Below are 108769 nucleotides of genomic sequence, written 5' to 3' on the forward strand. Positions count from 1 at the left end.
AAAGTACAATACTATGAGTATGATGAGGTACGTACGATTGATGGTTGAGTAAGTTTCCGTTAAAGATAAGAAAAACATTCGCTGTTTCAAGATCCACTGCACTCACCACATGATTCGCATCACCCACCACACATTTCTTGTGAAATAACCAAGGTACGTCAATCCAACGGTTATATCATGACCACATTAAAACTCACGCGTCACACGGAATCTTTCGATTTTCTTTTAATTTTTTAATCAGCAATTTTTTTAATAATTTCCCACTAAATTTAATGCTTTAGAACAAAAAAACACACTAAACTGTTTTTTTGTGAAGCATTGCATTTGTTCATTTTTCTCATTCTCATTTTCTTCATATGTCACTCTTTTTCTCTATTCTTCATCTTTTCAACTTCTCTTCGTTGCTTCGTTTCAGTAAAGCGTCGTCGTTTTGATTTCGAAGAAAAACACTGTGAGTATTTGTAGGGTTTACGTAGTAGTGTATGCATTTTCCTTTCTTCTTGCTTTGAATTTTTATTTTATTTTTGTAATGGTTTCAACTTTGAAGCTCAACACTGTGAAATTTTTGAAAACTATTGTTGTTGAGGATCATTTGCATGTTGTTAATTTCGGAATTTGAATATGTATGATGTTAATTTTGTGCATAAGAATTGTAATTTATGGTTGTAATTGTGTCAGCATTTACTGATTGGTGTGTTGAAGTTGCATTTTGAGTAAAAAAATTGTGAATTTTGTTTCTTATGTTATGGTTTTAGTTCAATTGAGTTTGTTAAACAATTGGATCTGAGTTCAAATTTTTCTGATTTTTTATGTTGTTATGTAATGTTGTCTGCTATTTGTTGAAATTCTGTGATGGATTGTGTTATCTGGATTACAAGAGAAACATTAGAGATAAATGGATTACAAGACCTAATTTTTGTTTGTTTGTTATGTTGGTAAGTTTTCTCAAGATTGGGATGTTAATTATTATTTATGATTCTGTAGATTTTAATTAAATGTACAATAATTGAAAAGCAAGAGTTTGGAAGGATTTTGGCAAATATATAATCCATTTTGATTGTTACTCTTTTGACTGCATTGGCAGAAAATGTAATGTTGTGAGTAAAATTCTCAAAATTTTCTAATACCAAGGTGTGTGTGTGTGTGAGATTTGTTTCATGTTGGGATGTGAATCATGTCTCAGTGGACTTTAGTCTGGTTATTGATTTTGAAAAACTTAGTTCCTAAGTTATCTTCATCACTTCTTTGCTACTGGTTCACTCTTTTGATGTTCTGGAGGTAAAATGTGTGAGTGTTTTCAAGAACAAGTCCGAGCGATGGTTTCCATAGTATTAAGGGACACTAGAGTATTTAATGCTTTTAACTGAATTTCTAAATCAACTAACAGTAATGGTTGGCATTGATGTTGTATTATATGTTTTAAAACCATATGATAATATCAGCATGTTTTCTAATTTTTAATCAGTGGAATTTCCCAGTTCCGTGTATTTTTGTTTAGGATGTTAAAGCATCTGTAACGTATGTTGTCGTGTAGCACGATCCAATACAATGATTGCCGCAGTCTACAACACAACTCAACAATTATTTAAACATAGATGATTTATTATATGATATATGTATCTGTCGTGCTGTGAGATTCAATAATTTCCACATAGATTATCCATTATATAATATATGTATTTGTCGTGTGGCAGGATTCAAGAATTTCTACATAGATGATCCGTTATATGACGTCTGTATGTGTCGTGTAGTGAGATTCAATCATTTACATTTAGATATTTGTATCCGTTATATGATCTCTGTTATATGATATTGGTATTTGTAGTGTAGCGGGATTGCATAATTTCCGCATAGATGATCCCTTATATGATATATGTCTGTCGTGTAGCGAGAGTCAATAACTTACGTATAGATGATCTGGTATATGATGTTTGTATCTGTTGTGTAGCGAGATTCAATAATTTCCATAGTCCACAGCATAAATCAAAGATGTACTTTTGTGTCGATACTTTGTTTATTAAATGTTCATTTTTGGAGGGAACAATCTGACATTGGAACTTTCTTTTGCAGGTTATTGTTGTGTAACAGTCGCCTCATCTATGATTTATATATTTTATAAGAATAGATTAGCAATATCATAGACTTCACTGCAGTATCGAATGTGAATTTACACCCACATTTTGTTGTTATTTCCCGTTCTATCCTTTTCTGTGTGTTCGGTGCAAGCTTTTCTGAAGACATGGCGCCGTGGTGGGGAAAGCTTTCGTCCAAGGAGGTGAAGGAGAAGAAGACAAACCGGGAAAATATTTTTGATATGATACAACGAAAATTTAAAAAGGCTTCAGAAGAGAGGAGCTGCTATAAATCAGAAGGATCTAGGAAACATCATAGTAGCACTATCTCAAAGAAGGGATCTAGATCCTTTGGACCTTCAACAAAATCACCGTCACCGTCTCCAACCGTGTCCCGCTGTCTAAGTTTTGCAGACAATCATTATTCTCGGCCACCCCCAGTGTCGGGCTCGTCCCTTCCTACTGTTAGTAATGCAAATTCTGAAATTATTTCAACGTCAAAACTGGAAAGAGCCGCAGGAGATCCTGCACCTAGACCATCTATATATTTTCCCCTGCCAGAACCTGGTTACCTAACTATAAGGGGCGAAGTTACAGATGTGGAAGGAGATATAGTCACTGCATCTGTTTCCTGTGACAGCTCTATTGATAGTGGTGACTCGTCTGATTCACATCCTGTTAGTCCTCTGGCATCTGACTGTGAAAATAGAAACACAGCCACCGTTAACAATTCTTTCAGGTGAGTTTGTTTACTTCTCGATACATATTATTAAATGCTCTTAATATGTGTTCCTTATTTTCTTTTCATTCAATTACTAAAATTATTTCTATGTTTGTAAAGTGCGGTGCGCAAAGATCAATCACATATTACTGTCGAAAGAACCTCAAGAGCACCCTCAAAACCAGCTCATAAATTGTGCCACCATAAACTTTTGTCTACCTCGCCAAAAAGGGTTAATTTGCCTCTGCAAATAGGTCGTCCGGGTGGTTTTTGCAGTGCTCCAGATAGTTCAAAGTCTAGTCCTAGAAGTCCAATGCGAGCATTTGGTCCAGAGCAAGTGTTAAACTCAGGATTATGTACAGGAAAGCCTTATCCAGATATAGCTTCAGGGCACTGCTCTAGTCCAGGTTCAGGCCATGATTCTAGTAATAATTCAGTTGGTGGGGATCTGTCAGCATTTAGAGCACACAACAAGTGTAGCGCTGAGTGTTCCCCAATACCTAGTCCCAGAATGACAAGCCCCGGTCCTGGTTCCAGGATACAGAGCAATAATGTCAGCCCTCTACATCCAAAATCTGGAGGTGCCGCATCAGAGTTTCCTACAAGACGTCCTGATGTCATTAAACAACAAAGTCATCGATTACCGCTTCCTCCAATAAAAGTGACTAAATCTTGTCCATTTTCTCCAACCTATTCCGCGTCTTCAACTCCTTCAGCTCCTCGAAGTCCTGCCAGACCAGAAAATTCAACAAGCCCAGGTTCACGCTGGACAAAAGGGCAGTTGCTTGGAAGGGGAACATTTGGGCATGTTTATCTTGGTTTCAGCAGGTCGGTATTAAGTGGATTCCAGACCCATTTATATGTATTATTCTATTATTATTGATATTCATACCCATTTTTGTGTGCATGATTATGGAATTCTCACCAAGAAAATTAGCATTTGAATTTGCATCTGTCCATGTTTTATCCTTTATCTCTTATGTCAGCTCTGGCTCTGATTCAAAATTGATATTTAATCTTTTTCAAATTTTGTCCTTTATCCACATATTTTTATTTTTGCATCAAGTTCTTTCAACTTTTTAGCTTGACTTAGTTCAACTTGTCATCTATGTAGAGAAAGTGGCGAGATGTGTGCAATGAAGGAGGTAACCCTTTTTTCAGATGACCCTAAATCACGAGAATGTGCGCAGCAACTTGGCCAAGTAAGCTTGCTAATAAAAAAACTGTTTCTTTGAGAAAACCCTAGGATAGTGTTGGACTGAGTGTGTGGGTGTGTGTGTCTAATAATGAACATTGCTTTATATTTTATGACATTTGCAGGAAATTGCACTGCTAAGTCAGTTGCGGCATCCAAACATAGTCCAGTATTATGGGTCTGAAACGGTATATATTCAGTTACTGTTGTCAACTTTGTCATTCAGTAAATGATTTTTCTTTCAAGTTTGCTTGCTTACAATCAAGATTTAAAAGTTCAAATTGTGTTAATCGCTTTATAAAATTTCATACCTAATAGGTAGATGACAAACTTTATATTTACTTGGAGTACGTTTCTGGCGGGTCAATCTATAAATTGCTTCAAGAATACGGACAATTAGGTGAAATTGCAATTCGGAATTACACTCGTCAAATTCTTTCAGGACTTGCATATTTGCATGCAAAGAACACTGTTCACAGGTGAGTTTGATTGATGGTAACATGTTTTATGTATAATATGACTCAATTATTATCTTTAATTGATGTTGTAATTTGTGAAACAATTTGTGCTGGTTCGGTTTTGATCAGGGACATCAAAGGAGCAAACATATTGGTGGACCCTAATGGACAGATAAAACTGGCAGATTTTGGGATGGCAAAGCATGTAAGAGCATTTATAAGATGTTTTCATGTGTACTATGCAACTTCTTTGGGATTGGATAACTTGACTTGAGTAAAATATCTCTGCTTAAATTATTAAGTCATGGTGTCTAATATTGCCTATCTGGGATATTTTGTAGATAACTGGGCAGACTCTTCCATTTTCTTTTAAAGGAAGTCCTTATTGGATGGCACCTGAAGTAAGTATGATTTCTGCGTCCACACAAATCTTCATGTCAGTGATTTTCTGTAATCTTATTTGAGTGACTTCCTAAATTATATAGGTTATAAAGAATTCAGATGGTTGTAATCTTGCTGTTGATATATGGAGTCTGGGATGCACTGTTTTGGAGATGGCAACAGCAAAACCTCCTTGGGGCCAGTATGAAGGGGTAAGTGAATTTTGAAGAAATATTGAAGTCTATGAATATTGTTGCATGTCCATTTCAAATCTATTTTCTGACAAAAAAATATGAATCTTAGTTGGAGCACATGCTTTGTATAGAAAAAAACATTTATTGAATAACCTGTTTCTGCTGTTTCACACTCAATGCTTAAAGGTTGCTGCTATGTTTAAGATTGGGAACAGCAAAGAACTTCCTACAATTCCAGATCATCTATCAGAAGAAGGGAAAGATTTTGTCAAGCTTTGTTTGCAAAGGGATCCACTTGATCGTCCTTCGGCTAATCAACTTCTAGATCACCCATTTGTTAAAAGTGCTTCGTTGGAAAGATTCATTCTGAATGCTGATCCTTCAGAATCCCCATCTTCTGTTATAAATGCAATGAGATCTCTGGTAAAAGCAATTGAAATTGAGATCTCTGTTATTCAATTTGTGTTTGGATTTTCACAGATTCCATGAGTTCTTAATTGATCACTTCAAATTTTTCTTTTAGGCCATTGGATCGTCTAAACATAATGTATGTTTAGACTTGGAAACAGCTGGTATCCCTGGTATCCCTCCGACTAGAAGCTTCAGAGTTGGTTATGGACCAAGGTCTCTCTCTCTCTCTCTCTCTCTCTCTCTCTCTCTCTCTCTCTCTCTCTCTCTCTCTCTCTCTCTCTCTCTCTCTCTCTCTCTCTCTCTCTCAAACTCAATTGCTCACACACTTAAGCATGATAAAGGTCACATGAAAAAGAAATGCAATGGTTTACTTTTGCATCTGAAATTTTGAAGTGCTCGTGACTATGAATATTTAAAAGCTATAATAGATGCACTGATGCACGGCAGTGTAGAAACTTTGGTCAAATTGCCCTATGCTATTTTTGTTTAAATAGAATTTTATTAAAAAATCTTTAATATGAAAGGAGATGTACTCAGTTTTTTTGGCCCCTTGTTTTCAGTAATGCTCATAAACCACCAAGGATCGTCTCATGTCCCGTTTCTCCATCTTTGGGGCTACGTTTTCCTTCAAGATCAACGAATTCGAGTGGAATGATATCTCCCTCTCAAACATCTAGTTCTCGTAATGCATCTGGCCCATCTACTCCGCAAACCTGTAGAAGTGGGACAATCCCATATCATCAAACAAAGCAACCTATATTCCCACAAGAAGCTCTGGGTATGATTCCAAAGTCACCTAATGGTTTTTGGTCAAATGGAAGCACTGCTTATCAAGGTCCAAAGCATGGTCAGATTCAGAGAAAAACTCCAGATAGACATGCTTGTCGGCGGGATATAATTTCACATGAAAATGATTCTCTTGCAAACCATAATAGGAGGGCCATTGAAGGAGTCCCAAGAGAATTTCCTAATGGGAAGAAGTCATGTTTGGCTGACGTTGATTGTACGTCTCAACCACAGCGGGTGAGGGGTAATGCGCGGCCAAATGCATCCCATAGATCATAAGTCTAGTGCACCCGTGGTTGGTCGCACAAATGGCTTATGATTATAGCAGTAGCATAATAGCAACAACAACAACAAAAATTACAAAGTAGATTTAATTTAATTTATTTAATTAGATTTAGGCAAATGTACATTACCAACTTTGCGCTGTTTTGTATTTTCCGTTATAGCCGCAAAGGGTAGTAGTGCCAATACAGATACAAATATGTAGTGCCAATACAGATACAAATGTCCATTGTAAAAGATGGTTACAAACTCAATCACAGCTGAATAGTTGATAACTGCATCTTTTGAGTGAACCAAAATTTTAAAATAAAAACGCACATAGTTTGTGCTCGTCAACTCTAATATTATACAATACAATGAAATACTGCAATGAATTAAGTCTGAAACAACTTATATATTACAAAAGCTTCAAGATGTAAGTTTTTATCACTACATATTTCTAAATCTCTGAAAAGCTTTTTCCAACACATAGTTGTTTGCACATATGAAGTTTGCTCTAGCTTAGAGTGGCAAGACTCGAGTTAAACAAACCTCAAAGCTACTTTGTATTAGACAAACTTACACTTAATTCCCATAGTTTTTGCGCCAACTCTTTATCTTTAGCTAAAGTGGTCGGGCTTGCCTTATTGCTATCCGCAAAGTACTCGCCAGATATTCCATTTACTCGTGGATGTAATGCAAGGTAACATTGAGTTGCAGCTCCCTACAAAGAACACACCACCACAATTCAATCAGTAAAAGTTCTGGTCTAACAGGCAACCTCACACACTGCTCTATCATTTTTCTTTGAGCCCGAGACAAAATACCTGTTGCACATTTTTAAGGAAGTACTTGCCCACCATATTAGCAACGGCTGCAAAAACCAAAGACACATGAACAAAAATCCAAAACATGGAGGAATTGGGTAAAAGAACAACCAGCTATTACAACTCCTGCTTCTCTTTAAGTCTTTTGACAAGGCTATAGTACATAGCATGACATCCTTTACTACCTCAGCCTTTGTATGTAAGACCCTCTTACAAAATGGCCTAATTTTTTTTCACAAAAATACTCTAATTAAATGGATAGAATTATAAGACCAACTATTTCTTTCTCTTGATAATTGAAGGATAGTTTTAGAAAGATTACTTTTCTTAATTCTTGTGTTTTGGTCAATAAGGTATTGTTTTCGTCAATGTTAACTAATATGACCAAACTCAATTGAATAGGATATCAGATATATTTCAACAAACAAGGATACTTAATGGACATGCTTGAATGGTATAGATACTAACCATTAAAATAACCATGATGCCGCAGAATATTTGTAACAATTGTACCAGGATGAAGGGAGTTAACTGTTATTTGCACTCCTTCTTCCTGTCAAATAAAGGAATATGAAAGGGTTCAACATCAAACTCAACCAATAAGTTCACCATTTACAATGGGAGAAATCTATGCAGTAGACATAAGAGGCATTTTCCTCCACTAGGATTTCTGGATCCGTCAATGATTTACCGGATAGTGAAACTTAACAAGTTCAACATGCATTAAATAAGGCTGAATCATATGAAATTGCATAAACAAATTTTGTGTGATACCTTCAAGCGCCTTGCAAGCTCATTGGCATGCAAAATATTCGCAAGCTTCGATTGTCCATAAGCAAAATAACTGCTGTATCTGTAAAAAGTTGGATACGGAAGGAGAAAATTATACAACTACGGGAACTTAAAACACTAAACATGAAAGGTTACCATTTAATAAATTAAAATTACTTAATAGAATAGAGGAAAGAATAATTGTAAATTAAACATTCTAACTAGATGATTACTCTGATTCATTGTTGATCTTATCAAAACGAATCCCTTCACTATATGCAAATCTGTGAGCCTCTGATGATACAATAACTATCCTTCCTTCCCGGTTGCATTCCTTTACAGTTTTTTTCATAGTCTCTAATAAAAGGTTTGTAAGCAGAAAATGGCCTACAAAGTAGTATCAAGTATATTTATTACCTTCATTTTCTGATATATCATTTAGAAAGATATATGTAATAATGCAACAAAACCATGCAATTATATATTATTACCTAAATGATTGGTTGCAAACTGCAATTCAATATTGTCTTGAGAAAGCAAGAATGGAGTAGCCATCACCCCTGCATTGTTACTTGAAAAAAAAAGAAGACAATATTAGGCCCCGTTTACTTTCCGAAAATGTTCCTATTTTCATTTCCTAAAATTAGTGTTACTAACAAAGAAATACTAGACTCTTGAATAAAATTTTGCAATTTCAAAGATCATTTTAAAATATCGATAATTCGAGGAACTAGAATAATAGATTGATACTGTCCTACAATTAAATTCAAGTACTCCCTCCGGTCTCATATAAGCAACTTTTCACTTTTTAGTTTCATTGAATAATTGATTAATCTGGTCTAAAAAGTGGTAAGATACATCAATTATTCAATAAATCCATATATATATCTGAAATAAATCAAAGCAGGTTATATAATTTCTTACATTAGAATATTGAGTGGAAGACCAGAGGAATTAAAATCTGCTGCAAATTTCCTAACAGATGCTAAAGAGCTAAGATCTAACTCAAAAACATCAATTTTAGCGGTAGGAATTTCCTCAAGTAATGTTTCTTTAATACTCAATCCATTTTTCACATTCCTCACTGCCATAACAACATGAACACCACGCAAAGCAAGAACCCTAGTTGTTTCCAATCCAAGACCACTTGATGCACCTGAAATTAATCAAGTAATCAATTAATCATAATCATAAATTAAGATCACAAAATTGAAAAATTAATCCCAAATTTAGAGGAAATTGAAAAAGAAAAAATGACCTGTGATGATTGCAGTGAGAGTGGTTTCATGAATTCCATGAGTGACTTGTTCGGCAGTTGATGAAGCTGAGAATCCGGATGGTCCTTTCCAACCAAGAAACCACATTTCTGTTACAGTGAAGATTCAAGAACTATAGTCAAAGTTTGAGATGATTATTTATTTATTTTGATTTACTCTAATGTTTTAAAATTAAATTTGTATGATCTCATAATAGTATTTTTGTATGATCGTATTTTTGTAATTAAAGTATTTCCTTTTCTCTCTACCAAAAAAAAAAAAGTATTTCCTTTTCTTTATTAATCACATGGTTAATTTTAATAAATGTATTTCCTTTTCTTTATTAAGCACGTTGGTTTTTTATTTAAAGAAATCTTAATGGATGTTGTTCCACTAGAACATTACTAGTAGTAGTAACTTAGTAAGTAGTAACTATTCTTTGACTAGACTCTTATTTTTAGTTTTGGTATAAATTTTCACTAGACGATTAAAAAATAAATAAATAAATCTTTGACTAGAGAACATTAATAAATGGCTTCATTAATTGAAAGATCATTCCGTAAAATAAAATAAGAAATTGAAGCTTCTTCATAAAAAATTTAAAAATTAACTCGAAGCACTAATTTTAGTATGTATATATTCATGAGATTACTATAGAGTTAGGAAGCGAGAGTGGTTCTGGTAGCGCCCAGGTAGCTAGTGAGCGCTTGTCTGGTATCGAATGAGCTCAAGTAGTTGAGTAGCTAAAGAAAGGCGTTGTTTTAGAGGAATGAATGTCCTATTTTTGGGTAGCGGCTTCATACACACACCTGTAGTATTTTTCATCACATATTTGATTAAATAAGAGGTAATCAGGTGCAGCACTTTGCGGACCAACTCCCGAAGGGTTGTGAAGTTGGACCAGTTACGAAGAATGAATCTATAGAGACCATATACCTAAGATTAAAAATGAATTTCTGGTATATGAGACTGCTGTATATAGAGACCATCTAACGAATTTGTAATGGATTTCGGGTATGCAGGGCCGGTTTTGGGCCTGGGCTTCCAGGCCTCCAGCCCAGGGCCACAAAAAAAAAAGGGGGCCACAAAAAAAAATATGGTAATAGGTAGTAATATTGGGGGGGTTTAAATAGCAACAATAGTGGCCCAGCAACATTTATGACCCAACAAAACATAATTAGACAAAAAAAAAATCATAATTAGATAAAAAAAAAACAAAAATATATTTCATAATTAGATAAAAAAAAAACAAAAATATATTTAAAAAAAAAAAAAACATAATTAGAAAAGTGGTATATTGCGTCTAAACACTTTCTCTTTCACCCCTTCTTCACCCTTGATCAACTTCAGCGATTTCACTTCCTCATCCTCCGATTCCTCTCTTCACCGAATCACCAATTTCGTCACCGCACCGTGAAACTAAAGGGGAATTTTTCGTCCTCCCTTCTCCTCTCTTTCTCGAAGCAATTGAGAATGACTTGTTGGAGAATATACAATATGAAGATTTGGTTGATGAATTTGCTTCAAAAAATGCTAGAAGGAGGGCTTTTTTTAAGTAGCTAAAATGTATTTTGATAATATTAATTCCAATATGACTTTTTTTTTATTAGTCACAACAATGAATGATTATATTTGATGTTATTGAAATTGTTTACAATTTAGATATATTATATTTTTATAAGGGGTCCATTTTTATTTTTTGCCCTGGACCTCTAAATACTCGGAGACGGCCCTGGGTATATGAGTTTCTTCTTGAGAGAGTCTAAGTGGACAAATGAACCAAAGTGTAAATTGTTTACGTTCACTATTGTTATGTATTTAGCATCTAGAATAATGGATTTTTGGGTATATGAGTTTCTTCTTGAGAGAGTTTAAGTAGACAAATGAACCAAAGTGTAAATTGTTTAGTGCAATGTTGTTATGCATTTAGCTAAAAAAGACAATGAACCTTCTGAATAAACATATTTCTAATAACATGTGTTGGGATGAAAGACATAGCACATTGTTTATGTGCACTATATGATCCTTGTTCGAATGTAATCAGGAATAATTATTATTTTATAGGTAAGAAAAGAAATTAATATATACTATAAATTATTTCTTTATTTTGTATACAAAAATCTATGAATGTTTGCATGATACTCGTTGCATATTTATATTGCGAAAACAAATTTTTATATATCGATATGATAAAATTTAAAAACCCATGACTATTTTTAAAATAGGAACTTTAATGTAGTATTTCTATAAAATATTATTTTTGTATTTTTTATACGCAAAAAATCGTTAAATATTTTGCACCGTACTCATTGCAAATTTATGCACTTATATTTACAAAAACAAATTTATAAATAATTAATTAGTAACAAACTTTTATCCCGCGTATGAGTTTTATAGTAAACTATTGATCAGTGAGAAACATATGCCCCGTATTTGAATAGTATAGTATGATTCAACAACTTTTTTAGTATCTAATTTTCAGAAAATCAAAGTAAAAAAATTATAGCTTGAAATTATTCTCATTTTTATATCGATTATATAAAAAAAAATGCGAATTTTAACTAATAATTATTATTATTTTTTGTCAAGTAACCTAGTAGCTACACATTTAAATGTAGAGAAGTGTGAAATCCCGAGTTCGAACCCCGACCACTCTAATAATGTCTCAGGTAGCTATCATTTGAGCTACACTTATGACATAAAGAAAACTAATTATTTAAATTTTTTATTAGTGATAAACATGTATGAATTATAAGTTTCAAAGATTTATAAAAGAAAAAATATTAATTTTAACATGTTAGATAATGACTAACGTACGTTGTGTGATGTCCACTAGGACAATAGCAAAATATGTTGAGACTGCCTTAACTACTACACATTTGGTTATGCAAAACGTGATAGTTAGTTTAGTGACATATGCATGCTTCGGATTTTGAAAGGTTGAAACGAAATAACTAAATAAATTAGTAGAAAAGAATGATCCACATTCTTCTTTGAAGTGAACATTAATGAAGGAAACAATTTACACCCAAATGATGGATTAATTAATACAAAGTGATTAACAAGACACAAGAAGATTACATTACAAACAAGCAAAGATAAGAAAAGTCTCAATCAAGCCCTTGTCTTGAAAGGAATGGCTCGGATGACAATCTGGTGATACACAGCAGCAAGAGCAGCTCCAATAAAAGGTCCAACCCAGAATATCCACTGCAAAAATTGCATCTTTATTATTAATTATCTATTCATTTAATCTTTAGTATAGAATAAAAATTGGAGTCTAAATTATTTTGATGAAAAATAATAAGAAAAACATACATGGTCATCCCAAGCTAAGTCTCTGTTAAAGATGATGGCAGCTCCAAGACTCCTAGCTGGGTTAATGCCAGTTCCTGTAATGGGAATTGTAGCCAAGTGCACCAAGAACACAGCAAACCCAATAGGAAGAGGAGCCAATATCTACAATCCCCCAAAAAAGAATAACCACATTAGAATTGGAGTAGTCAATCATTTATTTAGAGGATAAAAAATCGCCCTTTTGCGTCCGATGGTTTAAACATCCACACACTGCATTAGCCACTCGTGCTAGACTCGGGTGATAAAAATAAAATAATGGCCTATTTAAAAGTAAAATATGAACTAAGATGAAAAATCTTGAAATTTGTAGGGAGCAAATGAAATGTAGAAATTGAAAAAGGAAAGGAACACATACAGGAACATGAGAGTCTCTAGCATTTCTCTTGGCATCAGTGGCAGAAAAAACAGTGTAAACAAGAACAAAGGTACCAACAATCTCAGCTCCAAGTCCATCACCTTTAGTGTATCCAGGATTTACAAAATTAGCTCCACCTTTGAACAACTCATACCTAGCATTACCTTCAAAACCTTTCACCACACCAGCACCACAAATAGCCCCAAGACATTGCATCACAATGTAGAATATAGCTCTTGTTAGTGAGAGCTTCCTTGCCAAAAAGAGACCAAATGTCACAGCTGGGTTTATGTGTCCACCTATCACAGATAACACACAGATTTATCATCTATCTTAGCTATAACATTCTCAAGTAAAAGCACTCTTCTATTTTAGAGTTAAATATGTATTTAGGCACCCATTACACACATAAATTTTCTCAAATACTAGCCCCTATTGTGTTTTTGCTGGACTAAATGTGTATCATGGTGAGTATGTCAGAATCATTATGACCTACTGTGATATAGAAGCTACAAAGGGTAGCTTTTGGAAAATTACATGGGATCATCGCAATTTTGACATAACCATCATAATACCAAACATGCACTAAATTGAGACAAAATCACGATGAATCACCCTAATTTTATGAAAACCTACACATGAGTTTCAACTTTCAACATGGACTATATACAGATAACTAAAATCACTAATTTTTAGTAAAAAGTTTTTTAAATAGGACTAAAACCGGACAAAATTTATGCAAAGAGTAAACTTAAAAATCCTAACTTTAAGGGACTAATGAGACATTTAACAATTTATTTTAATATGAACTTAATGTGAATAAATTGTAAGGTGTAGGTACCTGAAATTCCAGCAGTGCAGTAAACAAGTGCAAAGATCATACCCCCAAAAGACCAAGCAATACCTTGAATGCCAACAGAGGAACATTTGGAGGTTGATCTGTTAACACCCATTACAGTCAAAATGGTGATATACAAGAACAAGAAAGTAGCTACGAACTCAGCAATTCCAGCTCTGTAAAAAGACCATGACTTAAGCTCACCAGGCTCAAATAATGGAGCTGGTGGTGCTTCTTTGTAGTCTCTGATGTCACTTTGAGCTGCTGTCCCTAATGGCTGTCTCTCTGAGAATCTGTTTGCTCCAACCTTTACATCTTCCTCCTTCTCCATGCTTATGTTCTAATAAACTAAAAGATCTCTCTTCTTTTCTCTTTACTCTCTCAGTTTTTGAAATGTAGTACTAATTATGTCAGTATAAGATAGAATGAGGTTATTATATAGTGGAAGAAGAAAACTGAAAACATACATTTCAATTAGAAAATATACATGTCATAAGCATTTAATTTCATCATTTAATCACACTCACATAAAATACATAATAATTATTTTAAAATTAATATTATCAAATTTATTCTATTTTTATTTTTATTTTTATTTTTATTTTTTTATCAAACATATGTGTATGACCAAATACGGTTGTGTCCATTCAAAACTTTGTTCTTCAATTATTTGCAACAAAAATAAATAGTATTATATTTTGCCTTTTACTATTATTATGTATTATTTATATTAGAATAATATTCTCTCCACTTACTATTATAATTAAAATTAATATTTTAGTCCCCGGGACTACTAGGGTCCCCTTCCTCTAAGAACCAGAGGGTGAAAACAAAAAAAATAAAATAATATTTTAGCTACATTAAATAACTTATATAAATGGCATATATTCAATGAAATAAATATTTAAAAAATAATGATGATGCAAATAGATAATGATGATGATGATGCAAACATTAAAAAAATATGAAATCTATAATAATGGAGTAACATCACAACAAAGCATATCATCTCTGCCAGAAAGAAAATTGGGAGTATATGTGTTCATCGCTGGCAGGATTGATTTCACACAACATTTTAGTGCTAACTGCTAAGCCTTCTCTTGATATGGGAGGATTTGGTTTCTGTTCCAAAAGATCAGCATGCATTGTGTACAAGGACAAGGTTTTAAATATCGGTCGTGGTCGAGGTCGCAATTTCAACTGTTTTGTATGTTGCTCTACAGATTCCGTCAGACCGTCACAGTGTAAATTAATAGTAGCATTTCACATCTTATTAAAGTTATGTGTACCGTCATATAGCATAATAAGTTAAATTTCTCGGTGTTTCTTCATGGTTTCATAACTGTAAATCCATATTCATAATTTTTTTTAAAGAATTTGTTTACTCTAAAGTCCAATTTAACCACTAATAAATTCAGGTGACGGTCGTAATGGAATATGTTGCGGGTAACAGCATTTTGTCACAGTTGTTTCTGTGATTTTTATTCACTCTATAAAAATGTAGAAAAATGGTAACGGATACTACCGAAACCATTTTGTCGCAGCCGCTCTCGCAGTAATGGACCATTTTTTAAAACCTCGATTGTGTATATTCGTCAGATCATACAACTAATATATAATGTTTGTCCCTTGGACAGATTGGAGGGTTAGAGTATCCTTCAACTTCAAGGGTTCAATCTTATTATGTGTTGGAGTCTGATATACATGAACATGGTCTTTCTGGCTCTCCTCTTGTCCGCAAAATCCTCGTGTGCTGGAGAATAAATGATTACTAAATTGCACTAAACATTTAATAAACATTTTTAAAATAGTTTTCCTTATATAAAACTAGGGAATAAATGGAAAAAAAACGTGTTGTAACAAATAACAATGCTTGGCACCCATTTTCTGAGGTTCGAAGCCATGTGCATGATTCCAAAACTAGAATAAAACACACGTGTATATGTGCTCAATAGATCAATTTCTTGATTCAAGTGTGAGTTTGAGTGTCCACGAATATATTTGAGAGGTTACTTTTCTCTTTTAAATTACAAACACAATAAGGTACCGTTTGACCTAACTTTTTTATGGTCTAAAAGTTACTTTAAAATAAAGTTTAAAATAAGTGCTTTATAAATAAAGTTAAAGTTGTTTGGTGATTTCATTTTTAAAAAACTTAAAATAAATTATAATTTAAAATTTGTTTGTTAAAATATTTTATGAAATTTATAATAATATTAAAAATTATTATAAACAAATAAAATAATTAAAAAATATAATTAACAAATATTAACATTTTGTGTGCAATAATTTAAAAATATAATAAACAAATATTTTAACGAATAGTATTTTATAAAATCTACCGTTTAATTATAAGTATATATTATTTAGATCATTTATGTAAAAATTTACACAAATCTAAAAAATTTGATAGCAATGTTGTATCCCCTAAAACTATGAATCTTGTTTTTAAGAGAATTAGTTTTGCCATTTAACCGTTTGCGCCTTTTATTCATAATTTCATATGTAATTATCCTATATTTATTAATGAAAATATTATCCTATATTTATTAATGAAAATTCATTTGATACGTTATTGATATTCATAAAAATAAAAAATATTCAATAAAAATGCATAAGTTCTTAATTTTAGATGTCTCAATAACATATAAAATAATTTTAAATTTGTGTAAATTTTATATGAATAAGCTAACAATATAAATTTTAAATTCATTAAATATTTTATAAAATTTATATTTGTTAGAATGTTATTTTTTTATAATGTTAAAATGTTAATATGTGGCCATAACATTATCGGTCTAATTTTATCCATAATATATATATATATATATATATATATATATATATATATATATATATATATATATATATTGAAATGAATAATTTTGTAGTTTGAAGAAGAAAAATACTACTATGCATGGTACTACATTTTATTTGATTATTTTAAATAATAGTAGTATATATGTGACTGTGAAAATTAATAAATTGTTCATTTTTCAAAATAATAATATTATAATAATATGAGTAAAAAAAATTATAATAATAGTGCACATGACTTGTGAAAATTAATAAATTGTGCATTTTTCAAAATAATAATATTATAATAATATGAGTAAAATAATTATTATAATAATAGTGCACATGACTTGTGATCAAGAAAAGTAAAAATAATGGTGCACTGTGCACATATGAGTGCCGTGAATATCACAAATATATGATTTGCATTTGTTTTTGGTGGGATTCGAAGAGGTGAACCACCGAAAAGCTAATTTTACTCAGAAAAAGTTAAAAATATTAGCTTTGCCAATTGATGTATTTTACACATGAAAATAAGCAACTTTTTTTTATCAAGTACTTTTAAAAAAAATTGTTTGGCCTGACTTCTCCTTTTTTGGAGTAAAAAGTCTAAAATAAGCTGGGCCAAACGGTACCTAAGTGTGGTTGAAGTGAAGTATTAAACTTAAACGATCATTTATCATATTATTTTTTGAATTTTCTTAAAATATAGATTTGACCCTCCAACCACCCCCCCCCCCCCCCCCCCCCCCCCCCCCCTCTGAAATCTGCTATGTGAATGTTGGGAGTAATGTCTTTAGAATTTCTCACAGTTATATCTGGTGTTAGATAATTTAGTCTTACTAGGTTGGATAAGAAGTTCAATTGAAGACTTCTGTCTATAATCTATATTTGCCAAGTAGGAAGCAGGACTACTGTGTCACTCTACAACATAGAATTACAATTACAGTGGCATGGAGACCAAGGAAAAAAGGAAATTAGAATTGGCTATATAGACAAAAAAATAAGAGGTTGGGTAAAACTGTACTCTACCCAAGTTGCAATTTTAAGCTGGACTCTGGAAAAAGTAGCCATTCAACTTTAAAGCTCAGTTTTACCAGGTTGATTCCCAAGCTCCTGCAAACAAAGACCCATATGATAATCCAAAGGTCTGTTTCTTTTGACCTGCTTCATTTGTGTAATCAGGTAAACAAGTGATGCTGATCCAGTGTTAGCACAGCAACCTATGATATTAGTGGCTCTCTGGTAACCTGCGACCATAAATGTGAAACAAAAACCAATATTATTTTCTAGACTGAGAATTCACATTTTTCTGTTCTTTTTCTTCTTTTATTTCATTACATTGTGCCCATTTAAACCAATTATTATGTCAGTAGCCAGCCATGCCAGTTACAGAAAGACATTAAAAGCAGAAAACATTTGACATTACCGCCATGGAAATTCACTTGTATCTATTCCAGCTTGGTGAAGGCCGTCAACATACTGCAATGCCTCCCTGCACTCTTCTGAGTCATCGAAGAAATCCTTCTTTTCACCTTCTATTTGATATGTTTCATGGCCTTTGCCAGCAATCACCTGCACCATGCATATAAAAGTGTGTACCCTTATTCAAAAATCACAATCCACAAATTAACAATTCCTTCTGGCACATTAATATTTCGGTGCATTATTCTGAAATGACTAACTAAAAAAGACATCCAAAAGAAGTTGTTAACTTCCATTTGTTATGGTTTTGGTATATTATTTTGTCAAACAGTCCCTCTAAAGCTTAGACAGCATTGTCAAGAGTAGACTGAAAATCAAATGAAGTTTTTTCAAATTCAATAACACAAATCCTAAAGCAAATTGAGTTTGGTCATTCACTAAGAGGATGCTGTTGCATCAATCACAAGATTTTTGAAACATAAAATCAAAAGAATTAGTTTTCATTAAATGTGATAAAGATTAGGATTCCCACATTTGAGGGGAACAGGGAATTCAGCTCATCATGGTAATCCAAGTAGTGATTTCACAGGATCACTAAAAATGCCATGCATGAAACTGAATGTTGGTGGAGAATTCATGTTAATTAAGCAACACCAACTTTGATACACATATTAATATTGTTCAATTTTTCCATCAGCAACACCAGCTTCCCAAGTACCAAATATTTTCAATCAAGCGACTTCTCCATCATGTTAATTAAGCTCATTTCCATATTATAAAATGCAATGCAGAAAGAAGTTCGGAACTTACAACAACATCACCCTCCTCCCCCATTGCAACTGCAGCTCGCACAGCTATCCTCCTAATGTCATGGAGAAAAAGCCTATGACCATTTGGAAGAGGAGGATAGTAGTCATTCTCTCCATATTTCAGGTAATCTTGCATTGTCCATCCTATCCCAGCCAACATGTCGTCCAAAATATCCACTGGATAAAATGTTAAAAAGTATGCCAAAATTAGAATTCACAGACCCTGCTCTAGTTAAACATTTCGTATATTGCTCTTAACAAGGCTATAGTAAATATTCCAAGGTCAAAATACATACATGGATCTTCACCCTTGGGATTGTCAGATGTCAGCATGGTGACTTCACTTTTATCTGTTGCTATCTTTGTCAGCAGGGGTCTCTTCCCCCTTTCATCCTCACCACAAGAACCAATCACTTCAAAAGAAAAAAGACTAACATTCAAAATGATGAAAGTGTATTCTAGACAAACAATATACATTTTCAAAATCCGGGCATGTGAATAATTATGCAGTTTCAAACTTTAGCAGAAAATTATTTGTTTTAATTTCTCAACGTTCAGAACAAAATAAAGAAAGAAATCTTCCACAGAAATTAAAAGAAACACACACACATACCAGTTATAATCCTGCGAGGTTGAAGCTCTCTTACAGAATCAAGTAATCTAGACAAGGCATCAGGAGTACGAGCATAGTCCACTATTACCCCAAATGCTTGTTCCTCATCAATTAACTCACACCTCCCAGGAACTGCATCAACCTCTTCAATCCCTCTAACAATGTCCTCCAAGGGTGCCCCAACAGCAATGCCAACTGCCACAGCAGCAAGAATGTTGTAAACATTATGCTTTCCTAATAATCCCGACGAAATTTCCAGTATCCCAGCAGGTGTATTAACCAACACCTGTGTCTCAAACAGAGAAAGTTCAAATTTCAAGGGATGGACATCTGCATTTTTATTCTCCAAAGCAAATGTCACAACAGGAACTTCAGGACTGCCCAATGAAACGAAAAATGGCGCATTTGGATCATCAATGTTAACAACTTTCCTATGCCGCTCAGGATCCACCATCCTTGAAAACAGCTTAGCCTTCGCATCTCTTTCCTCCTCCTCCTCATCCTCCTCAGTCAATAAATTCGTAAAAACAGCAACATCAAAATCAACCTCATCGTATTTCCCCTGAGCCAGTCCACTAGAAGAAGCCTCAAAAACCACAGATTCAGTTCCATTTTGAAGCATCTTAGCCATCAAATTCTGAACTAAAACAGCATCCATCATCTCATAAGGTGAATCCAACTGATTATCCCCATGCACATAACTAGCAATGGAGTTAAACATCCCAGTGCGTAAACCCATGGCTTCATACATACTTTTAATCAAATAGGTGGTAGTTGTTTTGCCGTAAGTCCCAGCTATTCCAATAACAGCCATGTTTGTCGAAGGATACTTATAAAACGAAGCAGCCAATGTAGGAAGAACAGCATTGGTATCTTCCACAATAACCAAAGCCTTACAACCCAAAGTATCTTCAATATCAATCTCTTTACTCGCGACAACAGCAATAGCTCCTCTCTTATCAGCCTCACTCAAGAACGTGTGTCCGTCGTTTTTACTTCCAACACAACAAACAAACAAATTACCAGACGTTACAAGTCTCGAATCGTGTTGAATTCCACTGATTTCAACTTCCAAATTTCCATAAACAGAAATAGGAACTACCTTGCTCTCATCTAAAAGCTCAGCTAAACTCATCTTAAACTTAGGTTCAACTATTCTAGCTTTACTATTCTTCTCTAAACTATCAAAATCTAAATCAAACGAAGATTCGGATTTCGAAGATAAATTACCATCTTCATCGACGGAATCTCCCAGCGTTTCATCAGAATTCACCGCAAGTCCCCGGAGTTTCTCAATTTCTTCAACATCATCGACTTCATCAGGTTGAAGCTCTTCAACGATTTCAATATCCCGTTTGGCGGGATTAGGTTTAAGAAGACCTTGTTTAACGAACTCTTTACGCTTAAGAGCGATTGCTTTGTCGATTTCACCGAACAAATCGTCTTGAGCGGATTCGATAGTGGAAGGTTCATCGGGAGCATCGTGGACGTCGGCGATGGCGGCGAGGTAAGTGGCTTGATTTTCTTTGTAATCTTGTTCTTCGCGTTTACGAGCGCGGTCGGCTTGGAGTTGGATTTGTTGGAATTTGGAGAAGCCGTGAGCGGAATCTTCGGGTATTTCGGGTGGGTCGTCGTCGGCTGGGTTTGGATAGAATTGTCCTCCGTCGGGTTTGGTAGCGGCGGGAGGTTGAAGAGGAAGTAGAGGATAAGAAGATAAGGGACGGAAGAAATGTGTAGAAGGAAATGGGTGAAGGAAGTGTTTGGGTTTTAGAGTGATTGTTGGAGAAATGAAGTGTGGAAGAGTAACAAATGGCAAAGCCATTCAAAAGAGTAAAGAATGAATGAATGTTGTGTGGAGTGAGCTAAGAGAATGGATTATGTAAACTGAAGAGGAAGTGACTGAGCTGAGGGGTTTGTTTGGGGTTTTAGCTGTAGTTCTACTTATTACTATTATATTATCCTTATCAAACAGCATCACAGATTTTTTTTTAATAAAAAACAGCTTAGTTTAGCGGATGAAAATTTATAATTTTTCTGTCAGGGTAATTTAGTGGCTGGAAATTTCATTTTAAAATAAATAAATTGGATGATCGAGGTTCGAACTCTGACTCTACATATATAATGCAATGTCTTGTCAACTGAACTAACCTTATGGAACAATTTTAATTGAGGCATTTTAGAAATGACATTATTAATAGAGTAAAAATAGTTATACATACTTTGATTCAGCACATTTGAGAACTCAAGAATATGGATTGAAACCATATTTGAGTTGATATCTTCCGATTTGCATGCATGTAATGTAATAGAGACTCATCCTTGGTATATTGTCTGTGTATAAAAAAAAAAATAGAGACTCATCCAAAAAAATAAAATCCACAGATTTTTTTTTTTTTTATGACTTTTACAACATTTGCATAACTCATAAATAATGTTCACTTAATTTGGAGTTTTAAGCGTCTATATTGTAAAACAAAATTACTAAAATTGAGGATAAAAATGTAGATGTGTTGGTGTTTGATGGAATTAGATCCTCTCATGCACTTTGTATTCAACCTTTTTTCTCTTTTATAATCATCAACAAGGGAAAAAATTGTGCTGAAGAGAGAGAAGATGTTGAGTGAATGGCTGAAAAGAGACTGGTTAAATATTTTTGGTACTTTAGAGGTTCATTTTGGGAAAAAATGATATTTTTAGAGGTTAATGTTGGACAAAATTGAGTTTTTCTTTTTAATTGAGATTTTTTAGTGCAAAAATGAGATTTTGTTCGGACTTTATAAATTTTCTGCCTCGCCACTGAGCAGAATGAACAACATGGGAGAAAGAGCCGAAGAGATCAAGATACCAGACCCATACTTATTGCTAAAAACATCCATAGAAAATTCCATTCACGTTACTTCCGCTTCAATGTGTACGTATTGAATGAATTAAATGAGTGCGGCGAGTGCATTTTAATTGTTGAAGAAAGCTATGAAACCTATATTTGGTACGTTAACAAGTTGTAAAAAGAACCAATTAGAGGGAGTTTCCCGGACCCGCTTAACGTGAGTGAGTGAATGAAACACATGTTAATGTTATCAATCACAAGTACCCACTTAACTACAACATGTTTTAAGATCATCCAAAATATACTTTTGGTTTAACACGGAAGGGAAGTGGTAAAGTTTATAGTCTAAGAAATCTCCTCTATCTGTAACTCAGTAAGTACATTGGCTTCAGTTCAAAGTTTTCTTCATTCAATTCAATTCAACTAACTAACTGTTTATTAGTATATACTTTTACAATTCACCTGTCTTTGTCATATTGTTAATTGTCCCAATCCAAATCTCATTCACTACTATTTATTTATTTAGACTCACAATAACAGCTTCCATTCTGCAGGATCATCATCATCGATTCATGCATGCACTTATATCATTATCCAGGTACCTAGTTCTCACGCTATCAACACTTCAACATCAACACACTTACTTACACATGCAATCTTATCATTCATTTTAATTTCAACATGTATTGTGGTCCTTTTTGCTTTTCCTTATCAATCCAAGCCACAATTATATATTGAATGAATTTCCGTGTATCGTGACAGCCAGACCACTCTGTCACTTAATCTTAGAATAAATGATCATAATCATGATCATTCTTTTTTTGATAAGAATCATCATTCAATTATTATTATAAAATCAAACTTGCCATCCAGCACCCAATTTACGCGGAATCGCTTTTGGCTTTTGCTCATTCCCGCGTTCATTTTCTTGTTGGGACCCATTTGCTTCTATTTCTTAAACACCCTTTGGATTTCATAAATAAATAAAAAACTCTAATTTTGATATTTTCAGTGTGATTATTTTTTTTAACTTTTTCAAGGGTCAAGTGTCAGAGGTGAAACTTTTTTGTGGGGTTTGAAATTGTCTGTACTTTATATATTTCTGATATTTCTCAATCATTGTGTGGATGACATTTTGAAGCTGAATGTGATAATATTGATTAATAAACCTTTTCTCACTTTTGTGCTTACACAGATTTTTCTGATTTTCTCATTGTGGCATGGTTGTTGAAATTTTGGCCTAAAAGATCCTAGATACTGATAGCTTGAAGTTTCCCTCTATCATGGAGAGAAGATCTCCTCCTCTGGTGAACCAAAAATGCACATCGCGGATGTTTGGAATCTTTAATTTTCGTGAAGCTCATTCCGATGAAACATTGGTTTCCGATAGGCGCCATTTGAATAAACACGCCGGTGGTAAGAATTAATATTTGTTTTAGCTTAAAAAACTCAGTAATAGAATTTATGAATTTCTTAGTTACACATTGTATGCACTAAAAGTTTAAAATGTATGTGCTGTAATTTTAAATGAAGGTTTTCAATAACCGACAATAACCATAATCTTTGTAGCACCGACATGGAAGTTGTGTCGGTGTTTGACTCTGACACTATGTGATTATTGATTACATCCGATTGATTTATTTTTTCAAATTTTTTACTGGTGTTTAAGTGTTGAGTGTCATGTTAGTGCTTCATATTGAACCAATTTTGATTATCTGCGTGTTCGATGATACTCATGTTGAATCAATTTTTTCCAAGCTGCAGGAAATGGAAAATCCAGAATTAGTTCAGATGTGCTTAGCACAGTTGATGAAAAGTACCCTCATGCTGATGTAAGTTTTCAATCTTCTGATCAAACATAGTTGTATTTTGTAGTATCTATTATAAAAGGAACTCATGCTGTTAGGAGCCTAATTCATGAAATCATAAAATGTATGATGTCGAAACTCATCAAGGTGATTGCCATTCATAGGACTTTACAATGAGAATGTATAAGAACCTAAAAACAGTAGATACATAGGACTTTGCAGGAAAATCTATCTGTTTGAATAGAAGGGTGAGGTATATTTGTAATCTTGGCTCATATAGAATTGTTAGGAAATTTGTATCATTGAAGTAATATTACAAATATTAAACACTAATAATAATATTAAGCCGTTAACTAATATTTCAATCATAGTGCCTTGCTTTGAGGACCTAGTGACCAGTATCATGATTCGTGAAAAATACTCCGTGCAACACAAACTAAAAGTTTACGAATTAAGTTTTAAAATTTTCATGTATAGATATAGTTGGAAACATATGCAGGAAAAATGGAGTTGCATCGACTCCCCTCACCCCATTATATTTAGTGCTTAGCATTGATGGAAGAATTTTGATCACAGGTAACTTCGAGAAGAAGAAGAGGTTATAGTTGTAAGAGTATCTGTGTGGAGAATGATCAGATAGTAAATTTGGAAAATGAAGCAACAAAAATGATTGTTAACCAGAGATTTTTCGACAAAAATTCTCAAGGCAAAGATGGTGGTCCAGACTCTCAGCCTAATCAATTTTTGGATGCTGTACAGATTTTATATTCAAACAAGGAACTTTTCACAAAACTTCTGCAAGATCCAAACTCACTATTGGTAAAAAAGATTCATGGCTTACAGAAACCTCAAGTAAAAGCTGAACAAAATGGAATGAACAGCTTGAATAAAGATCAAAACAGTAGTGATTTTGATAGGTGCAATTTGAGTAAAGATTGCGAGTCACGGTCCTCTAAAAGAATAGTAGTTTTGAAGCCTGGCACAAATAATGTGAAAAAATTTGCTGACAATAAAGATGCTCGAAATATGAAGCCTTCACAGTTTGCATTTGGCGGTATAAAGAGAAAGTTGAGATATGTCATGAGAGTATGGAAAAAAGAGCAGCAGTGGATGGCAACTGATTCGGCGTCAAGTAAATTTCGCTGCTGTTCACAGAACTTGGAAGATGATAAAAATGTAAAAAAATTGGACATTGCTGTAAGAAATTCGCTAAATAATGTCCATGTTAGTACTGGAAAGAATTTGAAGGATTCCAAGTTGAAGGACCCTAAGTTGAGTGTGAGACAGGAAGTTGCTTCTCAGCAAAATAAATTGACCATGAAGGACCAAGGTGCAAAAGTTACATCTCACAACAAACACCAAATGGTTCTTAAAACATTTCATAGAGATGGCGAAAGTTGTTCTTATACAAGTTCTTCTTCTCAGAAAATCAAGGATCCACCAGTAGTATCTTTTAGTGATGAGTTACAGGTTTTTGATGCGGCAGATATTTGTGTCAATTCGAATCTTCCTGTTGACAATTTGCATGCACATTACGATATTCCAAGAGGTAACCTCTATATAACTAGTTTTCCAACTTTTTCTGATCATAGTACATTCATAAATATTATTTGCCTCGTTTATTGTCTATGTATTCATCAACTCTTTAGCATGGTCTAAAAGGCTCATCAAATCTTGTTACCATACACAAAACAGAGAAATTTTATTTATAGATGTGTTTTTGCACGTGCAGATGGATTACTAGTACAAGTTGCACATGATAAATTTAAAGAGAACAACCTTGCAGACCGTGTAACATCCTCTTTGGATCCAATGAGCAGCTCAAAGGACATCATGAGGGAAGTTCTGCAGGCTTTCATCTTGAAATGTGATGAACCTGTAAAGAGTCATTTATCAAACCTATTGATGGATTCATCCACTTTTGATGAACTGAAGGGATTAACTGATGATCTTTCTTGCAGTACAATCCTGCATGACTGTATCATCGAATGTTTCATGGAGTTATACCAAAACTGTGGTTTCCAATCTCATTTTTCATCAAGAAATCCAAACTTTCAATCATGCGTTGCGAGGAAAATTTTGGTTAGAGAGATTAATGAACTTGTTAACCTGCACTTTTATCCTCATCCACCAATAAAGTTACAAGAACTTGTTGAAAGGGACTTAGCAAGACGTGGATCATGGTTGAATAATATCCAAGTTGATGTAGAAGACATTGCAATTGAGGTGGAGAAAGATGTTTTGGAAAAACTGGTTTTAGAAATAGTCTATGAGATGGATATCAGAGACTTGATACATTGCAATTAACCTATGTCTAAATCAAAGTCTTGGATTGAAGAATGCAGGGCCATTTTCCTTAAGTCCCGTAGAAGATGAAATATCATATTTTAATTTCTAATATACATTATATTCCTTCCGTCCCACAATAATCACAAATATAATTGTCCCAAAACTATTGGCACATTACAGTTTTCAATGTGATATTATTTATATTTTTTTTTCCTTGAGCTCAGTTGGTAGGGACATTACACTACATGATACAAAGTTATATGCATCGCTTTTAATTTTATATCTTCTATTTTATTGTATTAATAGTAATATATGTGCGTAATACTTAGTAAGATAATGTAGTAAGAATATTATTCTCTTTAGTACATTTTTCTTGGACAAAATTGCATTAGGGATACTTTAACAAAATTACATAAAGATAATGTTTTAAACACATTTTTATTGCGTAAAAAAAACACATCTTTTATCTATTTTTATCCGGATCAAATTAGTCATTTATCTTTAAAAATGTTAACGCCACTAACCCTAACCCCAATATTAATTCTTAGTCCACTTTTGTCACCACGGCCAAAATGCAACTATAGTCAACTTAATTACATTTAACTAAATTCTTTAAACATTGCACAAACAATTTTTTTCCTATAAATATGATCTAATGGAGAATTAAGTCGATAATGAATAGAGGAGCATGATTGCAAAACCATTTTATCAAAAATTGTGATCAAGCTGTTATCTAATTATGTAAATGAGTGACACCACTATGCAGCGATTATCTATAATATAAAGGATCTTCTCATTAGAAACTGGAGGGTTAGATTGATGCATACTCTTCGGGAGGGGAACACTTGTGCAGATTTCTTAGTCAAGTTTGGAGCTTGCAACCCTGAAGCTTATTCTCATATAGTTGTTCTGCCGGATGAAAAGAGTCTTCTCCTGCTAGATGCTAGTGACTAGGACCAAACCGAGTGTTTGTTTACTAAAAAAACCCAATAAGATTTTTTTTGTTTTTTTAAGCACCAAATAAGAATGATTAATTAATGGCGCCTTATAATCACTCTATTACTATTTTTTTAGGCAATAATGAATATTGCTATAAAAAAATTCATTTTTATTTGCTTTATTCAAACTTAAGAATTTATTTATGTAATAAATAAAAATTTAAAATTATATGTACCAAAAAAAAAAGTTATCATCCTTTTTATTTTTTTGCTTAAAATTCAATGAATTCTTCAAAATCTAAAAAAATTCAATTAATTATTCGAAATCATAAAAATCTATAAAATAGTTTGAAATCTGAAAAGTTTCTATTGTAAATCCATCAAAATCCTGTTTAACAATCTTGATTGTAAAAAGTCATTTAAAAAAAGTCCTTTACAATCCCACAAAATCAATAAAATCTCACGAAATCTTTAAAATCTTCAGGATTTTTTTTCTTCCAAAAAAATCTTTTAAAATCTCAATCCAATACACCCCCTTAATCATTCAAAACAATAATAAAATTACTATTTTAGGTTTACACTACTGCCGCGTTTGATAAACCCTACTCTCTACATTTTGTCGTTTCTAAGAGCTACGAAAGCATAAACCCTAGACGAAGAAGAAGCAGCCATGGCGTTAGATCCAAAACAAGTGAAATCAGACCTAGTTCTAATCCTCGACTTCGGTTCTCAATACACTCATCTCATAACTCGTCGAATCCGAAGCCTCTCCGTTTTCTCCCTCTGTCTCAACGGAACTTCCTCTCTTCAATCCATCACCGACCTCAACCCTTCCGTCGTCATTCTCTCCGGTGGTCCTCACTCCGTTCATACCCCCGACTCTCCTTCCTTCCCTGACGGGTTCATCCAATGGGCTCAGTCTAATGCCGTTCCTGTCCTTGGTATTTGCTATGGTCTCCAGCTTCTTGTTCACCGTCTCGGCGGTGAAGTTCGTGTCGGAAACACGCAGGAATATGGCCGTATGGAAATTCATGTTGAGAACCAATCGGCTCTGTTTCCTGCCGAGAAAGTTGGACATAATCAAGTTGTTTGGATGAGTCATGGTGATGAAGCTGTTACTCTTCCTGATGGTTTTAGTGTCGTGGCGCGGAGCCAACAAGGTGCTGTTGCTGCTATAGAGAATCCCTCTGCCAAATTTTATGGTCTTCAGTATCACCCTGAGGTATATACAAAGCTAAACCAATATATAGTTTCTTAATTTTAAGTTTTAAAATGTTTAAATGAATATAGGGTTTGTTTGGATCGGTTCGGCTTATTTGAGCTCATATTTGTTAATGGTATATCTGTTAATTTGTGTTCATCTTATTTCCAGAAGCTCTCTATATATATGATAGCTATGCTATGACAACAGTTTATAGCTTATTTGAAAATAGTTTGAGTTTAAATGCATCTATTATACAAATAGCTTATTGTATAAGCACTTAATGCTCTCTATTAAATGCAGTTGAGTTTATTTGTTTATTGGTTCTTTTGATTTTTGGAAGGTGACTCATACGCCTGAGGGAATGGAAACTCTGAAGCATTTTCTATTTGATGTTTGTGGAGTTGCAGCGGGGTGGACGATGGAGGATGTAATGGAGGAAGAAATCAAAGTGATCAATAATACAGTGGGGCCTGAGGAACATGTCATTTGTGCTTTATCTGGTGGTGTTGATTCCACTGTTGCTGCTACCATTGTTCATAAAGCCATTGGGGATAGGCTTCATTGTGTTTTTGTTGACAATGGCTTGCTCAGGTTAACATAAGTCTGGTTTATTCCATGTATTGATATTGAATTTCATAAGGGAGGTCCTTTGGTTTTGATTATTATTGTTGTTCTTGTTGTTCTTGTGTGTACAGGTATAAGGAGAGGGAACGTGTGATGGAAACCTTTGAAAAGGATCTTCATTTACCGGTTGTGTGTGTTGATGCTGTAGATCAGTTTCTTACAAAGCTAAAAGGTGTAACGGATCCTGAAATAAAGAGGAAAATTATTGGTAAAGAGTTCATCTGCATCTTTGATGCTTTTGCTCAGGATCTAGAGAAGAAACTGGGAAGCAGACCTGCTTACTTGGTTCAGGGAACCTTGTATCCTGATGTGATTGAATCATGCCCACCACCTGGAAGTGGGAGAACCCATTCCCATACCATCAAGAGCCATCATAATGTTGGCGGTCTTCCAAAGGACATGAAATTGAAACTAATTGAACCACTCAAACTACTTTTCAAGGATGAGGTTTTACTTTAGTTCTATTGACTTGTTTCTCGTGCTTGAAATTGGATTCTCTGATTGTTTCCGTCTATTTGTTTATCAAGTTATGCATTGAATTTTTATTTTTATTTTGCATTCCCTTGTTTGAAGGTTCGTCAATTAGGGAGGATCATGGATGTTCCTGAGGGATTTCTAAAACGTCATCCCTTCCCTGGGCCTGGTCTTGCAGTTAGAGTTTTGGGTGACGTGACTGAAGGAAATGCCTTAGATGTTCTCCGACAGGTACATGGAGCTCTTGTCCTAGTGTTTGTCTGCTGTATTAATTTAGTATCTTCAATATTTTGAGTCAATTTTGGTTTTCAGGTAGATGAGATTTTCATTCAGTCAATCAAGGATGCTGGCCTTTATGATATAATATGGCAAGCATTTGCAGTTTTCTTACCGGTAAGATCTGTTGGAGTTCAAGGTGATCAAAGAACACACTCCCATGTTGTTGCACTCAGAGCTGTTACAAGTCAAGATGGAATGACGGCAGACTGGTAAGTTTTCAACCGAAGTTTGCATGGGATTGGCTATAATGCTAGATAATTCTTTGGGTTATGCTGCTTCTGCGTGAACTTAGTTGTTAATTTGTTTATGATACCAAACCGACACTTAGGAGGTTAAACGTGCCTCTAGCAAACTATCGAATTAAGCAAATTAAGTTGTCAAACATGTGCTACAGTTCCTATTGATTTTTTTTTTTTTATATTTTTGTTGTTGCATACATAATGGATACAGAGGAAGTTTTCAGTACTTGATGCTGGCTTGTGTGAGAGAGATGCATTAGAACTTGTACATCCACCCAAGATCCAAAATATACCTTAATTGTTAATACTAACTCAAATTCTGAAATGTATCATCAGAGTGGACGGCATTTCTTAATCACATTATTATCTCATCAAATTGTATCGTGGTCCTAACTAATACTAGGGTTATTATGCTTCTTAAAAATACATCAGCTTAAGGGCCTTTGATACTAGTTCTTTTTCAATAATTGGCATTGAACGGCCTTTTTACATTCAACCTTTAGAATTTCAAACAGTGTATTATAATCTTTTATAGCACTTTGCAGTAACTGTAATTTGAATTGAATTGCAGGTACTATTTTGAGCACAAGTTCCTTGATGACGTTTCACGCAAAATCTGTAATGGTGTCCGTGGTGTGAACCGTGTTGTGCAAGATATTACATCAAAGCCTCCATCAACAATTGAGTGGGAATAATATCATAGTTTGTAGTTTTATTTTTTCTATGGTTGTGGGCTGCTATTAAGTTGTATATGCGATAAGGTACTGGCTATTTACTTGTTTTAGTTATTGTTTTACCCTCTTGCCTAGGGCTTGAAGGGAAGGGAAGGGAAGGGATTGAAGCAGGTATTTATAATAGGATTGATATGATTCTTGAGATTTGCAATTGCTAGAAGAATTGAGAGGACTATAACCGAAGCTATTGTAATGATTTTTTCTCTCTTGAATCAATTAAGATTGAGATTTTCAGTACACACTTCTAAAGCCCCTGTGGTACTTGGAATCTTTTGTTTATCTCTCTGTCACTTTTGTTTATCTTTAGGGCAGTGTTTTAAAAACCGGATCGGATATCGAACCGGTGAAGGCACTGGTTCATTGGTTTATTGGTCGAACCACTGAGTTATTGGTCGAACCGCATGATAAATTGGATTAAATCGGATTAAACCGGTGGAATAAACCGGTCGCTATATAGTTATTGAACCGGTATATAGGTAAAAAAAATCAAAAAAAATATGAAAATTTCATAAACTCATAATGTCACATTAAAATTAGTAATAAGTCATAGCTCAACTGACAAAAATCTTTTCTTTTACCATTTGTTTTTCTATATTATTATTTTTGTTTTGTTTTTGTATTTGTTTACCATATTTATCCCCTTTTATTTTTTTTATATTCCATCCATTAATTATCATAATTATTATTATTCCCTTTTTATTTTTATGCCATTTTTAATTACTACCTACCACTATTATTATTATTATTATTATTATTATAAATAAATAAAAAAACAAACAACAACAACAGCAAAGCGTCCCCCACCCCTTCTTTTTCTTTTTTATTTTATTATTATTGTAATTTATATTTAATTTCTATAAAACTCAATAAACCACAACATAAAAAAAAATTAATAATATTAATGTAGTGTTAAACTTATCCTATTTTCAAGGCTTTTATTAACTGCTTTTACTAAAAAATAGCACTCAATTTTTTCATCTTTCACGATGTTATTTTTACTTCACACCAAAATATTTCTGCCCTTCCCAATTCAACCTCTTTTTCTATCATTCTTTGCCTTCAATAATGGTCTCTTTTTTTTTCTATGTTTATATTCAATGTACTGTATTCCATCTTTTTTAACTTCCTACTCAGTGAAATTTTACTTCAACAGTTTAACCCCTCAATTTCATGGGATTTTTTTTTTTAATAACTCTTCTTCCCTAAACAATCTTCATCTTCCTCACAACACAAAAACCACCATTTTCTCCCAAATACCACCACACAACACCATAAAAAACACATCATTTTAAACCAACAAAAAACAGAATAGAAACCAAGAAACAAAACAGAACAAAGATGGAAGAAGAAAACATTTTGGGCGAAAAAAAAACAAATGTAATCAAACGTCGGTTCGGAAAAACCGCCGGTTCATCGGTTTTCTGGTTTTTTCCGGTTCCCACCGGTCCAATATCTTGTCCGATCTAACGTATGAACCAGACCGGACACCCTCCGGTTTCCGGTTCGACCGGTTCAACCAGCCGGTCCGATTTTTAAAACACTGCTTTAGGGTGGACCATTTTAATACTTAGTTCATTGTGAACCTGTACCGTCCGAAACTCTAATAATGACTTACGTTGCCCCCGAAAGTAGATGTTCTCGGTCCTCCTATTGTTTGAGACATTGAGTAGGTTGGTAATAATTTTGCAAAAACAAGAGAAAATAGATATCATGCTTAAAAATTAATTTATAGTTCTCTTATTTTTGTCAATTTGGAATCAACACACCATCTTATTTGTGAAGATGAACATGACTGTGAGTTTAACTTTTGAAGGGGTAGCATTGATCGTTGATGTTTGGGGCAATATTTAGGTACTGAAGGGTTGTGGACCACCTATCAGTAAGTATATATTGCTTTCATATTGATTGCTAAATTTCCACTCATATTATGTCCTTCCACTTGGTATAGTGGGGGTCTCTTTTTCAAGGCATATGACTCTGGTGACATGTCTTTATCATTTTTGTTTGTTTTTCCCTTATTTTGAAAGTTGTGTCTTTTTCTAACATTGAGAATCTTATGAAGACATGAATTTACTAGTAGATTTGTCCACAGAAACGATGATCATGGGGACCATGGAGTGCACGTGACTTGAATCTGTTAATATTTCTTTTTCGAAATAGCAAAATTTTATTGGTAACAAACACTCCAAAACATAAGGAATGCCTTGAATTGGTGTAAAAATACAACCACCGAACTATCAGACTGACAATTTCAATCACTTGTAACATTGTTGTCAAAAAAAAAAAAAAAAAAGAAGCTAAAATTATGCTCGTGGAATTGGTCTTTTAAGTGTTTTCTTCTTCTAGAATTAGTCTTTTTTGTTATAGTACTATCGTTTACACCATTAGCTGTATAATATTAAATGGGTCTTGCTAAATAGTACTACGAGGTACTAGTTAAAGACTAAAAAAAAGAAATAAAAGAAAAAATATGTATTGAAGAAACCAAAATGTTAGGCTTTTAATGTGTTGACTATACATCTTTCGATTCAAAAAAAATAAAAAGTTATAAATTTAAATTTTTAACTAGTGCCTCTAAGACACTAGATAACATTTGTCATATTAGATTAGACATGTGATGGTTTAAGTTGGACATTTTCCTAGAATTATTGTCATGAAATGTTACGATCTAAATTCTAATAAAAAAAGGCCAATGCTATTTTTTTCCATGTAAATTAGGTATCATCGGTGCACAATTGCAAAGACTAATTCTTTGAGTATGTGGAATTTAGATGGACGGCAAACTCTTTCCAGGTGTTTTACTACTGTTGTATGCCCGAAGTAATAAAATGTTGAGAAGGGTTAAAGGAAATTCTTACTCATCTTTGATTATTTATTCATTCATTATTTATTAATATGTTTGTAGACACTGCTTAACTAAACTATTGTTCTCAAACAGAAAAAAGGAAAACTAATGGAATGGTGTTGAAACTTTTGTTTAAACTATTTTTCATTTATAAAAAGGTGTGTATAAAAATTCTATGATTGCATCAGTGCCTAGCAAGCATTTAAAAGGATATATATGGTCATTGTAAAGAAGGTGGTCAATAAACATCCAAGAGTGTGAAGTGTTGGCAGTACTACCTCAGCTGTTTAGAGACTTTTGGAGTTAAATATTTGAAGATTAGCAGTTTATCACGACCAAATCCTCCACTTACCAACTTTGATATTGTATTCATTTTGATTTACATTGTTAAATTGACGTGAACAATATGTCCACGAGGTTTCAGCCAAGTGCTGGAGTTCAAATTTTCTTAGAAATAATTATAAAATGTTCAACTTTTTAAAAGAATAGAAAATATTTAATTTGGTCTCTAAACTATAAAAATAAACTACGTAATTTTCAAACTATTTTTAAGCTATTACGATAGTTTATGAATTATCATTATCACTTTATGCTTTTTTTTTTTTTATAAGCATCACTTTATGCTTTTAAAAGAATCGAAAAACTAAAGACTATTTAATATATTTATGTTATTTAGGAGATATATTAATAGTTGATGACCAATGTTTTTTTTTTTTTCTTATTTAAACTATATATACTGAATTACTTTGACCATATAGTATCTCTTGTGAATAAGTTTGGATATAATCTAATGGCCATGCACATAATTTAATACGTCAAAAGCCAGCAAAGTAGATTACTGCTTTGATTTGCGAATACAAAGAAGATTATAAATACTGTAGACTCAATTTGACCATGACTGGAGTAGTATGGACAAGTCAAAGATGAGTTTATTTTTTTTAGTCTTTCCATCCAATTCAGGGAGATATGGTAAATTAAATACACTTTGCTACTTATATTGCACGCTTGCACTGATTTATAATATTATATTATTATTATTATTATATGTTATATTTCATAAAAAGGAAGAAAAGTCTAATTCTCCCACTAATAATTTGTCATCCTTTACGTTTAATTTTCTTTTTTATACTCATATAAATTTGAACTAGAGAGTCAAAGCGAGGAGAATCTACAATCTCAATGTATTTTATTATATTTTATTTGACAATACATTATCTATAGTGGGTTGCATGTTGATATGCTAGGAATTTTAATTCTGCACTTAGTCGCATTGTAGTTTTTTTTTTTGGCACGTAACAAAAAAAAAGTAGGCAACTCAGTTGGCGAATTAAAAGATATCAAAATTATTGCAAGATTTTTACCATAATTTTTCTGAAAATGTTTCTTGAAAAAAATTTCCACACCATCATCAATTTTATTTTTCCACACCTGCTCATAGTAGGATACATGCATGTTGAGCATCACTAGATTCCACAAGTTATCTAATATCAATTTGAATTTCTTGAGATACAAAAATTAATATAATGATTGTGAGGGAGAAATTCATAAACAAAGTGAGAATTATTGATTCATGTCAAATCATTGGCTAATTAATTCAGTATAAATGTCAACTAAGCCTACCTACCCCATTTACAAGTAATGAAACAAATGTCCATGTTACATCACCAAGAGTTATTCTTCAAAAAAAATCTCCAAGAATTTGCACTTGTGACTAAATCAACATACTCAACTCTCTGTGTCACACTGCAACTGGCAGGAACTAATTTGAACATCTCCTTGTTTTTATTTATTTTGAGAATACAAATATTCAAAACTTTGAAGCCACTTTTTGTAGGGCTTGTTTGATCCTTTTTGTCGTTGCATTAGCTGGTCCTTTGAACTGCAAATAAAAAGAATGTTTTAATTTAGATAAAATTTATGAAACACAGACACAAACACGCACACCAGACATAATATATGAAAGAACTCACCTTAGATCTAATGATCACATGAAGCCTCCCATCAGAATCTGTTGATTGAACTGAATTAAAATCCATGTTAAGATGGTTAACTGCCTCCATAATTTCCAATATCCTTCCTGATTTAGAAGGACACTTCATTTCAATCACAACTCCATTGTCACTCATACTGACAGTAACATCACTATTAGAACTTCCTTTTAAAGCATCAGAACAATTCTGTCTCCTTGTTTCACCTATGTCACATATTTTCCTCTTCTTCATCATTGGTTTCTTGCCATTGTTAGTTTTGTTGTTATAATAGTCATCACAAGTCCTCTCCAACATATCATGATGTGATTTTTTACTTCTAGACTCTACTATATCTATTGGTTCTCTTTGAGCTTCCAACTCTTTTATCCTTTTTTCAAGCTTGCTAAGGTATTCAATTGCATCATCTAGTATAGAAACTTTGTCATCCTACATGAATGATGAATTTTATTAGTTTGAGCAGTGATGAGATGACCTATGTACTACCGTCTACCGACACTTCTGATTAAATGTGTGTCTGGTGTCCGACATATATGCTTATATTCAAATACTACCATTTTCTCAAATTATTATTAGTGTCAATGTGCTAGTGTTAGTATTGTGCCTGTGTATGTGTCGGTGTTTCATAGGTGATGATAAATGATCAAACTAACAACATGATGACTACAATGTAAATAAATTACCTTACTATTTGAAGGTACCATTGATCTAAGAGTTAAAAACCTTTCATTTAGTTTTGCTCTTCTCCTTCTTTCTGACAAAACATGGTTCATACCTTCATCAGGCTCTAGTCTTGTTGCTTCTCTATAGTCATTCTCTTCTTGAGATTCAATCAAACCATCCATGTGCATCCGCGGAACTTCTAACAACATCTTCTTCAATAGCTTTTGTGAGTTTCCTTGTCTTGGCCTTTGGCAATCCACTGGCCATCTTTTGTTCCAAACACGAAAACTTGAATCTTGATGAGAGTTTTGAAAATGCATCCCCATAGTTAACTGGTCATTGCTTGTCAATAGTTCTGAAAGAATTTTCTGATAATGGCAATCATAACTTAGTGGATACCCTAAGGTCATTTGGTTATTGTTGCAATCTTCTCCACTTCTAGGAACAGAAGCAATAGTTTGTGATATGCAATCACTTGAATTCATGGAGTTATGGATCAAATCATCATCCATAATTTGCCAGCTTTCAACCATGAATGTTTCATCTGGTAGTTGATTGGTTTGTAATGCAGTTGAACTGCCATTACGAGATATTGTTGTGTTGATTATGTCATTACCAACTTCTGGAATTAATTCAGCATTGTGATCAATATGATCAAATGCTACATCTTCATTATTTCTCGAATTCAATGTAACTTGACCGTTAATAGGGTCATCGACAGTTAGAATATTCGATAAAGAAGTTTTGATCTGTTGAATGATACTGAGATCTTCCATTACCTTCAAACAAAGGGGAAAGTTTTCAGCAACATGGTTACAAGTAATAATATTGATGTTAAAAAAGGGATGCGAAAATTTACCATATCAGTTGTGCCTATCTCAATAACCCCTTTCATAAAAGGAAAGCACACCACTGTCTGAAATTTTACAGGAAAGAAACAAATTACACAATGTGTTGATGAGATTTTCATTTCTAAAACTTGGATGATTATCAGTCATAAGTATTTAGATTTGGAATCTAATAGCGTGTTTGTATATTCGGTAGAAAGACTTTCATCGTGTATCTACAGTATTACTACCGTGATAACAAATGCGTGCTAAGTCTCTTGAGTTGAGAAAAAAACTATAAGCATGGAACATATCACAAGATCTCAAAGAGTATTCATTGGCTAAGATAACAATCTATCATAGCAGAAACTACACATTCCTAAAACTATAGAGTGGTTTCAAAATGGAGTTTATAAATCACGAATGGTACCTGAATAGATGCACTCTGATCATGATGAGAAGACAAGTGTCACAAGTGTGTTTATGGAACAAAACCAAACAAAAAGATTAGTTTTTGAGTTTGTGACATTTTAATCAGAGTTAGAGTACAATAAGAACAAGCCAGGTCAAGAAACCGAAACCTATACCTTTGCGAGGAGAGCGCGACTAAACTCTTTGCAATCAACCGAATAGGCATCCATAAGCCAAATTGGTTGACCATTTGCTAAAGCTCTTCCTGGTAACCTAAGAACACACACACACGCGCGTGTGCACACACACACACACATATTTGAGGATAAATAATACTATACACACACTTTCATACAGAAAACAAAACCAGAATGGAAAAAAAGGGGCAATAATGAGTGAGATTTAATTACCCTTGGCCAATGTTGAATACAAAGGACATACAAACCAAATAGTACCACTCAGTATCTGTGAGGTCTTCAGGTGAAAGTGCTGCAGAAGGCTTTTTTGTTGGAGGACTTGTTTCTGTAGGTTTAAGGGACCTGAAAAGATCTCTCAGTTGCTCACTCCTCTTCAAGCCTATTTCATCAGAACTAAGTTCCACTTCTTGACTTGTTTTCCTTGTCTTAATTTCTCCATTGTAATATCCTTCCCCCCAACTCAACACCCTGCAAAATGGTCAAGGAAAAAACTAAATTTTAGTAAAATAGCTTCTTAGCAACACACTTAAATGCAGTAAGTGTATGTTTGATCTAGTTTTGGAGCCGTAGACTTGATTTTGACATGTTTGGATATTCTCGAGTAAAATTGGTTTTGGCTCCGAAATATTCTAACTTGAAGCTAAGATTTAAAGCTCTTAGCTTATGATTGATTTTCAGCCTTGAATTTATTATTCGACTGACTATAACATGAATGAATCCAAACATCAATTACTTTACATTCAATCCACTTTTAACTAAAATCAATTCATTCAAAATCTAAGTATATCTTTGGATTGACGCTGAGCTGACAAAATCAAAGTGGGCCACCATGATTTGGCATAAGATTCACTTTGGAACTTCAACAAAATCAGTGTTGCCATAATTTTGTCAAATTCACCGTGAATCTTATGTTAAGTAAGTAGTACCAGAATATTTAACACTAGATTCAGAAGTTCAAGATTCAAATAAAAAATTAACTATTCATCTAAGATAACAAATGAATGGTTAGATTTGTTGATTAATAATTAATATAAGCAAAACCACATTAGCTAAAAAAAAAAAACTGATAATAAAATTTGGCAGATAATGGCTCATATATCATATGAAATGGTATTGGAAAAACATGAACATAGTAGTATTTAAGAAGGTGAATGGAATATAAAAAAAAAAAAAAAAAATTTATTGAGGTACTAAGAATGAAAGAAGTAGTAACATACCCAGGTTGGCTACCAGATTGAGACCAGAAGATTATATAGCTCCATTGAATGTTTCTAACTGCCAAAGCAAGTAGTTCCTTCATCATATTTTCTTGCACCATTATGCAGTTGCAATAACACAAGCTATATATATATTATTATTATTATCTCTATAATAATAATAATAATATGTCTGGATTCATTGTATGAAAGAAAGAACCTTGTTGATTGCAGAATATGTTTTGTCTGAAATGAAACTAAAGTTCAAAGTAAGGAGTACTATTGGTGTGTGTAGGTGAAAAGTGATTGTTAATGAATGAGTTAGTAACTAGATTCAGAATCAAAAAAACTATTATTATGTGGTTGTAGAAATAGATGTTGACTTGGGAAGGACGATCGAAATTTTGCAATAATGCTACTTTGTGATATGATAAGATGGTTGGTAGAAGTACGAAGTATATATATGCATAAACAAATGCTTATAAACAAAACAAAACAAAACAAGATCCACAGAGAGACACAGAGAAAGAGAAATAGTTGTCGCTCAAATGGAAAATACAAAATAGAGTAACGTTATTCATTTTTATTCTTTTAATTCAGATAGCTACTAATACCTATTTTTACCAAAACAAAATACAAACGTGACACTCACTTCTGTGACCGGAAGAATGAATAAAAAAATGTCCTTTATCGAAGTAATATATTTGGACCGTTTGATTTTTAATTTAAAATTAATGATTGAGATTAAAAACTGTGTATTATTCCATGTAATAATCAAAACTGTGTGTCTCTGGTAGCACCGCATTCAACATGTGAAACTCTTTTTCTAGAGTGTTTTAACATTGTGTTGTATTTTCAAGACTAAACTTAAACTCGAACCAATCTGAAAAGATTTTTTATTTTTTTTATAAAAAAAAGAGAGAATTTATCAATATTTTCTTTAAAATAGACGTGGAAAGGAAAAAAAAAGAATTTCACTAAAAAAAAAAACCGTTTAAAAGAATTCAAATTTTATCTATAATTGTAATATTTTTTAGTCAGACTTTATTTACTTCTTATAATTTTAGATTATTAGAGTTTTTTCACCGACAATGGGTGCACACACGAGTAGCCAGAGAGTTAAATAAAAATGGCTTAATTACAATTTTATTCATCCTATTTTTACTCACTCATGAAATTGATCTCCTTATTATTTTTTTTTAATCAAATGATAAAAAAAATATTGATCTCCTTATTTTAAAATCACTCATTTTGGTCTCTCTGTTAGATTTTTGTACTTAAAAATGGAGATTTAACAAATTCAAATAATGCGACATACAATCTGATGATATCAAATGATAAAAAATTATGAAATTATGAGAAAATTCATTAAAAACTTCGGTTTTAATTTCATAAATTATTCATTTCTTTAATCTATTAATAAAATATAAATAATTAATCCATCCGGATGAATCTATATTATCAAACTGCATCTCATGACATATTAAATTATCATTTTTAAGTATAAAAATTTGATAGAAAGATCAAAACTAAATGATTTTAAAATAATTGATCGATTTTTTTAATGAGTAAAAATAAGAGATGACCAAATAAAGAAAAGGAATGAGATGTATCCGTGAGTTGTGCAAGAGCCGAGATTTGAACCTTAAATATTCTATTTATTCACCTTTAAAATAAAATTTTTAACCGGCAAACTAGTTAAAAAACAAAATGTATATACGACAAAACTGACCGATGACAAAAGAAAGGGGAAGGGGGGGGGGGTATTTAGCAATAAATATCTAAAACCAAAATAAATAAGTTCTCGGTTGTGAGTTGTGACCAATAAACAAACAGTAGCTGCCAAAAATCATCACTCAAATAATTGTAATAAATGATTCCCTTGTAGGCATGGCAATTGCAACTTGAGTCATTGGCTATCAGATACTCCTGGTTTTAAACATACGTAAAATGAATTTTAATATGTTGTGTGCCCACCGACTACAAATTAAAAATATTTCCTTAAGAGAAATTTCTTCATGAAAAATGTGTATATCATATATAATATGATTTAACCTGAACAAAGATAAGTACAAAGAGAATAGGGGGAACATAAACCAAAAGCCATAGAAGTTAACAAAACAGAAACAAGGCTCAATTTTGTTTCAAGCAAAATTCATAATGAGTTCTTCTTGCACTTCATCCCACCAAGTAGATGCTTGAACATTTAAGGGTCTGTTTGGAAAAAATAAGCTATAAGCTAGCTGATAGCTGAAAAGCTAGCTTATAGCTGATAGCTAAAAAACTAGCTTATTGAAATTAAAGTGTTTGGTAAAATTAGCTTTTAAAGTGGTTATTAAATATAAAATTACATAATTGATAGTTGATAGTTTATTTTTTAGAGTGGATAGTTATTAAATTAAAGGGTAAAAATGGAATAAAGTGTAAAAAACTATAAGCTATAAGCTCAAATGCTACTTGAAATAGCATCTGAAAAAAAGTTATAAGCTAGTACAAAAAGCTTGTTACCAAACACCTCTAATTTTTTGAAACAAGCTTATAAGCTCATATAATAAGCTATAAGCTAGCTTATTTGTGTTACCAGACACACCCTAAACCAATATTTGCAAGCTTATATGCAATAGCGATTATTTTTTCTATAAATATGAGTAGCCATAAATTTTATAAATTTAGTTAAAGTGCTCACCCATCTATTTCTAATTTTCCAAGGAACCATGGAAGGTTTACTAAAAGTCAAAATTACAAGTCTCGAGTTAGATTTAAGACAAAAAAGTGAGACCAATTTTTGGAAGCCGCAATCTCAATAGTTAACATAGCACTGGTTAGCTCCGCAAAATTACCTAAGTGGTCAGCACAAGAGTTTCTGAAAATACCCTCACAAGCTGCCATGGCTAGAACACCAAATGAAGCCCCATCAGAGTTGCACTTGACCCAATTGAATGAAGGAGGGAGCCATAAAAATTCTACGTCAGAATATGTTTTCTCATTTTAGGTCATTTTACTTAAAATAACTTTGGAGATTGTCTATCCTATAATAAAAATTTCAGTCCTCAATCCTACGAATAGTGAAATCCTAATCAAGTTAACACAGCCATGTTTTCCTTTTATCATATACTATATCATAACATCATCTTTCACTTAATTTGGTAGAATGTGAGGTGAAAAAGTGCCGATGAAACGGCACAAAACGACCTTGAAGAAAAAGGGAGATATAACATAAGAAAGAAAAAAATATATAAATGAAAGATGTTCTATTGTGCTCAAAATTGGAAATAAATCTGGAATATTTAGCACCAAGTGATCAAAATAGTTTTGATTAAATGTTTTATTTTATTTTTTAAAAGCAATTATATGTTTTATTATTAACTTTATGATATGTACCAAAAAAATAAAAAACTTTATGATTTAAGGTCTTTAAATTCATCATATACTATAAGACTACACGTTTAACTTCATAACTCTGTTACACAAAGATATTTGATGGCGATGTCTCTCAACGTAAAATGGACTTCTTAAGGGGTCAAAATTGTGGGGTGTTAGTAGTCCTTTTGTATAAGGTAGTTGAAGGCAAATTATTCCACACACCGAGAAGTTGAAGACAAACTAAATTTTCGGAATTTGTAAATTAATATAGAAATGTATTTATTTTGTACAATTGTTTTAGATAGATAAAAGGATAAAGTTATTAGAAACTAATACATGAGAAGTGGAAGAATCGGAGGCTGAATTCTAGTCAGGATATTTAATATAACAATTTTGATATTTTTGTCGATTGATGGATGACAATGAATAGGTTACTATAGTCTATAGTACTCATCATCATGCATGCACTTTACAAAAATATTCGTAATCAAACCCATATCTGTATAGGTGACAACCTCTGTACTTATATTCATATCCTATATAAGTACGTAATACTCATACATGCACCTTTTACCCATATTTTTTGCTACAAATTAAAAGATTAAATTAGTTACTAAATTAGTGACGCATAAATTTTACTAGTCAATTTCAGTGTGTGCAGAATGCGTAGTACTCATATGCTTGGTGGGAGTTTGGTGAAGATAATTATTAGTATAGTATTATTTTAAAGAAAATGTTAAAGGATACAAATATGAAAATATTTTTAAAAAAATTGTGTATTCAACTTTGTAAACATTTAATATTTTACATTATTAAATACTAATGTATATTTAATACTTTGTTGTATTTTACAAATACTAATGTATACTAAAAATATTTAATAGTTTGTTGTAAATATTTAATATTTGTTGTATTTTTTAAAATACTAATGTATATCTAATATTTTACATTTTCTCATACCATGATGGATTTGGGAATGGAGAAACGTATATTTACAAAATATTCAACCTAGAAAAATTCATAAAATTGATATGAGAAAATGACATCAACCACACACCTAGAAAATTCAAAGTTATAATATGATGATTTTTTCTCACGTCCTTATCATCGATTTTATTCACAACACTCTTAAATGGAGAATATCCCTCGACAAGGCTAACACTAATGTCAACGAATCTCGGAGCCTCAGTCTATACGTCACCGCACTTTTCATAAACTCATCTACTGGAGTGGATTAGTAACCTGACCAAATTAATACATGAGGGTTACTCCAAAATATAGGAAAACATAAGTCAAGTATACATATATACATGCTGAAAGCTCATAAATTATCAACAATAAAACAAGTATCAATCACTTTACGCATGACACCATAGTTTCATACACTAATACTTCACCAAATCCTAAAGGTTAGTCTATATGACACTCTATAATTGTTCACGAGTCTGGATTCGGAATTATCATTTTCATATTAGCCATTGAAAACATACACACAAGACACCAAGGACTTGGTCAAAGATACTGCTTCTACATTTCAATGTCAGGCAATACTCATCTTTCTTTGATTCTCTCTTTTGGCTTTAGCTTTACTTTATTTATTTTTACCTTTTTTCCCTTTGTTATCACACCACAACCCCATCATTTTGGACCAGGATTGCCTTGAGGAAGCTAATCCAAAATTGATGGACGACTTACACTGTAAGTTCTGTAAATCAATCTCAACCGTTCAGTCTTAATGAATGGTCGGGATGTAAACTGCAAGTAGGGAATGCATTACCCGCCTTTTACAGCAAGATGGACACAAGGTTTCTCAACAAGAAGCATATTAATTAATGTTCAAAAATGGATTGTGTTAGATAGGGGCCCTTAATTAGGATATCAGTTTTTATAGAAAATAACTTTCATATGGAGGTGTTGCCTATAAATAGAAGGGGTGATTGAGAAAGAGTGTATCTGGAAATTTGACTGGAAAGGGGTCATTTTGGCATTGGGAGGTGCAGACCCTCAAAGTTCTGTGATATCATTTTGTAATCAAAGAGATTTTCCCTATTTCCTTCTTAAATATCAGCTGTTTTCTATCAGATTGTCTGCAACAAGATGCCATTGGACCTTCTCAACAATCATTATATTCAAAATAACACCCGTTTCAGAAATAAACCATCAAATGATGTTGTAATAAGTAATGTGTGTTTGTTCCTAAGAGTTTGGTATCCAAATAACTACTAACAGCATCTGTGAGCAGCGATAGATCGGCATCTGAAACTTCTACTAATTCATACTATCAGGCTATCAGATATGAAAAATCTAGAATTAAACTAATAATAACAGTAACTTGGGAAACAATCACTAGACAGTTTATCCCATGCGATTATTTGAAGCATATTTAAACTACACCAGTTCTCTACCCTTATATTACCTACCTTACCTAAATTAACCAAAAAAAAATGTTGCTCTGTTTGGACATCACTAGCCCAGCACAATCCATGAAATCACAAATATATAAATATAGATACATAATCTTTTCAACTTCTACATAAAATAGGTTGTTATGGGATATAGAGAAATAAACCTTGTACAAGACTGAATCCGAGGTGTCAAGAAACATGAAGAAGCTTGTTAACCGCTGAGTCCAGAACATCTACATGCCTTCTCAGGATTTTCCTTCAAAACATTAAGGATTTCAATTGAAAAACTAAGATAAAAAAAAAAAAAAAAAAAAAAAGGATCATGTAAAAACACCAAATTGTTCCTAATCAAAATATCCAGTAGAATAGTGAACAAGTTCAGCTCAAACATACAGTGTCAGCATAAACAGTTTTTACAACGTCATCGATCATAATCATTAGATCATTAAAAAAATTTGACTTCAATCAGAAGTACTTCTAAAATCTTGTAGTAAGTATATAAATGGTTGTTTTTTGCTGACTACGCAAAACTTTTAACACTAATTGTGTATCACAATTAAACTCATAACAACGACAACGATAACCTAGCAAAATAATAGTCCTAAAATGCAAGAACAAGTGAATGTTTAGCATTTGAAATTGCAATTAATTAGCAATTAGCAAAGTGATTGGATACAGTTGAGATGCTAGACTATCAATGCTCTTCATTTCCTCATTCAATCTGCAACATTTTCAACATTAAGTTTAATCTATTTTGTTTAAGCTTCTGAAAAATGAATTAAAACCAAAACAGCATAATAAAATAAGATGAAAAAAATTACTTGAGACACGAATTTATATAGCGATTCCCCTTGGTTGCTGCATCAAGAACTGAAACGAAACAATAAATAAATAAACAGATTATTAGGAAATTGTTTGAGAAAATTAAGAGGAATGAATGGATACCGGATTCTTGAAGGTGACCGGCGGCGTCGGTGAAGCATTGAATGTGATGGAGAGAGGTGTCGGTTGATTGAGAGAGGGATAAACGGAGGGAAGCGAAGACGGAAGTGAAGCTCTGAGCAATGGCGAAGGAATCTCGTTCTACAACTTCAATGGCTTTCAATAATTCTCTGTGATTATTATTGTTATTGAAGATTAGGGTTTCACTTTCTGATTCTGGATTTGGATTTGGATTTGGAGGATCCTCTGAGAAATTTGGTTTTTCTTCGACCGTGTCTCCCATTTTCACTTCCTTTCCTAATTCCATTCCACAACCAATCTCTGTTCAGATTTTTTGCTTCTTCCGATTATTATTTTTTTATACGGTTAATGAAAAATAATTTTGTAATTTTTTTTAAGTCTTAATTAATTCAACAATGATTCATTAATTAATTAAGTTACTGATCAGTTCCTTGATTTTAATTTTTTTTTATATTCATCTTTTTCGTTAGTTTTTTTTAAAAAAAAATGTTCACTTTACTTTTTGTTTTTCACTATTCGTTAGGGATGACAATTTGACTCATACCCAGAGGGTACCCGCAAAAATTACCCACGACGGGTAAGGTAAAAACCCGCATTTTGGGTACGGGCACGGGTATGGGTAATTACCCGCAAAAATGAACGGGTATGGGTGCGGGTACGAGTACCTTAGTACCCACCCCGCCCCATACCCGCATAATATTTATTTATTTTATTTATATTATTATATTATAATATATGTAAATCAATTTAAAAGTTAAAACAATACAACTCTACTAAACTATTACATATATTTTAATAAAAATGTATATTTATAACATAATATAAAAATAATGTGAATGTTTAACATAAATATGAACTTTAACATAAGGTTAGTAATAATTTTGTTTATAATTTTCATTAGTCAATATTAAAATCTTTGAATTTTTTTTAATTCTATTAAAATTATATGATATTTTATAATTGATCAATTTATTTTTAGTAAAAATGCGGGTAACGGGTACGGGTATGGGGACCTAGGTACCCATAGGGTATGGGGACAGGGGCAAAAGTTGTTACCCACGCGAGTATGGGGATGGGTACAAGTATTTTTTCAATCCGCGGGTACGGGGATGAGTACTATAGTACCCTACCCATACCCTACCCATTGTCATCCCTACTATTCGTACACATATTTATTTATAAACTATGAGGAACGACACCTTTATGTCCGACATGTGTCGGTGTCCGACACTCGTACGACACGTGTCGGTCCTGTTGGATAGTTCATATCGGTGTCGGAAAAAATTTAATTTTTTCTTTATTTTAACATTCATTTGATCGGTGTCCGACATCTATAAGACACTCGTACGACGTGTCGGACAAGTGTCCCAAAAAATTATTTTTTCTTTGCTTGACGTGTCGGACAAGTGTCCCCAAAAAAATTATTTTTTCTTTGATTATACTTTCCTTAGGCACATACCAGACATATCTACAAGAGTTAAAAATGTGTCCAAACAACAATATTTTTAGTTTTTTCGATAGTAGATGTATAAATAAAGGTAAAATACTAGTTTTAAAACTTTTTTTAAGAAATAACTTGTTCAAATTAGATTTACATGTATAAATATGTAGTGGTGTCGGTGTCCTGTATTTTTTACATTAGCGGTGTCGTAGTGTCCGTGCTTCACAATTTTTAAGTAATATTGTTAGAAGTGCTAAGGAATATGATTATGAGTTGAGACACGTTTCTTAGATCGAAGATAAAGTTAATGTTTTTTTTTTATAAATACTAATAGAAACAATCAACGTGACAAACATATAATTAAAGATAAGAGATTAATTTAAAACGTTGATTAATTAAAATGTTGATCGTCTTTTTTCTATAATTTATCTTTTTATGCAAACAAATAATTATATTTATAAATTTATGAATGTGCAATAGCATCATGGCGCTCTACAGAAATAGAATAAATAAGAAGTTTTAGATTTGTTGGATATTTTTAAAATCTTTGCCGGCCAATGTTTGACTATTAGTTAAAGGTAGAAAATGATGCAATGGCATGGATCTAGTTTAGATTTACAATAACAAGGATTTTACCTATATATGTTAAAGCCTTTAATCAAAGAGTGTGAAAGAAAATCTAACGAACCTAGAAAAATTCTACAAGAAAGATATAAGAGAATGAAATTTAAAATGGTTTTTATGTCAAAATCGCTCCAAACCGGGTTTACCAACACCGCTGGTAGCACACACATTCTGGATTTTGGCTAGCAACAACCGTTACGGGCCAGTTGAGTAGTATTAAAGAAAGGGGCAGGCGGGAATCTCATACGAGAAATGGCTAGTGTCAAAATCATCATATACAGTACACATAAATAAAAATAAATAAATCATTCCACCAATATAGTAAATGTTTTCTGCATATTTTTTTTTTTTTTTTTTCACCACCAGTATCCGCTCCACTAGATCGCCTAATATGATACGAGATTCAATTTTAACATCAAGTGATTTTAGTCCCTTCTGATCGCAGTTGTGGGATATCGAATCGTAGTCCCCCTTATCAAGTTCAGCGTAAATTACCACTAACCAACTAATGATCGATACAATTACATAAATTTTATTTATATTAAATAAATTAAAATTAAATGAATGTTGCTTCAAAAAAACAAAATAAAATAAATGAAACTTTAAAAGGAGCAAAGAAGAAAGACAAAGAGGTCTCTATCATAATCAAAAAGAAAAAGGACAAGAAAGCAAGAAGGAGTAAGAATTAAGAAATTGTATTGTGGTATAAAAAATTGAATGAAAATGAAAAGAAACACAATTTTATTCTAAAATATAATTAATACAATTTAATACAAACAGTTAAGATTCAAATTCCTTAATTTAGCTTCTAATAATAAAAAAATGGACTCACCCACCCTTTACCATTTTTCTCCAAAATTCCAGGCCTTACCCTTCTCAATTTTGAAAACAAAACAACGAAGTTAGAGTAGTACGTAACAAACAAAGAAAAACACAACGCTCATTTGCTCAAACTCCACCCTTTTTCTTCAACATTCACTCTCAGAGATCTCAAATCTCGCACCTAATTTCCGTTTCAAACTCAAAATTCCACTTTATTTTGTTTCGATCCATAACCGACTTCTTCCATTTCCGTTCCATTTCCAACTTTTTTTTCATTTTTTTTTTCATCGCCTTTGGTTTCTTCTCCGCCTTCTCCTCTACCACCACCTTCTCCCTACATTGCTTGCCGGAGACAGGTTCGCTCCGATCTGCTCACCGTTCTTTTTCTTTTTCCTTCTTTTTTTCGTCTTATTTATTAATTTCATAAATAATAATTCTTTTGAGCTTTAATGTAGCTGCAATTTCTAACTCACTTCTTTCTTTTTTATTTTATTTTATTTATTTTTCCAAAAATTGATTTTCTTCATTTTCTTTATTAACCATCTTTTAATCAAATAATGTCACCAACATTCTTATTCTTATAGAGTATATATTGTTAAATGTAGCTTATTTTAAATTTCAAAATTTTAAATTAATCGTTTTTGTTAACTGTTCATTTTACTGAGAAGTAGCTGATTATTATAGTAATTTTGTTGCTAAGATATGATTTTGGAAACTAATTAAGGTTGTGCTTATTGAAATTTTATCTCTTTGTGTCACAGTGTAGACATAGTTAATCAAAGGGGAGAAAGGTATCCGAAACGAGCATGCATTGGGAACAGGAGGGAGGGGGAAAAGGGGGAACTTTGAATCAAATTGAAGAAGGTAACAACCGGCATTTGTCTCTAAAGATGGTTTGTTTGAAATTTTGAATTCCTTATCCAAAATGAATGATTGACTGGATTTTAATGTGGTTTTAGGTGACCGGCTTGCACTTCTGATAGAGTGGATAAATGCCGTGCTTCCTAACTTTAATCTGCCTTTAGAGACTTCTGAGGAGGAATTGAGGGATTGCTTGAGCGATGGATCGGTATTATGTAGCATTTTGGACAAGTTGGTTCCTGGTTCACTGGAGGTAGTAGGGATATTGTTCATTGTTTTCTAATTTAGCTGAAACTAAGTTAGGGCTTTTTTCATTATATTATTTTTATTCTTCTTTTTCTAAGGAATACATTTTTAACTTCAGGGAAGTGGTTCTTTGGATGAGCTGGTGGGTGTCGAAAGGTTTCTGGTGGCCTTGGATGAACTTGGATTGTCAGGATTTGAAATGTCAGACCTGGAGCAGGTATAAGAAGTTCCTTATGTGTGTTTGCAATTTGAAAACATGCTGAGTTATGTCTTTGGCTGTCTTTGGTAATTGTTTGTGGTTGTCCTAGATTGAAGGGTTGGCTAGATAGAAACCCCATTTGTCTTTACGTTGGAAATGGATGCTTAGTTTCACCTTTTGTCACACAATGAAGGAGAACCACTATATAATTTCACTTAGATTTTAGTATGTTATTGTTGTGAGGTTAATATTTACTTCAGTTGGATTTCTTGTGGATTGTGAAAGTAGTACTCAGCTTTATACAAGGCACAAGCATAGGCGGGACATATTGTGATTAATAAAAGAAATTGAATGGCTCTGTCCAAACAGGACACTGACATTCCATTTTTCTTTACTGATATTTAATTTTGCAGGGATCCATGTTGCCCGTGTTGCAGTGCCTTGAGAATCTGAAATCTCACTTTGTATATAATGCGGTACGAGAAAATATCCGAGGTTGTTCTAGGAAGAGGTGGGACCAGCCGAACCTAACATCCCCTGAAGAAACTGATAGTTGCCTCAAGGATGCTTCAAATTTCCAACATGCCGTTGATGGCTCTGTTGTATCAGGTAGGATGATCCCTTGAGAAATACCATAGTTTAAATTCTTTTACTAAAAAAAAGAATTTTGTTAGAGTCCAAAAAAGTCATGTGATTAATGTATCTGATCCCACCTAATACAATAAGGCTGAGTTGTTGTTTAATCACACCGTTTCTATTCGTATCCAAACATTTTTATGTTATTTGTTACATTATACTTTTGTTTCCTCTATCCAGATGGTATTGCTTCGATCGATCATATTGGGTTCAAGTCTAATGAACTGTTGCAGTTGAAGCAAGGACTGCACATGGATCTTTCAGATGCTAAACTTAATGAATTATTAAAATCAAACAATTTGGACGTAAGTAATAAGATACTTAATTTATTGTCTCTATCAATTTCTTTTGTTTCTGCTCTTGCCATTAGATGATTCTTTTGACTTTTATATGTATATGCATTTGAGTTATTGCCATTAACTCATTTATTAACTCATTTATAACCCTAATATATTATTAGTTAAATCTTTTTCTGCAGAGTGTTCCAACTCGATTTCTTTTTAACATAGTAAATAGGATCTTAAGTGATATATTTGAAAGGAAGAATGGAGATATACCTCAAGTAAGTAGACTAAATGCTTTTACAATAAATAATTCCCAATGTTACTACTTTCCTTTGTCTTGCAAAATAAAATTTGATTGTGTCACTGAGTAGTCGTTCAATTTCCCATTTATTTATTATGTTTCTAGGCTCAACGTACAGCATGCCTGTTGAGGAAAATTTTGCAAGTAATTGAGTTACGCTTTTCAAATCAAGCAGAAAGCATGAAAAGTGTAAGTTTAACATTCTTTATACCGTTTTTCTTTTTGCAAAAAAAGTGATTGTTTTATAATTCTATTGAACAATGACTAATTTAATGTGTTGAACATCTGAAGCAAAACAATATTTTCAAGGCTCGTGAGGGAAAGTATCAAACAAAAATAAATGCGCTTGAAACCTTGGCGGTAGGGACAACCGAAGAGAATGAGGTATTTTCCTTAGTGATGCATCTGGTGGCATGTTTACCGTCCGTTTATATTATTATTGTCTGCTAATTTAGTTTTAAAAAGTTCTCTTTACTATCTATCTACAGGTTGTGACAGCATGGGTTCAGCAGTTGAAGGTGCAAACCTATCTCAAGTCCTATCTTTGAGTTCAAGATAATCGATGATAATATCAAATATATATTCTTAGCTCTGTTAAATATACTCTTCTTATTTTCAATGTCATTGTTTTGTCGCTGCTTATTTGTGTTGCACCTTAGAGTAATGTTTTTAATTTGGGTGAATAACTAATAAATACTGTGACTAAATAATTTCAAAATTCAAATAATAAAAAGCCACTTGTATTGCGTGGGTCGTATGCGGCAAAGGGTGTCCATTGGCACAAACTAGGTTTTGTAAACTGGCGGAGTACTGATATTTTATAAATTTTTTAAATTCTATATGAGTGATTATTACCTTAATATATAATGATTAATGAAATACCTGTTTGTGAAGAGGTGTTTCTTTTTAACATTGTCTAAATTTTTATTCGAAATGATTCGATTTATATTTAAGTGTATTTTATATTTTATAAATTACAAAACTGGTAATTTTTCTTACTTCGAACTTGATTAATGTTAACTAACTTGCTACAATCATTTGTACCTTTAGTTTTCTTTGCAGCATGAGCAAAATAAATTTGAGGAGATGAAGAAACTTGAAGAGCAGGATTTTTCTCGATTGAAGAAAGACAAAGTTCGCAGTGAAATTGAAATTTCTCAAATGAAGCAAGATTTGGAAATGGCGAAAAGATCACATGAAGAACATGTTTTGCAGTTAGAATTGCAAGCTTCTGAATCTAAAGCTGAGTATGAGAAAAGGATACAGGAACTTAAATGTCATCTGGCTGATGCGAGGAAGCAAGTGAAGGAACTGGAGGCATTTTCTGAATCCAGATATTTGAATTGGAAGAATAAAGAGCATACCTATCAAAGTTTTTTAAATCAACAATTTGGAGCTTTCAAGGTTTGTTTCTTTGTTTTGCTGTTTGCATTATGGTTGCTGCTTTTTATGTTGTTCTATTTACCATGTAGTTTGATCATTGATGATTTATAGGAATTGAAAGCTGTCATGAAATCTGTCAAAGATGAAGTGATAAAAACAAAAAGAAGCTACTTAGAGGAATACAAGTACTTTGGTACGAAAAAATATTTGAAATTCTCGTGATTTAACATCCATTGTTTATTTTATGATGGATTTGATATATTTACAAGATTTTCTTATGTAGGGATGAAGCTCAAAGGTCTAGCCGAGGCTGCAGATAATTATCACGTTCTTCTAACAGAAAATAGGAAGTTATATAATGAAGTTCAAGATTTGAAAGGTGCATATTATTTATAGTAATTTCAAAGTGAACTTTTTTCTTGCTTGCTAACCTGATTTATTCTCTCCTTTTGTTCTGAACCATTTATGAAATAGGAAATATCAGAGTATATTGTCGAGTTAGACCATTTCTTTCGGGGCAAAGTCAGAAGCATACATCAGTTGAGTTTATTGGCGATGATGGAGAACTAATTATTAGCAATCCTCATAAACAAGGAAAGGAAAGCCGCAAGCTTTTTAAATTTAATAAGGTTTTTGGTCAAGCTGCGAGTCAGGGTACTTCAATTTTTTCAATTCTTTTTCATATGATTATTACATTTTATAGATTGTTGTAATTAATAATAGTGTTCAACTTATGAATCAAAATTTTCTTTGTAGAGGAAGTATTCTTGGACACTCGTCCGCTAATTCGTTCTGTTCTTGATGGGTTCAATGTTTGTATATTTGCCTACGGTCAAACTGGCTCGGGAAAGACTTATACCATGGTATACATTTTGTATGTTTAATATTTTGTTTACACCACGAGTGGATGTGTGGTTCAAAATGTTTACTTGACAATTGTTTTTCTACTAGAGTGGACCTAGCTTATCATCAAAATCAGATTGGGGAGTCAACTATCGGGCACTTCATGATCTTTTCCATATCTCCCAGAGTAGGAAAAGTTCTATTGATTACGAAATTGGAGTTCAAATGGTTGAAATTTATAATGAGCAAGTTCGTGATTTACTATCAAGCAACGGTCCTCAGAAGAGATATCCTTTTCCATTTTTCCCAGACCCCACAATAGTGAGAGCCTTGTGCCCTAAGCTTCCCTTTTATTATAAGTTATGCATCTCTTACTTCAAGTTATGTATTAGCATTCAGCTATGCATATACCCCCACATGTATCAAAGGCTTGACATATGATATTGTTGATCTATTCGCTTCATGCCTATTTTTCTGCTTCCATGCTCACATAATTTATTTAGATGCAGCAGTTTTTACTATCCATTTACTTTTGTTTAGAAATAAAATATATGAAGTTTCTTTTCCTTGACTCTCACACACTTGGGATTTGGAATACTACCCTACCAAATGGGTTGGCTGTTCCTGATGCAAGTATGCATTCTGTGAATTCAATGAAAGATGTTCTTGAGTTGATGAACATTGGGCTGATGAATCGGGCAACTAGTGCCACTGCCTTAAATGAAAGAAGCAGTAGATCACACAGGTTACATTCACATTTTAAAGATTTTCTTTTATGTCAATTTTCCAATTATGGAGACACAACTCACTTTTATTTTAATTTATGATCATATGACAGTGTTCTCTCTATTCATGTTCGAGGAACGGAAGTGAAGACCAACACTCTGTTGCGTGGATGTCTGCATCTTGTAGACCTTGCGGGAAGTGAAAGGGTGGATCGTTCTGAAGCAACTGGAGATAGGCTTAAGGAGGCTCAACATATAAACAAATCACTATCGGCGCTTGGAGATGTTATATTTGCTCTGGCTCAAAAGAGCCCGCATGTGCCATATAGAAACAGTAAATTGACTCAACTCCTTCAGAGTTCGTTAGGTAATTGTTTCTATTATTGAAATCAACTCGCCATTCGGTTATATTTGGTTTCATTAGTTTGTGTTTTGATTTTAGCATATTGTAGTCATGCTTTACTAAATTTCAGTAGCTTTATTCCTCGTATTTTACAGGTGGTCAAGCAAAAACCCTTATGTTTGTACAACTTAATCCTGATGCTGCTTCATACTCTGAAACTATAAGCACGTTGAAGTTTGCTGAAAGGGTTTCTGGTGTTGAGTTAGGCGCGGCTCGTAGCAACAAAGAGGGAAGGGATGTGAGAGAACTAATGGAGCAGGTTATTTTTTTTTTTAATTTTTTTTAATTTTTGAAAACTTGGTATCCGGCTTTAGGACCGACTAATCCAAGGGGACCAATCCCACCACCCACTTGCGGGGGCCCCATTTAAAGCCAGAGTTTTTTTGCTCTGTGTGGACTTAGCCCACCGAAATTGGCACCGGGGACCCAAGGACCCAAGCCAACACCACTAGACCAACCCCAAGTGGGTTAGGTTATTTTTATTTTTTATTATATTTTTACATAGACAATGCATCTGTGCATATGGGTCATGAAGTGCTGAACTCAAACTTGCACCTTTTATTTTGATTGTGAAGTTCTGTGCATACATATAGTTTATATAAACCACTACATCCAATTGCACTTTGTTAGATTGTTCGGATCAGGAAGCTTTGCTGGGGAAATAAAACTAGTAAAAGTTTAAACCTTTCTGTTTAAATCCATTTATAAGTGCATACTGACTTGTATGTTTTTGCAGATGGCATCTCTCAAGGACACCGTGGCAAGGAAGGATGAAGAGATTGAGCGGTTGCAGTTGCTCAAGTCTAATCATAACGGTGCAAAACTTGGAATGATCTCACCAAGACATGCACCATTATCACCAAGAAATGCACCATTATCACCAAGACTTGCACCATTATCACCAAGAAATGCACCATTATCACCAAAACTTGCACCATTATCACCAAGGAGACATTCCATAGGGACTCCCCGCAACAGTCCCCACAACAGCATGAGACTTTCTGGAACAAGGAGCCTTGGAGTCAATGGAAAAGTAGCTTATGACATGGATAATGGCTCAGAGTACAGTGATAAACATTCTGAAGCTGGTTCCCATCAATCAATAGATGATTTCATGAACAAGTCGAGTTCCCTTCAGTTGAAATTAGCTCGAGAAGACGTCAATCAAAATTTTAATGATGACATTGATCTCTTAGGATTTGGAGATGCAGACTCAGAGGAGAGATTAAGTGACATATCTGATGGCGGTCTTTCAATGGGAACAGAAACTGATTCAATCAGCAGTATTGTAGAGTACACTCTTTTTCCTGATCTAGAGAAGGCAGCTGAAATTACACCAGCTAAGGATAGAGCATCCAACAACCTTCCGGCTCAGAGCACAGAAAAGTGAGTTCTCTCTTCTAAAGAAAAATTTTAAATCCATTCTTTTTGTTCATTGTGATTGCTGGTACTATGTAATGTATACTATTTAACAAGCCACCTTTGAAATCAGATCTGAAATCAATTTATGTTTTCATTGAATGCAGGTCTGCTATGCCATCAAGAATTCCCAAAGCCCCGCAACCGCAAGTCCAGCCAAAATTGCCGACAAGAACTTCAAGGCTATCATTGAACAGAAGTACCTCAAAGGTTTCTTCAAGTAAGTATATCCAATTTATGCTCACATCTGTTACCATTTTAAATAGATCTATTACCCATTCTCCCTTGGTTGTTTTGCTTCTCATTTCTTGTCTTACATGCAGGTGTTAAAAAACCCATAACCGGTGGCTCTTCGTCGGCGAGGTCCTCTAAACGATGGCAATAGTTAGGAGGATACCACTTGGATGTTGTAGAGTGTTTGTAGAGATAGCCTGTAGGAACTTCTCATTGACCTTAGGTTACCTAAGGCTCAAGAGTTATAGCTCATTTCAGCTTCAATGTGTTATTATTGAATGAGGAAATTGCAAACTCTAGCTTTGTAACCAGTTTGTATGTAAGCTTCATGGTCTTGTTACTGAATGTCCGAATGTGTTGTATTTATAACTTTCCTTTCACTTTCAGTAATGTTTCCTGGCTTTCTACTATACTCTATACTCTATAGTCTATACTTTAGTTAAAGGAAGAAATGTCATAATTCATTTCATTTAACATTTAAACATTTGAAACTTAGGATATTATTGATTGGAGGGTAAATTTTAATCTTGAAACGATACAATACATGTTCAGAGTGAAAGAAATTTAAAAATAAATAAAAAAAGTACTCAATGTCATATCTCATAGAAGGTTTAAATTGGTCTATGAAAATAAAATACCGAAATTTTTTATTTTCAATCTGTAATCAGAATTAAAATGTATTATACTATTATTGTTAGATTAAAACATAAATTAATTATAATTGTAAAAAAAATCATAAATTAATTATTGTTCAAAAAAATAATAAATCAATTCAAGATTGAAGTTATATATGTCATCTAAACTTTGCAGTTATATATATACAAAAAATGGAAAATGCATATTATTCCTTTCAGTTTATTTTATAAGAGACTCGGTTGATTTTTAAAATTTATTAAATAACTAATGTATTTAGTTTATAATACAAATTAGATATAAGTATGTGTATATGCAACAATATTATTAGACAGGTTGTATAAATGTTGCTGAAAATGTAAAGTTTTGAGAAGACAAGAGAAGTAAGGTTTTGCTTGTTGTATGTAATGTTATTAACAAGGTTATATAAATGTGGAAGAGAAAGTAATCACAAGATGTCTGGGTGGTGTAGTCGGTTATCACGCTAGTCTCACACACTAGAGGTCCCCGGTTCGAACCCGGGCTCAGACATTTGTTTTTTCCAATTTTTAATCTTGCGAAGAATCGATGATAATTTTGTAGCGTAGGTAAGGTTTATTCAGTTAAACCCTCGTCGTCATCTCTTAATTAATCCAAAACATGATGATGATGATTTTCAGAGCTTATCTTCAACCCTCGCTCTTTTCAAGGTTCGTTCGTTCCATTTCATATTCTTCAATTTTTATTTTCTCTTTTTCTCCTAATTGTGTATATGTTCAATTGAATGTTTGATTTGTGGTGCAGAAAACCTCATTCACTAAGCTCTGTTGATGTGGTGAAATTTAATTTCTTCAATGTCACACAAATGAGAACCATTTAACAACGGTTAGTAATAGTATTGTCCCCATTTTCATTTCTTCAATGTCTGTCTCACTTTGATTCCTCTATGCTATTTATATAATCCCCGAAATATAAATTGCTACTCAAACATAATTTAGCTAAACCAGATATGGTTATTTATTTAACTGATTTAACAAACTGTAACAGAATTTATAACTAATTGTAACAGATGCTGCAGCAGCATCTGAATGCTACAAAATTTAAGAAAGTAAAACAAGTTTGTCAATCATCATGAGTATTGGGTTCTAAAATTACCATCTTGTAGGTGTTTTTTTTTTTAAAAAAAAAAACTCGGTATCCGGCTCAAGGACGGACTCTTAAATGTTTATGGAATGAACAGTTAATTACTTTGCAACTCATGATGCAATTTGTTTCATTTTCAGGATTTCTCTGTCCAGACATTTTCAGGCTATCTGCTTCTTGAAGGAGATACAAAAAATATTTAGAAAATGTCTGGATGCAATAAATCACCTAAAAATGATCAACATTCAATCAAATATCGGTGGATTCAACATGGAGGGGCATCCTCTAAGGCTGATCTTTCTCGTGTAGATTGTTCACCTCCTCTTTCCAATAATGAGAACAAGCAATGCTATAGAAGTTCTCAACTGAAGTCCCCTGAAATACTGACCACGCCGCAGCTCATCTCTGCAATAGGCCAGTTATGGGATTCTGCTAGTCGCCCACTTTCATTTTTACTCCCGAAGGAAAATGTAAATAAAGATGATAAAGGATTCTCAAAAGAGAATATTCTGGGTAACATTCATGAGAATAACAATGGTGTGGTTACTTCAAATAAAACTAATTACTATTCTGTTAATCCGGGCACTACTTGCTTCGGTTCACAAATTGTGCAGGAAAAATTGGATTTCCCTAAGGTAACACAGAAGATGTTAATACTTGAATCGTCTTATGGAAGTCAAGATTATATACATTCTTTATTCCATAGATTTTCACAGGCAAGTGATAAAAATTCAAATGAATATTGTGATAAACTGGAACTTGAGAGTGAAGAAATTTCGTTTAGATCAGGAAATGTTCCTAGTGAGCTAAACTGTCATGCAAAGGTTACTGAGCCTGAGAACCTGAAAACTAATTCTTTGGTTGCCAGAGACTGCATTTCAATAGACGCAAGCCCCATTTCATTGGCTAATGAAAGGGATGTATGCGATCCTGATGTACTCATATGTGAAGCTCCATCATTAACTAATGATGCAGTTCTGAACACAAAAGAAGTTAACCCTCTGTGTTCAGACTATTTTCTTCAAGTTGTGCCTCATAATCAGATGGATGTTGGTGCTTGTCAGACCCTATCTTCTAGTATCTACGCAGACTATCATATTGTCAACTCTTTAGCTACCTGTAACACTGCTAACACTGCTTCTGTGCAGTGTCAATGTAAGATTGATGATGATGAAAATGAATTAATGGAAATTCAAAGAAGCCATTTATCAGATATAACCAGTGATGAACCTAAGCTTCAGACCTTCTCTGCAACCCATCAGAAGCCTTCCCATTCCCTTGCCAAGCAAGAACATGCTTTTTCTGGAGCGTTGGCTGGAATATGTGTCAGCTGTTGTCTGCATCCTGTTGACACAATCAAGACAGTTGTTCAATCATGTCGTGCAGAACAGAGGTCCATCTTTTACATTGGCAAATCAATTATTTCTGATAGAGGTTTGTTTTTAAGAGAAATCACGTTCTGGCTAGATATTTGTTTAACTTATTTGTCTTGTTTCATTTAGATTACTTTTCCTTTGTCATTAAATCTTTATGTAGCTTCTACATCAAGTTTGTGAATTGATTTCAGGTTTTCCTGGACTATATCGTGGAATTACTACAAACATTGCATGTTCAGCTCCAATTTCTGCAGTTTATACTTTCACGTATGAATCAGTTAAAGCAGCTTTGCTTCCTTATCTTCCAAAGGTAACCTGTCTTTCTCCATATTTAATTTGTAAATGGAGTCATTCAAAGTCATTTACCCTTGCTGTCTTGTGTTAGTCTTTTCCCTGATTTACTTATTTCTATATGGAACCATCTATGTGAGTGAGATCAACTATGCAAGTTAAACGTCACTGTCAACATGGTACCACTTGATTTAGATATCTAGGATTAGCCTGGATCTTACCATAACTTCAATGCTTATTAGCCATCTTTTCGTGCAGGAGAATTATTCTTTTGCCCATTGTGTTGGAGGTGGTTGTGCAAGCATTGCCACATCTTTCATCTTCACTCCTAGTGAGCGAATAAAGCAGCAGATGCAAGTTGGATCTCATTATCGCAACTGCTGGTATGCACAGTTCTTTGGATCATCTGTACCTGTCATGACATAAAACTGCTTGTTTTTTAAGCATGTCCTGAATTTGTGTGTCTGTCATGAACTGTGTTCCATTGTCGTAAACTTGTAATTTGTGTTCCCTCTTTGCGAAGATCTTGTAACTTTTCTATATGAATTTGGTAGTCTTAAATATTTACATCATGTCGAAGAACCATATTATGTCTGTGTAAGCTCATGGTTTCCAACTTTTGCCAGATGTTTTCCCATGCAAGACCTGTATAGTTGTATTAATTTTACTTTGCCATCCATCTTTATGGATATATGCAGGGATGTATTGATCGGAATTATCAGAAATGGTGGTCTTTCCTCGCTATATGCAGGTTGGAGAGCTGTACTATGCCGAAATATCCCACATTCAATGATCAAGGTTGGTAGCTGATTTTAACATCCAATGTATGTTCTTATTGAATTAGCTGAACACCATTCAATTTTCTGTCACAAAAGTGGGAGGGGAAGGTTCGCATGAGGAATTGGTAGTGTATGCCCAAAAGTCTCATGCTAAAGGTTTACTATTTTTCATATTGGTTGCCAACTTTGACCTGGAAATTTTCATGTCTAAATACAAGTGTAGAGCAAGCCCCTTGTGGTTGTTGATGTTTTCTTTCTTCCCAATACCCCTCTGCTCATATTCTGTGATTGCCGTACTATGTTCTTCCGAAACCAAGGTTTTATGTGTAACTGTTGTCTGTGACCCATTGTAGTTTTACACATATGAAAGCTTGAAGCAAGTGATGCCATCTTCTAGTATTCAATCCCACACATTTCAGACTGTGAGTTAGTGCTTGTTTTTTGCTGCGTATCAACTACCATTTTTCTCTCACCACAATGGATGTAAAATAGAACAATTTTATCAATTTATGTAGTTAGTGTGTGGAGGATTAGCTGGAACGACTGCTGCTTTATTCACGACTCCGTTTGATGTGATCAAGACAAGATTACAGACACAGGTTTGTGCTTAGCAAATCCTTCAATTATATAATTTTTTACTACTAGTGAATAGTGAGGATGCCAATTTATTAACAGTTTCTGAAACTTCCCATTATAAAACTATGATGTTTGATATCTACTATCTTGTTATCCTTAACCATTTTTTAATTTATTTGCAAACTATATTTAAAATTAATTATAATAAACATTGTTTTTTGTTGATTTATATTATTTTATTCTTACTTTATGCTTCTAATGAAAGTGAGTGCACTGCAGATTCCTGGATCAAGAAATCAATATGATAGTGTGTTCCATGCCCTTTACCAAATTAGCAAGACCGAAGGTTTGAAGGGCTTATACAGGTATTATTTTCGGAGTCTAGCCACTATTATCATTTAGATTAGAAGAAAAAATCTGATAACAGAAACAAGAGCCACACTGTGAGTTCTGTCTCAGGAATTTGATTCTGATACAATTTGCTTGGTGACATTTGTTTTTGGATGTTCCTTTTATGTTTTCAGGGGATTGACTCCAAGGTTGATTATGTACATGTCTCAAGGATCATTGTTCTTTGCTTCATACGAATTTTTCAAGAGTGTATTTTCTCTGGAAGCATCACTTCCCACTGGTTTATAAACTCACCACGATAACAAGAATGCTAGCAGCAGCATTGTGTTTATACTGCTTGGAAGAAAAGTTTAATGGTGCCACAAGCTGCAAGCAAGTTCATAAACTGTACATTTGATAATTGTATGTGTATATTAATAGCATATATAATGCAGGTGCAGAAGATACACAGCAATCAACCATTGGGGAAATCATGCTTCCCTAAGTTGACAGGACCAATGTTCATATTTTTAAAGTAGGGACTAAAGTTGGAAGGAGCCAATTTTGTAGGGATGAAATTCATATTTAACCCTAATTTTAATGTTCTTCTAAAGAAATTTGTATTTCTTTTCCGGAATTTATGTATGAATACCATATTAAAAATTTACGATTGCCATCATGTTACTCCGTTTATATATCTGAATGGTGATAATTCTAGCACTTGATATTTTCAATTAAAATTACACAGGAGTACAAGCTAAAACTCTAACCATGTATATACATGCACTTGAATTTCTTATGCTTGCTGTGATTGTTAAGTCTTTATTTTTCTCAATAACCATTTATTCTGGAGCTAGGTGGATCTAAAGTTTCTCAACGAGTCAACAACAGAAGGGAAAATTTTAATATAAAAAAAATATTGTTTCAGAAATATTTATTTAAAAATAGAAGTAGTTTATTACTCAACCAGTATTAATCAAACTAATAGGGGTTGGTTAGGTAATAAACTATCTAAATGAATTCATATCTGAATCACTCAACTAATTGTTCATTTTTTATGTTTATCTAAAATCTATTAAATTTACTGGTAAAGTTGTAATCACTCTTAATATTCATGCAATTAAGAAACAATTGAGAAAGTAAAATAATATTCCAATCCATTTCCCATCATTATCATTTCATTTCAGAATATAACTTTATTTCAATAGATACAAACAGGAAGAGAAAGAGGACTGCTATGCTACCTCCCTCTCTTCATCCCCCCTTTCTTGATTTTATCCCATTGCAATATGAACAATTTTTGGGTTTCTGTCTCATATACTTTCAAGTTTCAAGAACTTGTTACAAAAAATGATTTTGATACCTCTAACTAATAATAACTAACATGCTACCCCCTATCACCTTTAACAGCATCCCCTTCACATTTTCTATAACCTCTGAGGGTGTTGTTTTACAGTTTCAGCAACCAGGGAACTGTTTAAAACAGAAAATCTTCATATTGATGTAGACCAACTCACTATGTAATAATAACATATCTATGTCCTAGCCAACACTTTTATACTCGCGCAATAGGAGAAAAAGGTGGGTTTGGCACATAGGACCTAGGAATTCCTTTTGGGGAATTGTATGCGGTATTCTTCTCGGTTGTGATTGATTTGAAAAGACACTCTACATCGTCCTCAAGAAGCATTTTCAATGAACTGCATTTAGATAACTGCTGCTGGTTTTTCTCGTTCCCTGGACCGCTGGAGGCAGAAGTTCCATGCAAAATGGCAACACAGATGGAGAATGCTTGTAATGTGGATAATTGCGCATGAAAATCAACAGCATAATGCCCCTCTTCAACCATTTTCATGCTGAAAGTAGGATTACTTTCTTTTGCTCCCTGTGCATAAAAAATTCAAATAATAAGTATCAGTTAAAACAATAACAATCTCGTTACTAAGCAAGGTAAACATGTAATACAGAAGAAAACAATATATAAATCACAAGACTATAGAGATGCATGTGTCATGGAACTAATGCATTGTCTAATCCTGTACTCTATATAAATCATAGTATTGCATTCTTACTATTCAGGACTCAAATCACACAGCTCAATTCGAGTCGATAAGCTAATGATTTCTTTCATACAATGAATCACAAATGACTTTGAATCACATAATTCATGCTAAATCAACTCATTTCATATTACCGATATGGATCACAGAATTCAGTATTTGTTTTTTCCTTCTTTTCTTTTACCAGTTCTCATCAATTATATTGAAAAGTCAAACAAGATTCAATTATTAAAGGTCTGTTTGTGAGGGTGTCACAGAAATATGAGGGTGTCTCCAAATTAACTCAAAATCAATAAACTATAGTGTTTCATCTATTAAGTCCCTTGAAGAAATAGTTGTGGTGAAATTCGAGTTGTACCTGAACAAAAAGTTGTAGTGGTTGATATTCCTCTATAAGTGAGTGATCTTCGGCAAATTGAATACTAGGATTGCCTAAAAGTACGAGGGGACATGCCATGTCCCAGCCACCACAATCACAACCTCCACCGTGTCTCAACCGATCAAGTAATGGAGAGGGACCTCGACATTCATCCTTCGGCAAACCATGGTAGCCTGTTGGTATTACCACCTTCAACTGTTCCTGAAATTTTCTGTCATGAAGACTCTTTCTACTCTGATCAACTACTGCACAAAGATTGCTTAGGTTGGAATGTTCTTTAGCAGATAATCTATCCCCTCTCTTGTACTTCAAGCTTTCTCTCTTAGAAAATGGTATTTCCAAGACAATGGCAGCAATTTCAAGGTTCGAATAGGATTCAGTAGGCAACAAAGAAAACAAATTTGATTCGCCTTGAAGTTTGTTTTTGACTGTAAGGTTCTCTTCCATCTCAAAAGTTTCGTCTTTCGGTCCAACACGGGAAGCTTTTCGAGTTTTGAGCACATTTTGTTCACATAAAGACTTTTTTTTGGATGAAACACTATGTCTTGAGTGTGAAAGATCGTACAACACAAATTCCGTCACCATAGAGTTGTCAGATTTGTCTTTTATTTCAGAACATAAATTACTGGAAACTAGCATCTTAGCTACTATTGAGGAATCTTTGTCGAAATCATGAGATTCCGTCCCAGTAGCATTGCTTTTCTTTCTATTATCAATGGAGTGAAAGGTATATACAAAATTGAAACCATTACCTATTCTCCATGTTTTTGCCACAAACACATCTTCAGGACACTTCACCTTAAACTCAAAAAAAGGCATTCCTTGTTTGTTTTCCATCTTGAGATTACCGTGCAAGTGAACCGGCGAAGACGCAATACCAGAATACTTTATTTCTCTGTTGATAAATTCAGAAATAATGTCAGAATGTTTTCCTGAGTTCGATAAATCATTCAGCATATATTTCTGATAAGTCCTGTTGATCATAATGTTTGCTGTCTCATTTGATTGTACCTCCTCATTAGTTTCCGCAATATGACTCAGTGGACTTCTCAAAGATTTCGACTTTATGAAATTATTCGTCTTTTTCCTGACCGGTGTGAATCGCACTTTTGACGAGCAATCACTATCCAAAGAAGGAGGTAGCAAGTAAGAGGCTTCTACCTTAGCAGAGAGTGATTTCTGCAGTGAGTGAATTTTCTCCTTTTCAAGAAGAAAATTTCCATTCATTATAGAATCAGCAACTTTGTCACTTTTGGACTTCAAATTTCCGGAACCTCTACCTTCTACTGCAGTAGATTTTTTATTCTTAACATCTGAATGCATGCAAATCTCAAAAAATCCATTTGAATTGTCCGGCTCATGGCAAGCCGAGGACCTTGAACTAAAATTTGAATACTGAGATATATCTGAAGGCCTATGATTGGAATCTTCATCATCCGAACCACATAAAGAATCAACAATGCTACTTGACAAAGAGATGTCACTCCTCCTTGAAAATTCTATCTTTTGCCTTCCCCCCATTTTCTTGACGTTTTTTACTTCCTCTGAACTTTGATACATGGAAACCCTCCTTGTTTCAATATCATCATTACCTTCCAATCCATGAGATCGAGAGAGACGGCTCTTACACGAAGAACTTCGGAAGCGAGCAAATTTAATCTCTGCAAAGTCCTCCTTTAGGGTAAAAACTTCATCTTTCCCTGATGATTTCCCTTTTTTAGATCTCTTCTTAACATTCACACAATATTGTTGAGGTGGAAGAACAGTATTGGGACTTAGACCTTCTAAAGATTTTTCATTGAGATCCAACTCCAACTCTTTCCCCATTGATGAATCCAAAGGCCTGCAACACCATTACATGAAAACGAAAACAAAAATGCACATAAATTAGTTTGTTGCAAAATTTATATAGGATGGCTACAAGTAAAGTAGTAAACTATGTAGTCCCGACACTTCATATTGAAACCATGACCGGCACAAGTCAGTGTCTGACATTGACACGAAATTGACACTTAACACTTGTGAATTGTGATTACGTACAATCACATCTATTTTCTCAAACTATAACCAGTGTTTTTCTACCTGCGCTTTGTAGAACTAATCTAAGAATTCCCTAGAAAACATGGGAAACCTTCTATAGAGGAATTTTTTTTGGACTAAAACACATAATAACATCACATTCATAAGTCGATACAAACGATATAAAAAAAACATTGGCTACAATAATCACAATTAGTACAGAAAATGATAGTTCAAATCAAAGATGAAATTGTTGATTGCAATTGCAAGTAGGAACTGATACCTGCATTGCAGAACAAAATCATCTAAAACTCTCCTAAAACATGGGATTTTAGAAATGGCAATTATGACCTTTGAAACAATTAGTACCACTAGTGCCCTAAAAAAATTATACATTAGAGACAGAATGTTGTATGATCCAATAAGTTATACATTACAAGGAGAGAATATAAATATAAAAAAATAAAAAATAAAATAAAAAACTAAAAAGAACACCTTTGATCCAATAAATTATTTGCAAAAGGAAAAAAATGTTGTATGGTATGATCTCTATAATACCCAGATGTGATTTGAGTAAAGTGACACCAATCAATGAGTTGTTTATAATAGATGTTTAATATAAAAGAAATAATAATAAAGTGTACTAACTAGGAAGATTTTGATACCAAACCAAAAACAGTAGAAAATGCTTAAAAAGGAAAAGGACTTACTGGAGTAGATCTTGAAGAATGAATGTGAGAAAACCCAAAGAAGTAGCTTCAATGCAGAATCATAAATTTCCAAACTTGAACATAAAGACTGCAGGAGAATAACTTATGAAACAAACCCATTTGAGAAAAGAGTCAAATAAGTCATAACTCAAAATCACAATCTAACATAAGTCACAAAAAGCAGTGTGGTGGTGGTGAAGCCGACACAAAAAGCAATAAATGGTTCCAAAAAGTAATGTTAGAAACAGAAGTTACATTAACACAATGTGATGCATGAGAGAGAATAGTAGAGAGTTGAGACAACAAGTTTTAACACTATGTTCATGCTCATGCACATGAATGTCCCTACTTAATTATGTCATGTTCTTCAAACACCATCATAATCAATATCATGCTAGTTTTCTTTACTCTTTTTATAAAAAAAATTTGAAATTATTTTTTTATTTTATTTGTGTCACATTCAATGATTCAACACTACTAGTCAGCATGAGACAAGCGATATAAGCAAAGTAAGTGTGAGCAACCCAAGAAAGAATCGAGAGAAAAAAGAGATGGTGCACTTTGTGAAAAGACATGTAACACCATTGAGTTACACCTTTGATCATATTACTTTGTGGAGAAATAGAAGGGTAATTGTGGAATTTCAGTTATGTAATGGCTCCACAGAAACAGTGTCACTGCAGGACAAGTTATCTTGTGTATGTTTGAGTAAAAAAAAGTTGTTTGGGGGAAACAAATTATTATCTTATTATGTGGTTTTGGGAAGGGAAAGATATGACATAATATAAGTATTAAAAACGGAAGGAATCACACAATTAATTTAGAATTAAAATATTTATAGTAATAAAGTAATAAGATATTTAAATACCATAATCAGTTTTGTCGAATTCAGAATCAGATCTGAATAGTGAGTGTTCCTTAGCTGAATTTTATTGCCATGTATTCCCGTGTTATTCCTCAAGGCAAGCAAGAAAAAAGTTTAGCATTCATTTAACTTTTTTAATGTGATCTAAATTACCCTTCATTGTAATTTTATGAAAATTAAAACAAAAAGTTATTGAAATGTAAAAGTTTAAGATATCTTATCTAGACCATGAAAATTAAATCTTGTTTAGTTTTTACTCCATTTATTTATATTTCAAGATCCGGAAGCAATAATGTGAGAGTCATAAATGTCCAAGAGATTAATTGACCAAGTCAAATTGAAGTGGCTTTTTTGGTATTTGGAGTAGAGGTGTAAAATTGCCTATGGTGAAGAAGGAAAAAGACAAAAATAATTGTAAGTATTTGGGTCAAACGGTCAAACTCAAAGACAACGTTAAAAACAAGATATTTAGCATTTGCATGTTGAATGAATGAATGGATTGGATGGAGGGACAGCATGGGACACTCAAAATCAACCGCTATGTATTGGCTCATATCAAACCCACGGAATCTTCCTTTGTTTTTTGAGATTGTCTCATTTCTAATCTCATATTAATGTATATTATTGTTGATTTTAGTCCATTAGATAGATTATCACAATCTGCCACCCACAACCACAACTAGATTTTATATTTAAATTATCTTGCTAATACCCATCAACATCCATTTGTTTAATTTTTATTTCACACCAATACCCATCATAAGCACTTTAAGGGAAGCTGGCATCACATTAACATTCTACTTTTATATTCCTTAGACTCTTCTTGTCAAGTTAACATCAACATCCATTAGTTAAGCTATACACAAGATTTTTGCTACTACTATGTCTATCATTCCAAGCCAAAATGACATCCATATAGGACAGATTACAGAATATCCGTTCTAGTCAGCACGTCTTGAAGCTTCAACGTTTTCATCTTTCCTGGACTTGCTAAATGATTTCTGGGAGTCCAATACAGGCGGCATAAAGATGTCATTGGTCGACTTGTCAGATTCACGGGGACTCACCAACTTCTTCCCAACATCTTCAAATTTTGCAGTAGCCCATGGGGCTGAGCCTACATTTCTTTTTGAATCTGATGCATCTAATGTCAGCATAGACACCGCATCACGAGAGGCAGACCAGGAATGACCACAAGAGGTGCATTCCAGCTGAACAAAAGCAGCAATCAAACCCGAGTCATAAAAAGTGCAGGAGAAGAATTTCAAAATTTAAATATCAGTAAAACATTAAGGTGCAAACCATATATCGGTCAGCATGTCCTGCGCGGATAATATCCCTCACTCCCACTGTACGCTCTGCGCAAAGTTTGCAGCGAGCATCCGTCATCTGTTTCACAAGTACAAAAGCTAGCAGTCAGTAGATAGTATTTACACGAGTTAATAGATAACATAAGATTGTTAGGGCGAAATGTTACCTGCATGTGCTGTGGCTCGTCGGGCTCATCCGTGGATATTTCCTCAGCAGTCAAACCCTCCTGGAGTTGAAATATTCAGTAAATAACCACAGAATCAACGATCAGATTAATTTTTCCAAAGTTACTAGTAAGAACTTGCTTCATGAAGCAATAGCTATAAGCTATTTGGTGATGCTTCAGTTAAAAACCAAACAGCACAGGAGGCTTTCAATTTCAAAAACATTTAGCATTTTTCTAAAGCACAAGCAGTTGTTCTCTAGAAGAGTATTCCGAGAAAATTATTGAACACTTAAATCATTTTTAGATGTATCAACTATTCATTTACCAAGTCCAGTGCTTTTAACTGGAACAATCCACCATCAAACATCATCACAGAAAATAATAAACACATTTATGACATATTTGCAACTGAACCTGTTCATTTTCAAAAATGATACTATTTTATCATCAATTGATCACATATGGCCAATGAATTATGGTACTGATTTAACCCAAGAATGATGCAATCATGAAAATACAAGAAAAATAAATCATTAGGTCCAATGCGGGGAGGGTGGTCACCACCACTGCTAAGATTTTTAGATCTTTCACTAGGATCTGACCTGATTAGAGGTCAAACAAGTGTTTTTAGACCTCTTCTAACTCTCCTCCCCCAAAAAAAGGTTGGAACGTTTTAACACTGCCAATTTTTTCTCAAAATGTATTAATGAGTAAGCAATAATCATAGGTCCAGTGCTGTCAAATTCAATAAATTTCAAGCAAAAGTATATTCTTTTTCTTTACGAGCATTTGAAATGTGTTGAAAATTATAAAGGTTGAACCAATTGTATTGACTGAACAAAATATTCACAAGAAAGTATCAAATTAGAAATTAATAGCATAAAATTTACAAGAAAAAAACATCATATGAGCAGAGCATTTCAAAGTTCCAAATTAAAAAAAAAATGTTGAAAAGATAGCATTCATTATATACCTTCAATTCAGTAGGTGTCATACTCAATATTTTTGAAGGTTCTAGCTCTCCATCTAATAGACGGTGTAACAGAAATGCATTGTTCTGCAAAATAAGGTCACAGATAATAATAAGCGAACCCATCAACATGCAAAATTGTCTTAGTAAAATTAAGTTAAGAAAATCAGCAAAGCCACAAGAACCACATCCTCAAAACCTTAATTCTGGTTTTACCAAAAAGCTATTATTAATCTGACAACTTAGGATAACATCATAGATGATGTGGATCCAGGCCAAAAATCCAACATGTTGTTTGAACTCATTACTAAACTTAAAAGGCATCCGCCGTAAGTTGCTGACACATCATTTTTTTTTGGCTGACACGTCATTTTGAATGTTCAAAATTCCCTTAACTTACCCCTATTTGAAGCTCAAAGAAAAACTTTACAGCACAAGCAAGAACAAATGAATCAAAAATATGAATTGATATTAATTACAGCAGAAATAGAAAAGAAAGTAACCCATGCAACAGAAATAGAAAATAAAACATCAGTGCATAACCTATACATAACCCAATTAAGATGACACCATTTTATTAGATATTTAATCTCCTGGTCATTAATTTTTAATATGTAATATAATCAAAAATCTATTCAACTACAAGAACAAAAAAGCCCCACTGTCCCACCTTATCCAAAATAAAATGTAGCTGTGACAAGTAATTTTTCATCTCTCAAATCTCAAGGAAATTGCTTAAAAGCATTTAAGGTTAACGATGCATGTTAGAAAAGTAACTGCCAACCTTGAGATTAAACGCTAATTGCCGTAGCTTTTGGCTGTACTTCTGATAATCTGATGAAAATGTATCGTGTGAAGCTTTCTCCAGAGCAACTACAGCTCGAACAGCAACATCTGGCCAGACAAACGACTTGGAATTCTGTAGAGTGAAAAATGGTAAATGCTGAATTCATTATACAATCAAGGAGAAGGGAAACTAATAGAAGACTATGACAAATATAAATAAACCCACACAAGAGATCACAAACACAACCGGGTGCTCCAAGAAGTACCTTCAGAACTTTGTCTTTAGATTCATTTGCTATTTCATAACTTTTGTTCTTGCTACCATTGTTGATTGCATCAGAATTGTCACTGCATTTGTCTTTTTTCTTTCCGATGTCATCAGTATCAAACAAGTATTCAACATTTTGAAGCAACATTACCAAACCTTTGTCACGATGGGTATCTCCCGTGATTGCATCAAAATTCACTAATATGCGATAATGCTCTGAGGTACTCCCTGGTGTTTCAGGTTTCAGATGTTGGAAACTCTTTCGAGATGTTTCGTCCTCCTTTGAAACATCAAGATGTGAAATACTCTTTTTCTTCAAGATTCGTTTAGCTCTCATCAGATCTTCCTGGTCAGTGGGAGCTTCTTCAACCTCAATGTCAGGTAGGTCACCCAAACGTTGAAGAGTTTTCTTAACCAGCTCGTCAATTTCTTGTTGATTACTGTCCTCGTAGTCCTTATCAGTTAGTTTCCATAGTTTCTTTTCATCTGTGTCATACACCTTCTGCACAATAAACCCAGGATACTGCTTACGAGTTGGAAGCTGTTTGTGTATGGGAACAAAATGCACCACACACTTATGCATAACAGATTCTGCAGGAACCTCATCTCGGTGGAAACTATAAAACAGCTCTCTGGAGTCATTCGATTGCCAGCTACCACCGCCCTTTTTTCCTGCTTCATCTGGACGGTAAAACCACTGCCCTGTGATCATTAAGCTTCCACTAAGGGATTGCGTAATGTCCTGACAGAAAAACATCTCCGGAAATCAGAAAATGGAAACGTGTATGTATAACTCTACATTTTGCAAAAGAGGAAGTAATAACACCCTCTCTTCCCCACACACGTAAGGAGAAAAGTGAAAGGGGGTTACAAAACCCATTACTATTGTACGTTTATAACATCATCGCAGATCAATCTGCTTCACAGCGTATGTTGCATTATATAACAACATGACAAAATTTAGAAATCTTATTATCAAAAGCCGATAAACGAGTACAACACAACATGCTAAATCCAGCACGTGCACACGCCAATGATTGCCAAGAACAAAACAGGGATGCTAATTTAAAAAATATTTTTTGTCAATGCCAATGTAAAGATCTTTACACGAATCACGGATAATCTTATATGTGGTCTTTAAGGTAGTTAGAATTAAAGGTGACATTTTAAATGATGTTACAATTTATAATTGATTGATACAGTGTAAAAAAATCTTCACACTTACAGAATATCAAACTAAACTCTAAACAAATTAAACACGTAAAATTGTAAAATAAAAAAATATGTTGTATTAATTATCAACAAAGGGAATACATCACTTGTTGTACTCCATGTACTTTAGGTAGTATTTATTACTTATTCATCAATGCATAACAGCATACCCAGATGATCACCAAAATTCACTATTATAATAAGACCTAAGCAGATACAATGTGTCATATAGAGCCACAATGTCCCAAACCAACATATTTTCAAAAAACAAGCTATGAAGCACGGACATTCCACATATTAGGCGTGTCTGATGTCAGACACCGACACGACACATACACTTATGATTACACTGAATTATGTCATTTTTTCAAATTATTATCGGTGTTGACGTGTCAATGTCTGTCTATGTCAGGTGTCTGTGTCCGTGCTTCATGGAAAACAAGGCATAGTTAAATTAAATATATTTGACAAGGAGTTCACCTTGATAATTGCCACATATGGCTTTTGTTCTTCAACTTCAGGCACAAGAAGCACAGAGTCCTCCTGTAGAAACAATGCCGCCAAAAATATCAGTAAGTCGCACAATCACTTCACAGTTCAAAGTTCAAACACACAACAATGCAATACAGTTCCCATAATAGTAAGTTCTAGAACTCAATTTCACAAAACATTCATCATCATCATCCTCACAAACAATCCCCAAGCCAAACCCTAATAGTTACTACTTAGCATTCAATTAAACAAACTTAAATTACATGATAAAAAAAAAAAAGACTAAATCAATAGCAAAGATAAGTATATGTGTTAATGGAAATGCGAAAAAAGGAAGAGATTATCATATACCAGTTTGTACTGTTCGCCGGTGAATTCGAATGAGTGAAAATGCTTTTTTCTGCCTCTTCCTTTTCCAGTAACCCTAACTGGTTCACCAATGGGTACTGGCCAATCATCTTCTTCACTGGAAGGTTCCTCTTCCTCCTCCTTCTCATCATCATCATCATCGTGATTCTCTTCATTGTCATTGAACTCTTTCTTTTTATCGTTTATCGGCAACTGCTCTTCTACTTCATCATCGTCGTCTTCTTCTGGAAGCTTCATGATCTTCCTTTTGCGGTTGTTGGTAGGGTTAGTGTCAGCGACGAGGTTGTTGGAAGGAGGCGGCGGTGAATCGTCTTCGTCGTCGCTGGTTGAAATGAACCGTCGAGTAACCATTTTTTCCGTTCAGAAAGAGAGAAATGATACGATCACAGTGTCACACACGAACTTCACTGCGTTACGGTTTCACAAAACGCATCACTTTTGATATATTTTGGAATTTTGCTTGATATATACACACAACTGTAATGCACCCACTTGATTCTCACCAGTTGTGGTAATAAAATTTGTTTTAAATTTTTAATGTGTAGTATTATTTAAAATTGGGGTATTGTTTCTGTGAATATAACTGAGTTGATTTTTTTGATACATAATATAACTGATAAATAGATAGATAAATAGATTTATAAGGTGAAGTTTGAATTCGAGATTTTCTCGTGAAAAATTATGAAAAGCAATTTTAAAGAAATTTTGACTTTATCATGAAATTTTTTAATTTTAAAGGAATTTTGACTTTGACCATGAAATTTTTTAGAAAGCGTTGTATGTATCTTTGACCATGGAAAACTCTGGAAACCCTAAAGAGACTCGAGATTGGAGTGGACAACGGGTCGGTCGGACGGGTTCAGACTCAAACCTCTTACTCGGTCCAATCTACGGGTGGAGAAAGTCAGCCCATATCGACCCGAATTTTCTCATTCGGATTAGGTGGGATTGTGTCATTCGGGTTTTCGGGGTCACTGGCGGGTATGATCCGATAACATCTTAGACACAATAAATCCAAACAAAACAAAATAGAAAATTAGTATCCACAAAACTTCAATTGAAGGTGATCTTCATCAACAAAGAATAACAAATTCGGATATAATAAATTTACCGTTGGAAGTGGGAAATAAGCCCAAATCTACAAAAGATGAAGAAATTAATTCTAAAATTGAGACTTTTCAAGGAAAAAGAAGGAAATGAAGATGAGGAGACAGAAGGTACTAAATCAATTGAAAATAAGTTCATGACTTGTCTTGCTTGGTTAAAAATAAAAAACCAGATTCATAGAACACGATAGAACATGAGCTGCATTTGAAAGAACCAACGACATAGATTAAAGCATTGATGGTGCTATTTGTGGTGCAATTTAATTATTTGGTTTGTTCATGACAATTTATTGTGACAAATTGTTTCTCTTATATGGCCTCATTTTCTTTTTGTGCATGTGCATGGTATGAAATCAACGATTGATTCTCCGTTCGCTACCATCTTTTCTCTCCCTACTTTTACTTCTAAATCACTAACTCCCTCGACCACCAACACTTGATGCTACAAAAAGGATCTTCAAGTGCCCATAATGTTTAGTGAACATTGCATGTGGATACTGCAAGCTTATGTGTACTTAGTTTAAATTATACTTGTTAAAAAGATTAATAATAACAAACAAAATTACTTGTATATGTTTACATGTATAAAAAACATAGTTAGTTAAATCAATATGATTAAAATAGGTACTCTAACTCTTGCAATAAAATCTCAAAAACTTTACAAACATCCTCAACGATTACTTCACTAATCAGAAAATATCATAATTAAAAAATTTCCCTTCTACCTAAGAACAAAAACCAAGATAAATAGTAGTAGTATTTAATCAACTTTACTTGACTAGCTACCTCACTTTTTTTCTTATGGAGATTATCTCACCTTTGAAGACAATGTTATTTCTCATGTTCCATAACCCCACGTGTGGTGTTAAGATTTCGAAAATTTAAAGAAATAGAATAGTAAAAGCATAGAAAGCTTGAGAGAGAGTAAAAATCATAGGATTTTATTTTGATAATAATGATGGTAAAAATGAGTACAAATGGTGCTCTTGTATAAAGTTATTAGAGGTTTAACTTGTTGTGGCAAGTGTGAGTGATTAAGTCTCACATTGCTTAGAAAAGTGGAGGTTGAACACTTTATAAGTGAGATGACCCATAAACCTAACACCTTAAGGTTTTGGGTAAGAGTGTGGTGTCCAACTCACTTGTAGACTAGAGTTGTTCTTAAGCCCAATGTGGATGATCCCCGGCCGGCTGCCCCTCGTGATGAACCAACATAACTAACTAACTAACTACTTAATAACAAACTAATTAAACCTTCAACAAACTAATTGAACCTCAGACTAATCATCATTATTATTATGGAGTATTATTAAAAGCAGATCAAATTAAGTGTCTAACTTTCCTTCCTTTTTCATCTTCACTAAATTTCCAAGTTTCTCAACAAAAAAACATGTGATTGAATGTTTGTACACTTGGCCACTAGTTGCACCTATAGATTTGTGGAGGGAATATTGGTTACTCTTAACTAGGACAAAGGAATGGATCTTCACAATTCTCACGGTAACCACTCATATATTTTTTTTTATTATTTCTTTGAGCAAATATTATTAAATTTGTTGTAATGTTAATTGTATATATATGTGCCAACTGTCGTTGCTGCTATTTTTCTCTTTTGTGCTTGATAGCATCACTTGCTTAGATACCTTTCTTGTTTGAACATTTGTATGTCAGTATGTGTTCATAATTCGTATTTAGTATAAATAAAACCCACGTTGATCTAGTGGTGTTGGCTTGGTCGTTGGGATATGCTCCTTTCAAGGTCTCAGGTTTGATTCTCACTGGTGCCAATTTCGGTGAGCTAAGTCCATACAGAGAAAAAACTCTGGCTTTAAATGGGACCCCCGCAAGTGGGCGGTGTGATTGATCCCCTTAAATTAGTCGGTAAAAAAAATGGTATTTAGTATAAGTACATTTTTGAGTTGCCAGATTTGTACACGTTTATTTTTTTTTATTTATTTTCTATTTATGAAATTATTTACAAACTATAGGGGTGGGCATGGTTCGGTTTTTAAGGAAAACTGAACCAAACTGTTTTCAAAATTCATAATAACCGAACTGAATCGTTTATCTTTTAAACCGAACTGTTAAAATGGTTTGGTTTTATGGTTCTGAACCAAATTATAACTAACTTTTGACTAAAAGGAACTGAACCATTAAGAGAACTGAACCGAACCAAACTGATAATCATGAACCGAACCAAACTATTTCATTTTAGTTTTAAAACCGTTAGTTATGGTTCAGTTTTTTTTTTGTTTGATTCGATTTAATTTTGCAATTCAGTTTTTGATTTTTTTTGTCCACCCAAAAATAGCAAGGAATACTTGAATGTATGGCCACTAACACAACACACATTATTCAGTAGAGCCATATATAGTTGAACTTGGGTAAATAATATAGTGTGTATTGAAAGTGTTTTAGATAGGGATCTTGACTGTGTCATCTTTTTTGTCCAACGAGCTTTAAGTCAATGAATTCAAATTTGATCCACATATTTTCACTTATTTACGATCATGTGTTCTCTTTACCTTTTTATTCACAGTTTTGCTCACTAAACTTTTAAAATATTTGACTTTATTTTATTCCCATCTATAAATTTTAATTTTATTAATATAACAAGTGAGATATGTACCAATTCAATTAATAGTATTGACATATTGACATTGTCTAATAGATTCTCATTCAACAATCTATCTACTCCTACATTCCATTAAAATAGACATTAATTTTTTAAAAAAATTTATGAGATAGACATTAATTTTTATGTAAAAGCCAACAAATCTGATGTAATTTTTTTCTTAGTAATAATGAGACCCAAAGCAACCATAACATTGCATAATGAACTTCCTCTATAACGAGTCGTCTAGAGAATCTGAGTTCGATTTTTTACGGGAATAATTATTGGTTAATCTTTACTCACCCCACGGTCAAACTCTAAATTATCGGAGTATCTTTCCCTTGAGAATCAGATGATTAATACAGAAGAATAAAATAATGAGGGTCAAAGTCTAAAAAAGTGAGGGAATTACACGAAAATCATCCTAGTTGTAATTATCATCAATTCATTGGCTAATAATAAATTCCTAATATGAGATGAACAATCTTCGTAGAAAAGTATCTCCTTATCAAAAATACAATCAATATTTGTCAACGCATTTACGCACTAATTTGATTCTTTATATGTATGCATAATTTTAACCTCCTACTCCATATCTAACAAATGTCAAATGTTCTTAACCAAGAAAACCTCCACCAAACTATACGCATATCCTATATTTGTCGTGATCACTTGAACCCCTGTGACAAAATTTATATTGTTTAAGTAAAATTTTACTTAATTTCTATGTCAACAACCGGGTGGGGTTGTCTCCCGTAAAGTTTTTTTTTTTCTTTCATTGAAATCTGATAGAATTTTCACTTGAGACAACCCGCTCCCCCAACAACCCAATTAACATTTTATTTGATATAACACCAAAATTCATCCCAAATGTACATTCAATGCAAAGAAAAAAAAAATCCACTTATTCAAAATTGTTGAATTAGAAGTATGGAGACAAAATTACATATAGCTTCAAATTGAAATAAAATACATAAAAATATTTCTTTTGAAAGAACATAAAAATAATTAATAATGTATTTGATTTTTTTATCATCAGTTTAATTTGGTTTGGGGTAAGTTCTGACATCAAGTGACTCCAATTCTCTCCCGATCACAGTTGTGGAGGATAAAACTGTGATTCTCCATATCAAATTTAGCGTCAATTATCATTGAACTGACTAATGATCGGTAGTAATGAATTATTTCAATTAATAAGAAATTTCATTCCTTAAATAAGTGGTCATAGTTTCGATCACTACTTACTAGAGTAAACTGTCAAATACCCCCTGAAATTTTAAAATTCGATAAATACCCTCACGAAATTTGAAAATAGGCAAATACCATTGAAATTTTAAAAAGTAAATCCAATTGCCTCCTGGCGTGGACTCTGACTGGTAGTGTCGGGGGCAATTTGATCGACTTTTTAAACTTTCAGGGGGTATTTGTTTATTTTCAAATTTATGAGGGTATTTGACGAATTTTAAAATTTTAGAGGGTATTTGACAATTTACTCCTACTTACTACTGTAAAATTTGACGATTGAAAAGTGAAAATTCACTCGTAGGTTTTCCGACAAAAATTAATCCGATTGTATAACACTTGGCCAGCGTGTACAGTTTTGCATTGCCGACTTGCCGTGTGTGCGTTTTGTTGTCTTCGTCTTCAACATTTATAAACCACACTTTTTTTCCTTCCAAAAAATCTGTATCAAAAACAAACAAAGAAACGTATACAAAAAGCTAAAGAACTAGCTTCTTCAATTTTTCTCATCCTCTTTCACTTGAAGGTTTCTTTCTTCTTCACCACTTTCCATCTTCTAATTCTGCAACTAATCATTTCTTTCCATTTTCGTTTTTTTCTGATTTTTCTGATTTTTTTATTTTACTTTTTGGTTATTTAATTGATGAGATTGCTTGTTTTTATTGAAGGGGATTTCGTTGACGATAAAGTTGCGATTCTGTGGTAAAGCTCTCTGCTTGTCGTTGTCGTTTTGCTTCCAAGATGGTGTCGTTTTCAAGTTCAAGAATATAGCTTTTACTCAGGAATCGCGTTTTCAAATTTGGTATTATTGAATCTTTCGTTTAATTGGTTACTTCATAGTGAAATTGGCTTTTCCTTTTGTGGAATTCATCGTTTGAGTGACCTTTGAAGGGACTGTGTAATCAAAGGTTGATTCAATTTGGTTAGGGTTAGAGGTATATATTTGTTGTTAAAAAATGGTTGATTCAATTGCTGCAACTTCAATTTTATGCTACCGTCCTATTTGTGGTGGAAATTTGATTAGGGATGTATCTGGAAAGAGGAAATCTTTGAACACTTGTAGGTTTTCACCAGCTGAGTTTCTTGGTGGAAGGGTTGTTGTTTCACTGCCTTTGATTAAATCCAAACAAGATGGGTTCTATTCGTCTTCGTCGATTAAGGCTCTTGCTGTTGAGCTAACAAGAGAAGCATTTGCTTTCAGGGATGACAAATTGCCGAAGAAAGGTGATAGTAAGATTGATGGTGGCTTTGATCGGAAGCCTGGTTTGTGGCCACCGGTAAATAGAGCGGATAAGCCTTCTCTTCGAAACCCTTTGCTTCGACAAGAGAGGATGGGATGTGGTTGGTTGGGTGCTATATTTGAGTGGGAGGGGGTTCTAATTGAAGATAATCCTGATTTAGAGAAGCAAGCTTGGCTTGCTCTTGCTCAAGAAGAAGGAAAACCATCTCCTCCTGGTTTCATAATCAAGAGAATCGAAGGCATGAAGAATGAACAAGCAATTTCTGAAGTGCTGTGTTGGTCTAGGGACCCGGCAGAACTGAGAAGAATGGCTACTAGACAGGAAGAAATTTATCAAGCTTTACAAGGTGGGATATATAGTCTCAGGCCTGGGTCCAAAGAGTTTGTCAGTGTTTTGATGCATTATAAAATACCGATGGCTTTGGTTTCCGCACGGCCTAGAAAAGTTATTGAGACTGCTATGGGGGAAATTGGTATTGAAGAAAATTTCAGTGTTGTTGTTACAGCAGAGGATGTTCACAGGGGGAAGCCTGATCCAGAAATGTTTGAGTATGCAGCCCAGCTTTTGAACTTCATACCTGAGAGGTGCATTGTGTTTGGAAACTCAAATCTAACAGTAGAGGCTGCACATGATGCACGGATGAAGTGTGTTGCTGTTGCTAGCAAGCATCCTGTGTATGAGCTTGGAGCTGCAGACATGGTTGTGAGGCGCTTGGATGAGCTTTCAGTGGTTGATTTGAAGAATTTGGCAGACATTGAAACATCTGAATTTGGGCCAGAGCCAGAGTTAGAGATGGAGTTGGAAAAAGATGATTTCTGATACATCATCTGATGAAGGAAGTTTCTGGTAAATCCTATAAATGTACAGTCGATTGAACTTCATCTGATTCTTGATGATATTAGTTACAGATTAGTTACATGTGTATATGGTAACTCTAAATAGAATAATGAAAAAAATTGTCAAAAGTGGTCTGAATTGAACAATGATGTTACTACTATTGTATATTTTGTTTATACATGCATGTGATTTTTAAATTTGATTTGCCTGTGTTCAATCCATAAGGTAAAATACAATATACTGCCTCTATTATGTTAAGGTCGTTTATACATGTAATCCATAAGGTTTATGTTGTGACAGTATAACCCATTAGCTCTTGGGAAATAACAAAACTGTTAAATCAGGCGTTGTAATGTTGTATATAAAAATTGGAGCCTATTTAAAATTATTTTTACTCTGTTTATCCCCTCAGTCTTTAAAATATAGAACGATGACTGCTATATTTTTGTTGGATTGAAGAATACTAAGCCTCACTATTAATCAGAATTAGGGGATAATGGAGCTTAATGTGATGGGAATTGCGATAATTGGGAGATCATTTGTTTGATGGGTGCGTATATAGTGGTCCAAGGGTGGACCTTTGTATCTTAGTTTCTTTTATCTATGATTTTTAGCAGGACAGTCCCGACCCGAGAGAGGTAAGGAGTTGAAGTTCAAAGGGCTAGGTAGTGCAAGGGAGAGGTTGTGGTTGGAGGTGGCTAGACAGCACGGGGCGAGGTTGTGTTGGGATGGAGCGGTTGGAGGAGAGGAAGGATGGCAGAGGAGGAGGCAGTGGTGGAGCAATGGGTTTTATGGAAAATGATGGAGCAATGAGAATTTACTATTGCCTGAAATGGGATGTGCATGCTGGTAACTATTTGGTACATGGTTACTGCCTGTGTCAAGAGCACCGTGTACATCATAATGGTAGTGTTTTGAGATGACGGGTTCTGAAGATTTCTTAGAATCAGATGTTTGGGGTCGATAAGGACCTGGATGGAGTTGGAGAGACCTGCACCGGTCATCTTATCAAGGTTGGATGGTGATGAACTCCTCATGTAATGTTTCTGTTATTGAGAACTTGATGAGTTTTTTGAATGCATGCAGCTATGTTGAGCAGCAGTGTTTGAGTTTGAAGCGGAGGAAGGAAGGGTGAATTGAGGAGAGGCACATGTGGGCTATGGTTAGGGAGGCAGGTAGGAAAGAAGGCATATGTTGCCGGCAGTGGAGACCCGTCGTCAAATATCTGTCGGTCGTGAAACTTAATAAATGATTACAGATAAGTTTCTTTGGAAGGACTAATTATTGTGCACATGCCACCTTAAAATTTTGCAGCATTTAAGTGCACAACCAATGTTGTCTAAAATTGCACTGAATGCAGAATAGACTCGGTATAGCAGTGGTTGTATGAACTTACATCACCTATACCAACTTTCATGTTTACTGCATATAACAGAATACAATATTACAATTTACAAACAAAAGTGTTTACAAGTGCATGCTTAGAAACACTGCAATATATTGTGTGTTTGCGAGTTAGGGCCATGAATGAAGGAATAGGTGGCTGAGTTCATGGAGAGGTGATGTTGTTCATGGAGGGACGGTTCTTTTTTCATAACGACAATTATATACAGTATTTATCTTAACATAGTAGTATTTTTTTAATTTAGGGGTTCATAGTATATCAGAACACTTTAAAGACACCTAAAACCTATAGCATCTTGCAAAAGCATTAGGCACACGCAAGCTAGCTATAATCGTGAAAGGAAAAAATGGTTACTAAATTTGCTTCTTATTAGTATTATGCTTGGGGAATCAATTAGGATTAGGAAGCATCGTGGATGTTTCATGGACTAAGCAATACCAATAATAAAATATTCAGCGTTACTTTGTTGACTGTCACTCTGCACTTGGTTAAGATTAAGATTCCATGTTGATAATAATAATAATAATAATATTTTTGTTATGGTCTTATACTAACCGTTCAATTCATACTTTCGGATTCATTGCATAAGCTAGCTAGAAAAAGTGAAAATGACATATAATTGCTTTTATTCTTCCTTTCATGTGTGTATCCCTTATTATTTTTTAAATTTATGGTCGTATTTTTCTTCTCAAATTAATTATTTAGTCGAGGAAGAACTCTATTTGTTTTTTGGTACCAAGTCCTAATTCAGTAGATCAATGTTAAATAAGTTCAAATATGTGACCTGAATTGGAGATCAAAGATGGTAGAAAGGTGTGCCAACGGTGGCGATGGACAATCACATTTGGTGGAATATTTTTAGGGTGAATATTCCGGTACACATCTTATTTGAATATGTATCGGTATAAGCTGATGTGGATAATCCTAATAGATCTATAATAGTGTTTAATATATAAAAAATCAACAAATATTATGCGTGAATTTATCAGAATTGTCCACATAAACAGATATACCGGTACATATCCAATGTGTGTACCGAAAAATTCATCTATTTTTAAACACTTTAAAGTTCAAATTAGTGAGTGTTTGGAGAAAATAAGAGGTAAATGATGAATGCGTATCTTTTTGAGAGGATTTATAGGCATGTTGAGTGGAGATAATCGGAGAAAGTAAACAGTTTTTTTGTTTGGCAAAATGGGAGGTGAGAATCGGCCCTTCACTTTCACAATGAGTTGCATTGCATGTAAACTAAATGGGCCTACAGTTTAGTTAGTACTACTTGCTTGGCTCAATTGATGGTTTCTCTCCCGACCCCCCTCATTTCTTTTCTACCCCTGAATTTCCGTTTTTGCCCTTGGGGGTACTTCGGTTTATACGAACCGAATTTTTTTGTCATGCTAAAAAATTTCGGTTTATATAAACCGAAATATTGTGTTCCAAAATTTTTTCCAGCTTTCCTGCATAAATTCTGCATGAGACCCTCAACTTCCATAATTTATTTGAAATACTAAACGATGTTCGATTTGAGTAAATGACCACTCGTTGGAAAGCTTAGGGTGTCAAGAATACAAATATAATTTTGGTTTTGAGGGTTAACTATCCAATTGGTTCAGTTTGACGAAATAATGGGTACTGGTACAGAAACAGAGCATAAACTTTTCTCAAACTTGTAGGTAGATTTTCTCATACTATACTTAATGAAATTTAACAATTCCGGTGTCAATCTTGTAGTAAATTTTGTCTTCTTTACACTGGATAAAAAATTATTAGCATATGACTTATATTCAGAGAGCTATGATAAATTTACCACAGGTATCTCTACAACATTTTGCAGAAACTTTTCTCAAACTTGTAGGTAGATTTTCTCATACTATACTTAATGAAATTTAATAATTCCGGTGTCAATCTTGTAGTAAATTTTTTCTTCTTTACACTGGATTAAAAATCATTAGCATACGACCTATATTCAGAGAGATATGATAAATTTACCACAGGTAGCTCTACACGAATTTTCACATAAATTTTCCTTCTTTTTGGGGGGTATATGTTATTTCGGTTTATATAAACCGAATTTTTTTTCCATGTTTAAAAACTTCGGTTTATATAAACCGAAGTTTGTTGGCAAAAAATTTTCATACCGCAAGGGGCAAAATGAGATTTTTGGGGGGTAGAAAAGAAATGAGGAGGGTCGGGAGAGAAAACTTCGGCTCAATTAGCCTGCAGATATGAAAGATATGAAAAACAAGGAGAATCATTTTTGCTACTCTACTGGTTTCTAGACGCGCCCTACGAAATTACTAAAATACCCTCATCCGCTACTCTTTTTTTTACTGTAACAGTCTTAACTCATTTCATTAATCAAAATAGTTTCAATACAGGATGATATATAATCAAAATCTTGGCGACTAGCAAAGGACAACGCCGCTCTTGCTAACAAGTGAGCAACATTGTTGGCTTGTCTCCTGACAAAACTTATCCTAAAGTTTTGTAATAAACGTAAAGAAGTTTTGCACACGGCTAACATAGCACCAAAATTTGTACGTAGATTTAATTTACCGCTAATGCCATCTACCACTAGTTTGCAATCTAGTTCCATAACAACATTAGCAAAGCCTAAATTTCGTAACCAAGAAATAGCCGCTTTCAATCCCCATGGCTCTGCTTTGTATGGAAGTGGATTGCCATAACTCCATGTTGTTTGAGCACGGATGAAATTTTCTTTGTCATCTCTTAAACACAAACCCGCACCGAAATAGTTTTGCTCCTTAAATATCGCCGCGTCGACATTACATTTAAGCATACCTTGCACCGGAGGTGTCCATATGACATGTACGGTTAATGCACTAGCGCTGACACTGCTTTCCTCCCTTGGAACATTTCTCGCTGCCCCTCATCCGCTACTTAAGTAGCGGATTCTACGTAGGAGGGTGCTCTTTTCTCAAAAATCTCATTTTTATAACATCTGCTTAAGTAGCGATTTAAGTAGCAGATTTTAGCGGACGTTATAAAAATGAGAAATTTTCATGTTAGGGGGTATTTTTTTTTCCTCAAATTTTACAATTTTTATAACGTTCGCTACTTAAGTAGATGATTATGTTCACTACTTAAGTAGGGGACTAGTAAAAATATTAGTAAGGTGTTTTTTCCTCAAAAATTCTCATTTTTATAACGTCCGCTACTTAAATACCTTCATCCGCTATTTAAGTAGTGGAAGATTAAAATGGAAAACGCGTAGGGCACGTGAATAACCGATAGGGTGACAAAAGTAATTATCAAAAACAATAACATCGTCGAAAATGTTAAGCAAATCTTGTTATTTTATTATCAAAATTAGCAAAATTTTATTGCATTCGCACAAGTCGTATGTTGGTGATTATCATATTAAGTTGTAATTGTTTTTGACAAATAAATTTGACAAATTGCTCTCAGCCTAATATGATGAATTGTTTTGATCATTTCCAGCTTTGGACCAAGGCAAGCAGGGCAACAACCTAGGCCTCTAAATTTAGGGGCCTCATTTTTTATTTATTTATTTTTGGGCATAGTTATATCCCAATCTAAACAGTAATAAAAAAAATTAAAGAAGAATAGATGTTCAGACTCAATCTAAAAAAATACAATACGATTCAAATTAAATAGATGAATGATTATTTTCGGTTAGTTATAAAATTGAATGACTATTTTTTTATGTTATTGATGTTATTTATAAATTAATTGATAAAGAATTATTCATTTTGAACTACTATACATTTCCGTGAGTTTGATTCAGGTATATTTATGTAAATTCAGTCACATTGCACATTTGCACCTATAAAATGTGTTGTATCTTGCATTTATTTGGTTTAAGTATGTTTACATAAATTCAAATTAAATTGTTTACATGAATTTAGTTCAAGTACCTTAACGTAAATTCGGTATAAGTATGTACATATGCGTTAACTCAACTTCGTGTATCATCAATATTAATTTTGAGTTTTTGGTTCTCATACAAACTTAGTTCAACTACATTATCAAGTTCATTTGCATTTACTTAATACTTGAAAAATTTGCATGGAGTTAAGGATAATTTGAATTTTCACCGTGGATCAATTTAAACCATAATTTTTTTTGGGGTATATATGCTTTTGATCATTGTCATTTGAAGGAATTTTGATTCTAGTCATTAAACAAACGAACAAACAAAAACCTCATATTTTACTCCTATAATTTTATTTATTTTTTGACAGAGACTCCTATAATGTTAAAACCAATTCATTGTAGTCCCTTATTAACTATGTCAACAATTTAGACAGTGACATAGTGTTTGGATTACTATCATGTGTAAAGTTGAAATTCAAAATTCGTTCAAATAATAGAGATGAAAAACACAGGTTATGTGTTCAAATTTAGATGAAATTATTCAATGTAACAATATGGACGATTACCAATTGAGCTAGACCTTATGGAGAACTCTTACATTGTTTACTCCCCCCGTCACATATTATAGGAACCCTTACCACAAATTACAGGTATAAAGAAAAGTTGTTTGGGTGATAAATTTGTTTGAAATATTTGTGGATATTACTATATTACCCTTTGTTGTAGATGCATTTGATGGTGATATTTCATTTTTCATTGCAAATTCGTAGTATTAAATACATCTAAAAATCCGTAGAGTGTTTTATATTTGGGAACATACTTTTTTATAAAAAGTTTTATAATTATACACGGATGGAGTAGTAAATAAGATAAATTTACTTTTTTTTAGAGTTTTTTTAATCTGAGATAAATTATGCATTTTTATTTTTGGGTATAAGTTTTTTTTTTTTTTTTTATGTTTTTAAGTCCATAAAATTAAAACAAAAAAAGTAAACTAAATAATACAACAATTTTGTTTTTATTGATTGCAATTTATTATTAGATGATTGTTAAAATATTTTATATTCAAATGGGAAATATTTTTTTCCTGTTGAAATATGGAAAGTATTTTAATATATAAAAATTAAAATGTATAAAATTAAACTTTGAAATATAATGTCCATCTGAGAACTTTGACTATCCATTTTTTTATTTTTTTTAATCAATGGGAAAGAAAAGAAAGTGGGAATGCCAGAGAAACAGAAAACTATGCTCTAGAGAATTGAATTTTCACAAAGTCCGCTAAACGAATAGAGTAGTTACTGTATTTTTAGAATAATAACACTAAATTAATAAAATGTATTCTTGTGCCTAACTTTTTTATTATATCCTAATTTAATCCACCAATAAATTTTTATTTTTTTACAGGCACGCTAAATTTGATGTAAAAAAATATTTTAAAAAAAACGGAGGGAATATTAGACAATGTAGAAGGACAAATCGAATTTTTCTGCACAAACAATGCTCCTAAGTTAGCAAACCCACCAGCATTTCCTTCAGTAAGATAAAAAATAAAAATCCATATATTATTTTGTTTTTGTTTTTAGTACATAACTCAAAATTTATTGCACTTAAGAGAATTAAAATCCTAGTTAAACAAGCAACCTAACAAAAGTTAAAAGATGGCCCTGAAAGTGGATGAAAAAGAGGAGTGTGGCACTAGCATGTGATGTAATGCGTGACCGCTATTTTTCGATGTACTTTTGTTTCATTTTTTTTTTTTTTTAATTTAAAAAACATAAATAAAAAAGAAATGAAATGCGAATACAAATACTAGTAGTAATAGCCGCTATAAAAAAGAAGAAGAAAGCATAGTTAGCATAAATAACTGCGTAACAGAACGAGCGAGCGGTGACTGTGTCTGAAAGAGAGAGTAGTTTCAGTTTCAGTTTCAGTTTCAGTCGAGAGAGTGTGTAACGATAAACAAACAAACAAAAAAACAAAATTCCATTTTCTCTTTCTCTTTCTCTTTCCTTTCACGTAATTCAAATTCATCATCAACCCTAATTATTCTCAATTACTCAATTCTAATTTCAATTTTGCTTCTAAACTTACTTACTTAACAGTAAGTAACAGAGAATAATCATAATCAATAAAACCATTTCCATGGCTACAATCTCCCGAGTCACTTCCACCTCTCCATCTCTGCGTCACGACGCAATTCCACCGCATAACTTCCATATTCGGAATACCTTATCTTTCTCTTCAAATTATTCGTTGAAGAGAATTATTACTTCCGGTGGCCGTAGTGGTCGGAGATTGATTGTTGCTGCTAGTCCTCCAACTGAAGATGCTGTTGTTGCTACTCATCCTCTTACTAAACAGGATCTCATCGATTATCTTGCTTCTGGTTGTAAAACCAAAGATAAATGGAGGTGCCGTCATTCTTTCATTTTTTTTATTTTATTTTAAATATTCTATTTATTATCTGATTTATGATGCTTATTGTTATATTTTTAGTGGAATATATCACTTTAATTATAGGTTTTATCTGCCATTTTAAAGTTTTTTGATTACTTGAGGAACTGATTATAGACTGTTAATTGTAAACACAAATAGTTGCGTTAGATTCAATTATCAACAATAGTGTTAAGAGTAGTACCATTAGCCATTAGGAGAACAATATCAATGCTATTTTGGTTACAGATGGTTTTAAATAGTTTAAGTAGTGTGTAATTTAGCCTGTTACAAATGCTACGTTATCAGTGATTGCGGTTGTCACGGTCGCGGCATTGCACACATTTTATTGAAACTATTTGTATTATCATATAATGTATATTAACTAATTTCTCACTGTTTCTTCATAATTTCATAATTATAACTCGTTTGATAATTTTTTTAAAGAATTTGTTTCTTCTAAAATGGAGATAAAAGTTCGTAAAAATGTGATTTTTATCCATAAAATCAGGATTCTCTGTCCAATTTTTAAAAAACGGAGGCTGAAACAGGGTTTGTCGCGGCGTAATAGTGTTTTGTAGTGGTTGTTTCTGTTATTTCTGTTAAAACAGGAAAACAGTAACGGACACTGCCGATACCCTTTTTTCGTGGTAACGGAACATTTTTTAAAACCTTACTATGAGTACAAAAAGACAAAAAGAGATAATGCATAGATCAAGTGCATGTGCACTTGAGGGGTAACGGTTCATATTTGTTGAATACCTACAAATTCATTTACATTATGGGAGTCTCATTTCAACAAACTTAAAAATATATGAAAAAAGCTTCAAACATTAATTGTACTGTAGTATTCCTCACATTACTATCAGTTATTATAAACTTCTTCATCTCACTTATCAAAGCCGGGGTTAAAGTTGAAAAAAGAAACGATTTGTTGATTTTCTAAAGCATCAAATAAAATGGGACAAAAAACTTTGCTGAATTGATAGATAAAAGTGGTCAGATGGAATATCTTCCTAGGGTCTCGTGTCCACTTTTCACGAGGAATCTTTCTGTCTTGTTAAGTTTTGATTTAGAGTAAGTTTATGTAGCACCTGATCATGTTCCTTTGAGGTAGGGAATTTGAACCATCGTCTCTTATGTTGTGTTATACAGTAACTTGTATGTCTACATGCAGTTAATTTATTCATGTTCTCTTGCAGAATAGGTACTGAACATGAAAAGTTCGGTTTTGAGCTTGGAAGCTTGCGTCCTATGAAGTATGAGCAAATATCAGAATTGCTAAATGGCATTGCTGAGAGATTTGACTGGGAAAAAGTAATGGAAGGTGATAACATCATTGGACTCAAACAAGTAAGCTAATATTTTTGTGAACAAGAAAATCGAACATTTTTGTTTGAGATTTACAATTTGATCTATTTGATAAATTACTTCCTGATTCAACTTTCATTGGAATGCCGTGTTATTGTTGAAGAATCCAAGTGTAATTTTTTCACACATTATGTTAACCAGGGGAAGCAGAGCATATCATTAGAGCCAGGAGGTCAGTTTGAACTTAGTGGAGCCCCTCTTGAAACTCTGCATCAAACTTGTGCTGAAGTTAATTCGCACCTCTATCAAGTTAGTTTTGCATACTTGTTGTGAATTATAATAAAATAATCTGCTCTTTTTCCATTAGGGAAATAAATTTTGGATTTTTTTGTTATATAATATTACCTTCACAAGTAAATATGCATCTTCATCACAGCTGTAGTCATTTAATCTTCGTATATTCTGAGTTCGGAAATAGTAAATTGCTAAAATTTTGCACTAGCTCGTCATATTTGATTTTTTTGTAATCTGCATAGTGGCCAAGATATTTCTTTCAGATCTGTTAATTATTTCTTTTAATATTTTTATTTATAGGTTAAAGCTGTTGCCGAGGAAATGGGAATTGGATTTTTGGGTATTGGTTTCCAGCCAAAGTGGGAACGCAAAGACATACCTATGATGCCAAAGGTAGTTTTTCTTTCTCCTCATTTTCAAGTCCTTGAACTGTATCATCATGGTAACAGTACCAGTTATAACACAGTCTATTTTTAAAATGGATAAAAACCCTCTGTTTTTAGTCAATTGGTCATGATTTTGGCTTGATTTCCTGACTTCAGGATGAAATAGCTGTAAGATTTCACAGCCCATCTATCCATTAACCACAGTGACTTGAGGTTATTGCAACAGCAATTTCTCAGTCACATTTGAGCTCCATGGGAGTTGCATGTGGAATTCGGATGATACATTCCACTTAGTAACTGAACAATGGCAGTGTTTCTTTTTTTACGTTTAATGGTTCAATTCAATTACGTGCTATCTGACTTTGTGCTGTGGTTCAGGGAAGATATGAGATTATGAAAAAGTACATGCCTAAAGTTGGTTCTCTTGGGCTTGACATGATGTTCAGGACATGCACTGTACAGGTGAGCCGTATGATAATTTATGAGCTGATTATCAACAAAGCCTTCCTAATTTAAACATGATGAAAATAATATCTTCTGGCACAAGCATGTAATCAGTTCCCATCGTTAACTTATACAGGTCAATCTGGACTTCAGTTCTGAAGCCGACATGATCAGGAAATTTCGTGCTGGCCTAGCTTTGCAGCCTGTAAGAAACATGATATTTTTAATTGCGGAATTTTTTCAGTGCTGTAAGATGTAATCATTGTTCCCTTTACAACAGATAGCAACAGCTCTTTTTGCAAATTCACCCTTCACAGATGGAAAGCCCAATGGGTTTGTCAGTATGAGAAGGTACATGAAAGTTCTCATGTGGTCATTTCCTTTCTAACGTTGCTTTATTAAGGTGCCTTATCCCATTTTCATAAACTTGAAACAGCCATATTTGGACCGATACTGATAAGGACCGCACAGGCATGCTGCCTTTTGTGTTTGATGACTCCTTTGGGTAAGTGATTTTGTTTTTTGAATTTGAAGCATTATGGCTTAAAGCAGTTATTTCTATGCTTTATAATTTTAGGCTTCATGGGTTTTCATAGACCTTTTCGCCCTTTTGCTCATCCAGTGATCCTTCGTATAACATGTATTTGGAAATATACAAATTTAATGGCTAGACAATATCAACATTTGGCATTGATAAAGGCTACATAAGGAATAAGAGGAAATAATTCAATAAATAATTGACTATAATATAATTGTTATGCATATGTTTATAATGTTATCTCTTTCTTTAGGAAGTCATTCATAAGAAGTTAAAATTTAGATAACATGGTGATATTCTGTAATAGTTTAAAATTACTATTTTACTGCGCCATCATCTTACATGATGAATTATGTTACGTCATTTTAAACAACAAAGTTTTATCGATGGTATTTCATGCAATGATTTGGTTAATCTTTTTCCACTTATTTTGTTTTCAAACTCTCTGATTGCAGGTTTGAGCAGTACGTTGACTATGCTCTTGATGTTCCAATGTATTTCGTCTATCGGAAAAAGAAATATATCGACTGTACTGGAATGACCTTCAGGGTACCCATCTATCCTTAATGTTCTTGTTATCTTAGGCTATCTAATGTATCCCTGACCTTCTTATTGTGAAACTTACTTTCCTTGACCACGGTATTCATGTAGCTTTGCTTTTTTAAGCATAGAGAATTGATTTTATTTTATTTTCTTTGTAGGACTTCTTGGCAGGAAAGCTTCCTTGTATTCCTGGTGAATTACCGACTCTTAATGATTGGGAGAATCATTTGACCACTATATTTCCCGAGGTTTTTTTTGTTTGTTTCACAATTTAACTAGTATCTGTTGATTTTTCAATTGTTTTACAGCATATTTGTAGTTTTACTATAAACCTCAAACATTACTCTTTCCAGGTTAGGCTAAAGAGGTATTTGGAGATGAGAGGTGCTGATGGAGGGCCTTGGAGAAGGTTATGTGCTTTACCAGCATTTTGGGTGAGTAGCAGCCTTCTATTTCTTGTGCATGATATTTGTAGTCACAGTTTGTCCTTGAGAAAGTCACATGATATATTCAAAAGAATAATGTTTTTAATAATAATTTTTTGCAACTATATTTTTATTTTTATATTCAAGCCCTTTTTGCATGTTCTTCTATGAACTGCTTCAATTTGACAACATATGCTCACTGTAATTTTCCTGATTGTGCCAGGTAGGGATATTGTATGATGAGGTTTCTTTGCAACGTGTTTTGGATTTGACAGCGGATTGGACTCTAGAAGAAAGACAAATGCTAAGGAATAAGGTAGCGTCCTTGCAATATTTTTCATTTGTATCATTCAACCCAGAAGCATAAGTAAGCTAGGCAAGGTTGCTTAACTCTCGAGTTAACTTTTAAACTCTCATAGGTTTACAATTTTAGGTCACGAAAACGAGTTAACTTGCATGTAAACTCTTAATTAAATGAAAACTTGGATAATATTGCTAAACTCTCGATTTTACTAGTGGTTTACGATTCTACATTAATTTACGATTCTAAATTGGTAAACTCTTTTTTAAGCTAGGTACAGTCTCAGGAATGGTTTTTCTTTTTATTAAATCTTCAACATGACCCTTAATGCAAAATCCATTTGGACTTGAAGCATGGGCTAAGCACCGGCTTGCTGTACTAGAAAAGGGAAAATAAGGATAAACACTTGACCAAAATGTCTTTGAATCCATCTTAAACTCAAGTTAGTTGCGGGGCTGTAGAAATGAAGCAGAACTATTTCAATTTTTACTTGTTGTTAGGGTTTTGAGTTTTGACGGATAAATATGATTTTAAACCTGGATAAATATGAGTTTTGACACGCGCACACACACACACACACACACATCCACATACGTACAATGTACATACTGGGATTTGAGACGTTCTTTTTGATTCTTCATAAAGACTAATATATATCATTATCCAGTGGTCATAAGTTAATATTTTACTGTATGACAATTTAAATTTCAGCTATTGTCATTATCCACGCTAAATTTCAATACTGACAACTCGAGTCTCTCTGGCAGGTCACTGTAACCGGTCTAAAGACACCATTTCGAGATGGTTTGCTGAAGCATGTTGCTGAAGAGGTTCTAGAGTTGGCAAAGGTAAGGTGTAACTATTTTTGTTATTGCTATTACCATTAATGTATTATTGCTAAGGGCATGAATCGATATGTATCTACAGGATGGTTTGGAAAGACGAGGCTATAAAGAATCAGGATTTTTAAATGCGGTAGCTGAGGTGGTTAGAACAGGTAATGGCTTTTTAGATTACATAACTCTTAATGATGCATCTCTGATTATCGTGCCATGCTTCAGATGGCCCTATTCCATGGTTTTAGTTAAATGAGCGAAAATTCATAATTTATATCTAGATGCCAGTTGGCCCTTGTTTTAGTTCGAGACTTGTTGAAAGTACTGATCAATGTTCTGCTCTCTCACTGAACATTCTTTTCACTTCACTTCTGGTGATGAGTCATGTAGCCTTTGTTCCAACCTAACTTCTAGTGATTATACAAAGCACTTTATATAAGTGCTTTATCGTGTTCATACATATATCTCTATGATGGGGTACGAGACTCTTAAAAATACATTTTTCACTGTGCATCATATTAAAACTACTTGAAATCTTCTGTTCTCATGTTCTAATTCAAGCAAATTTTTACCAATGCAAAATTATGAAGAGTTGTTTTACTTCTATACTTCTCCAATCAATTTTAGTTTGTAATTTTATGAATAATACTGATAACATTGAGATTTTGTGGGTGATTTATGGATCAAAGTCATTTTTTGGCTTTTTTATCTTTTATGCTATAATAATTTCAGAGTTGGGATCTGTGGGCGTTTGGTGTCAAGCTTAACATACTTTCACCCTCAATAACTTGTTGTAGAATGCAAATTAACTAATGCAATCATTGGTAGCTTTTGTCAAAAGTTTTATCTGTTTTCTTTGGTATGTGTTTAATTTTTTTTTTGTGTGGTGGCAGGTGTTACTCCAGCTGAGAGGCTTTTGGAATTGTATCATGGAAAGTGGGAGCAGTCTGTAGATCATGTATTTGAGGAATTGCTTTACTAAGGTGTATTCGGCTTCTTGCTTTTCTTTCACATTTCTGTGGGAGGTTAATTGTGTAAACCACCTTTTTTGGGTAGAATCGTGTGTAAAACTATGGTTATAGTCCTGGTTGTGTCACTTGTGAGCTGCGTTTAGATATAGGGAATAATATGTGATGTAATTTTTTGCTTGGAAACATGATCAGATCAAGCTGATATTAATTCATGCCGGAAATTTGAAAATCAAATCAGATTAATCATTTTCACTTAAGTGTAAGGTTAATGGTTTGTGGTAGACGCAATTATCATAATAAGGTTTTTTAAAGCCTTTTCTTTTAATCAATAGTATTATTTACGTTATTGTTCAATAGTGTCTCTTCATTTATGTTCCATCAGAAAGATAAATCCTAATTAACCAAAATAAAGTTCACTTTTGTAACAACTGTTACAAAATCACCTTGCATATGATATGTTAGTAGATATTTCAGCTTTAGTGTGTAATCTCTTACAAGCAGTCTCATAAGTCTTAAGTAACTTGGATGATAAAAGATGTAGGACATTTGATATGTGGAGGCGCGGTTCAAATACGCAGTCTCTCACTTCTCACTATTTAGTGTATGTAAGTTTTATCGTTAAAGTTAAACTATTTGATTTTTATTTTTTAAGAAAAAACATGCTTCCCAAATAGCATGGAACAACCTTGACTGAACTGAAGTGACTGGGGTGAGGTAGATGGTTGGTGTTGATAAAACGTTTTATCTGGTTTTAGTAAGTTAGAATTGATTGAGGGACTACCTTATTTACTCCGTCCAATATCTTGAAAATCATTTTCCAACATCTTGTCTTTACCTCATGAAATGAAAGCTACATTCACGTGCAAGTATGTCCCAATCACCATGTAATAACTGAACTTGCTACCATGGTACCACCCTTCATTTAGTAGCAAAAATAAAGGGAAAAACACCATTAGATGTTAGTGAAGAAATATCGTATAAGTTTTGTTGATGTGTGCAAATGTACTCATTAATTAATTAATGCACGGTTTCATAAAAAAAATATGATTCATCTTGATTCTTGATTGATCAAAGAAGAGAATATTAAGTTTTCATCAGTTTTTTAAAATACTAAATATTTGCACTTGTGCATTAAAACATATTAACGAAACCTTACACATGTGCAAATTCACATGTAATCTAATTGCTTTGCTGTCATTAAGATATTCTTATATATAAATACAGAACTTTTATTTGGTTGATTGCATGAATATTTTTGCCAGTGAATAGGCAATATTGTGGCTTGATTCCTTTAACACTGAACTACACAGCATGAGAACGAATATGTTTTAAATTAATTAACTTCTCTCTGCATGTTGTTTCAAAAAAAACTTCTCTCTGCATGTGTACTGTATTGTACCTAACTACTGCTTTAGTGGGTATGAGTCTATGAATCTATTATTAGTTAGTTGTCTTGAGAAGTATACATGCAGGTTGCAACTCAAACTATGATTTCACTTCATAATTGAATTTAATATTCTCTATTAAGTGAATGAGTCAGAATTAGTAATTGCTTCCAACTAAAATTGACACAGTTCATATCCACCCATGTGATTCATTCTATTTTGGTTGAGGTATATATAACATAATACTAACATGCATGCCAAAAAAAACATTACCCAAAAACTTGTAGTAGTAAGTTGAAAATAAACAACCTCTAGCAGGAAAATCATTCAACCCAATTATTTTTATCATTGTCAAAACTCACTATTATGTCTCAAACCTTAAAATATTAAATGGTAAGCATGATTGTCCAGCAAATGAGGTGAAAATTTGCTGTCAAATTACTAATCAAAACAGTGTGACCAAACAAGAAAATTGGTCAATTTGGAATCATACTGACAGATAGGATATCAAGTGGTAGGAAGAACTGATAATTCATAAGGCCCTTGAGATTAGAATAATCAATCATGCAATTGCAACTTCTTGTCACTTTCCATTTCCAGCTCATTAATCCTATTAGGATTTTGACATGCCCCCCTCCCAACAGACCCACATTAACTTATTCATTAATTTTGCTGTTTTTTTTTTTTTTGGGTGTGAATTGGGTCTGCACGACTACATAGATTAATCCCTCGAGCCAGATATATGACTATAATTGGCAGCAAAACTCTAATCCCTTGAGTTTTAACGTTGTTGCATTCCCTTGACTAGAGTAGAACACTCGACCTTTGGTTAAGCTGAAAGAGACTCGAACCATCTCATCCAAGTGCTATTAATTTTTATTTTTCCCCCCATTTTACATAAATTGAAATACCAATTATATCAATCTTATCATCCTATCTCTTCTTGTATTTTATTGTACCTACAAAAGGCTTATCATTCCCCCACTTTCATTCACACCAATTGTTACAAAGTTTCCCTCTAGTCTTATTTTCTACTTCTTGAAATTATCAAGAACAAAGGAAGTTATTGATAATGAGAGAAATCCTTCATGTACAAGGGGGTCAATGTGGAAATCAAATCGGAGGAAAGTTTTGGGAGGTTATGTGTGATGAACATGGGATAGATCCTTCAGGAAGTTATGTAGGAAACTCTCACCTTCAACTTGAGAGGGTGAATGTATACTACAATGAAGCAACTGGTGGGAGATATGTTCCTAGAGCTGTGTTAATGGACCTTGAACCAGGTACTATGGACAGTTTGCGTTCTGGTCCATTTGGAAAAATATTTAGGCCTGATAACTTTGTGTTTGGACAAAATGGAGCTGGAAATAATTGGGCTAAAGGACATTATACAGAAGGAGCTGAACTTATTGATTCTGTTCTTGATGTTGTTCGTAAAGAAGCTGAGAATTGCGACTGCTTGCAAGGTACTACTTCCTCATTAATTAGATCACTTCACAGTTCACACACGCGTGCACACAAATCGTCGGTGTAAAATGTCTTACACAGTCAACAAATCATAATCATCTATATATGTGAGTTTAAAAGCAGTTATGATAAAAGTCAAACTATTTTTATGATCTAACAGTTATGATTAGTTGACGGTGTAATTTTTTTTTACCCTGATAGAGTATATCAATTAAATCCTTGAGACATTAGATCACTTTGCATACACTGCATTCAAGGTTTTAAACTACGATAGAGATCTTAATATTGTGAAGCATAGCAGTCAAATACAGCTAATGGAGTGTCAATTGTGGTTGAGTAGACATAAAAACCTTCTGATCACGGTCGCAGACATTTTTAAAAACTTTTCGCATTAGCATATTTAACCGCAATTTTCTCGGTAGTATAGTGAGACATGTATTTTGTTTTGCATAAGTATGGGCAGTATTTTATAAAATGTCTGTGACAATGATCTAGACTGCGACATTAAGGTTTTTAATGAATCCACGACTGCAGTGCAATCGTGATTGAGGCCGCACTCGAGGTTTTAAATCACGGTTGCAATTCTTAATATTGTAGAGAATCATGGTCAAATGCGGCTAATGAAGCCTCAATTGTGGTCGTGTAGACATAAAAAACATTCAAGTCACAGTAGCGAACCTTTAACTGCAATTCAACGTAATATTAAGAATCACGACATGGTCATGATTGATAAACAATGTCCATATTATTTATCATAACTTTATGGCTTATTGTGTATGAAAATTGTTTGATGTAAACAGGTTTTCAAATTTGTCATTCACTGGGAGGTGGAACTGGATCAGGAATGGGTACCTTGCTCATCTCAAAGATCAGAGAAGAGTATCCAGATAGGATGATGTTGACTTTCTCAGTGTTCCCTTCCCCAAAGGTCTCTGATACAGTTGTTGAACCCTACAATGCAACTCTCTCTGTTCATCAACTAGTTGAGAATGCAGATGAATGCATGGTTCTTGATAATGAGGCACTCTATGATATCTGCTTCAGAACACTCAAACTCACTAATCCAAGTTGTAAGTGTTTTCATGAAATTTCACAATTCATATAAATTACATAATCAAAAGTGTTGGAAGGAAAATATTTTAAGGACTAAAAGTCGACGTTTATTTTTTATAGAAACTAAAAACGTATTTAACTCTATGTTATATAGACTTGTAGATTAGTAGCCTGTTTGGATTGACATATTTGAACTTACTAGCATAAGTACCTGTAAGACTGTTCGGAAGAACTTATGAAAAATACTTGTGACATGTTCATAATCTGTTTTTACCTTATTATCATAAGCTCTCTAGTCTAAGATATCTTATACAAAAATAATTTAACTTTATTTTATCTTTTGTTATAGAAATATATAAGCACTTATTATGCTATAAGCTGCAAATTAAGTTGTTTATCGAAACAAAGCCTAACTATTTTGTTGCTGTCATGTAGTTGGTGATTTGAACCATTTGATATCAACAACAATGAGTGGAGTAACATGTTGCCTCCGATTTCCCGGCCAACTCAACTCCGATCTTAGAAAACTAGCAGTTAATCTCATCCCTTTCCCACGTTTACACTTTTTCATGGTTGGTTTTGCACCCTTAACATCAAGAGGTTCTCAACAATACAGTTCCCTCACAATTCCAGAACTCACACAACAAATGTGGGATGCAAGAAACATGATGTGCGCTGCTGATCCTCGACACGGTAGATACCTAACAGCCTCGGCAATGTTCCGTGGCAAAATGAGCACAAAAGAAGTTGATCAACAGATGATAAATGTACAGAACAAGAACTCGTCTTACTTTGTCGAATGGATACCGAACAATGTGAAATCAAGTGTTTGTGATATTCCACCAGTAGGGTTGCCGATGTCTTCGACATTTATGGGGAATTCAACTTCTATTCAAGAAATGTTTCGGCGTGTTTCGGAGCAGTTTACAGTTATGTTTAAGAGAAAGGCATTTTTGCATTGGTATACTGCTGAAGGTATGGATGAAATGGAGTTTACTGAGGCTGAGAGTAATATGAATGATTTGGTTGCTGAATATCAACAATATCAAGATGCAGCTGCAATGGAAGATGGTGAGATTGATGAAGATGATGAAGAAGAAATTGCTTAGCTGCAATGACTTTGATACAACATCAAGGTCCTTTGTGTGTTACACATATACTCTTTCGCTACCTTTTATAAGAGACGTATAAATTAACAAAAGTTGACGTATATGATTTATATATAGATCAAATATATCGGTTTTTGTTGATCTACACGTTTCTTATAGAAACGACCGAAGGAAATATTTGGTAATTACATCGAAAAAAGAAAGGGAAATGATGGATTCTATATTAAATATTATGAGTTGGCTTGCAAATTTATAAAGTACATAAGATTTGTGGCTATGAAATTCACATGGGAGTATTGTGTTTATTATGAATTGGTTGTTTGTTTTTCATTTTGGGGCTATGTATAGTGTTTAGTTGTGGGGTTTGTGAATGTACACCATGGATTTTGTTTGGTTTCTACTCTTCATCTTTTGTTTACATTATTAAATAAATGTTAATAATTGATATGATCAAATTGTATAGTCGGTGGAGTATGTATAATAATTTTTATTTTTGTCCCTATAAAAATATAATTGTTGTCTCTATAATTTTTTATTTTTTATTTGCTGAAATAATTGGTACTAATTGTAGTTGTTTTTCATTTTAGTTTTTATCATTTTTTTTTTCTAATAAAAATTTAAGGTGAGTAGATAATGCATCATTCATACATATTTAAGTGATACTAAATATAGCTTTTTATCACTAGATCATATTCTTTGAGATAATATTTTCATCACTCTTTTAACATTAAGTACAAAATGCCATAAAATATTATCTTACATATTGTAGACAAATTGTATATTTATGAGATTCATACTATTGTATATTGGTTAAAATATTTTTCTTTTGATTAATATAGTATAACTCACTTTCTTACTGCCATTTATGAGATTCATGAATTTGCACTCGTACTAAAAAAATGTTTGATTTTCTTTTTTTGGTACAATAGTTTGCTTCTTTTTTTTAATCATCAATTACAACAAAAAAAAAAATCAGGTATATTTATTTAAATGATAAATTGTTAATATTTTCTAAATGGACATCAAATGAAAAGTAATTTATTTATTTTAAACTTGACAATATTTAATTGATTTTAAAATTTACGTAAGCCAACATTTGCATATGTAAAATTGTAAAAATAAATATCGAATGGAGGAAAATTGCCTCTTTTGTCAATCACGTTATAAAACTATATATTTTTGATTACTAAGAAACAAACATCGTGATGGGTCCATAGCTCAGTGGTAGAGCATTTGACTGCAGATCAAGAGGTCACCGGTTCGAACCCGGTTGGGCCCTATCATAGAATTATTTTTATTTTGTGCCTTTGTGAGTTTAGTTTATATTATATTAGAAAACTTTTTTTGAAAAAATAGAGATATTTTTAGTCTTCAAAATAGTCTCCATAAAATACAATACAAGGAGATTAATGGTGAATAATTTGTGTTGAAAGACTAAACTTAAATGCTTTGTGATTTTATACTCTTTTTCCCAATACAACATTTTACATCTAGCACTATTGGACTTGCAACATTTATAATTTAGTTGATGACTATATTCTGGATTATGTTTCTATATAAACTTTATTTATTCCTTGTCTCTTTTTCCAATATGAGACTTGAATTTTTCTCTATATTAGGCTAAGTGAACAACTCTCCAGAGTAACAGAAAGAATAGATAAAAGAAATTTATTAGAAGGAATATGAATATACCAATATCAATATATATATCATACAAAAACATGTCAATATGGTAGCCATAACCAATTGTTCTTCTGTACATAAAATTACAAACACAAACAACAGCATTTGATAATTGCTTAACAAATGCCAAACATAAAACTGACAGGTGAATCCTTTACAAACATGCCTCTCCTCTCTTCCAGTCTGTGCAAAAGAATGCTTCTAGGCATGCACAAGTATAAACCATCCTAAATAACTTTCCAATAAGGATGAAACTGTAGCTCCATGTACATTTGCCCAAACATTGAGAAACCAACAACAGTTTTTTTCTATGTAAAAGTTATATTCAACAAGATTTGGCTAACCACCACCTCAATTTGTGCTCTTTTTAGTTTCAAGTTCAGTACCCTCTTTAAGTGCCACTTGTGCATCAATCTCCTTTCCCAGTGCCAAAAGAGCAATAGCTTGTAAATAAAATGCCATGAACCAAATAGGAGATATCATTTGTGCCTGCATTGCATCACCAAGTCCTTCGTTTGGCATGTTGCTGAAAAGATAAGACAGACTACGACGCGCATAAATTGTTGGTGAAACCATGCTTCCAACATCAATAAACTACATTATAGAGCAAAACCAGTATCAGAAGCAAGTTATGGTTGTTCCAGAAGAGCACAACAAGTGATTTTATATGTTTTTCATGACCTACATAAGAACCGAGAAAATTACTAACCTGTGTGTAGCCTTCAATTGCAGTTTTAAAGTCCTTCTGCCGAAAAGCGGCATCTCCCTTCTTCTTCGAGTCCAATGTTTGCTGCATCTGATTGGTCCACATTTGGAATGAAAGCTGCTTGATAGAGATGTAAATACACAAATTAGTGGACAGCACAATTAGCCAATCTACATGGAAAACAAAGTATATGGCAATAGATATGATATAAGATATCAAACAGGCTCTACAGTTCACTTCTACAGTTCACAGACTAGAAACAAACCTCTGTAGCTGCACCCTCGTCATCTTTATACCCAATTTTCTCCAGCACCTCATGTAGGGAAGTCAGGTCCATGCGCAGACAAGCTTCCCCAAGCGGAGTAAGGGGGACAGCGCTACCATCAGTACCCATCAGCACATGAGAAGGAACCTATAAAATAAAAACATTCACAGTCCATTCCAGCTTAACGAAATATGGTGTCAGTTCTAATAACAGACAAAAGCCACTGACGTACAGACATAACATGCTTATAATGACATTGAATAGAAAAATCAGTACAAAGAAAATTGTGTACAAATGTGGAATCACGTCTAAGACAGCTAACCTCAGAATCTTTCTGTAAAGGTATTAGAGCAGTGACCAATGACTTTGGATTAGGACGCTCTCGCGGCTCAGATTGTAAGCACCGTGAGGCTAGACGAACCAATTCAGTCCCCTCGTCATCTGAAAATTGTCCTTCTAAACACGAGTCTGTTAGACTCTGAAGGTTCCTGTCCCTGATCAGGTCAAGGGCCTGGAAAAATTGTGAAATATATGTCAGATGTATAATAAAATCAAAGTTAACACAGAATGTTTGGCTCTTACACAAATAGAAAAACCACACTGTTCAATCACGAGAGCCAGTAGGTCCAGGAAAATATAAAACAAAAGAAACAGCTAAATATTCTTGACAGGCTATAATTTTAGAAAGTTGAAGGGGAAAATAGACACACAAGAAGTATTAATTTTACACATGACAAGGAAGAAATTCAAGCAGAAACTATTGGTTATGTGGATGTTCAACTTCAAGGAAGCTGTTGATCTATACATTCATTTCCAACAGGGGGAATATAGGTTGAGTACAGTCTTTTGAGAGTACATTGACAGCATTATCCAGCAGGGGATACTAGCAATGGTTTGCGTAACTTTTTATGAAGGAAGGAAACTTACATGGCTTGGAGGAATATGTTTTCCACTGAGAAGGTCGAGCAAAAGGGTCCCAAAGCTATAAGTTACGCTCTCTGGAGTAACTCTACCTGCATGAACATAAGATATAAAATGAATATAATGATTGAATCATCATGTAGAAGAATTATTTTCTTTTTCAGATTAGAGGAGGGGATACAAATCCACTTCATTCACATTCACATTAAGTTTGAAATGACATAACAAAATACATGAACCTGTTTATTACAAAAAGATAAAATCAGCAGGTCCTTGACAGTACTATTCCACATGAAACCTTAGGTGCTGGGCAAGAAGAATAGTATGGCTATGCCACTTAAAAAAACTAATGTGAAAGCAATCACAGAAATGATACAGAAACAAATTTTATGAGAGAAGAAAATTTTACCGATGTATCTGAAAACTTAAAATCACTGTACAGAAGTTTGATACCAAATAACATAATTTTGTGAGTACCTGTCCTGAGATACTCAGGTGGCGTAAATGCCAAATTTGTACTATAACTTTTCCCATCTCGACTATTTTTCATCAAACCGAAGCATGAAAGTTTAGGATTGAAGTCCTGAATAACAAGAAAAAAAGAATATAAGCATATTTGACATTTACAAAGGTTTGTAGCCCTAGCCTCTTACCATCAGTCCTTACCCTCTCAAAAAGGAAATGTAATACTGGACAACAGTCAATATTATACTATATCAGTACTCATAAACTTCTGACTTTATTTCCATTTCCACAAAAATGGTACATTTATATTTACCATGTACATTTATAAACTTCTGACTTTATTTCCAATATTATATGCTATTTATTAACTTTTATGCAATTCAAATGTATACTTAATACAGCTTTATTAACTGTAATAAAGCTTTCCAATATTACAAATTCTTAAGCATTACCATCCACCTTGAGCAATAGATCTTACTGCAAATACAAGAAATGAACTTACATCATCAAAGAGAACTCTGTAAGCATTTAGATCATGATAAAGAGCACGTCCTTTGCTGGTACAGTACTCTAGAGCTTGGCCAAGGTGTAAAGCAACTCTAAGTCGCATTGCCCATTTCATAGGCTGAGTTTCCCCTGAATAATTGTGTGAAAATTTGTTAAAAGAAAAGTCATCAACCTGTATTCAAAAGAATGGCAGCAAGAAGAAATGGCAACATATTATCACAACTAAAGTTCACCCGAGTAGCATTGAAATTATACAAAAGAGTGAGAGCAATGAATTTACTTCAATTCAACACAAACTTGGATAGCAAACAATTTTTCAAAATCTATCTAGCTTTCAGTCACTGCTAGAAGTCTAGAACAGGAGTTGTGTAGTGATAAATACCGAAGCTAATGCACGACAAGTTAGCTATGTACTCACAATGGAACAGGTGCTTAGCCAAAGTATCATTGGACATATATTCTGATACAAGCAGTCTTTCATCACCTTCACAGCAGCATCCAAGCAGATTTGCCAATCTTGGGCTCCTTAGCTGACCAACAGCTCTGGCCTCTTCCTGAAAGAGGTAGCAGGAGAAGGTTCCTTATCATGCTAATAATGAAAAGTACATTTGAGCGAAAGAAAACCATGCCACTGACCAAGTGGGGGAACTTTTTTCAAAATGATGTAAATTTTCAACTGCCACCATATGTAAAAGGAAATCCAAAAAGCAATAAATACTTATTACTAGTTGTGCCAACTTTCATTGGAAAGTGGACCTAAATATAATTACCACGCCATAACTATTTGAGCAAAGTTTATTATTTTGATAGATCTTGCACGTTACATATAAAATATCTCTGACGCACAAAAACATTGCCCGCCAATATAAAAGATTAAATGGAAAAAAAATAAAAATTGATGTCAGTAAAGCCGCATATGACTTAGGAGACACTAAAGCTTGTGTAAAACACTTGAACTGAACTGTCTTACATTTATTTGTCGTACATACGGCGACACAATAACATGCACATAAAACAAGTAATAGTGGATTCAGCCATTCCACTGACCTCGTAGGACCAATGTGTGTTCTCTACAGATACAGACTCGTGTGCACAAAATAAAATACAAATTAATTAAGCCATTAAAAACTGATAAAGGTATGTAAACCGACAAGAGATTGTACGGGCATTAAAATGCAAAAGCGTACACCGACAAAAGTACATTAAAAACAAGAGATGTGCCATTATTAAAAATGAAGAAACATATATGAAAGCCAACAATGAAAACACAGAAACTTGACGTCATTAAGGCCACACACTTGATTTAGGAAGCTTTGAACCATAAAAAAGCACGTACATTTGAACTGTCGTGTATCGATTTTTCATAGATAAAGAATCACAGATGTGCAAAAACAGCAAACATGCATATATACGACAAACTAATGATTGATTCGGTCTTTCCCCTGGTCCTCATAGGATTTCATGTGACCTTTACGGAACAGACTCGCACAACAAAACACTAATTAAGTCAGCCGCTAAAACCTACAAAAATATAGTATAACAAACTAGATATTGTGCATTAAAATGCAAAAGCGTATATTAAAACAAACATTCAATACAACAAATCTTCACAAATTAGGAACATAAGTTTCTGCATGCTCACCAAAAATTGATGGGCATCAGGCCAAGCTGATTTGTTGAACCGTTTGATGGCAATTCGCATTTGGTTTTCAAGTTTCCCTTTATAGACAACATTTGGAGCCTTTTCTCCATGCTCAGAAACTATATTTTCTACTGCAAATCAGAAGTGGCCTTCCTAAGCTGATCAACAGTATATTCACGAAATGACGGCAAGCCATCACCCTCAACATTATTCTCTTCATTTTCTGAACATGAAATACAATCACAAAATTAACAATCACTCTCAGATCATCAATAGCATAAAGTCGACGACAACTCAATAAACTTACCCTCAATGTTAGCCTCAGGAACCTGAACACCACCTTGCTCAGTACTACAGCAGCATGTTGAGTACTTGGAAAATTTACAACCCATCTCAACCTATAACAAAAACAAATAATTGTTAGTCTTAGTCCATAAATTCTCAATTTTATCACAAATTCCATTTTGCAAAGTCTTCAGCTAAACATGTCCATTACTCAATACCTAGAAAATCACATTAAAACATGATTGGCAAGGATTCAATTACCAAGATTGAATTTTTATTCAAATACTCAAAACAATTGACATCAAGTAAACAAAAAAATCCATAAAAGATTGTTTCTTAATGAATAATTCACAATTGAATGATACCCAGAAGCTAGTTTTGAATTTTGAACAAACCTAGTAAAAAGAAAACGACAGCATCCACAATAATAACCGAACAAATAAGCAGAATATTCAAGCAGCACAATCATACATATACAGGTAGCAAAATCAAACCTTTTTAATTTGAGTGGAGAATCTGTGCAGTGCTGAGTCAATTTAATTCAACGGTGCTTCTTCAAATTGCAAAAAAAAAGGAACAACAATCAAATCAGCAAACAATAATTTGAGCAGAAAAATGCATTAGAAGAAGAAAAAATCAATTCTTTAAGCAAGTAATGAAGAAAAAATTGTGAATGGAAAAATCAAAGATCAGAAAGAAGAAGAATTGAAGAAGGAAAAGGGATAAGAAACATTAACCTTAAGGGATTCGAAACAGTCAAAACTCAAAAGAGACAAAGAAAGTGAAAGGACTTTCTGCTGTTTCTTCTTATGATTTTTCTTCCACTTATTACATCTATTTATATACACGCTTTTTAGATTATGTTAATTTATGATATTGATTAACATCCTTAATTATGAAAGATTAATTAATATTTAATCACCAAAAACGTAAGTAAAGTCTTATTCAACGATGTTGCATGTGGTCTTCTAGTGCATAAATGCCGAACACCAAATTTTACATTTTTTGTTTTTGAAAATTAAAAATGGTCGGTATAATAATAATAATAATAATAATAATAATAATAATAATAATAATAATAATATGGGTCATGCTAAACGGTGTCACCGGGGCACTTGTTAAGCATACCTAAAAAAGAAATAAAAAATAAAATTTATATTGAAAAGACAACTTTTTATACTTTTGAGGCATTGAATGCACGTATTTCGAGATAGAATTTCTATTTTAACATGCTTAACTAGTGCCCGGGGGCACTGTTTAGCATTTTCCTAATAATAATAATAATACTAATACTCCCTCCGGTCCTTTTTATAAGAAACACTTTGAAATTTTTATTTGGTCCTTTTTATAAGAAACACTTTGACACAATTCCATTTGTACCCTTATTAAATACAATCAAATAATTCATTATAATGCTAGTGCATTAATTAGAGAAGTCTATTTCCCATACTAGTCAAAGGTTAGTTTTGGAATATAACATAAAATGATAGAATCATTAATGAGAAAATTTACCTTCCTTGGTCTGTGTGATTTTGTCAAAGTGTTTCTTATAATAAGGACCGGAGGGAGTAGTAGATAATTTAATGACTTAATCAAAGGTTTGATAATTTTAGACGCTTTATGATTTTTTGACTTAATTTTAGAGACTTTATGATTTTGGTTATCACTAATTCAACATTAAAAAAAAGTGAGTCTCAATAACACATCAAAAGATGTTTAATTTTTCTAAAAATTTATATGAATAATCTATATGATATAAACTTTCAATCCAACGGTGAATTTTATAAAATTTGTTTTTGTTACTGAGATATTGACAAGTGCTGCACCATGCATCATGCACCACTTGTCTCACTCTTTCATTTTAGCAAGGGATTGGATGATACATGGTCGTTGCGTTAATGCAATAAATGTTATAAATCTTTCAATAAAAAATAAATGGATGAGATAAAAAATTGTATAAAAAAAAAATGTATTAAAGTGTTAAATGAATAGTAGATTAGTTTAATACGTCCAATTCTAAATTTACGGTTGAGATTGTTTATTACGTGCAAGTGCGAAACAGTTACACCACAGAAGATCCATTTTTAGAGGTTTTTATCACATAGTAAAAAATTGTGAAAAGAAATTGCCGTTTGAAAAATGACATTATTTTAAAATACTAATAAGAAAATAATAACTTAAGTTTTTACTATTTAATTAAATAGTAAAAAGTTATGAAGAGAAATGTATTACCAATAAAATAATTGCTTTTATTTTCGGTCTTATGTTAAAATATACATTAATTTCTTTTTTTTAGAAGTAAATACATAGAATAAATTATATTTTCCTCTCATAATAGATGATTGAATAATTTGAGACGTGTCGGACATTAAATGTGAATATCTCTATTAATAATATTCACAAGACATGTTCAAATAAAAACATTTGAATTTTATAAAATAGAAGAACCATTTGAAATGCTTTGCATAGTATCTATTAATTTGTGTTGTTTTACCCAATAGTGTTTAGATTATCACTTTTGTCTCTTCACTTGTTACAAGTAGCATGAAGTTTAAATTCAACTGTGAAAATATAGTGTTTTTATATATATATATATATATATATATATATATATATATATATATATATATATAATAATTAATTTTTATGGGTTTGCAGTCTCATATATTAGCTATGAATGGAAATATAAACTTTTACGACAAAAAAGTTCTTGGTAAGATCTTCTTAGCTTGAAATTTAGTCGAATAATTATAAACATCGTAGTTTAGTTTATAGTGATTTTAAAACCAGCGTGTAATTTTATGACCATTTGCATATTGATATATTTATGAACGGTGAAGTTGGTACACTGATTATCTTCCGTTAAGAAAATATGAACCAATGAAATTGTACAATCCTATCAAGCAAATCTTTAACGTTAAAAAGGATGAACGCGTATTTATTGCGGAGATATCGGAACAAAGTCCTTTACGAGTTGAACCGCATAGAAGGGTTCCGGGAAACATGTAATTTATTTGTACCCTAATACCATGATACACAATTGCTTTTAATTATGCGAACAATTGGAAAATTTAACGGAACGTGCAAACCGACGAAGTCCTTGACTTGAATTGTTTTGTTACAGTTAATAGGGATTAGAGAATGTGTGGTATCATGTATCCACGTTTAGGATATAGGTTTTACATATATAGATGATAGATGATAGGGTTCTGTTAGACCCATATATCGGAGGATGAGTGTTACTGTTGGTATCGATATACTTCTTCTTTTTTTGGTACAAGTATCGATATACTTCTTTTATTCTAAAATAATTGACGTCTTAGATTTGTTCATAAAAAATAAGAAAAGCTAAAAGTATATTAAAGAATATCACAAATGTTGAAACAATATTCTTATTGATTATTGGTTGTTGATCATTGACGTAAATTTACAGTGTAATATAATGACTATAAAGTAATGCAAAAAACGTTCTCGTTAGTTTAACTCAATTCATAGGGACATTCCGTTTTATATGCATGAGCCGGAGTTCGAACGTCGAACACTTAATTTATTCACTTT

At 33.3% G+C, this 108769-nt stretch overlaps 15 protein-coding genes, 2 non-coding genes and 1 pseudogene across 27 annotated transcripts; 10 read left to right on the forward strand and 8 right to left on the reverse strand.

Annotated features, from left to right (window-relative positions):
• The first annotated feature begins 294 nt into the window (after nt 1–294).
• On the forward strand, nt 295–6842 carry LOC123915938 (mitogen-activated protein kinase kinase kinase YODA). The gene is made up of 12 exons (XM_045967230.1): nt 295–451; nt 2071–2811; nt 2914–3621; nt 3908–3995; nt 4114–4176; nt 4307–4467; nt 4576–4651; nt 4788–4847; nt 4932–5039; nt 5208–5444; nt 5545–5645; nt 5993–6842. Exons 2-12 carry the CDS (start codon nt 2240–2242, stop codon nt 6495–6497), a joined length of 2679 nt encoding a protein of 892 aa, XP_045823186.1. The 5' UTR covers nt 295–451; nt 2071–2239; the 3' UTR covers nt 6498–6842.
• LOC123915939 (short-chain dehydrogenase TIC 32, chloroplastic-like) lies at nt 6584–9546 on the reverse strand. The gene is made up of 8 exons (XM_045967231.1): nt 9336–9546; nt 9002–9233; nt 8569–8648; nt 8311–8464; nt 8081–8159; nt 7775–7859; nt 7307–7353; nt 6584–7203 (listed from the first exon to the last, which is right to left on the reverse strand). The coding sequence occupies exons 1-8, from the start codon at nt 9439–9441 to the stop codon at nt 7039–7041; spliced, it is 948 nt and encodes a 315-aa protein (XP_045823187.1). The 5' UTR covers nt 9442–9546; the 3' UTR covers nt 6584–7038.
• Nucleotides 9547–12296: 2750 nt separating this feature from the next.
• LOC123915940 (probable aquaporin PIP1-2) lies at nt 12297–14365 on the reverse strand. Its single transcript, XM_045967232.1, has 4 exons — nt 13887–14365; nt 13046–13344; nt 12652–12792; nt 12297–12543 (listed from the first exon to the last, which is right to left on the reverse strand). The coding sequence occupies exons 1-4, from the start codon at nt 14212–14214 to the stop codon at nt 12448–12450; spliced, it is 864 nt and encodes a 287-aa protein (XP_045823188.1). The 5' UTR covers nt 14215–14365; the 3' UTR covers nt 12297–12447.
• Nucleotides 14366–17526: 3161 nt separating this feature from the next.
• Nucleotides 17527–21472, reverse strand: LOC123915941 (UDP-N-acetylmuramoyl-L-alanyl-D-glutamate--2,6-diaminopimelate ligase MurE homolog, chloroplastic). The gene is made up of 5 exons (XM_045967233.1): nt 19527–21472; nt 19210–19326; nt 18915–19090; nt 18109–18254; nt 17527–17929 (listed from the first exon to the last, which is right to left on the reverse strand). Exons 1-5 carry the CDS (start codon nt 21346–21348, stop codon nt 17911–17913), a joined length of 2280 nt encoding a protein of 759 aa, XP_045823189.1. The 5' UTR covers nt 21349–21472; the 3' UTR covers nt 17527–17910.
• A 1145-nt stretch (nt 21473–22617) lies between these two features.
• On the forward strand, nt 22618–26663 carry LOC123915942. Of its 7 annotated transcripts, XM_045967241.1 has the most exons (7): nt 22618–22726; nt 22908–22951; nt 23549–23769; nt 24112–24185; nt 24738–25081; nt 25112–25710; nt 25894–26663. In XM_045967241.1, exons 3-7 carry the CDS (start codon nt 23637–23639, stop codon nt 26466–26468), a joined length of 1725 nt encoding a protein of 574 aa, XP_045823197.1. In that variant the 5' UTR covers nt 22618–22726; nt 22908–22951; nt 23549–23636; the 3' UTR covers nt 26469–26663. The 7 variants fall into 7 exon arrangements, with proteins under 7 accessions (XP_045823197.1, XP_045823192.1, XP_045823193.1 ...); XM_045967236.1 differs by having other exon boundaries at nt 22619–22726; nt 24738–25710; XM_045967237.1 differs by having other exon boundaries at nt 22620–22726; nt 24118–24185; nt 24738–25710.
• A 1301-nt stretch (nt 26664–27964) lies between these two features.
• On the forward strand, nt 27965–31179 carry LOC123915943 (GMP synthase [glutamine-hydrolyzing]). The gene is made up of 6 exons (XM_045967242.1): nt 27965–28610; nt 28933–29183; nt 29288–29663; nt 29790–29921; nt 30003–30178; nt 30780–31179. Exons 1-6 carry the CDS (start codon nt 28059–28061, stop codon nt 30901–30903), a joined length of 1611 nt encoding a protein of 536 aa, XP_045823198.1. The 5' UTR covers nt 27965–28058; the 3' UTR covers nt 30904–31179.
• A 4115-nt stretch (nt 31180–35294) lies between these two features.
• Nucleotides 35295–39609, reverse strand: LOC123915944 (transcription factor EGL1). Its single transcript, XM_045967243.1, has 8 exons — nt 39091–39609; nt 38087–38341; nt 37853–37949; nt 37696–37710; nt 37298–37354; nt 36459–37217; nt 35758–36204; nt 35295–35666 (listed from the first exon to the last, which is right to left on the reverse strand). The coding sequence occupies exons 1-8, from the start codon at nt 39189–39191 to the stop codon at nt 35595–35597; spliced, it is 1803 nt and encodes a 600-aa protein (XP_045823199.1). The 5' UTR covers nt 39192–39609; the 3' UTR covers nt 35295–35594.
• Nucleotides 39610–43434: 3825 nt separating this feature from the next.
• LOC123915945 lies at nt 43435–46118 on the reverse strand. The gene is made up of 5 exons (XM_045967244.1): nt 45783–46118; nt 45659–45707; nt 45514–45558; nt 45002–45093; nt 43435–43674 (listed from the first exon to the last, which is right to left on the reverse strand). Exons 1-4 carry the CDS (start codon nt 46084–46086, stop codon nt 45027–45029), a joined length of 465 nt encoding a protein of 154 aa, XP_045823200.1. The 5' UTR covers nt 46087–46118; the 3' UTR covers nt 43435–43674; nt 45002–45026.
• Nucleotides 46119–48602: 2484 nt separating this feature from the next.
• LOC123915946 (kinesin-like protein KIN-14J) lies at nt 48603–56631 on the forward strand. Of its 4 annotated transcripts, none has more exons than XM_045967247.1 (22): nt 48603–49043; nt 49449–49551; nt 49647–49801; nt 49913–50011; nt 50407–50602; nt 50810–50934; nt 51108–51191; nt 51320–51403; nt 51506–51598; nt 51703–51732; nt 52265–52618; nt 52709–52790; nt 52881–52976; nt 53072–53251; nt 53354–53460; nt 53549–53727; nt 54021–54185; nt 54279–54532; nt 54664–54827; nt 55305–55954; nt 56095–56207; nt 56311–56631. In XM_045967247.1, the coding sequence occupies exons 2-22, from the start codon at nt 49494–49496 to the stop codon at nt 56370–56372; spliced, it is 3330 nt and encodes a 1109-aa protein (XP_045823203.1). In that variant the 5' UTR covers nt 48603–49043; nt 49449–49493; the 3' UTR covers nt 56373–56631. The 4 variants fall into 4 exon arrangements, with proteins under 4 accessions (XP_045823203.1, XP_045823204.1, XP_045823201.1 ...); XM_045967248.1 differs by having other exon boundaries at nt 48649–49043; nt 49454–49551; XM_045967245.1 differs by having other exon boundaries at nt 48694–49043; nt 51090–51191.
• Nucleotides 56632–57224: 593 nt separating this feature from the next.
• LOC123915948 lies at nt 57225–62023 on the forward strand. 2 transcript variants are annotated; one of them, XM_045967249.1, is made up of 10 exons: nt 57225–57543; nt 57638–57718; nt 58117–59410; nt 59544–59662; nt 59902–60026; nt 60342–60441; nt 60776–60844; nt 60938–61021; nt 61278–61363; nt 61523–62023. In XM_045967249.1, the coding sequence occupies exons 3-10, from the start codon at nt 58183–58185 to the stop codon at nt 61635–61637; spliced, it is 1926 nt and encodes a 641-aa protein (XP_045823205.1). In that variant the 5' UTR covers nt 57225–57543; nt 57638–57718; nt 58117–58182; the 3' UTR covers nt 61638–62023. The 2 variants fall into 2 exon arrangements, 1 of the variants encoding a protein (XP_045823205.1); XR_006812029.1 differs by lacking the exon at nt 61523–62023 and having other exon boundaries at nt 57360–57543; nt 60942–61021.
• On the forward strand, nt 57312–57385 carry TRNAV-CAC. Its single transcript has one exon. It is a non-coding gene; the product is annotated as a tRNA-Val (tRNA).
• A 445-nt stretch (nt 62024–62468) lies between the features above and the next one.
• Nucleotides 62469–67030, reverse strand: LOC123915949. The gene is made up of 3 exons (XM_045967251.1): nt 66497–67030; nt 63747–65610; nt 62469–63213 (listed from the first exon to the last, which is right to left on the reverse strand). Exons 2-3 carry the CDS (start codon nt 65592–65594, stop codon nt 62884–62886), a joined length of 2178 nt encoding a protein of 725 aa, XP_045823207.1. The 5' UTR covers nt 65595–65610; nt 66497–67030; the 3' UTR covers nt 62469–62883.
• Nucleotides 67031–68128: 1098 nt separating this feature from the next.
• Nucleotides 68129–73453, reverse strand: LOC123915951. The gene is made up of 8 exons (XM_045967252.1): nt 72918–73453; nt 72555–72617; nt 70861–71604; nt 70593–70727; nt 69812–69895; nt 68839–68898; nt 68664–68750; nt 68129–68572 (listed from the first exon to the last, which is right to left on the reverse strand). The coding sequence occupies exons 1-8, from the start codon at nt 73284–73286 to the stop codon at nt 68303–68305; spliced, it is 1812 nt and encodes a 603-aa protein (XP_045823208.1). The 5' UTR covers nt 73287–73453; the 3' UTR covers nt 68129–68302.
• Nucleotides 73454–78262: 4809 nt separating this feature from the next.
• Nucleotides 78263–80177, forward strand: LOC123915952 (5-amino-6-(5-phospho-D-ribitylamino)uracil phosphatase, chloroplastic). The gene is made up of 2 exons (XM_045967253.1): nt 78263–78423; nt 78566–80177. The coding sequence occupies exon 2, from the start codon at nt 78854–78856 to the stop codon at nt 79955–79957; it is 1104 nt and encodes a 367-aa protein (XP_045823209.1). The 5' UTR covers nt 78263–78423; nt 78566–78853; the 3' UTR covers nt 79958–80177.
• Nucleotides 80178–86804: 6627 nt separating this feature from the next.
• LOC123915953 (glutamate--cysteine ligase, chloroplastic) lies at nt 86805–93980 on the forward strand. Its single transcript, XM_045967254.1, has 15 exons — nt 86805–87652; nt 88877–89027; nt 89187–89294; nt 89580–89672; nt 90044–90127; nt 90246–90314; nt 90390–90460; nt 90546–90614; nt 91103–91196; nt 91349–91438; nt 91544–91624; nt 91839–91931; nt 92684–92764; nt 92844–92913; nt 93646–93980. The coding sequence occupies exons 1-15, from the start codon at nt 87384–87386 to the stop codon at nt 93732–93734; spliced, it is 1512 nt and encodes a 503-aa protein (XP_045823210.1). The 5' UTR covers nt 86805–87383; the 3' UTR covers nt 93735–93980.
• Nucleotides 93981–95889: 1909 nt separating this feature from the next.
• LOC123915955 (tubulin beta-1 chain) lies at nt 95890–99265 on the forward strand. Its single transcript, XM_045967255.1, has 3 exons — nt 95890–96574; nt 97376–97645; nt 98064–99265. Exons 1-3 carry the CDS (start codon nt 96181–96183, stop codon nt 98735–98737), a joined length of 1338 nt encoding a protein of 445 aa, XP_045823211.1. The 5' UTR covers nt 95890–96180; the 3' UTR covers nt 98738–99265.
• Nucleotides 99266–99944: 679 nt separating this feature from the next.
• TRNAC-GCA lies at nt 99945–100016 on the forward strand. The gene has a single exon. It is a non-coding gene; the product is annotated as a tRNA-Cys (tRNA).
• Nucleotides 100017–100391: 375 nt separating this feature from the next.
• LOC123915954 lies at nt 100392–106102 on the reverse strand (annotated as a pseudogene).
• Between the last annotated feature and the right edge of the window lie 2667 nt (nt 106103–108769).

The sequence above is a fragment of the Trifolium pratense genome, linkage group LG3 (assembly GCF_020283565.1).
Source record: "Trifolium pratense cultivar HEN17-A07 linkage group LG3, ARS_RC_1.1, whole genome shotgun sequence".
Taxonomy (NCBI): domain Eukaryota; kingdom Viridiplantae; phylum Streptophyta; class Magnoliopsida; order Fabales; family Fabaceae; genus Trifolium; species Trifolium pratense.

Coding starts and splice junctions, on each gene's coding strand:
- LOC123915948 (XM_045967249.1), top strand. CDS start 58,183: ATGTCTGGATGCAATAAATCACCTAAAAATGATCAACATTCAATCAAA. Junction 60,442..60,775: donor TCCCACATTCAATGATCAAG/GTTGGTAGCTGA, acceptor GACCCATTGTAG/TTTTACACATATGAAAGCTT. Junction 60,845..60,937: donor AATCCCACACATTTCAGACT/GTGAGTTAGTGC, acceptor CAATTTATGTAG/TTAGTGTGTGGAGGATTAGC.
- LOC123915952 (XM_045967253.1), top strand. CDS start 78,854: ATGGTTGATTCAATTGCTGCAACTTCAATTTTATGCTACCGTCCTATT.
- LOC123915942 (XM_045967236.1), top strand. CDS start 23,637: ATGGAGAGAAGATCTCCTCCTCTGGTGAACCAAAAATGCACATCGCGG. Junction 24,186..24,737: donor AAAAGTACCCTCATGCTGAT/GTAAGTTTTCAA, acceptor TTTTGATCACAG/GTAACTTCGAGAAGAAGAAG. Junction 25,711..25,893: donor ACATTACGATATTCCAAGAG/GTAACCTCTATA, acceptor TTGCACGTGCAG/ATGGATTACTAGTACAAGTT.
- LOC123915949 (XM_045967251.1), bottom strand. CDS start 65,594: ATGGGGAAAGAGTTGGAGTTGGATCTCAATGAAAAATCTTTAGAAGGT. Junction 63,214..63,746: donor CACTACAACTTTTTGTTCAG/GTACAACTCGAA, acceptor TTTTATGCACAG/GGAGCAAAAGAAAGTAATCC.
- LOC123915940 (XM_045967232.1), bottom strand. CDS start 14,214: ATGGAGAAGGAGGAAGATGTAAAGGTTGGAGCAAACAGATTCTCAGAG. Junction 13,345..13,886: donor CTGCACTGCTGGAATTTCAG/GTACCTACACCT, acceptor TATCTGTGATAG/GTGGACACATAAACCCAGCT. Junction 12,793..13,045: donor CTAGAGACTCTCATGTTCCT/GTATGTGTTCCT, acceptor GGGGGATTGTAG/ATATTGGCTCCTCTTCCTAT.
- LOC123915941 (XM_045967233.1), bottom strand. CDS start 21,348: ATGGCTTTGCCATTTGTTACTCTTCCACACTTCATTTCTCCAACAATC. Junction 19,091..19,209: donor TCCCAAGGGTGAAGATCCAT/GTATGTATTTTG, acceptor CATTTTATCCAG/TGGATATTTTGGACGACATG. Junction 18,255..18,914: donor GGGAGGAGGGTGATGTTGTT/GTAAGTTCCGAA, acceptor TGCATGGTGCAG/GTGATTGCTGGCAAAGGCCA.
- LOC123915945 (XM_045967244.1), bottom strand. CDS start 46,086: ATGGAATTAGGAAAGGAAGTGAAAATGGGAGACACGGTCGAAGAAAAA. Junction 45,559..45,658: donor TATATAAATTCGTGTCTCAA/GTAATTTTTTTC, acceptor AAAATGTTGCAG/ATTGAATGAGGAAATGAAGA. Junction 45,094..45,513: donor GATAGTCTAGCATCTCAACT/GTATCCAATCAC, acceptor AATGTTTTGAAG/GAAAATCCTGAGAAGGCATG.
- LOC123915938 (XM_045967230.1), top strand. CDS start 2,240: ATGGCGCCGTGGTGGGGAAAGCTTTCGTCCAAGGAGGTGAAGGAGAAG. Junction 3,622..3,907: donor GTTTATCTTGGTTTCAGCAG/GTCGGTATTAAG, acceptor TCATCTATGTAG/AGAAAGTGGCGAGATGTGTG. Junction 4,848..4,931: donor CTTATTGGATGGCACCTGAA/GTAAGTATGATT, acceptor TAAATTATATAG/GTTATAAAGAATTCAGATGG.
- LOC123915943 (XM_045967242.1), top strand. CDS start 28,059: ATGGCGTTAGATCCAAAACAAGTGAAATCAGACCTAGTTCTAATCCTC. Junction 28,611..28,932: donor GTCTTCAGTATCACCCTGAG/GTATATACAAAG, acceptor GATTTTTGGAAG/GTGACTCATACGCCTGAGGG. Junction 29,184..29,287: donor GTTGACAATGGCTTGCTCAG/GTTAACATAAGT, acceptor TTGTGTGTACAG/GTATAAGGAGAGGGAACGTG.
- LOC123915953 (XM_045967254.1), top strand. CDS start 87,384: ATGGCTACAATCTCCCGAGTCACTTCCACCTCTCCATCTCTGCGTCAC. Junction 89,028..89,186: donor ACATCATTGGACTCAAACAA/GTAAGCTAATAT, acceptor TATGTTAACCAG/GGGAAGCAGAGCATATCATT. Junction 89,295..89,579: donor TTAATTCGCACCTCTATCAA/GTTAGTTTTGCA, acceptor TTTTATTTATAG/GTTAAAGCTGTTGCCGAGGA.
- LOC123915944 (XM_045967243.1), bottom strand. CDS start 39,191: ATGGTGCAAGAAAATATGATGAAGGAACTACTTGCTTTGGCAGTTAGA. Junction 38,342..39,090: donor CAATCTGGTAGCCAACCTGG/GTATGTTACTAC, acceptor ACCATTTTGCAG/GGTGTTGAGTTGGGGGGAAG. Junction 35,667..35,757: donor ATGTGATCATTAGATCTAAG/GTGAGTTCTTTC, acceptor TTTTATTTGCAG/TTCAAAGGACCAGCTAATGC.
- LOC123915939 (XM_045967231.1), bottom strand. CDS start 9,441: ATGTGGTTTCTTGGTTGGAAAGGACCATCCGGATTCTCAGCTTCATCA. Junction 7,860..8,080: donor AGCTTGCAAGGCGCTTGAAG/GTATCACACAAA, acceptor TTTATTTGACAG/GAAGAAGGAGTGCAAATAAC. Junction 7,354..7,774: donor GCATCATGGTTATTTTAATG/GTTAGTATCTAT, acceptor TGGTTTTTGCAG/CCGTTGCTAATATGGTGGGC.
- LOC123915955 (XM_045967255.1), top strand. CDS start 96,181: ATGAGAGAAATCCTTCATGTACAAGGGGGTCAATGTGGAAATCAAATC. Junction 96,575..97,375: donor GAATTGCGACTGCTTGCAAG/GTACTACTTCCT, acceptor TGATGTAAACAG/GTTTTCAAATTTGTCATTCA. Junction 97,646..98,063: donor CAAACTCACTAATCCAAGTT/GTAAGTGTTTTC, acceptor GCTGTCATGTAG/TTGGTGATTTGAACCATTTG.
- LOC123915946 (XM_045967245.1), top strand. CDS start 49,494: ATGCATTGGGAACAGGAGGGAGGGGGAAAAGGGGGAACTTTGAATCAA. Junction 49,552..49,646: donor TTTGAATCAAATTGAAGAAG/GTAACAACCGGC, acceptor ATGTGGTTTTAG/GTGACCGGCTTGCACTTCTG. Junction 54,828..55,304: donor TGAGAGAACTAATGGAGCAG/GTTATTTTTTTT, acceptor ATGTTTTTGCAG/ATGGCATCTCTCAAGGACAC.
- LOC123915951 (XM_045967252.1), bottom strand. CDS start 73,286: ATGGTTACTCGACGGTTCATTTCAACCAGCGACGACGAAGACGATTCA. Junction 69,896..70,592: donor AATTAGCGTTTAATCTCAAG/GTTGGCAGTTAC, acceptor CTTATTTTGCAG/AACAATGCATTTCTGTTACA. Junction 68,899..69,811: donor TGACACCTACTGAATTGAAG/GTATATAATGAA, acceptor TTTCAACTCCAG/GAGGGTTTGACTGCTGAGGA.